Raw genomic sequence first — 110421 nt, forward strand, 5'->3', positions numbered from 1 at the left:
GTCTGTGGAACTTGTTCAGTTTATGTCTCAGTTGTTGAATCTTGTTATGTTCACACAAATATTTACACATGTTAAGTTTGCTGAAAATAAACGCAGTTGACAGTGAGAGGACATTTCTTTTTTTCTGAGTTGACATTAGAAGGGAGGGAGGGAAGGGGTAGATTGAGACGGAGAGAGAGGTACGGACAGCAAGAGGAGTGCAGAGAGACGTAAGGAAAGAGATTGAGAACAGCAGAGGGAAAGAGAGGGAGGGGTAAAGGAGGAAGAGGGCATGCGAGGGGGAGGGGTTAAGGAGAGTTGGGGAAACTTGTCTGAATTCTCCATCTGGTAGGTCAAGGTTGTTCACTGTGACTCCCTCTCATCACCATGCAGCCTCAGATTCTATAACACACACACTCAGACACACACAACATACACAACCCCACCTGGTTCATATCACTTGTCTGAAAATATAAAGAAGTGGTTTACAGTAACATCCTAACTCTACACACGCACACAGTAACATAGAAACACATACGTTTCATTTTGGTCCATAGCTAAATAAATTGTTACTAAGGTCATTACAGATCACAGATGTTTGGACAATGTGGTCCACATAAGTCATGTTTCTCCAACACAAATGGACATAAAGCTCCTCCTAAACATGTTCCTCATAACAGCTGAGAAAGAGCAGTACTCCCCAGCACACAGTCAGTTTTACAGCTCACTATGACTATATGAGACTTTCTGTCTTTTGATAACAAACATTCTAAAGTTCAGATTTAATTAAAACTCTCCTGATGCTGATTAGGAGCAGACTGAGTTAATGCAGGAACACACACACATGACACACACACACACACTGGAGGAGTGATGTGGGCATAGTGGAATTTTCTGCTTTGATAAGATTACACTGTATATCTACAGGATGTAGGCTATGCAGGCAAGATGTCTAAAAAACGCACACCCACAAGTTGTGTCTGGATCAGAATAGGCTACGAGTTTATTTATAGCTTAACTTTTGGGAGAGGACTCGCGGGCGACAGGGGGATTGGTAACGCGTGCGTTGAAAACCCATCTCACACACACACACACACACACATAGGCCTATACACAAACACATTTAGACACACACATACAACGTGATAGGCCTAACCCGTCTTTAGTTTTAGTGCTCAGGCTGGCGTGTTTAACTTTAGATCTTAGTAATAATTACGCGAGATAATTACCGGTGATTATTCTTTAATGGAAGGAAACACACCTCATTAAACCGGCGCGGTCAGAATAAACGGTTTAATAATAAAACACCGCGAAACCCGAGATCTGTAATATCAGACATATCAGTATCACCACACTGACTGAAGGCATGTCATATTATATGGCCATTGTGCGTGCGTGTGAGCGAGAAAGAGAGAGATAATTAATACATCCACTTTATAATATTTATTGCTTCACGATCAAAACCTACGAAATTAGAAAATCGCTTTTTTTCCCCATAAAACGATAGCTTGATGACGCAGCCCCTTGGCGCGCGTTCTGATGTGGTCTGGATGCGGTCTTGAAGGGGGCGCCGGGGTCGAAGTGTTGCGCAACCGGGGCGCGCACTGAATACAAGCGCGCCGCCGCAGCGACAGGAGAGTCTGGCTACAGGCTGCAGAGTGTGTGTGAGTGAGAGCATCAATAGTTCTGACCCGGAGGAGAGTGTGTGTGTAGCTTGTGTGGGAGACAGAAGGGAGAGCGGAACGCACGGCCACAACTTGGGATAACTCACCTTGCAGGACAGAAACATCTCTCTCGCTCCATCTCTTCTATCATCTATCTATCTCTCCTTGCAAACGGATTCAAGCGGTGTGATAGACTACTGGTCTGGCTGTGGGGAAGGTGTTAATGTGTGCCCATAGCATGTGCGCGTTCGGTGGGATGTTGTGTCGCGTGGTGTCGGTGCTGTGGCTGGTCCTTTCGGTGGTCTCAGGGTTCAACCTGCATGCGGAGCGCCCGGCGGTGTATGGAGGACCAGAGGGGAGCTACTTTGGTTACTCCGTGGACTTCTACCGACCGACCCCCGAAAGCAGCACGTGAGTGACAACAGTCCGAGACCACAACTATCACTTTAAAACATTGCATTTTTTATATTGTAAATTTCAATTTCGAACAGCCTACAAAAGTCTGCGGGTTCATGTTGGGTTAATATGAATTAAGTCTGGATTCCCAGAAAAAAACATGCTGAACAGAGAGATGGGTTCAATCTCCTAATAAAATAGTAGAATAGAAATATCATTATTTCAACAGGAAATTCGTCTTGCAAGTGAACACAAATACAGTTACAAATGTCACAGAATAGTAGACTACGTTGGGACAGTTTTCCAAGCACACCAATATTTCATAGTGCTGGTAGCCTACTGTACTTGTGCTTTCTGTGCTGACTCTGTGATGAGCGCTGGGATTTGTAAAGGAACTGAGGACTGTTTTATTACCAAGATGCTCCTATCATGTTTCATGTTTCAGCTCCTTAGTTTTACACACTGGATAAGAGCTTCCGCTAAATGACTAAAATATTCATGTGTCTTGCCCAATGAATGTGTGTAATTATCTGTCTCTCTAGCAGTGTGTGTGTCTCTGTGTGTTAAATACCATTTATTTCTCTTAGGTTGTGTGTGTGAACATTCGGTTAGTGGCATTATATCTCAGTCATGACTGTGTCCCTGCAGGTTGAGTGTGTTGGTGGGAGCGCCCAAGGCCAACACGTCCCAGCCAGGCATCATAGAGGGAGGAGCAGTCTACTACTGTCCCTATCCCCCAAACCCTGACCCCACCAAGCAGCGCTACAGCTGTACACAGATACCCTTCGACAACGCCAGTGAGTTACACCATGCTGTGTACCTGTGTGTGTGTGTGTGTGTGTGTGTGTGTGTGTGTGTGTGTGTGTGTGTGTGTGTGTGTGTGTGCGTGCGTGCGTGCGTGCGTGCGTGCGTGCGTGTGTGCGCGTGTGTGTGTGTGCTAGTTCTGCTCGCATAAAGTTCATGAGTGAGTATGAAGGGGTTAACTCCTGCCCATGTGGTTGGCTTCAGGTTTCAGGAGCACAGAAGAACCGTACGTGTGTGTGTGTGTTCCTGTTAGAAGTGTAATTTCACCCGATGCACTTCATCCGGACAAATAACAGAACACGAGAGCGCACTCACCACTAATGTGTGGAAGTGTGTGGATGTTCCGTGTGTTTGTGAGTGTGTGTGTGTGTGTGTGTGTGTGTGTGTGTGTGTGTGTGTGTGTGTGTGTGTGTGTGTGTGTGTGTGTGTGTGTGTGTGTGTGTGTGTGTGTGTGTGTGTGCGTGCGTGCGTGTGTGTGATGATCCATATGGTCATTGTCAGCTGGAGTGTGTATGAAGAGGGCCATAGAAAAATAACTACTATTCATTTCTATGAGAAAGATATGTTGGTGGGTGGTGGCTGAATGCATCTGTCTGTCTGGTGTTCTGGAATTCTGGTACTGTCACCTCTGGTTCTTTACTGAAAAACGACTTCCTGTTGCACTAATCGGTCTATTCTGATAGGATGGGCAATCAATTTCATAGAGATTAATAACTCCTCTATTCTCGTTCTCCCTAAATCTCTGCCTCGCTTCCTCTCTCGCTCTCGCTCTCTCTCTCTCACTCCATCACTCACTGAATTATCCTGGGGGAGGGGTAAAGTGTGAGTGTGTATGAAGCGGTCAGGGGGCTAGTGGGGGTAAACTGTGAGCACATGGGAATTTAGTTTCCCTCTGAGACTGGAGGGGATACGAGGGAGGGGAGGTCTGCTTTTTATTAGATCTTCAAATTCATCCTTGTGTGTGTGTGTGTGTGTGTGTGTGTGTGTGTGTGTGTGTGTGTGTGTGTGTGTGTGTGTGTGTGTGTGTGTGTGTGTGTGTGTGTGTGTGTGTGTGTGTTCGTGTGTGTGTGTGTGTGATTGATGTGCAAGGATATGGTGGATATGGCTAGAGTTACTGTAGCCTCATTAATACAGGTACAAACCAGCGACATGAGAGACACACACACACACACCCACGCATATAATCTATCATCGCACGCACGCACGCACACACACACACACACACACAGACGGAGCCATACTGGGTAGGGCCTCAGTCAGGGAGAAAGACAGGGAGAGGAGAGGGAAGGAGAGAGAGATTGAAGGAATTAAGCAATAAGACTAGTAAGTCGCTCTGGATAAGAGCGTCTGCTAAATGACTTAAATGTAAATGTAAATGTAGAGAGTGTGCAATATGGCGATCAGTGGCATGGCTGTGGTGCGCCTGGCCTGGTACAGTCAAAGGGAAGAGACCAAGCCACTTACTGGGTTAGAGGTTAGGAACAGTGTGCAGGTGTGCATGAGGTCATTCTAATGACAAAACATGACACAAGACATATGGGGATAGTTCACTCAAATTTCATAATTAGTTCATCTCTTTCTTACCTTGTCGTCTAGAATGGGCCGGGAGAAACTGCAGTCTTCAGTGTGTGTGTGTGTAGGTTGCTGGTGTTTTATGAGGTGTAGAGACTCCGTCTCTCTAAACAGGCCCAGCTGGCCTTCAATAACACAGGAAAGGATCTGCACTGGAGCAGGCTAACACCCACTGACACACACACACACACACACACACACACACACACACACACACACACACACACACACACACACACACACACACAGTCATACACATTTATAGCATGACAATGGACATTAAAGATCAAGGTGTATTTCTAGAAACTTCAATAGAAACATTTCAAAAAGTTAGTGTTACTTTAGTTAGCTTCCAAATCTGGGCCTTCCATGGTGTATAGACAGGCATGACCCATGTTGTACAGAGACTAGACCTATTAGGGCTGGGCCAGGTCGATTGATGCCATAATTAAACTCTCTCCCTCTTTCCCCCCTCCCTCCCTCCCTCCCTCCCTCCCTCCATCTCTCTCTATAGATAACAGGATGATTAAGGTTAATGGCACCAGGGAGCCTCTGGAGTTCAAGTCTCACCAGTGGTTTGGAGCCTCAGTTAGAACTCACAAAGGCAAAGTGGTGGTGAGGAATGATATTCTGTCTAACCCTAACCTGTCATACATGTAAACCATCAGTGCTATGGTTAACTAATACACTTTGAACCAGCCATATACATGTTGTGTGTGTGTGTGTGTGTGTGTGTGTGTGTGTGTGTGTGTGTGTGTGTGTGTGTGTGTGTGTGTGTGTGTGTGTGTGTGTGTGCGTTTGTGTGTCTAGGCCTGTGCTCCTCTCTACCACTGGCGTACAGTGAAGGTGAACGGTGAGAAGGACCCGGTAGGAACCTGCTATGTTGCCGTGCAGAACTTCAGCGCCTACGCAGAATACTCACCCTGTAGGACCAGTGAGTTCACACACACACACACACACACACACACACACACACACACACACACACACACACACACACACACACACACACACACACACAAAACGTACAAACACATACACACGAACACACATACGCACTTGTGATGTTGGGGAAAAAATCTATGATGTTATATCGATACTTTGACTCCAAGTATCGATTTGTAAAATGTATTTATACATTTTTTGATGCTAGGTAGCGTTAGCTAATCGGCTGAACCTGCGCCAAAACTCTGGTATTTTTTATCCTATAGCTTGTTCACAATCTTCTTTTTAAATAGTGAGCCAACATGTTTTCAGCATTTTTATTTCCATGGCTGATTTTCTCATGCTCTCTCTTGTCTCTCTGCAGCAGACATGCAGAATAGTGAGCAATATATTTGGAACATCAAATTGCAATAAAATCGCAGTAGCGAATTGCAATATGTATAGAATCATGAAAAACCCTGGCAATTTCCAGCCCTAATACACACACACCAAATTGCAAGACAACAGCGTCTTGTAGTAAAAGAGGCTAGATACTCAGTACTCCGATATACTGTCTATGGCTGGAGACTAACAGGCTACAGTCAAAACCATTAGCAGGATAAGAAGCTAAGGTCACTATCAGGTGGCCATTTGTAAACACCCACTGGAACACACAACTAGGTTTGGGCGGTATACCGTATATACTGTATAGCGGGGTATTTAAAAAAAGCCACGGGATGGTTTTTCAATACTGTCAAAACAAACGTTTTTCAATTCATTTGAATATTTGTAGCTACTTTTTAAGTTATTACCTGCAGTCAACTTGTGCAATACGTTAGGAGATAAAGCAGGTTGCGTTCTTCATTTTAACCTGTCACATTATTTTAGATGAAGCTTACAGTAGTTCCCCAGAACAGTTGAGCCAGTCACGTGTTTGTTTGTAAATAGCACAATGGGAGAAAGCGAGCTGGTGAGACCATAGCTCTCTATATCTATCTGCGAGTCTCTGTTGTGCAGCGCACATGAGGTGATGAAGTTACACTTGCATGCAAATCACTGCTAAATAATGGCTTTCTGCCAGAAGTCAAAGAGCTCTGGATGAGTTATCTGTATTGCTGCCATTTTTTCCCTGTGGATCTACCAATCATTTTTTTCTCCCCCGTTCATCTCCCATCTACTCCATGTACACATGCTGCTCTTCTTTTTGAAAAGCACGCATCACAACTTTGTTCATTTCCACAACATCTCTTGTTCACTTTTGCTTGGAAACGTCCACACACACACCGAAAAGGACATTTGGTAGCTACTAGCTATGCTTGTGTAACTTCATGAGCTGTTTTTGCCTGTCTGCAATTAGTTTATGTTTGTTTTCGCTTGTTAGTATTTAGCTATGTAATTTCACTATTAGTTTGTGCAAATTTTATTAGCATTCTGGGAATAGAGGCCCAATGGGCTTTTCTTGCGTTTTTAGCCCCCACTTGTGTGCTTTGCCGGTAATACCGTAAATCCCAGTATGAGAGAAGGAAGGTATGACATGAAAATCTGAATACCGTACAACCTAATACACAACTCTTATCATTGACTCTCTACACAAACATCCTGACACACACACACACACACACACACACACACACACACACACACACACACACACACACACACACACACACACACACACACACACACACACACACACACACACACATCTGGTGTTTTAGTGATTCTGGAGGTTATTTAAGGGTTTGTTTTATGTTGTTAGTGAGATTTGACAACATCGACGTCAAACAACTTAAAAGAAAAACATAAAACATTCTACTCTATTGGACAGTTTTTATTGAGATCAACGTGATGGTCCCAAGGTGGTTGGACGCACAATGCTACTGTACAAACCCAGCACACCTGCACTCGCGCACGCACACATACACATATACACAAACACTCAGTCTCTGTAATGTTTCCAACCCAGTGTGCGTGTTTCAACCTTTCTCTCTGGGAGCTCCTTGTTTAGATTTTAATGTGGATTTATGACCTCCGAGCTTACACACATAGCAGTCAGTATGTGTGTGCGTGTGTGCATGTGTGTGTGTGTGTGTGTGTGTGTGTGTGTGTGTGTGTGTGTGTGTGTGTGTGTGTGTGTGTGTGTGTGTGTGTGTGTGTGTGTGTGTGTGTGTGTGTGTGGTTACGACTCATTTCACCTCTCCTCGGGGTGCCTCTGGAACACGGGGAATGATTCATTATCAGCCAGGTTTATATACACACACACGCCATGCACTCTGATTTCTTCCACATAGAGTTTGGACATATGGAATAGTGGAGAGGTAAAGTTAGAGCTCCTTGGAGGGTCAGGGTTAGACTTTTTGTAACACTGCAACTAATAACAATTCACCATAGGAGGGTTGAAACGATGGTCTGATATGGTGTGTGATTGTGTTTGTCAGATGATCCAGACCCGGAGGGACAGGGTTTCTGCCAGGCCGGGTTCAGTGTGGATTTCACCAAGGTAACAACCATCACTACCCACGTGACGTCCTCATCACCGTCCATGTCATGACATCCTCATCACCGTCCATGTCATGACATCCTCATCACCGTCCATGTCATGACAATCCTCAATATAGAGAGAACCCCTTAGTTATTTTCACACAATCACAGCCGAGTCAAAATATTCCCAAGACGTGTGTGTGTGTGTGTATGTAAAAATACATGTTTGTCATAACACCCTCCCTCCTCCTCATCCTCATCCTCTCTTTCTCTCCGTCTGACCCGTCCTCTCTCAAGACAATAGAGAGACACACAATAAGGGTTAGAGGGGAGAGTGCTAGGAGGCATGCAACTTTGTCCGTTTCAATCACAGAGGGCCTTGCTCCTGTGAACATCTGAACCCTCTTCATCTCTGCTCAATGTACCCTCTTGTACAGGAAGCTGTCATTTTCAACAGGAAGTACACATGGATGACTGAAGACAGTATACACACACACACACACACACACACACACACACACACACACACACACACACACACACACACACACACACACACACAGAGAAACAAACAGGCACACACACATTGTCTTTTATGATTGTTTCTTCAATGTTTATCAATCAGTGTGTATACAGGTAAGTCAGGACGAGCAAGACCACTTAAAGGTCCAATGCAACCATTTTTATCTGAATATTAAAACATGTTTTGGGTAACAATGAAGTACCTTACTGTGATTGGTTCTGATTAAAAGGGTAAAAATAAAAATAAATCGCTTCTTAGCAAAGAGCAATTTCAAAAGCAAGAATTTTGCTATAACTGTCTGGGAGTGGTCTGAGTGGGGAGGGGATAACTGAAAATTAGCTGTTATTGGCAGAGAGGTTTGGAACAGACTTTCTTATTGATCTATTAACTAATGTACTACCTGGTGATGACACCAGTCAGGCCAAAACTACAACCCAACAAAATGGGCTGGCATTTCAGTTGGTCTTTTCAAACAGCTCTTACACTAAAAGGGCATTATCATAATGTGGAAATATATATAAAACACAGGAAAATCATGTTTCTGACTCCACTGGGCCTTTAAAGTGCATTGAATTTGGTTTAACACAAGCAGATTAAGTATCGTCGCTTATATGATTCTGTGGGGTCATGATCAGGGGCTCTCGGCCCGACCCAGATGTATATACATTGCATTCAGAAAGTATTCAGACTCCTTCCCCTTTTCCACATTTTGTTACGTTACAGCCTTATTCTATAATGGATTTAAAAAAAATCCTCATCAATCTACACACAATACCCCATAATGACATAGTGAAAACAGGTTTTCAGAATTAAAAAAAACAACAGAAATACCTTATTTGCATAAGTATTCAGACATCTTTGCTATGAGGCTCGAAATTGAGCTCAGGTCCATCCTGATCATCCTTGATATGTTTCTACAACTTGACTGGAGGCCACCTGTGCTAAATTCAATTGATTGGACATGATTTGGAAAGGCAAACACCTGTCTATAAAAGGTCCCACAGTTGACAGTTCATGTCAGAGCAAAAACCAAGCCATGAAGTCGAAGGAATTGTCCATAGAGCTCCGAGACAGGATTGTATTGAGGCACAGATCTGGGGAAGGGTACCAAAACATTTCTGCAGCATTGAAGATCCCCAAGGACACAGTGGCCTCCATCATTCTTAAATGGGAGAAGTTTGGAACCACCAAGACTCTTCCTAGAGCTGGCCACCCGGCCAAACTGAGCAATCGGGGGAGAAGGGCCTTGGTCAGGGAGGTGACCAAGAACCCGATGGTCACTCTGACAGAGCTCCAGAGTTCCCCTGTGGAGATGGGAGAACCTTCCAGAAGGACAAACATCTCTGCAGCACTATACCAATCAGGCCTTTATGGTAGAGTGGCCAGACAGAAGCCACTCCTCAGTAAAAGGCACCTGACAGTCAGCTTGGAGTTTGCCAAAAGGCATCTAAAGGACTCTCAGACCATGAGGATCTAGATTGTCTGGACTGATGAAACCAGGATTTAACTCCTTGGCCTGAATGCTAAGCGTCACATCTGGAGGAAACCTGGCACCATCCCTACGGTGAAGCATGGTGGTGGGGATGTTTTTCAGCTGCAGGGACTGGGAGACCTGTCAGGATCGAGGGAAAGATGCAAAGTAAAGTATAGAGAGACCCTTGATGAAAACCTGCTCCAGAGCGCTCAGGACCTCAGACTGGGGCGAAGGTTCACCTTCCAACAGGACAACAACCCTAAGCACACAGTCAAGACAATGCAGGAGTGGCATCGGGACATGTCTCTGAATGTCCTTGAGTGGCCCAGCCAGAGCCCAGACTTGAACCCGATCGGACATCTCTAGAGAGACCTGAAAATAGTTGTGCAGCGACGTTCCCCATCCAACCTGACAGAGCTTGAGAGGATCTGCAGAGAAGAATGGGAGAAACTCCCCAATACAGATGTGCCAAGCTTGTAGTGTCATACCCAAGAAGACTGAAGGCTGTAATCTCTGCCAAAGGTGCTTCAACAAAGTACTGAGTAAAGGGTCTGAATACCTATGTAAATGTAATATTTCTGTTTATTTATTTTTTATACATTTGTAAAAATATGTAAAAACCTGTTTTTGCTTTGTCATTATGGGGTATTGTGTGTAGATTTATGAGGTGGAATAAAACAATTTAATCAATTTTAGAGTAAGGCTGTAACATAACAAAATGTGAAAAAAAGTTAAGGGGTCTGAATACTTTCCGAAGGCACTGTAAATTCAGCTTTTGTCCAGTCTTGAATAAGTTAGTCCTAACCCTGGACTGACCCTGACTTTCTCTTCCTCAGGAGGGGACACTGGTGGTGGGCGGACCTGGAAGCTTCTACTGGCAAGGTAACATTAGCTCCCTCTATGTGAAACACTAGAATTGCAAAAAAAAAGGCAGAGAGACAAAGAGAGAGGGAGAAAGAGGTGAGTTCAGCAGCACGATGAAGGCACATTCCTGCACCAGACCTGGATTCACATAGTATTTGATGAAGCACTGCTCCAGTTCATTTCTCTCATTCCTGATGTGCAGTTTGATCCCAGGAGAAGCCAGAGTAGGACAAGGTAGAGTGAGAGACCCTCCCTTCTCTCTCTCTGACAGGAAGTGTTTGAGTGAGTCTAGGCTCAGTTGTAATGAGCTGATCAGAGGGTAATGGGGTGTGGAGGAACTCCCACTCTCCATGGTAGTGTGTGTGTTGGAGGGCAGACACCTGCTTCAGTCTGACAGTGGACCTTGAAGTTTGAAGGTGTGTGGGTGGATGTTTGTGTTGTGGGGGGGGGGGTTGGACTCTTCCTGTCCTGATATCTCCTCGCTTATCTTCATTGAGTGGATATTAGCACACAGCTGTGTGTGTGTGACGGTGAGTGTGCATGCAAGTCTGCATTTATGTGTGTGTATGAGAGACAGGTACTAATACTGGGTAGTAAACTCTCCTCCTTTGATCACGGTCACTCCCATCATGTTAACCTCTGCGCCATATCGCTCCAGTCTCTTAATTCATTTAAAAATGAAAGAGGATAGGAACGTGCTTTTACAACAAGAACTGCCTTCTCTGTCTGCCATATGCCTTTAAAATGGAGAGATAGACAGAAGTGGGTAAGAGAGAGATAGATAGTCAATGAATCTTTTTATTAATAAATATTATGTTGTATTAATCCTTTGTTGAAGGTGGTTTATGATCTCTCTATACCCCTGGTGTGTGTGTGTGTGTGTGTGTGTGTGTGTGTGTGTGTGTGTGTGTGTGTGTGTGTGTGTGTGTGTGTGTGTGTGTGTGTGTGTGTGTGTGTGTGTGTGTGTGTGTGTGTGTGTGTGTGTGTGTGTGTGTGTGTGTGTGTGTGTGCGGGCATGAAATTGCCCTCAGCTTGGCTCAGCTTCCTGGTGTTTAAACACTTCCTCTAGATGTTTATAAAAGCTCTCAAAGCAGAGAGTTTATGGTCTCTAATATACAGCTATTATCACAGGTGATTATGCTGAGTTATTATGGGAAGCCTTTTATACAGCTTATTATCAGAGGATCTGAAGGAACCTCTTATACTATCAGTAACGAGGAAGTCTGCAGAGGGATAGGGTCTGTCTCTGTGATTAGGGTTAGCAGCTGTCTGTTATTATGGTGTGTGTGTGTGTGTCTGGAGAGGGTCTGTTTCTGTGTCTGTGGTTATGGTCTGTGAAGAGGGTCTGTCTTGTCTGTGTTTGTAGGTCTGTGATTTGGGTTAGTGTCTGTGTAGGTATGCATCTATAATTAGGGTTAGCGTCCATGTCTGTGAAGGGAGTTAGGGAAAGTGGGAGTCTGAGACAGGGGCAATTTCTCTCTGTCAGTACCCACCACATTAAGGAGGATTGATGTGAGGTTGAGGGCAGCTGGAGATAAAGCAGTAGGCCTATGTTTGTCTGACCTCCCCCTCCACACCACAGCATTTGCTACAATAGCAGAGAGAGAGAGCATAAGCCCTCTTTTAGACAGTGACTAATATGCAACACAGTGTGTGTGTGTCATTCTAACTCCTGCTAACGAGGTGTTTCAGTGTTCGTCAGGGAAGAGCTCCTCATACCTGTGAGTTTCATAACAAAGGGCAGGAAAGTGTGTGTGGGGGCGTGCATGTTTGTGTGACACCCGTCAGTGCAGAAGTTTTGCTCCCCATTGGGTCTGGGGTTGGCCTGTCCGTTACTGACCGTTGTGTGTTTCTGACCTCTCTCTCTCTCTCTCTCTCTCTCTCTCTCTCTCTCTCTCTCTCTCTCTCTCTCTCTCTCTCTCTCTCTCTCTCTCTCTCTCTCTCTCTCTCTCTCTCTCTCTCTCTCTCTCTCCAGGTCAGGTGATGACTGCAGGCGTAGCAGAGATATTGAATGGTTACTCTCTGAAAGCCGTGCTCAGGAGAGTCCCTGGAGAGAAACACACACACGCTGCAGCTGATACCCACGACGACAGCTACCTAGGTAACACACACACACACACACACACAGTTTCATCTACACACACAAACATGCACACACACACACACACACACTCACACACTCACTCACTAATATCTCTCTCTTGTCTACAGGTTACTCTGTGGCAGTGGGGGAATTCACAGGAGACTCAGAGCAAGGTAAAAGACAACACTTTAATCCCTGTGTGTTTGGTGCTTGCAGAGTTTCAGAGGCTAGTCCGATGGACAGTAAGTAACTAGTTACTACGCTGCAAACTAACCAAGAAAACTAACTTGCTACAAAACCATATGTTCTGCCTCCTACATCATCTTCTTAATTAAAACATGGCACCAAGGGTTGACACATGGTTGTATTATGATTGTATTGTGGTTGTAGGCTGGTTGTGGTCTCATCTTTGAATTCCTTAAAGCTGGAGCTTGCTGGGCTGGGTTTGTGGTCTGGTCTGTACCGGGAACAGGGTTTGGGGGAGGTACTCAGATCAAAACCACTCTCTGTCTCTCTATCTTTCTCTCTCCCATCCGTCATCAGTCAATCTGTTGTCAGCTTTTAGTGTCTTCAGTCAGGGTGGCCTAGAGACAGAGACACACTGAAAGGCAGGCATCCAGACAGGCAGACAGACAGGCAGACAGAAGAGCAGGCAGGCAGTGTTATATAATGTGTGTTCCTCTCTCCTTTCCAGAGCTAATAGCTGGGGTTCCGAGAGGGGCACAGAACTTTGGATATGTGAGTACAGAATCACACACATATACATGCATGCAAACATGCATAGCAGCACACACACACACACAGTATATGTAAGTATGGAATTATACAATTCCTGCGTGTCCAGAGAGGAAATGTTTCCAAAATAGAATTCCATTCCTAGTTTATATCGCTTAGCAACAACAAATCCCTCCACTCTGACCACAACACAGTCCTAACTCACACCAAGACATTTGTCTCCTTAATGACACATGACTTCCGCTCCATAAGAGCTGACTCAGCCTGACCCCTTTCCCTGACACACACACGACCCCCTCACCTCTAACACACACTAAAATCTAGATAGAGATGTATTCAGAGCAGACAAGCCTGTGTGGTTGTGCAAACAGGCTCTGGGGCCGGTAGCCCTCACATTTGTGGTCAGTGGGCGTTAGGGTTAGGCCTGTTTGGCCTGATGAGACTAGAGTAGCTGTCAGCCCACGTTAGCCTCTCAGACCTGGCGAGAAAACCAGCCTGACACCCCTGAGAGAGAGGAGGAGGAGGGGGGCCAGGGAGTTAAGTGTCTGCACGTGTCTTTCCCTCTGTCTGCCCCTCTGTCTGTCATTCCGAGCGAGCGACCGTCTATCTGTCTGTGTGTATGTCTGTCCGTCTGTCCGTTTCTCTCCCTGTCCGCCTGTCTGTTTCTCTATATTTGTTGGTGTTTTGTGTATGTTTGTCTCTTTAACTTTGTGAGTGCATGCACATGTGTGTGAATGTGTAGCCCCTGGCTGTCTCCATGTGGTTGTTATTGTAGGTCTTTTGAAGGAATTCTTAGCCCCTCTGTCTCCCCCACAACTGGTTTTATGGAAATGGAGGGTACGGAACAGAGGAGGGGAAGGGGGTAAGGCAGTGGGGACGATGGGGGGGTTGAAGGAGGGAGATGGGGGGAAGGGGGACCAGGCAGAGGGAAAGAGAGTTTCTATTTCAGCTCATTACATCCTGTGTATGCGTTTGCATGATGCGTGTGTGTGTGTGTACCTGTATCAGGTGTGTGACTCTTGTGTTCTGTTTCAGGTAGCTGTGATTAACTCCACTAATCTGACATTCATCATGAACTTCACAGGAGAGCAGGTCAGTAACACACAGTAACATCACACACATACACACACTGCTATTCATTTTTTACCCAACTACTTTATAGCACTACTGTACATCCCTGACTGTAGAGTCATGTTGTGAAATGTTTTGTCAGATGGCTTCCTACTTTGGCTATTCTGTGGCTGTTACTGACCTCAATGGAGACGGGTGAGTTGTCTGTCTGTCTCTATCTATCTTTCTATCTATCTATCGATCTATCTATCGATCAATCATCTCTCTCTCACATTTTCAATTTAAGGGGCTTTACTATTTTCTGTCTCTCTCACCTCTCTTGTCTCTCTTTGTCCGTCTGCCACTTTGTCACTCTTTACCTCTCTTCCTGTCCCTACACATCTTCATGGTTCTTGTAGTGAAAGAATTGTTTAGTCTGAGCCAAGAATGGAGAGAGGGAGGGAGGGAGAGCATTTTTCAGCATGTTCTTTGAAAAAGAAAGATAGATTTAGAGTTAGATAAACTTGGATTTTTTTGTCAGGAACATATACAGGATGCTACCCTCTACAACATAATCTTCACTCCAAATCAAAACTCAAAACCTACAACCTGATTTTGGACGGAATCACCTGGAAGGCTTACAACTACCAAAAGATTATTATCCCAAAGCTATACAGCAAATGCTCTGGAAAACAACAGAAACCTGAAAACACCATCCAACCTGGAACTGAGTGAGTCATGTTTAGTCTGAAGCTATATTCTATTTCCAAAAGCCAAGAAAAATATGTTACATTACTTTATATGGACTGAATGCTAAATTAAGGCTGCCAAGCTTGATACAACACTAATTAGCACTGACGTGTCAAGTGAGAGGTGTCAAAGCCCTTTAGCCAAACAATGGCAGGAAAGTCACACAGTCTACTCCAACCAAATGGAGAGGCCTTAGAAGCTGCCTCCCGTTGTTCAGAGGTAATTAAAATACAGTACCCTGTATATGCAAAGAATGTCGAGGCAAGAAAAGATCCCAAAATGAAGCTCCAGATGGAAAATAATGGGAACATCAGCAACCTCATCTTCCACACAAACCATCCCCTGGCATGGCACAGTGCTATATTAGTACACTACCCCTCTGTTAAGAGGGGGGGCGTTAACGAGGAGTGGAAACTCAGGATACTAGACAACGAGGACTCTGAGTCAGGTAATATAAATCTCTATAAGTCTGGAACAGTATTGGTACAGGGCAACCCCAAACAGTTTCAGCTGTACTTTCACCTAATCAAAGAATTAGCACAGCTGGAGCTCTCCCTTGAGAATAATACCGCCACCCCGAGCGGGTCAGACCAGAACTCTTCATTAAATAACACCACAGACGACCAACCCCAAGCGGAAAGTCAACCTCCCAGCACAGAGTACTACCCCCTCATTGAAATGAAGGATACATTTACCCAGCTGGAGGTAAGGCAGGTGGAGCTGGGACAGCAGGTGATTACACTCCAGTCAGCACAGACCCAGACAACAGTCCAGCACAACAACACCCCCTTAACTTAACCAGACCCGGAGAGCTGAAGGTGGAGAGAGACATATCTGCACTCTGGACTGTGGTGAGACAACTTCAACAATATAAAAAGCAAGAGCAGGAGAAGAATAGAGCACTAGAGGAGAGGATCAGACTGCTGGAGGAGAGGGTGAGGGGATGACGTGTGGCAGAGAACAACCCACTAGAGAGGTGGCCACCACCACAGAGAAGCCAGCAGAACAGCCCACCTCAGCTCCCAACAAAAGTCTTGACACCACAGCAGAACAGTCCACACCAGATCCTGACCATAGTGTCGACATCACAGCAGAACAGACAAATTAAGAACCCCAAGCCCAGGGGATCTCACCCCCTCTGAGCACCCCCCCATACAGCGGGTAAACGCAAGTATTTCCCGTGACTGTGCCTCAAAACCAAATGTTTTCCTGGCCCACCACTCCACCCTGGACTTGAACAGCCTTTATGACCAGGACCACCTATACAAGGCAGCAGTGCCCACCTTCGCCAGGACCCTAAAGGACATCGCTCTCAAACGCAGCCCCAACACTTCATACAGGAGCAACAGATCAATAGACCCCCCCAGACCTACACCTAGAGGACCCACACCGAGAGGACCTACATCCAGACCACAACACCACCAGCCACATACCCCCACACCAACCAATCAACAACCCCCCAAGTCGACCATGCCTATACCCCATTTAGGCCCCCTCAGATCAGACCTATGCCCCTCATGCCCACCCCATGCACCCCACCCCCGAAAAATGGCCTCAACATGGAAGTCACACATACGCCCAGACCGTGAGCAGGCAAACAAGCCCAACCCCCACTCTTACACTAGCCCAAGCCAATGGTATGTACCAGATTCTCAGCAGGATCTGCTCACACTTACTGGCCTGAGGCCAAACCACACGACCAACAACATTGGACACTTTATGGAACACAAAGCCTTCACTATCTCATCCTGGAATATCCAAGGCCTGAGGTCATCTGCCTTTGGCCTAAAGAGCAGGAACCTGGACTTCATCAATGAAATTGGAAATACAGACATTGTCATCCTACAAGAAACCTGGTATAGAGGAGACGGACCCACTGTTTGCCCTCTACAGAGAGCTGGTAGTCCCATCCACCAAACTACCAGGTGTGAAACAGGGAAGGGACTCAGGGGGCATGCTAATTTGATATAGAGCAGACCTAACTCACTCCATTAAATTAATCAAAACAGGAATATTTTACATTTGGCTAGAAATTCAAAAGGAAATTATCTTAACAGATAGAAATGTCCTCCTGTGTGCTACCTATATCCCCCCACTAGAATCCCCATACTTTAATGAAGACAGCTTCTCCATCCTGGAGGGGGAAATCAATCATTTCCAGGCCCAGGGACATATACTAGTCTGTGGCGACCTAAATGCCAGAACCAGACAAGAACTTGACAACCTCTGCCTTGACAACACCTGCCTGGAGGTGACAGCATTCCCTCCCCGATATACCCCCTAGGCACAACTATGACAACATAACCAACAAAAACGGGTCACAACTCCTGCAGCTCTGTCGCACGCTGGTATGTACATAGTCAATGGTAGGCTTCGAGGGGACTCCTATGGTAGGTACACTTATAGCTCATCTCTTGGCAGTAGTACTGTAGACTACTTTATCACTGACCTCAACCCAGAGTGTTCACAGTCAGCCCACTGACACCCCTATCAGACCACAGCAAAATCACTGTCTACTTGAACAGAGCAATACTCAATCATGGGGCATCAAAGCCAAAGGAACTGAGTAATATTAAGAAATGCTATAAATGGAAGGAATGTAGTTTGGAAACCTACCAAAAAACAATTAGGCAACAACAAATTCATTCCTTTTTAGACAACTTCCAGGACAAAATGTTCCACTGTAATAGTGAAGGTGTAAACTTGGCAGTAGAAAATCTTAACAGTATATTTGACCTCTCAGCTTTCCTATCAAATCTAAAAATCTCAAATAGAAAACCGAAGAAAATGAACAACAATGACAAATGGTTTGATGAAGAATGCAAAAATCTAAGAAAGAAATTGAGAGACCTGTCCAACCAAAAACATAGAGACCCGGAAAACCTGAGTCTACGCCTTCACTATGGTGAATCACTAAAACAATACAGAAATACACTACAGAAAAAGAAGGAACAGCATGTCAGAAATCAGCTCAATGTAATTGAAGAATCCATAGACTCTAACCACTTCTGGGAAAATTGGAAAACACTAACAACAACACAAAAAATTATCTATCCAAAATGGAGATGTATGGGTAAACCACTTCTCCAATCTTTTTGGCTGTATAACAAAGAACAAACAGCAAAAACATATACATGATCAAATACAAATCTTAGAATCAAATATTAAAGACTACCAGACCCCACTGGATTCTCCAATTACCTTGAATGAACTACAGGACAATATAAAAACCCTACAACCCAAAAACGCCTGTGGTGTTGATGGTATCCTCAATGAAATGATCAAATATACAGACAACAAATTCTAATTGGCTATACTAAAACTCTTTAACATCATCCTTAGCTCTGGCATCTTCCCCAGTATTTGGAACCAAGGACTGATCACCCCAATCCACAAAAGTGGAGACAAATTTCACCCCAATAACTACCGTGGGATATGCGTCAACATCAACCTTGGGAAAATCTTCTGCATTATCATTAACAGCAGACTCGTACATTTCCTCAGTGTAAACAATGTACTGAGCAAATGTCGAATTGGCTTTTTACCAAATTATCGTACGACAGACCACGTATTCACCCTGCACACCCTAAATGACAAACAAAGAAACCAAAACAAAGGCAGTCTTCTCATGCTTTGTTGATATAAAAAAAAGCCTTCGACTCAATTTGGCATGAGGGTCTGCTATACAAATTGATGGAAAGTGGTGTTGGGGGAAAAACATACAACATTATAAAATCCATGTACACAAACAACAAGTGTGTGGTTAAAATAGGCAAAAAACACACATTTCTTCCCACAGGGCCATGGGGTGAGACAGGGATGCAGCTTAAGCCCCACCCTCTTCAATATATATATCAACAAATTGGCGCAGGCACTAGAAAAATCTGCAGCACCCGGCCTCACCCTACTAGAATCTGAAGTCAAATGTCTACTGTTTGCTGATGATCTGGTTCTTCTGTCACCAACCAAGGAGGGCCTACAGCAGCACCTAGATCTTCTGCACAGATTCTGCCAGACCTGGGCCCTGACAATAAATCTCAGTAAGACCAAAATAATGGTGTTCCAAAAAAGGTCCAGTCACCAGGACCACAAATACAAATTCCATCTAGACACCGTTGCCATAGAGCACACAAAAAAACGATACATACTGTACCTTGACATTAACATCAGCGCCAAACGTAACTTCCACAAAGCTGTGAACGATCTGAGAGACAAGGCAAGAAGGGCATCCTATGCTATCAAAAGGAATATAAAATTCAACATACCAATTAGGATCTGGCTAAAAATCCTTGAATCAGTTATAGAACCCATTGCCCTTTATGGTTGTGAGGTCTTGGGTCCGCTCACCAACCAAGAATTCACAAAATGGGACAAACACCAAATTGAGACTCTGCATGCAGAATTCTGCAAAAACATCCTCCGTGTACAACGTAGAACACCAAATAATGCATGCAGAGTAGAATTAGGCCGATACCCGCTAATTATCAAAATCCATTATTAAATTATTAAATTCTACAACCAACTAAAAGGAAGCGATTCCCAAACCTTCCATAACAAAGCCATCACATACAGAGAGATGAAGCTGGAGAAGAGTCCCCTAAGCAAGCTGGTCCTGGGGCTTTGTTCACAAACACAAACACACCCCACAGAGCCCCAGGACAGCAACACAATTAGATCCAACCAAATCATGAGAAAACAAAAAGATAATTACTTGACACATTGGATAGATTTAACAAAGAAACCGAGCAAACTAGAATGCTATTTGGCCCTAAACAGAGAGTACAGTACACAGTGGCAGAATACCTGACCACTGTGACTGACCCAAACTTAAGGAAAGCTTCGACTATGTACAGACTCAGTGAGTTTCTCAATAGCCTTGCTATTGAGAAAGGTCGCCGTAGGCAGACCTGGCTCTCAAGTGAAGACAGGGTATGTGCACACTGCCCACAAAATGAGGTGGAAACTGAGCTGCACTTCCTAACCTCCTGCCCAATGTATGACCATATTAGAGACACGTATTTCCTTCAGATTACACAGATCCACAAAGAATTTGAAAACAAACCCGATTTTGAAAAAACTCCCATATCTACTGGGTGAAATACGACAGTGTGCCATCACAGCAGCAAGATTTGTGACCTGTTGCCACAAGAAAAGGTCAATCAGTGAAGAACAAACACCATTGTAAATACAACCCATATTTATGCTTATTTATTTTCCCTTTTGTACTTTAACCATTTGTACATCGTTACAACACTGTATATATCCATAATATGACATTTGTTATGTCGTTATTCTTTTGGAACTTCTGTGAGTGTAATGTTTACTGTTCATTTTATTATTTATTTCACTTTTGAATATTATCTACTTTACTTGCTCTGGCAATGTTAACATATTTTTCCCATGCCAATAAAGCCCCTTGAATTGAATTGAGAGAGGATTGTTAGTATGTATTCCAGCTGTAGCTTGTTCTCTGATTATGATGATTGAACTCTATTTCTGGAGCCAGACCACATCCTTTCTGACATGTCTGTATAACACACTCATCTATATGTGTGTGTGTGTGTGTTTTTGTGTGTGTGTGTGTATTCTAAAGCTGTCTATCTTTCCCCCAGGTATGATGATGTACTGGTAGGAGCCCCTCTCTATATGGAGAGAGAGAGGGAGAGTAAGCCCAAGGAGGTGGGCCGTGTCTACCTGTACCTCCAGCACTCCCCGCTCACCTTCTCCGAGCCCCTCCTCCTGACGGGAACACACACCTTCGGACGCTTTGGCACTGCCATCGCCCCGCTAGGAGACCTCAACCAGGACGGATACAACGGTAAGCTGTGTGTGTGTGTGTGTATTTCCCCTCTCTTTCTTCCCGTTCAGTGTCCACTCCCAGTGTATTGTTAGGCAGATGTTTTTATATGGGGCGGCAGGTAGCCTAGTGGTTTGAGCATTGGGCCAGTAACCAAAAGGTTGCTAGATCAAATCCTAGAGCTGACAAGGTAAAAATCTGTCATTCTTCCCCTTAACAAGGCAGTTAACCCACTGTTCCTAGGCCGTTATTGTAAGTAATAATTTGTTCTTAACTGACTTGCCTAGTTAAAAAAAAAGTTAAATAAATAATTAAAAAATGTTTCCTCTTCATCTCTGGCTCTTTGGTCTTGGAGAGCGGATATCCTATCAGATGCTCCGATGGGGGAAACCGAAGGGTCTTCAGCCAGTCATGAAGTGCGGTGTTAGAGTGTTTCCTTGTGAAGTTCCTCCCCCTCTTCCTGTAATGATGAGCAGGGTTATGGTGTGTGTGCGTGTGTATGTCAGAGAGAGAGAGTTATTTTTAATCTCCAGATGTCCACTAAGATAGGGGCATCTGGAAGTTTCTGTCCCTCTGCCCAGAGTTCATTCTGCCTCATGTTGTGTTTGTTTTATTAACACACACACACACATCAGTGGAGGAAGCTGAGGGGAGGACGGATCATAATAATGTCTGTAACAGAGCAAAATGGATTGGCATCAAACTCATATTTGATACCATTCCACTCCAGCCATTACCACAAGCCCGTCCTCCCCAATTAAAGTGCCACCAACCTCCTGTGACACCCTTATACACACACACACATTCAGGTCTGGAGCCCAAATGCTTTTCAGAGCCTCAGGCATGTGGTCTTGAACTGGGACCAATGAATATTTCTCTGGTGAACATATGATAACAATCCAACTTAGTTATTTATATATGTGTTTATGTTTTTATGAATGTTTTAGAGCCACTCTCCCTCCACTCCCTCCACACCATCATCATCAGAACTAAATCAATAAATCTGAATCAATGTCTATCAGTGTTGAGGCATAACTCAATCAGTCACTCAAACGCACATAAGACAACAACTTCTCCCTCAATGTGAGCAAGACAAAGGAGCTGATTGTGGACTATAGGAAAAGGCGGGCCAAAGAGGCCCCCATTAACATCGACGGGGCTGTAGTGGAGTGGGTCGAGAGTTTCAAGTTCCTTGGTGTCCACATCACCAACAAACTATCATGGTCCAAACACCCCAAGACAGTTGTGAAGAGCGCACGACAAAACCTTTTCCCCCCTCAGGAGACTGAAAAGATTTGGCATGGGTCCCCAGATCCTCAAAAAGTTCTACAGCTGCACCATTGAGAGCATCCTGACTGGTTGCATCACCGCCTGGTATGGCAACTGCTTGGCATCTGACCGTAAGGCGCTGCAGAGGGTAGTGTGAACGGCCCAGTACATCACTGGGGCCAAGCTTCCTGCCATCCAGGACCTACAGTTGAAGTCGGAAGTTTACATACACCTTAGCCAAATACATTTAAACTCAGTTTATCACAATTCCTGACATTTAATCCAAGTAAAAATGTCCTGTTTTAGGTCAGTTAGGATCACCACTTTATTTTAAGAATGTGAAATGTCAGAATGATAGTAGAGAGAATGGTTTATTTCAGCTTTTATTTCTTTCATCACATTCCCAGTGGGTCAGAAGTTTACATACACTCAATTAGTATTTGGTAGCATTGCCTTTAAATTGTTTAACTTGGGTCAAACATTTCGGGTAGCCTTCCACAAGCTTCCCACAATAAGGTGGGTGAATTTTGGCCCATTCCTCCTGACAGAGCTGGTGTAACTGAGTCAGGTTTATAGGCCTCCTTGCTCGCACATGCTTTTTCAGTTCTGCCCACAAATTCTCTATAGGATTGAGGTCAGGGCTTTGTGATGGCCACTCCAATACCTTGACTTTGTTGTCCTGAAGCCATTTTGCCACAACTTTGGAAGTATGCTTGGGGTCATTGTCCATTTGGAAGACCCATTTGCAACCAAGCTTTAACTTCCTGACTGATGTCTTGAGATGTTGCTTCAATATATCCACATAATTGTCCTACCTCATGATGCCATCTATTTTGTGAAGTGCACCAGTCCCTCCTGCAGCAAAGCACCCCCACAACATGATGCTGCCACCCCTGTGCTTCACGGTTGGGACAGTGTTCTTCGACATGCAAGCCTCCCCCTTTTTCCTCCAAACATAACTTTGGTCATTATGGCCAAACAGTTCTATTTTTGTTTCATCAGACCAGAGGACGTTTCTCCAAAAAGTACGATCTTTGTCCCCATGTGCAGTTGCAAACCGTAGTCTGGCTTTTTTTATGGTGGTTTTGGAGCAGTGGCTTCTTCCTTGCTGAGCGGCCTTTCAGGTTATGTCGATATAGCATCTTCACAAGGTCCTTTGCTGTTGTTCTGGGATTGATTTGCACCTTTCGCACCAAAGTACGTTCATCTCTAGGAGACAGAGCGCGTCTCCTTCCTGAGCGGTATGACGGCTGCATGGTCCCATGGTGTTTATACTTGCGTACTATTGTTTGTACGTGGTACCTTCAGACGTTTGTACGTGGTACATATCCCAAGGATGAACCAGACTTGTGGAGGTCTACAATGTCTTTTTCTGAGGTCTTGGCTGATTTATTTAGATTTTCCCATGATGTCAAGCAAAGAGGTGCTGAGCTTGAAGGTAGGCCTTGAAATACATCCACAGGTACACCTCCAATTGACTCAAATGATGTCAATTAGCCTATCATAAGCTTCTAAAGCCATGACATCCTTTTCTGGAATATTCCAAGCTTTTTAAAGGCACAGTCAACTTAGTGTATGTATACTTCTGACCCACTGGAATTGTGATACAGTGAATTATAAGTGAAATAATCTGTCTGTAAACAATTGTTGGAAAAATGACTTGTGTCATGCACACAGTAGATATCCTAACCAACTTGCCAAAACTATAGTTTGTTAACAAGAAATTTGTGGAGTGGTTGAAAAACAAGTTTTAATGACTCCAACCTAAGTGTATGTAAACTTCCGACTTCAACTGTATATAATAGGCGGTGTCCGAGGAAAGCCCATAAAATTGTCAGAGATTCCAGTCACCCAAGTCATAAACTGTTGTCTTCGCTACCGCACTGCAAGCGGTAACGGAGTGCCAAGTCTACGACCAAAGGGTTCATTAACAGCTTCTATCCCCAAGCCATTAGACCGCTGAACAACTAATCAAATGTCCTCCGGACTATTTACATTGACCCCCCCCTCCATTTGTTTTGTACACTGCTGCTACTTGCTGTTTATCATCTATGCATAGTCACTTCACCCCTACAGTACCTACATGTACAAATTACCTCAACTAACCTGTACCTCCGCACACTGACTCGGTACCCGTACCCCCTGTATATAGCCTTGATTATCTTCCCTATATCTGTCACTCCCCTGGGTTCTTTCCTCAGGTGTTATTGACTCTGTTTTCATGTCGGTGCATTGTTTGTGTTTCGTTTTTATTGTTTAATTTATTAAAACACTCACTCCCTGAACTTGCTTTCCGACTCTCAGCGCACTCGTTACAGTGTGTGTGTGTGTGTGTGTGTGTGTGTGTGTGTGTGTGTGTGTGTGTGTGTGTGTGTGTGTGTGTGTGTGTGTGTGTGTGTGTGTGTGATGTCTCTGATTACCTCCCTCATCATCACAGAGCAGTGTAACCATGACAACACTGTTTGTAGTTTTCAGCTCCATTTTCCCCAACAGCGGACAGGATGCAGGTGGGGAGTTGCGCTGTGTGAGTGTGTGTGTGGGGTGGGACAGTGGGGTGGCGTGGAGCTAACACCTGGCAATCGCTGGTGGAGGGTAGCCATTGGCTGCTCATTGTCACAGGAATCTCCTGCCTGTGCCTATTAGACAGTTCTACATGTTTGACATATACATTTGGAGAGAGAGAGAAGGAAATGGAAAGCGAGAGGGGTAGTCCCAGGTAGTCTCTTTACCTCTCCCTCAGGGGCTTTCACTTGATGTCTAAACCATCCCTCTCATCCCTCTCGCTCGTTCTTTTTCTCTCATCCCTCTCCTGCTGATGTGAGCTGGTCTGCTGTATCACTTCAGAAGGCCACCCTTATAACTCATACTAGAGTTGGTTTTGTGTTTCTATGTGTGTTTCCTACCGTCATACCCCCCCCTCTCTCTCTCTGATAGACGTGGCAGTGGGTTGTCCGTTTGGTGGGGAGGACCGGAGTGGCCTGGTGTTGATCTACAATGGCCAGAGAGACCTGACGGCCCGCGGCCTAACCCTCAGCCAGGAGCTCTATGGAGCCTGGGCCTCCAGTAGTGGCCTCTCCGGCTACGGCTTCACCCTGAGGGGGGACAGAGACCTGGACAACAACCATTACCCTGGTACACTCCCATGCACCTTACTTATTTTCTCCTCTTTTTTCCGTTTCACTTCTCTCCTCCCTTCTTCTGGTGAAGTCGTTACTCAGGAGGGGTAGTGGGGTTACAGAGCTGTTGCCACGACGATTCTCTGATGACTTCTTGTCCTGTCCCAGGAAGAGAGAGGGGGGCATGCAATAAGTCTGTTCTCTGTGCACTAAAACATCTTAAGGAAATGTCAAAATGTTTCAACTTCATATTCATCATCTCCAGCACCACCCCAACATCAACGTATGTGAAAATTGTGTTTTCATGTTTTGTGGAAAAATAGACATGAGGGAGATAAGTGTTTCCAATAACATCATCAGTGTACATCATGTGATTTTAACCAATTATGAGTAGACATTGTCTACTAATTGCCTACTAATTGTTTGACGATGTCATTGGAAACACTTATTTTCCTTATCTTTTTTGCTACAAAACATAGAAACGTGCCATTTCCACATATGTTCATGTTGGGATGGTGCTGGAGATGATGAATACACATTTTTTAAATTTCCCTTTGAAAGTGTTTAGTCTGTTCGCCAGATATTTCACCATAGCGTTATAGGCCTCTAGCGGACACAAGCCTCCAATTCTTCAGAAGAACATGTTCATGTGGCTGGTATTACTTTGGAGAGACTTCCTCTTTTGTGATGTCATGGTACAGATGAACATGCCACACTACAGCAATCTGAAGGGAAATCCTGTGTTTGTATTTACATGTTCAGTCAGTGGTAGTCTGAATGTCTGTGTGAGTGTTTGTATACACATTCATTTACTTGGAATCATGGGCTCTTAAAAGGTGATTTAAGACTGAACATGTTTTGAAATGAAACTTTTGTACCCCCTTGTTTTCCCCTCAATTTGGAGCCATTCTAAAAGCAGTGTAGTTCAGTCTTTGTACTTCTATAGACCAAGCTGAAAAGTAGGATTTTTTTTTTTCTTTCCATCTTTTCATCTTTTCTTCTTTCTGTAACAACAACAGACCTCCTCTGATCTCTCCATTCCGCAAACAGGAAATCTGGGTCTTTTATAATGAAAACATCACACACACTAACACACACTAACACACACAAACACACACGGACACACACGGACACACATGGACACACACATGCACACATATGCACTGCATGGCTTGTGATCAATTTCTCTGGCCTCTGAGTGTAAGTGTTGAGTCTGTGCCAGGCTATGAACCAAAGCTAGTCCCTATACAGAATCACCCCACATCGAGTTACTCAGTCACACACACTGTACAAACACAATGCGTATACAGTTCAAGTCAGAAGTATACACACATTTAGGTCATTAAAACTTGTTTTTCAACCACTCCACAAATTTCGTGTTAACGAACTATAGTTTTGGCAAGTCGTTTAGGACATCTACTGTGTGTATGACACAAGTCATTTTTCCAACAATTGTTTACAGGCAGATTATTTCACTTATAATTCACTGTATCACAATTCCAGTGGGTCAGAAGTTTACATACACTAAGTTGACTGTGCCTTTAAACAGCTTGGAAAATTCCAGGAAATTATGTCATGGCTTTAGAAGCTTCTGATAGGCTAATTGATATCATTTGAGTCAATTGGAGGTGTACCTGTGGATGTATTTTAAGGCCTACCTTCAAGCTCAGTGCCTCTTTGCTTGACATCATGTGAAGATCAGAAGAAATCGGCAAAAATTGTAGACCTCCACAAGTCTGGTTCATCCTTGGGAGCAATTTCCAAACGCCTGAAGGTACCACGTTAATCTGCACAAACAATAGTACGGAAGTATAAACACCATGGGACCACACAGCCATCATACCTCTCAGGAAGGAGACGCATTCTGTCTCCTAGAGATGAACGTACTTTGGTGTGAAAAGTGCAAATCAATCTCAGAACAACAGCAAAGGACCCTGTGAAGATGCTGGAGGAAACGGGTACAAAGTATCTATATCCACAGTAAAACGAGTCTTATATTGACATAACCTGAAAGGTCGCTCAGCAAGGAAGAAGCCACTGTTCCAAAACCGCCATAAAAAAGCCAGACTACGGTTTGCAACTGCACATGGGGACAAAGATCATACTTTTTGGAGAAATGTGCTCTGGTCTGATGAAACAAAAATAGAACTGTTTGGCCATAATGACCAAAGTTATGTTTGGAGGAGAAAGGGGGAGGCTTGCAAGCCAAAGATCACCATCCCAACCGTGAAGCATGGGGGTGGCAGCATCATGTTGTGGGGGTGCTTTGCTGCAGGAGGGACTGGGGCACTTCACACAATAGATGGCTTCATGAGGAAGGAAAATTATGTGGATATATTAAAGCAACATCTCAAGACATCGGTCAGGAAGATAAAGCTTGGTCGCAAATGGGTCTTCCAAATGGACAATGACCCCAAGCATACTTCCAAAGTTGTGGCAAAAATGGCTTCAGGACAACAAAGTCAAGTTATTGGAGTGGCCATCACAAAGCCCTGACCTCAATCCAATAGAAAATGTGTGGGCAGAACTGAAAAGCATGTGCGAGCAAGGAGGCCTATAAACCTGACTCAGTTACACCAGCTCTGTCAGGAGGAATGGACCATAATTCACCCAACTTATTGTGGGAAGCTTGTGGAAGGCTACCCAAAACGTTTGACCCAAGTTAAACAATTTAAAGGCAATGCTACCAAATAGTAATTGAGTGTATGTAAATGTCTGACCACTGGGAATGTGATGAAAGAAATAAAAGCTGAAATAAGTAATTCTCTCTACTATTATTCTGACATTTCACATTCATAAAAGGAAGTGGTGATCCTAACTGACCTAAGACAGGGCATTTTTACTAGGATTAAATGTCAGGAATTTTGAAAAACTGAGTTTAAATGTATTTGGCTAAGGTGTATGTAAACTTCTGACTTCAACTGTACATATAAGCATGCATACATGCACGCGTGCGTGTTGTAACTCTTTCTAAGGCCCTCTGGGAAAGCTCTGGTAGTGGAGGGAAAGCTCCCGGGTGGCATAGCCATCACACTCACTCACTCACTCACTCACTCACTCACACGCATACACACATATGGTCTGTCATTAATATGTTAGTAAAGTCACACTGTTCAAAGGTGTCATCATTATGAGAGGACAGCTAAGGAGTCTGTGTGCCTGTTACACGGTGTGTTTCTGTGCATATGTTTGTGTGTGCGTATGATGTCTGTTTCTATAGGTGAAGTTTTATGATCCCATAGGTACAAAACCCATCTTACTCTTAGAGAGAGAATGGAAGGAGGATTAGAGAGATGGATCAGTGTTCCTGATGGATACTCTACAGACATGTATCTCTACCAGGGACTCATGTGTCCAGCTGGGTATCAAACCTATATTGTCAGCCTTCCTCAAGACTGCATTAACCCACTGAGCTCAAGTCTAGGTGCCATCTCTCAGAGGCAACACAGGTTTTGACGTTTTTCACAACAAAGTTACTCATTAGCTTCTTGGAAGAAGTGTTCCTATTAAACTAAACCCTGGAGAAGTGACTGGGTCAGTCAGAGAGAACAGTCAGTCAGAAACAGCAGGAGGTGTCCCTGGTACACAGAGGTTATATCATGCTAGACACACATTGACACTGGGAAGCTCTGCTGTTCCCACTCCTAGGGTTAAGGTTAAGGGCAGTTGTGTGTGTGTCAGGGGTCAGATGGCCTGAGGGCAGGGATGTTCAGCTGTAAGGTCAGAGGTCAAAAGCTGTAGATATTTAACTTGCCAATCAGCAATCACACTGACTCAGCTCTACTGAACAGAAAACACACACAACACACACACAATCCAAGATGTTGTAGCAGTCGGACGTGTGTCTTTGTCTTGTCCTGTCCCATGTATATATATTTTTCTTCATTTATATTTTGTATATATTTTAATCTCACTTTCCATCTACGGACTGAGTACACTCTCCTGCAACCCGCCTCACCCAATGTGGTACGGATCTGCTATTTTTATACTTTAGAACCAGAACACCCATCAGAAGCTAGCCAGCTAACTAGCTACTAGCTAGTAGTCAGTTAGCCACTGCTAGCGGTCCTCACCGTTAAGTCGAACATCAGCCAGCCTCAACCCGGTTAATTCCTGCCAGTCTGCATAGCGCGATATCAACCCAGATCATATTGGACTGCTTTTTCTCTACCACATCTCTGGATTCCTACCGCAAGCGTTGAACCTTTACACCGGATCATCATAGCTAGCTAATTGCTATCCGAGTGGCTACTCCTGGCTAACGTCTCTGTCCCGAAGCAAGCACCAGTTAGCCTAGAGCTTTAGCCACAAGCTATGCCCATCTCCCAGCTAGCCAAAGAGGTCCACCAGCCAATTCTTGGGCTACAATACTTCTTTTGGCAATTGGCCTGGACCCTTTACTGCCGACACGGAGCCCCGCCGATCTATCACGACTGGTATGCTGATGCAACCGTCCGAGGTGGTCTCAACAGGCTCTTCCGTTGCGACGTCGCCGGATGCCCATCTGCTAGCCCCGGCCCGCTAGCTGTCTGAATCGGCGTGACTACGGAATTGGCTCCCTGACTCATCTAGTGCTACTCATTGGACCCTATGATCACTCGGCTACACATACCTCTCCCTAATGTCAATATGCCTTGTCTATTGCTGTTCTGGTTAGTGATTATTGTCTTATTTCATGGTAGAGCCCCTAGCCCTGCCCAATATGCCTTAGATAGCTCTTTTGTTCCACCCCCCACACATGCGGGGACCTCACCTGGCTTAACTGGTGCCTCTAGAGACAAAACCTCTCTCATCGTCACTCAATGCCTAGGTTTACCTCCACTGTACTCACATCCTACCATACCCTTGTCTGTACATTATGCCTTGAATCTATTCTTCTGCGCCCAGAAATCTGCTCCTTTCACTCTCTGTTCCGAACGCACTAGACGACCAGTTCTTATAGCCTTTAGCTGTACCCTTATCCTAGTCCTCCTCTGTTCCTCTGGTGATGTAGAGGTTAACCCAGGCCCTGCAGCCCCCAGCACCACTACCATTCCCCAGGCGCTGTCATTTGTTGACTTCTGTAACTGTAAAAGCCTTGGTTTCATGCATGTTAACATTAAAAGCCTCCTCCCTAAGTTTATTTTATTCACTGCTTTAGCACACTCCGCCAACCCTGATGACCTAGCCGTGTCTGAATCATGGCTTGGGAAGGCCACCAAAATCCAGAAATTTCCATCCCTAACTATAACATCTTCCGACAAGATAGAACAGCCAAAGGGGGCGGAGTTGCAATCTACTGCAGAGATAGCCTGCAGAGTTCTGTCGTACTATCCAGGTCTGTGCCCAAACAATTCGAGCTTCTACTTTCCAGAAACAAGTCTCTCACCGTTGCCGCTTGTTATAGACCCCCTTCAGCCCCCAGCTGTGCCCTGGACACCATATGTGAATTGATTGCCCCCCATCTATCTTCAGAGTTCGTACTGTTAGGTGACCTAAACTGGGATATGCTTAACACCCTGGCCGTCCTACAATCTAAGCATTATTCCCTATTATTAAGGAACCTACCAGGTGCAAGGAACCTACCAGGTGCAACCCCAAATCCGTAACCATTGGCACCCTCTTAGATATCATCCTGACAAACTTGCCCTCTAAATACACCTTCAACCAGGATCTCAGCGATCACTGCCTCATTGCCTGCGTGCGTGATGGGTCTGCGGTCAAACGACCACCCCTCATCACTGTCAAACGCTCCCTAAAACATTTCAGCAAGCAGTCCTTTCTAATTGACCTGGCCCGGGTATCCTGGAAGGATATTGACCTCATCCCGTCTGTAGAAGATGCCTGGTTGCTCTTAAAAAGTGCTTTCCTCGACATCTTAAATAAGCATGCCTCATTCAAAAAATGTAGAACTAAGAACAGATATAGCCCTTGGTTCACCCCAGACTTGACTGCCCTTGACCAGCACAAAAAACATCCTGTGGTGTTCTGCATTAGCATCAAATAGCCCCTGCGATATGCAACTTTTCAGGGAAGTCAAGAATAAATTACTCTGTCAGTTACGAAAGCTAAGGCTAGCTTTTTCAAGCAGAAATTTGCATCCTGTATCACTAATTCCAAAAAGTTTTGGGACACTGTAAAGTCCATGGAGAATAAGAGCACCTCCTCCCAGCTGCCCACTGCACTGAGGCTAATAAACACTGTCACCACCAATAAATCTATGATAATCGATAATTTCAATAAACATCTTTCTTTGGGCTGGCCATGCTTTCCACCTGGCTACCCCTACCCCGGCCAACAGCTCAGCCCCCACTGCAGCAACTTGCCCAAGCCCCCCCACCCCCCCGCTTCTCCTTCACCCAAATCAAGAACAGCTGATGTTTTGAAAAATCTGGATCCCTGCAAATCAGCCGGGTTAGACAATCTGGACCCTCTCTTTCTATAATTATCAGCCGAAATTGTTGAAACCCCTATTACTAGCCTGTTCAACCTCTCTTTCGAATCGTCTGAGATACACAAAGATTGGAAAGCTGCCGCGGTCATCCCCCTCTTCAAAGGGGGAGACACTCTAGACCCAAACTGTTATAGACCTATATCCATCCTGCCCTGCCTTTCTAAAATCTTGGAAAGCTAAATTAACAAACAGATCACCAACTATTTCGAATCCCACCATACCTTCTCCACTATGCAAGCTGTGGAGAAGAGCTGGTCATGGGTGCACCTCAGCCACGCTCAAGGTCCTAAACGATATCATAACCGCCACCAATAAAAGACAGTACTGTGTAGCCGTCTTCATCAACCTGGCCAAGGCTTTCGACTCTGTCAACCACCGCATTCTTATCGGCAGACTCAATAGCCTTGGCTTCTCAAATGACTGCCTCGCCTGGTTCACCAACTACTTCTCAGATAGAGTTCAGTGTGTCAAATCGGAGGGCCTGTTATCTGGACCTCTGGCAGTCTCTATGGGGGTGCCACAGGGTTAAATTCTCGGGCCGACTCTTTTCTCTGTATATATCAATGATGTCGCTCTTGCTGCTGGTGATCCTCTGATCCACCTCTACGCAGACGACACCATTCTGTATATATCTAGCCCTTCTTTGGACACTGTGTTAACAAACCTCAAAACGAGCTTCAATGCCATACAACACTCCTTCCATGGCCTCCAACTGCTTTTAAATGCTAGTAAAACTAAATGCATACTCTTCAACCGATTGTTGCCCACACCCGCGCACCCGACTAGCATCACTACTCTGGACGGTTCTGACTTAGAATATGTGGACAACTACAAATACCTAGGCGTCTGGTTAGACTGTAAACTCTCCTTCCAGACTCACATTAAGCACCTCCAATCCAAAGTTAAATCTAGAATCGGCTTCCTATTTCACAACAAAGCCTCCTTCACTCATGCTGCCAAACATACCCTCGTAAAACTGACTATCCTACCGATCCTTGACTTCGGCGATGTCATTTACAAAATAGCCTCCAACACTCTACTCAGCAACTGGACGTAGTCTATCACAGTGCCATCCGTTTTGTCACCAAAGCCCGAAATACAACCCACCACTGCGACCTGTATGCTCTCATTGGCTGGCCCTCGCTACATATTCGTTGCCAAACCCACTGGCTCCAGGTCATCTATAAGACTTTGCTAGTTAAAGCCCCGCCTTATCTCAGCTCACTGGTCACCATAGCAACACCCACCCATAGCACGCGCTCCAGCAGGTATATTTCACTGGTCATCCCCAAAGCCAACATTTACATTAGCCGCCTTTCCTTCCAGTTCTCTGCTGCCAATAACTGGAACAAATTGCAAAAATCACTGAAGCTGGAGTCTTATATCTCCCTCTCTAACTTTAAGCATCAGCTGTCAGAGCAGCTTACCGATCACTGGCTGTGTACAGGTACAATCTGTAAATAGCACACCTAACTACCTCATCCCCATATTGTTATTTATCCTCTTGCTCTTTTGCACCCTAGTATCTCTACTTGCACATCATCATCTGCACATCTATCACTCCAGTGTTAATGCTAAATTGTAATTATTTTGCCTCTATGGCCTATTTATTGCCTTACATCCCTACTCTCTACATTTGCAAACACTGTACATAGATTTTTTTCTATTGTGTTATTGACTGTACGTTTGTTTATGTGTAACTCTGTTGTTTTTGTCGCACTGATTTGCTTTATCTTGGCCAGGTCGCAGTTGTAAATAAGAACTTGTTCTCAACTGGCCTACCTGGTTAAATAAAAGTAAAATAAAACACACACACTGAACACTTTGACAGTTGACACACTGAACACTGGTTCTAAAGAGAGAGCTTATACAGAAGTTTGAAGCAGCCGGTCTCTGACAGGTTGACAGGTTGTGTAAATGTTGGATGGCAGCCATATTTCTCAGAGCAGGGAGTCCGGGATTAGCCTAGAGGTTTAGTTACTCAGCATACCCCAAAGGTACACTTACTCCAAATGTGTGTCTGTATGTGTGTGTGTTCACGTACTAACCTCAAATTAGTGATGGCAGACATGTTTTTATCAGTGTGGAAATATGATTGACTTGGAAGGGGAAAGTGGGCCATAGGCTATGTTTTATTTACCCCAAGGGTACATTTACCCCAAATCAGCCTCTGCGTCAGTGGCACTTTTCAGAGGGAAAAGAACGACTGGGTGTGGAGTACAGATGTACAGTTGAAGTTGGAAGTTTACATACACTTAGTTTGGAGTAATTAAAACTCGTTTTTCAACCACTCCACAAATTTCTTGTTAACAAACTATAGTTTTGGCAAGTCAGTTAGGACATCTACTTTGTGCATGACACAAGTAATTTTTTCAACAATTGTTTACAGAAAGATTATTTCACTTATAATTCACTGTATCACAATTCCAGGGGGTCAGAAGTTTACATACACTAAATTGACTGTGCCTTTAAACAGCTTGGAAAATTCCAGGAAATTATGTCATGGCTTTAGAAGCTTCTGATAGGCTAATTGACATAATTTCAGTCAATTGGAGGTGTACATGTGGATGTATTTCAAGGCCTACCTTCAAGCTCAGTGCCTCTTTGCTTGACATCATGGGAAAATCAAAAGAAATCAGCCAAGACCTCAGAAAAAAGATTGTAGAATTCCACAAGTCTGGTTCATACTTAGGAGCAATTTCCAAACGCCTGAAGGTACCACGTTCATCTGTACAAACAATAGTACGCAAGTATAAACACCATGGGACCACGCAGCCATCATACCGAACAGGAAGGAGACGCATTCTGTCTCCTAGAGATGAACGTACTTTGGTGTGAAAAGTGCAAATCAATCCCAGAACAACAGCAAAGACCTTGTGAAGATGCTGGAGGAAACAGGTACAAAAGTATCTATATCCACAGTAAAACGAGTCCTATATCGACATAACCTGAAAGGCCGCTCAGCAAGGAAGAAGCCACTGCTCCAATTCAGCCATAAAAAAGCCAGACTACGGTTTGCAACTGCACATGGGGACAAAGATTGTACTTTTTGGAGAAATGTCATCTGGTCTGATGAAACAAAATAGAACTGTTTGGCCATAATGACCATCGTTATGTTTGGAGGAAAAAGGGGGAGGCTTGCAAGCCGAAGAACACCATCCCAACTGTGAAGCACGGGGGTGGCAGCATCATGTTGTGGGGGTGCTTTTCTGCAGGAGGGACTGGTGCACTTCACAAAATAGATGGAATCATGAGGAAGGAAAAGTATATGAATATATTGAAGCAACATCTCAAGACATCAGTCAGGAAGTTAAAGCTTGGTCGCAAATGGGTCTTCCAAATGGACAATGACCCCAAGCATACTTCCAAAGTTGTGGCAAAATGGCTTAAGGACAACAAAGTCAAGGTATTGGAGTGGCCATCACAAAGCCCTGACCTCAATCCTATAGAGAATTTGTGGGCAGAACTGAAAAAGTGTTTGCGAGCAAGGAGGCCTACAAACCTGACTCAGTTACACCAGCTCTGTCAGGAGGAATGGTCCCAAAATTCACCCAACTTATTATGGGAAGCTTGTGAAAGGCTACCCGAAACGTTTGACCCAAGTTATACAATTTAAAGGCAATGCTACCAAATACTAATTAAGTGTATGTAAACTTCTGACCCACTGGGAATGTGATGAAAGTAATAAAAGCTGAAATAAATAATTTTCTCTACTATTATTCTGACCTTTCACATTCTTAAAGTAAAGTGGTGATCCTAACTGACCTAAAACAGGGATTTTTTACTAGGATTAAATTCAGGAATTGTGAAAAACTGAGTTTAAATGTATTTGGCTAAGGTGTATGTAAACTTCCGACCCATAGGTACAACTGTACCTATGGGAGGAACATGCACTCACACACACACACACACACACAGGCACGCACACACAAACACACACACACACACACACATAGGCACGCACCATAGGAGGTTGGCGGCACCTTAATTGGGGAGGACAGGATTTTGGTTGTGACTGGAGCGGAATGGTATCAAACACATGGTTTCCAGGTGTTTGATGCCATTCCATTCGCTCCATTCCGGCTATTATTATGAGCCGTTTTCCCCTCAGCAGCCTCCACTGGCACGCACGTATGCACACTTACACCTACGGAGTAGTGGGGTTGGGTTTCTCTGGAGTGTAAGACGGACAGATCCAGGACTTTGGAATGAGAGCGGAATTCTTCTGTTGGAAGTTTGGGTCCCTGAGGCTGAGCTGATGTTTGGACGGTACTTTTTGCTTGAGTGTGTGTGTGTGTGTGTGTGTGTGTGTGTGTGTGTGTGTGTGTGTGTGTGTGTGTGTGTGTGTGTGTGTGTGTGTGTGTGTGTGTGTGTGTGTGTGTGTGTGGTTAGATCTGCCTGCTGAAAGGACACCTTAGCTTTGATGACTTACAGACTGTGGTTGAAAGGCCAAGTGCTTTAGCTGCTGTCCTCTTTCCTCCTCTTTTGCCTCATTGCCCCTCTTCCTTCTTCCCTCTCTTTCCCCTCTTCCTCATTCCCTCTCTTTCCCCCGTTCCTCCTTCCTTCCTTCCTCACCTCTACCTTTCCAACTGCCCCCCATACCCCACAGACAGCTAGAGGTCCCCCTTTCTCTGCCGGCCCCTTGTTACACCTGAAAACACACACACACACACACACACACACACACACACACACACACACACACACACACACACACACACACACACACACACACACACACACACACACACACACACACTGGGGGCTAGGGTGTAATGTTGGGGTTTCAGAGGACCAGCAGGCTAAGGCACCCTCACTGACAGCAAAACCAGATGGACCACTCCTACATTCAATTTCGACACACGTTCACTTAAACACACACACACACACACGCACGCACGCACACACACACACACACTCAATAGATCTTATTTGACTCTAATAGTTTAACCATTTAAACAGATGTCACTAACGGTGTGCCTGTGTGTGTTACACTCTAGCCCTCTATCAGACTTAACCTAGTCTGTTTGATTTGATGGATAGCCAGGGATGTATATTCCCAACAGATAAAAGGCTATTAGAGGAGGAGTTCTCAACTTGACTCTTTCTAGTAAACTGGAGACAACCTCTCTGTCATATGTCTTCAGAACCACATCAACGCTTATAGGTCCTGATCACATTTTTCTCATGACCTCCACTAGACCAATGGAACTAGAGAGCTTAGAACTCTTTCAAACAGAACTGCAGAGGTCAGAACTAATGAGCTTAACCAGTCCCATTGATATATTATCATGAGTAAGCTTAGCCTCTGACCCTCAGCCTCATTGATATTAGCATGACTTATCTTAGCTTCTGTCCCCAGTCCCAGTGCTGTATCAGCTTCAGAACTTCCAGTGACAGGACTAGCTAGATCTATGGTTGGGGGCATATTCTATAGTCAGTCCTGTGTTAGCATTGTGTTAGCTTAGCTTAGTGTGTCTGGCAGGGAAGGCTTGTATTGATTAAGTCTCTTTCCCACTGCGGTTTCAGACTGTCTGTGTGCGTGTGTGCGAGCATGTGTGTGTGTGTGTGTTTGCGAGCGTGTGTCTGTGTGTTTGCGAGCGTGTTCTGTCTCCCGTGAGCACAATCATTAAAGTGCAGCTCTATTTTAAACAAAAACACATTTAAGACTCTTCATCTTCAAAACACATAATCACACATGAACTGAGTAGAGCACCGGACTAGTTGTGTGGCTGCTACAGACTGACTGGTTGTATAAGAAACATGATTATAGTAAAGTGGCTGCTACAGACTGACTGGTTGTATAAGGGACATGATTATAGTAAAGTGGCTGCTACAGACTGACTGGTTGTATAAGACACATGATTATAGTAAAGTGGCTGCTACAGACTGACTGGTTGTATAAGACACATGATTCTAGTAAAGTGGCTGCTACAGACTGACTGGTTGTATAAGACACATGATTATAGTAAAGTGGCTGCTACAGACTGACTGGTTGTATAAGACACATGATTATAGTAAAGTGAGGGAATGTTGTTGTTGTGTAGCAGAGGGGATCTGATTGGACCAATGGGAACGTTCTAATGGAGCTGGAATGTGCCGTGGGGTCTCTCCGTTGCGACACACACACACACACACACACACACACACACACACACACACACACACACACACTGTGTTCCTATTTGGATAGTTTCATTCTGAACCAAAATAGTGCTGCGAAAATGGTGATATTCACAACTCAAAGCTGGTACAGACTAAATGTGTTTGTGTATGTGTGTGTATCTATGTGTCAGTGTGTGTAAAACATGAGAGGTCTGGGCTTGATGAAGATTGCTGGAGACCATGAAATCAGTCCCACCTGTGGCGTTCTTTGAAGCTCATGTAGTCTCTCTCTCTCTCTCTCTCTCTCTCTGTCTCTGTCTCTGTCTCTGTCTCTCTGTCTCTGTCTCTCTCTGTCTCTGTCTTTCTCTCTTTCACTGTAGATCTGATAGTGGGAGCATTTGGTAAAGGGGAGGTGTCGGTGTATAGGTAAGATATCGAATTCTCTGATTGGCTAGACTACATTGTTTCGTGTATCAGATTGGCTGCTAGTTTACAATGGTGAAATGAATTGTGTGTGTGTGCGTGTGTGTGCAGGGCTCGTCCTGTAGTGTCAGTGGAGGCTGAGATGATCCTGACTCCTAGAATCCTGAACCCTGACGACCGATCCTGCCTCCTGACAGAATCTGATACCATGGTAACCTGGTGAGTACACACACGCACGCAAGCACACACGCACCCACACAAGCAGTCACACACATACCCTACCTTTCCAGAAACCGTACACCATGGCAACCTAGTGAATGACAGACATAAGACCAATAGGGTGCTTCATAGGCAGGGACAGAGACATGGTGTGTTTAGGCAGATTGACAGACAACACTAAACTGTGGAATTCAGTCAAAACAAACCCAGCTGATTGAAATAAACCATCAGACTGGCTGGAGGAACTAGACAGGACACAACAACACATGTACTATTAGGGAGGTTTTAGGACTGTCTGGAGGAACTAGACCGGACACAACAACACATGTACTATTAGGGAGGTTTTAGGACTGTCTGGAGGAACTAGACAGGACACAACAACACATGTACTATTAGGGAGGTTTAGGACTGTCTGGAGGAACTAGACAGGACACAACAACACGTACTATTAGGGAGGTTTTAGGACTGTCTGGAGGAACTAGACAGGACACAACAACACATGTACTATTAGGGAGGTTTAGGACTGTCTGGAGGAACTAGACAGGACACAACAACACATGTACTATTAGGGAGTTTTAGGACTGTCTGGAGGAACTAGACAGGACACAACAACACATGTACTATTAGGGAGGTTTTAGGACTGTCTGGAGGAACTAGACAGGACACAACAACACATGTACTATTAGGGAGGTTTAGGACTGTCTGGAGGAACTAGACAGGACACAACAACACATGTACTATTAGGGAGGTTTTAGGACTGTCTGGAGGAACTAGACAGGACACAACAACACATGTACTATTAGGGAGGTTTTAGGACTGTCTGGAGGAACTAGACAGGACACAACAACACATGTACTATTAGGGAGGTTTTAGGACTGTCTGGAGGAACTAGACAGGACACAACAACACATGTACTATTAGGGAGGTTTTAGGACTGTCTGGAGGAACTAGACAGGACACAACAACACATGTACTATTAGGGAGGTTTAGGACTGTCTGGAGGAACTAGACAGGACACAACAACACATGTACTATTAGGGAGGTTTTAGGACTGTCTGGAGGAACTAGACAGGACACAACAACACATGTACTATTAGGGAGGTTTTAGGACTGTCTGGAGGAACTAGACAGGACACAACAACACATGTACTATTAGGGAGGTTTAGGACTGTCTGGAGGAACTAGACAGGACACAACAACACATGTACTATTAGGGAGGTTTTAGGACTGTCTGGAGGAACTAGACAGGACACAACAACACATGTACTATTAGGGAGGTTTTAGGACTGTCTGGAGGAACTAGACAGGACACAACAACACATGTACTATTAGGGAGGTTTAGGACTGTCTGGAGGAACTAGACAGGACACAACAACACGTACTATTAGGGAGGTTTTAGGACTGTCTGGAGGAACTAGACAGGACACAACAACACATGTACTATTAGGGAGGTTTTAGGACTGTCTGGAGGAACTAGACAGGACACAACAACACATGTACTATTAGGGAGGTTTTAGGACTGTCTGGGACTGTTGCTTTTTCTTTTATTGAATAATTGTTTTATTGAGAGCTTTGGCCAGTTGAGTTGTTTTTCTGGTGGTTTTGGGGAGACTGAGAGGATGAGCGGTAAAGAGGACGTTTTTGTTCTAATCGGTGCTCATTGTTCTATCCTGAGTGGTTCTGGTTGACAGGCATTTCACTGCTAGAGAACCCCAGTATGTATTTCCCTGGTGTGTGTGTGTGTGTGTGTGTGTGTGTGTGTGTGTGTGTGTGTGTGTGTGTGTGTGTGTGTGTGTGTGTGTGTGTGTGTGTGTGTGTGTGTGTGTGTGTGTGTTATCGTCCCTTCTATCAGGAACAGGAAAGTGACTCCTACAGAGGGAGACCCGCACCATTAATATCCTGGAATCTAATGAGCGCATACACACGCACACACACAAACACACATTGACACATACACACACAGACATACAGAAGAGAAATGTTTTTATCCTCTCTCAATCTCCCATGTATCTCTACCTCTCTCTCTCTGTTATCCAGTCTCAGGGTAGATATTTGTGCGAAGGTGAGCGGTGTGGGGATCCCAGACTCTGTAGGTAAGTAGCTCTGACTGGGGATGAAGAGGGGGGAGGGAGAGGTTTTTGTATAAGTTAGTGTTAGAGATGCTAACTATATGAATGTAGGAATGCATTGTTTCCACTGGCTAATGATGCTCTGTAGAATCTTAAAGTGATAAAGTAGACCATACACAGGGTTCCCTCCTGCACACCAGATGAGAATACACACACACTTCCGCACATGATGGGACCATATGGAACCCCTCCTCACTCTCTCCCTCCATCCCCCTCTCTCCTCCACTTCTCCCAGTCCTGAATGCAGAGCTGCAACTGGATTATCTGAAAGGTGTGAGGGGCGGAGTAAAGAGAGTTCATTTCCTGGATTCCCATCAGCCCCAGCACACAGGGGTCCTAACTCTTGGCCACAGCCGTCCACACTCCTGCCTGAACTACACTGTCTACCTACGAGTAAGTCAAACACACTCCACTGCCAAATAATGGATTTGAGTTTTTTTTTTAAATTGAGGCCTCCATCCTTGCTATGTTTGGACAAGATCCTCTCAAAATATCTGTCAACTCAGCTGAACCTGTTTTTGGACCAGTTATTGTGTTATAGTGAACAAACTTTCTGTTACATGGTGTCTCCCCCCCCCCTCCCCTCTCTCTCTGTCACTCTCAGGAGGAGGATGAGTTTAGGGATAAATTGACTCCCATCTCATTGGCTCTGAACTACAGTTTAGCCCCTCCTCCTTCCAACCTGGACCTCCCCCCTGTCCTCAACCGCTACAGCAGTACCTTCCTGCAGGAACAGGGTGTGTGTGTGTGTGTGTGTGTGTGTGGGCTCTTCTCATCCAATCAAGACCACTTACAGCATATGAGTACCGTTAGACTAGACCTAAATCCCTCCCCATCCCTCTCCCCATCGGTCTCTCCCTCTCTCCTTTATTTCTCAGGCGTATATTCTGCTGGACTGTGGGGAAGACAACGAGTGTATTCCAGACCTCCAGCTGTCTGCAAGCATGTAAGTATGTACTGTATCTAACATGTGTAGCATACACGTCAACATGAATCATTTACGGTCTCATTTAAATACAGTAGTTAAATAACCTTACTGATATAGGGGTGTGTTACACCTTGTGGAGTGCCCTGCCCTGTCAAGTGAGGCATGTTGGGAAGATTCAGAAAAGTCCTTGTCAACCTGTAAACTTTCAACATATGTACATGCTCACACTCACACACATTCATATACACACACACAAACGAAGGGTAGGACCGTGTTACAGCACGCAAGGAGAGACGTTTACTCTCTGATTGTTTACATTAGCAAGTGTGTGTGTGTGTGTGTGTGTGTGTGTGTGTGTGTGTGTGTGTGTGTGTGTGTGTGTGTGTGTGTGTGTGTGTGTGTGTGTGTGTGTGTGGTGTGTGTTTTTCTACTGTTTCCATCTGTATGCTATCGCCATGGCAGCCCAACACAAACACCCTGTCATTCTCTGCTGACTGAGACACACACACACACACACACACACACACACACACACACACACACACACACACACACACACACACACTCCGACCGACCTCTACTGTATGACATAGTATTGACTTGTTTTTTCTCTCTCTCCTACACACACACAAACACAGGGACCGTACAGAGCTGGTGGTCGGGGATGACAACCTGGTCCTGTTGACCATAAACGCGGTTAACAAAGGAGAGGGGGCATATGAGACGGAGCTACACACACTCCTACCCCCTGAAGCTGATTACATAGGAGTGGAACGCAGGATAGAGGTGAGAACACGCATTCACACACACTATCACCCCCCACACTGACCCTAGCCCAGCTCAACTAGACCCTACAGCCTTGCTGTCCTCTTTACCATTACATCCCGTTGACAATGTCAGGGTTTTTTCTCTAGAGGACTCTTAGTGTGAGAGAGAGAGAGAGAGAGAGAGAGAGAGAGAGAGAGAGAGAGAGAGAGAGAGAGAGAGAGAACTAAGATGGATGAGGTTGTTACTGTCAGAACATTCATCACTCGCTTCCTCTTCCACCCTCTCCCTTCCACCTCCTCTCTTCTTGCCTGCCCTCCTCTCCTCTCCAGTCTCTATCCAGGTTGAACTGTGAGTACAGGATGGTGAATGACTCCAGACTGGTGGTGTGTGACCTGGGGAACCCTATGGTTGCTGGAACAGAAGTAAGTCCAACATACACACACAATGAACACAAAAAAATACACACACGTACATGCACCCACACTGACCTCCCCCTTTACTTGGAAACAACCACTTCCTGTCCAAACAGGAAGCTGTCAATCAGATACAGTGGCACTGATTGATAGTTACCATGGTGATTGATCACCCAGATACCCCGTGCCCCACTGAGTCCCACACTCTGAAGCTGTCTGTGGGTTTTTCTGTGTGTGTTAATCCGTTCGCCCCTTGCATGACACATCCAGGAAGCACAGGCTTTGTTAAGTAAAGAGTGGTCCCTTCCGACATGTAACCCTACCCTGTGTTTCTGTAACTGCTCTGTCTGTCTGTGTGTGTGTGTTTGTGTGTGCATGTGTTTGTGTGTGTCTGTGTGTTTGTGTGTGTGTATACGTGGCTACGTGCATGCGTGTGTAAGTGTGTATGTTGTGAGCCTGAGAGCGGTATTTGTTAGCTCTAGAAGCGACACACAGCATTCTGATAAATCAATTATGTGATCAGATTTCACTTCTGGGGCGCGGCTTTAGAGGGCTCCAAGGGGTTGAGGAGTGTGTGTGTTTCTGTGCGTGTGTGTACACGTCAGCTCTCCTTCAGACCAGATGTTTCCCATACATACTTACCCTTGCCCCTTTGGACCTGTAGGAATTCATGAGCTTTTATATAATACACACACACACACACACACGCTTACTAATCATGCAGCCGGAATAACGCTTGTAGACCATTTTGAACGTATCTTTTTCCCATTCTAATATTTTTGAGTCAAGCCTCTAAAATGCAGACTGTCTCGCCCTGTTTCTTTAAAACGGTCGTGTATTGTCAAAATGTTTTGTATTTTATTAGGATCCCCATTAGCTAGTGCCAAAGCAGCAGCTACTCTTCCTGGGGTCAACAAGCATAGCAGTGAAAACAGACACTGTTTATGGGTAACATCCCAGACGGCAGGGATGCCGGAAAATGTGTGGCAAGGCAGCATTTGCCACAGCACTTTTCAAGCACTTTTGATTTAGTTTAATAAAATATATCTATGCAAAGTGTAAAAAAAAAAAAAGGTGCTGTTTTTTTGACCGATTTGCCTCATGATTTGTCACTCGCGCACAATTTTTTTGTCTTTCACACCGGAGTGCTGCTACAGGCTCTTTGTGTGTCTTGACCAATCAGATTAATGGAAAACGCAGGTTGCGCAGGCTGGCATAAAGCTCAAGGCGCTCTCCACTTCCCTCTGGTATTTATTTAGCAAGCTGATAACACATCGCTCCCAACAGACACAAGCAAAAACTCTTACATAAATGGAGCAGCCTTTACACCTAAACATTAGAAAGCTGACATGATGTGTTGCATGGAAGCTAGACAATTTTTCAGTCTGATCAACTGTAGAATACTAACAACAGCAGCTGCATAGTCTAGTCTACTATGGGCCCTGTTCCTCTGGCCAGGGTAAACGAAGCAGTAATGTTGTGTAGGCTATTTGTAGACCATTTGTTTGTGAAAAAATATGAATGGGATTACATTTGGTTTATATTTAAACTTGGGCTTACCAGGTTACCTAGACTTTTTCAACTCTTGGATTGAAAATGTCTAGGTAACCTGGTTAGCCCAAGTTTAAATATAAACACAATAATATAATAAATAAACACAATAAAGCAAACTACATGATGCAAACCTGCATAAAGCAAGCTCACCCCTGTGTTTTATTGTCCAATCATGTTTCTTTCTCAGTCTTTCTTTAAAATATAATTCTTATGAACAAGTACAAGGTTGCTGCAGTTTGACAGGGTTTTCATCCTCCCCAAGGCCAGGAGTTTTTTAAAACCATGTGACCTGATTAGAAAAACTCTGGTCTCATCATAGCCCATATTAAACAGATGAATCACGTCATACCATATAAGGTCCAAAGTTTTACCTGGTTAGGTTACCAGATCAGGAAAAACGAAGGGCCTCAGAATTTTGTTTTCCGCTACACCACTCTGGAGCCTGTTGTGCCACCTCTGCCAGACGGTCAGCATGTATAATGTGAACAGAAACGGCCCCTGCAGAGAGCCCTGTGGAACACCATATATAGCCTTAGAGCAATCAGAGGTCTCACTGGCCAGAAAAACAAATAGATACCTGTCTGTTAGTTTGGTCGACAGCGTCAATCCCTTCTCTTTACATCAAGGAATGTGATAACAGTCACAGAGCCACGGTCGATGGCTGGTCGGTGCATTAGATCAGGTCGATGGCTGGTCGATGCATTAGATCAGGTCGATGGCTGGTCGATGCATTAGATCAGGTCGATGGCTGGTCGGTGCATTAGATCAGGTCGATGGCTGGTCGGTGCATTAGATCAGGTCGATGGTTGGTCGATGCATTAGATCAGGTCGATGGCTGGTCGGTGCATTAGAACAGGTCGATGGCTGGTCGGTGCATTAGATCAGGTCGATGGCTGGTCGATGCATTAGATCAGGTCGATGGCTGGTCGATGCATTAGAACAGGTCGATGGCTGGTCGATGCATTAGATCAGGTCGATGGCTGGTCGATGCATTAGATCAGGTCGATGGCTGGTCGATGCATTAGATCAGGTCGATGGCTGGTCGATGCATTAGATCAGGGCGATGGCTGGTCGATGCATTAGATCAGGTCGATGGCTGGTCGATGCATTAGATCAGGTCGATGGCTGGTCGATGCATTAGATCAGGTCGATGGCTGGTCGATGCATTAGATCAGGTCGATGGCTGGTCGATGCATTAGATCAGGTCGATGGCTGGTCGATGCATTAGATCAGGTCGATGGCTGGTCGATGCATTAGATCAGGTCGATGGCTGGTCGATGCATTAGATCAGGGCGATGGCTGGTCGATGCATTAGATCAGGGCGATGGCTGGTCGATGCATTAGATCAGGGCGATGGCTGGTCGATGCATTAGATCAGGTCGATGGCTGGTCGATGCATTAGATCAGGTCGATGGCTGGTCGATGCATTAGATCAGGTCGATGGCTGGTCGATGCATTAGAACAGGTCGATACATTAGATCATTTCCTTGACAAACGCTGTCTCTGTACTATGGTGGGTTTTACAGTAGATCCAGAGTAGACCGTTTTATAGTGGTGGTGGCACTGTTCAGAACATGGGAGAGAAGCGACAGGAAATACATGTTTTCCAGATTTGGGGAGAGAGATATATTTGGGTCACTCTGTCTGTCTCTCTCTCTTTCTCTCAGCCTGGGGACCTCAGTGATTAAGACCCATTTGGTCTTTCGTCATCTCTGTTGAGTTTTACTGTTTCTCTCTCTGATGTGCAAAAAAGTCTCTTTGACTGGAGTCCTAATGAGTTTCCACCCTCAGGCTTCTCCCTTGTAGTTTTAGCAAGTGTTTAAGAGTTTCCAGCATTGACTAGTGTCTGACCTGTTGTTCATGAGAACATTATTATACACACACACACACACACAAATGCAAGAAGCCATTATCATACTCATGGTTATGAACTAAGCCCTCCACATGGTGTGAGTTAAGCAAGGGTAGAGGGGGGTTTAACTGGGGTCTAAAGACTAGAGGGAAAGGGATCTGGTCTGTCTCAGCCCACAGATCTGTACTGATCTTCCAACTGAGACACACACACACACACAATACAGATACGTAACCCAGATACACACACCATGACCAGGTCCTGGTTAGTTTTAACAAAGGGAGACTGTAACATGGGGTTAGAAGGCTGCTCGCTTTAACTGAACACTTACAGATGTCACTGACACAGACTTTGAATCGTCTCTTTCTGTCTCTGTCCCTCTCTCTCTGTCCTTCTCTCTTTGTCTCACTGTCTCTGTCTCCAGGTATCTGTAGGTTTAAGGTTTGCTGTCCAAAGGCTGGATGATGCCGGTCCTCACATTGACTTTGACCTACAGATCCACAGGTGACAGACACACACGCAAACACGTGCAAATACACACACACACACACACACACACACACACACACACACACACACACACACACACACACACACACACACACTGCTGAAGAGCTGTGACACACATAACTGTAAAAAGGAACCTCTGTCAGAATTCTGAGGATTTCTGTGGCTTTCCCAAACAAAGAGCGTCGAGACAGATGGCCGCAGGGAAACAGACGAGACAAAACATTGACTGTTCACCTCGCCACAAACACACGCTCACTCACTCATTTACTCACACACGCACACATGCACACACACCATACATCGTCAGGCCATGGTGCAGACTCTACATCCAAACATCTTTACTGACTCATGTGTGTCTCTTATCTTACAGTTCAAACAAAGACAACTCCAAGAGCAACCCAGTCAGTCTGTCTCTCTCCATCTCTGCCAGAGCTCAGCTAGACCTGAGGGGGTGAGTGATGCATCTCTGTTCTGGTTGATCTTTTCTCTAACCCTGTGACATTAGAATATCTTTGCTGTGTTTGAAGCACTTTGTTGTCATACAGTGTATCTCTTTGTCTCATGCCATGTAGGTGAGACAGGCTCATTTAGTTTGCTGTTTTTCTATTTCTCAGTGTGGTTGTGTCTGTGTATGTTTCTATGAATAGATGTCTGCTAATCATGCACACATGAGCCAGTGCTAGTGCTCCTTCGTCACACACACGCTTGCACACAAATACACACACGCAAGTACACACGTTTGATTTACTATCCCTGTGGGGAACAAGACATTGATTCCCATTCAAACTCCTTTGAATCAAGCTTAACCCCTAACCCTAAAACTAAACCTGACCCTAACCCTAATTGTAACCCTAATTGTAACCCTAACCCTAACTCCCAAGCCTAAAATAGCTTTTTTCCTTGTGGGTTCTGACGAAATGTCCCCACTTGTCCGAATGTTCCTTGTTTTACTATCCCCCCACACACAAACACACTTCAAAGCCTGGACCCCAGAGTGACTTGGCTGGGTCTAAGGCAGTTGTACACACAAACAGACAGTGATCCGTGGGGGGCTGTGGGTGTGGGGGGCTGGAGGGCGGGAGGTTAAGGTCCAACCAGCGTTGGGTAAGTTGTGTTTGGCAGCGGAGTGGCGAGTGGCTTGGTGTTCACCCCCCAAGTTGTCCTGGATGTTGTATATCATTTGCTCTCCATATCATTTGTTCTCATACTCTCTCTCTCTGCTCTTTCTTTCTCTATCGCTCCTCGTTTTCTTTCTTTCTCTCTCTCTGCCTCTCTCTCTCTGCCTCTCTCTCTCCCTTTCCAGGGTGTGTCATCCCTCTCAGGTGGTTCTTCCGTTTCCTCACTGGGAGCCCAAAGAGAAGCCGGTCAAAGAGGATGACGTAGGACCCCAGGTCACACACATCTACGAGGTACATACACACACAGTAAAAGCAGTATCCCTGTAAGTGCTGGCTGCTGTCTGATCAAAGGCCTCCTGAACAGTGGTAATTACGGTGAGGGAAAAAAGTATTTGATCCCCTGCTGATTTTGTACATTTGCCCACTGACAAATGATCAGTCTATAATTTTAACGGTAGGTTTATTTGAAAATTGAGAGACAGAATAACAACAAAAAAATCCAGAAAAACGCATGTCAAAAATGTTATAAATTGATTTGCATTTTAATGAGGGAAATAAGTATTTGACCCCCTCTGCAAAACATGACTTAGTACTTGGTGGCAAAACCCTTGTTGGCAATCAGAGGTCAGATGTTTCTTGTAGTTGGCCACCAGGTTTGCACACATCTCAGGAGGGATTTTGTCCCACTCCAAGTCATTAAGGTTTCGAGGCTGACGTTTGGCAACTCGAACCGTCGGCTCCCTCCACAGATCTTCTATGGGATTAAGGTCTGGAGACTGGCTAGGCCACTCCAGGACCTTAATGTGCTTCTTCTTGAGCCACTCCTTTGTTGCCTTGGCCGTGTGTGTTGGGTCATTGTCATGCTGGAATACCCATTTTCAATGCCCTGGCTGAGGGAAGGAGGTTCTCACCCAAGATTTGACGGTACATGGCCCCGTCCATCGTCCCTTTGATGCGGTGAAGTTGTCCTGTCCCCTTAGCAGAAAAACACCCCCAAAGCATAATGTTTCCACCTCCATGTTTGACGGTGGGGATGGTGTTCTTGGGGTCATAGGCAGCATTCCTCCTCCTCCAAACACGGCGAGTTGAGTTGATGCCAAAGAGCTCCATTTTGGTCTCATCTGACCACAACACTTTCACCCAGTTGTCCTCTGAATCATTCAGATGTTCATTTGCAAACTGCAGACGGGCATGTATATGTGCTTTCTTGAGCAGGGGGACCTTGCGGGCGCTGCAGGATTTCAGTCCTTCACGGCGTTGTGTGTTACCAATTGTTTTCTTGGTGACTATGGTCCCAGCTGCCTTGAGATCATTGACAAGATCCTCCCGTGTAGTTCTGGGCTGATTCCTCACCGTTCTCATGATCATTGCAACTCCACGAGGTGAGATCTTGCATGGAGCCCCAGGCCAAGGGATATTGACAGTTCTTTTGTGTTTCTTCCATTTGCAAATAATCGCACCAACTGTTGTCACCTTCTCACCAAGCTGCTTGGCGATGGTCTTGTAGCCCATTCCAGCCTTGTGTAGGTCTACAATCTTGTCCCTGACATCCTTGGAGAGCTCTTTGGTCTTGGCCATGGTGGAGAGTTTGGAATCTGATTGATTGATTGCTTCTGTGGACAGGTGTCTTTTATACAGGTAACAAACTGAGATTAGGAGCACTCCCTTTAAGAGTGTGCTCCTAATCTCAGCTCGTTACCTGTATAAAAGACACCTGGGAGCCAGAAATCTTTCTGATTGAGAGGGGGTCAAATACTTATTTCCCTCATTAAAATGCAAATCAATTTATAACATTTTTGACATGCGTTTTTCTGGATTTTTTGTTGTTATTCTGTCTCTCACTGTTCAAATAAACCTACCATTAAAATTATAAAACTGATCATTTCTTTGTCAGTGGGCAAACGTACAAAATCAGCAGGGGATCAAATACTTTTTTCCCTCACTGTACTGTCATAAAGGAAGAGAGAAAGAGAGAGCGGGGTGGAGAGATAAGAGGGGGATCAGACATACACTCCCGTTCAAAAGTTTGGGGTCACTTAGAAATGTCCTTGTTTTTGAAAGAAAAACACATTTTTTGTCCATTAAAATAACATCAAATTGATCAGAAATACAGTGTAGACATTGTTAATGTTGTAAATGACTATTGTAGCTGGAAATAGCAGATTTTTTTCATGGAATATCTACATAGGCGTACAGAGGCCCATTATCAGCAATGTTCCAATGGCACGTTGTGTTAGCTAATCCAAGTTTATCATGAAGATCTGGTACAACGCTGTGTACTATCCCCTCCACAGAACAGCGCAAACTGGCTCTTCAGTTTCTTGGCCTGGAATAGCCTTCATTTCTCAGAACAAGAATAGACTGACAAGTTTCAGAAGAAAGTTCTTTGTTTCTGGCAATTTTGAGCCTGTAATCGAACCCACAAATGCTGATGCTCCAGATACTCAGCTAGTCTAAAGGACAGTTTTATTGCTTCTTTAATTAGCACAACAGTTTTCAGCTGTGCTAACATAATTGCAAAAGGGTTTTCTAATGATCAATTAGCCTTTTAAAACGATAAACTTGGATTGGCTAACACAACGTGCCATTGGAACACAGGAGTGATGGTTGCTGATAATGGGCCTCTGTAGGTCTATGTAGATATCCATAAAAGAAATCTGCCATTTCCAGCTACAATAGTCATTTACACCATTAACAATGTCTACACTGTATTTCTGATCAACGATGTTATTTTAATGGACAAAAAAATGTGCTTTTCTTTCAGAAACAAGGACATTTCTAAGTGACCCAAACTTTTGAACACTAGTGTGTGTGTGTGTGTGTGTGTGTGTTGAAGATGCAGTGAAGAGGGACATCTGCTGGATGTTTGCAGGGTTTGGGGCTGCAGTGCTCCTGTCCTGCAGTCTGTCCAGCTGGTTATAGTTAGGTCGGCCAGAGTTTCTCTGTCAGAGAATTCCTGCCTGGAGCACTGGGACCATGTCCTGTTTGGGTGACTCACCATCACCGCCCTCAGAATGAATGAGTGTGTGGAAAGAGGCTAAGCTGAGTGGCTTCGTGTTCTCATACTCTCTCTTCTTCCTTCTCTCTACTCCCCTCCCTCTCCCTCCCTCTCTACTCCCCCCTCTCTCTTCCTCTCATCTCTGTGTCTCCTTTCCCTCTTACTCTCTCAGCTCCATAACTCAGGTCCCAGTAGTATCCGGGAGGCGGAGCTCCAGGTGGGCTGGCCCTCTCGTTTCCGTGACGAACACCTGCTCTACGCTCTGGAGGTTCTAACGGAAGGACCAATCAGCTGCCGGAGCAACACCAGCCTCAACCTCCTGGGCCTACAGGTAACACAATAACACCTCCTGCTGAGACTGGACATTGTACTCATGCACTAATGTTCTGTATTTATTAACCTGTATTGATCTCCAATGCTTTAGAAACAATGGCATAAATGCGTTTGTGAAATTACAGCTCAGTTAGATCAAAGTGTACTGACCCGATCTAGCATTGATGCAGTTCAGTTCTCATAATAAAATAGGGTAACAGGGTGTCATCTACCGTCTGGTTTATGTCTGTGATGATGACTGAGGAATGTGCTTTAATGATGACAGGACAAAGTTACTCATTCCATGTTTATTGAAGACTGTAGGAGGACGGAGAGGGACTAGTGGAGTTGGCCCATAGCAGGGTTGGTGGTAAAGAGCAGGATTCCAGTAAAGACAGTGTGGTTGTAGTTGTCATCATACAGCCCCCAGCCCTTAGGAAGCCTTAAGTACACCAGATCATCTTTCTCTAGCTCCAGAGCCACGGCACCTGTCATGTACTCATAACCACCATGGAAGTTGTCCTGGACGTTGTATATCATTTGCTCTCCATTTTTGACCAAGTAAACACCCATTTTCTGTCCAGGCTCTCGGCCCATGGAGGTGAATGTGAAGTAGTAGACCCCTCTCACTGGTGCTGAGAACATACCTGTATCAGAGGGGAAGCAGGGAGAGATCAGCACTATCCGTCTCTCTTAGGCACTGTAGCAGCCTGTTAGTGGTTTGGGTCTGTGCCAGTAGCTGGCCCCTGTGGACACCATAGGCATCCGGTGGCACCATAATTGGGGAGGGCGGGCTCATAGTAATTGCTGGAACGGACTAAAGTGAATCGAACACATACCATTCACGCCATTCCAGACATTATTATGAGCTGTCCTCCCATAAGCAGCCTCCTGTGGTGGACACGTGAGCATGGAGATTGTGTTTATGTTTATACCTTTATCTGAGCTGTAGATGTATTTCTGTGTGGGTGAACCTGTAGTATTGTTACTGTGTAAGTTTCATCTGTAGTATTGTCGGCGTAAGCTGTACCTGAGTTTGGGTCGTAACCGTTGCCGATGTTGGTGAAGACTTTTTCATAGACCAGCGTGATCTCAGTTTGAAAGGGTCCCACATACCTGAGTCCGTCAAACCAACAGAAAAGGCCAACTGTCTTCTGTGCGAACACATGAGAATGAATTCAATCAAGCCCACCGTAATGTCTAAAATGTCTTCATTTCATACCACACTGTGGGTTTGATTGAATTGATCTGTTCTTACCTAGCCTCAGTTCCTCCACCTGTATCTCAGCAACACTCAATCTTGCCTCCAGGGCTGAAATAGCAAGAAAATAATATCTTAATAAGCTGATACTCTGAGGTAGCTTTGTTGTCAATGCTGTGCTTAGATACATCCTGATTAGATCAGTCAGCGACTAACAGTTCTTGTGCTGGCATTGCTTCCAGAGGCAGTTTGGAACTCGGTAGTGAGTGCTGCAACCAACGACAGATGATTTTTACACGCTACACTCTTCAGCACTAAGCGGTCCCGTTCTGTGACCGCTTAGTGTGGCCTACCACTTAGCAGCTGAGCCGTTGGTGCTCCTAGATGTTTCCCCTTCACAATAACAGCACTTACAGTTGACTGGGGCAGCTCTAGCAGGGCAGAAATTACGAACTGACTTGTTGGAAAGGTGGCATCCTATGATGGTGCCACGTTGAAAGTCACTGAGCTCTTCAGTAAGGCCATTCTACTGCCAATGTTTGTGTACGGAGATTGCATGGCTGTGTGCTCGATTTTATACACCGGTCAGCAACGGTGTGGCTGAAATAGCTGAATCCACTAATTTGAAGGGGTGTCCACATACTTTTGTATATATAGTGTATATAGTCACCTGCGTTCTTTCCCTTCAGTTCTGCCACCTGGCTTTCACTGGCTGTCACTCTGGCCTCCAGGGCTAGAAGATCATTTACGCAAGAAAATAATTTATTTTGAAAATGATAAGCCATGATGTGGCTTTGTTACATCGCTTTGGTTTCTCATATCTTGACATGAGCTGAATGTTATTATGTTCAGGTGAAGAATACATGTAGTCGTTCTTATAAGTGAAACATTTTAGTCACCTGCATTCTCTTTCTTCAGTTCTGCCACCTGCCTGTCGCTGGCTGTCACTCTGGTGTCCAGGGCTGAAATAGTATAAAACTAGTTAACAGTACACATTGTTATTAAACACACACTTTTGCACAATATATCTTACCTGCATTTTCTTTAATCAGTTCAGCTACCTGACTCTCGCTGGTTGTCACTCTGTTCTTGAAGTCAGAAAGTTCTGCTGCTTGGGCTGAAATTATAGAAATATTGTAGAGGCAATAGACAATATCCAGAGCTGTGCTTTTTTTCTATTGAGTAAATTATTAACCCGTTGAGGACCCCTTCGAGACAGGATCCCGTTAACGGGATTGATTTTGACAACAGCCAGTGGAAAATCAGAGCACCAAATTCAAAACAGCTAAAATCTCATAATTCCATTTTCTCAAACAATCAACTATTTTACACCATTTTAAAGATAAGACTCTCGTTAATCCAACCACGTTGTCCTATTTCAAAAAGGCTTTACGGCAAAAGCATAAAATTAGATTATGTTAGGACATAAACTTCACAAGAAAAACCACAGCCATTTTCCAGCAACTAGATGCATCACAAACACCAAAAGTACAGCTAAAATATTCACTAATCTTTGATGATCTTCATCAGATGGCACTCATAGGACTTCATGCATGTTTTGCTCGATAAAGTTCATATTTATATCCAAAAAACCCATTTTACATTGGCGTGTAATGTTCAGAAATGTATTCCCTTCAAACCTTCCGGTGAATGAGCAATGAGCACACATATTAGAGAAATATTCATCATAAACTTTGATCAATATACAAGTATTATGCACAGAATTATAGATACACTTCTCCTAAATGCAACCGCTTTGTCAGATTTCAAAAAAGGTTCACGGCGAAAGCACAATTTGCAATAATCTGAGTACAGCCCAGAAGACACCAACAACTAGCAAACAGAAACCTGCCATCTTGGAGTCAATAAAACTAAGAAATTACATTATAAATATTCACTTACCTTTGATTATCTTCATCAGAAGGCACTCCCAGGAACCCCAGCTCCACAATAAATGTTTGATAAAGTTCATATTTATGTCCAAATACATCCATTTTGTTCGCGCGTTAGGTTCACTATCCAAATCCACAACGCGCGTGCTTACTTAGTCCAGACGAAAGTCAAAAAAGTTATACTACTGTTCGTAGAAACATGTCAAACAATGTATAGAAGCAATCTTTAGGTTGTTTTTAACATATATCTTCAATAAAATTCCAACCGGACCTATCCGTTCTCTTTAGGAGTGAATATGAACTCAGCTCACTCCCAAGTCCTTGCGCGTGACTGTACCCATGCCTTATAATGGGACACCTACTTCCTTGGGCTGTTATTCCCATCAAATTCACCATAGAATCCTCAAACAAGGTTCTAAAGACTGTTGACATCTAGCGGAAGCTTTAGGAAGTGCAAAATGAACTCTAAGTCACTGTATACTGTAAAGGCAATCACTTGAAAAAACTACAACCTCAGATTTCCCACTTCCTGGTTGGATTTTTCTCAGGTTTTTGCCTGCCATATGAGTTCTGTTATACTCACAGACATCATTCAAACAGTTTTAGAAGCTTCAGAGTGCTTTCTATCCACATCTACTAATAATATGCATATCCTACCTCCTGGGCCCGAGTTGCAGGCTGTTTCATTTGGGTACGTTTTTCATCCGGACGTGAAAATACTGCCCCCTATCCCGAAGAGGTTTTAACTCAATAGTTTTTCAAAACACTTCTTGTTGTTTCCTGCATTGTCTTTCTTCATGTCATCATTACCTGCATGTCATCATTACCTGCATTCTCTTTCTCCAGCTCTTCCACCTGGCTCTCACTGGCTGTCACTCTGGCCTCCAGGGCTAGAAAATAATTTATGCGAAACATAATTTATGGTGAAAACGATAAACCAAGATGTAGCTTTATCACATCCTGAAATAAACTTAAATATACATAGTATTTCTTATAAGTAAAGATATATAGTCACCTGCGTTCTTTCCCTTCAGTTCTGCCACATGACTCTCACTGGCTGTCACTCTCAATCAAATGTATTTATAAAGCCCTTCTTACATCAGCTGATGTCACAAAGTGCTGTACAGAAACCCAGCTTAAAACCCCAAACAGCAAGCAATGCAGGTGTAGAAGCACAGTGGCTAGGAAAAACTCCCTAGAAAGGCCAGAACCTAGGAAGAAACCTAGAGAGGATCCAGGCTATGAGGGGTGGCCAGTCCTCTTCTGGCTGTGCCGGGTGGAGATTATAACAGAAGATGGCCAAGATGTTCAAAGGTTCTGTCATATTCGTGTATGTAGGTGGCAGGGAAGTCAGGCGCAGGAGAAACCAAATTGGTTAATCTGGAGTATTTCATGAAAAAGCAAACTCCAAAACCAAAGTACCAAATAACATGGGTAAAATATACCCGTCGCACACCGATACATAAACCCACGTAACTTAACATCACAAACAATCACCGACAAGGACATGAGGGGAAAACAGAGGGTTAAATACACATGATAAATGGGATTGGAAACAGGTGTGTAGGAAGACAAGACAAAACCAATGGAAAATGAAAAACTGATCAATGATGGCTAGAAGACCGGTGATGTCGACCGCCGAGCACCACCCGAGCAAGGAGGGGCATCGACTTCGGCAGAAGTCGTGACATGTTCATAGATGACTAGCAGGGTCAAATAATAATAATCACAGTGGTTGTCTAGGGTGCAAAAGGTCAGCACCTCGGTAGTAAATATCAGTTGTCGTTTCATAGCCGATCATTCAGAGTATCTCTAACGCTCCTGCTGTCTCTAGAGAGTTGAAAACAGCAGGTCTGGGACAAGGTAGCACGTCCGGTGAACAGGTCAGGGTTCCATAGCCGCAGGCAGAACAGTTGAAACTGGAGCAGCAGCACGACCAGGTGGACTGGGGACAGCAAGGAGTCATCAGGGCAGGTAGTCATGAGAAAGACCCCGCTATGGGGCGCAATCGGGCAATGTAGGCTTTAACGTTACACAATCGCCCAACCTTCTCTCTCTTCCACACACACACACACACACACACACACACACACACACACACACACACACACACACTGTAGGCGTGGTTACAGTAGGCTAACTTATGTCAATGGTTTTAGGAACAGCAGTAATATCAGGCAGGATTTAGGCTACCAACTGCCTAGCCATTTGTAGCTCAATCTTGGGTGCAATGATCACGTTCCCGCACTGACTGTATACATTAGCCTACATGCTACACAAGCAAAGTTATATATGGCTGTCAGCTATATTAGCCATGACTTACCGTTCTCTGTGTAGCTTCAAATGTCGAACAAAGTTGGAAGTTGTTGCGCCTCCGTCTTTCATTTTCTTCCGCATATTTTACAAGTTGCAATCCGTTTTTTGTTGACTACAGCGTAGTATTTATATCTGAAAATAATAATTTTGGGTATCATCTTTCCATGGGCTCCGACTGAATTCACCCTCTGACATTCATCTGCATTGCCACGTGCAACTTTTTCTCAGCTGGCACAATTTGATTGGCTGCTGTCCGATTCAAACTGTAATCCGTTAAATGAAGAGTTGATGCGCTGCCTCAGACAAGGCCGAGTAAAGCCCACGAAGATCTCCCCCACGGCACTCTGGACTCTAGGGCTAGAAAAGAATGCATACAAGAAAACAATAGACTGTGATGTAGCTTTGGAACTTCGCTTTGCTTGATCACATTCTAACATTAGCTGAATTATGTTTAGGTGAAGCGTAGATGTAGTAGCTCTAATAAGTAACACATTTTAGTCACCTGTATTTTTTTGGGCCATCAGCTCTGCCACCTGGCTCTCACTGGCTGTCACTGTGTTCTCCAGGGCTGTCACTGTGTTCTCCCGGGCTGTCACTGTGTTCTCCAGGGCTGTCACTGTGTTCTCCAGGGCTGACACTGTGTTCTCCAGGGCTGTCACTGTGTTCTCCAGGGCTGTCACTGTGTTCTCCAGGGCTGTCACTGTGTTCTCCAGGGCTGTCACTGTGTTCTCCAGGGCTGACACTGTGTTCTCCAGGGCTGTCACTGTGTTCTCCAGGGCTGTCACTGTGTTCTCCCGGGCTGTCACTGTGTTCTCCCGGGCTGTCACTGTGTTCTCCAGGGCTGTCACTGTGTTCTCCAGGGCTGTCACTGTGTTCTCCAGGGCTGTCACTGTGTTCTCCAGGGCTGTCACTGTGTTCTCCAGGGCTGTCACTGTGTTCTCCAGGGCTGTCACTGTGTTCTCCAGAGCTGTCACTGTGTTCTCCAGGGCTGACAGTTCTGCTGCTTGATCTGGAAAGAGGCAAAAGGCATTATCCAGAACTGTGATTTTTTTTCTATTGAGCAAATGATTAACTCAATAGCTCTTCAGAACACATTTCATTATTACCTGCATTCTCTTTCTTCAGTTCTGGCCATCTGGCTCTGAAGGGCTGTTAGTTGGCTTCTCAAGGATAACATTAGTGCTGCTTGACCTGGAATTATATAAATATAGTAGACGATATGTAACATCCATATGTAATAGGCAATATCCAGAGCTGTTGTTTCTATTGAGAAAAGTAACTTTAAAAAAAAAAATTATTACCTGCATTCTGTTTCTTCAAGTCTTCCACCTGGCTGTCACTGGCTGTCAATCTGGTCTCCAGATCTATAATTTATTTATGATAAAAACAATAAACCCTGATGTCGCTTTATTACATCACTTTGGTTTTATACAGTATGAAGTAGTTCTTATAAGTAAGACATTTTAGTCACCTGCATTCTTTCCCTTCAGATCCTTCAGCTGGCTCTCACTGGCTGTCAATCTGGCCTCCAAGGCTGAAGTAGTATGAAAGTAATTAACAGTAAATTAACAGAAAAACACACATTTGCACAATATAGCTTATCTTACTGTACCTGCATTCTCTTTCTTCAGTTCCGCCACCTGACTCTCACTAGCTATCACTCTGGCCTCCAAGACTAAAATCATAGAGTTGGATAATGTAGAATGCTTTATTAGTTGCAAGTGTTATTTACTGTCAGAATACATGAGGGTGAAGTTTATATTAGTGTTGTACCTGTATTCTCTTTCTTCACTTCGTCCACCTGGCTCTCACCGGCTGTCATTCTGGCCTCTAGGGCTGAAATAGCATGAAAATAAACATTGCTGAACATATCGACCATTACTGTTTTTTTGTGACCAAATAATAATCATTTTGTTATTTATTTGTGTGTGTGGGGGTTACAGGTACATTATCCATTTCAAATTATCCATTTATAAAACTTGTACCCGTAGGCTGCCACTCAACAAAAACAGTAAGAAATACACATAGAGTTTAACAATAACTAGTAAATTCAGTATAAACAGGAAAAGAAAAAAGAAGTGGGCATCCCCCAACTTCCCATCCCATTTCCCCAGCCAACATGTCTCCCGAGTGGGCTCCTGAGTGGCGCAGCGATCTAAGGCACTGCATCTCAGTGCAAGAGGCGTCACTACAATCCCTGGTTCGAATCCAGGCTGTATCACATCCGCCCGTGATTGGGAGTCCCATAGGGCAGCGCACAATTGGCCCAGCATCGTCTGGGGTAGGCCGTCATTGTAAATAAGAATTTGTTCTTAACTGACTTGCTTAGTTAAATAAAGGTTACATTTAAAAACAAGATATATGTCTCCATACAACCCCATGTTTCCCAACCCTCCCAGTAACTAGGGTTACTCATCAGTTACCCACCGCCCACCCTCCTGGCAACCAGAGAAAACCCTTCCCATACCACCCCTACCCATGGGGCTGAAAGTAAAGAAAGTTTGAAAAAATATTGAAATAGCTATATATAGTGCCTTCAGAAAGTATTCACACCCCTTTACTTTTTTCACATTTTGTTGTATTACAGCCTGAATTAAAAATGTATTACATTGAGATGTGTGTCACATGTTTTTTATTAATACAAAATGTAAACCTGAGTCAATAAGTATTCAACCCCTTTCTTATGGCAAGCCTAAATAAGTTCAGGAGTAAATGTGCTTCACAAATCGCATAGTAAATTGCATGGACTCATTCTGTGTTCAATAATAGTGGTTAACATGATTTTTTAATGACTACCCCATCTCTGTACCCCACACATTCAATTATCTGTAAGGTCCATCAATCGAGTAGTGAATTTCAAGCACAGATTTAACCACAAAGACCAGGGAGGCTTTTCAATGCCTCGCAAAGAAGGGCACCGATTGGTAGACGCTTTATACAAAGCGTTACGTTTGGGGAAAATCCATCACAACATATCATATTTTCAAGCATCATGTTATGGGTATGCTTGTCATCAGCAAGGACTATGGAGTTTTTTGGTTTATAATACAGCTATAAGCACAGGCAAAATCCTAGAGGAAAACCTGCTTCAGTCTACTTTCCAACAGACACTGGGAGACGAATTCACCTTTCAGCAAAACAATAATCTAAAACACAAGGCCAAATCTACACTGGAGTTGCTTACCAAGACCACATTGAATGTCTAGTTACAGTTTTGACTTAAATTGGTTTGAAAATCTATGGCAAGACTTGAAAATGTCTGTCTAGCAATGATCAACAATCAACGTGACAGAGCTTGACGAATTAAAAAAATAATAATGTGCAATTGTACAATCCACGTGTGCAAAGCTGTTAGAGACTTACCCAGAAAGACTTGCAGCTGTAATCACTGCCAAAGGTGCTTCTACAAATAATTGGCTCAAGGGTGTGAATACTTATGTAAATATTTCTGTATTTCATTTTCAATACATTTGCTAAAATGTCTAATGTCATTATGGGGTATTGTGTGTAGATGGGTGAGAATCCATTTTGAAATCAGGCTTTAACACAACAAAATGTGGAATAAGTCAAGGGGTATGAATACTTTCTGAAGGCCCTTATATAGCACCAGTCATTTTCGTTGTCAATAATTCTCATACTATAACTTCTAATAGTGCACTGGCATATTTTTTAACCACAATGTAACATAAAGCTTTTTAAAATTACAAGTTCACTACTTCACTTACAGAATCATACATCTTATATGCAAAAACATGTGCTACAGCATGTTTATTCATAGTAGTCTCCTTATTACCTGCATTCTCTTTCTTTGGTTCCACCACCTGGCTCTCACTGTCTGTCACTCTGTTTTCCCAGGGCTGAAATAGCCTGAAAATATGTAGCTGAGATGCAGCTAAAACAATGCTTTATTTATTTCTCCCTGCAATTAGCTATGCTCATCTGAGGGACAGTAGTTCTTATAAAGTCTACCTTTAAAGAAAGATGGGAACCCTTGTGCTAAGCAATCCTTTGCGGTAACTCTGGGCTGAAATCACAAGGGAATTTGTCTTGGACATTATCATAAAATATCCAGCAAAATCCACAGCTGTACATTTTTGATTGAGCTAATTAACTAAATCGAATTTTGTAAAATTTGCATTTTGTTATTACCTTGGTTCTAGATCTGTAAATCCAACGTCAGTATCACAGTATCTAGGTCTGTCAGTTCTGCTGCTTGAGCTTTAATGATAAAGATTTACTGTAGCCTATGTATGAAAGATCAATATTAGCAGCTGACAGTGAATTATTATCTAAATCCATTTAAGAAATGACATCTAATGATGATTATATGTGTTCTCTGTCTTCAGCTTGACCACCCTGTCCCCCAGGACTGAAATGGCACCAACATAAATGTCCAAACTTATCAATCAATACAGAATGAGAGTTAAGCAAGCACTACTTATTTTCACAGTGTGATCGGTTTCATTACCTGTATTATTACATCAGGCTACCTTTGTTCTTTCTTTCTTTCTCTGTCTAATTGTGCATTGTTACAGTACCAGCGTTCTCCTTCTCCAACTTCTCTACTTGTTTCTTTGTGTTGTTCAGCATGAGTCTCAGGTGACTCGGCTCATCCCAGACAGCATCTATGGTAGTGAATAGAATGTTCTGGTCAATCTGATCCATCCCTCCTTTACTCTCTCCCTCAGCCCAAGTCCCAAACAGATAGAATGCCAGCACCAGCATATCTACTACGCCCCTCATTTTGAATGATGCCTTAGTTCAATAGTAATGTTGTCTATGAGTCTCACTACCAGCAAAAATAAGACGGGTAAAAAGCAGAATGGGGAATCTTTATAGAAACCTGTCAACAAGAGCTAGCCCACTATGTGAGAAGTCAACATGTGGTGGATGTAAAAATAGCACCAAGAACATCTGATCAAACATTAAGAGAACCAGAGTAACCCTGAATCTGTGTTGTTTGGTCTCTTCTTTTTCCACGAGGTAGAAAACTGTCTACAAGGTTGCTGATCAGGCTACTAGACAGTGTGTCATCTACAATGTGTAGACCTATGTGTGCCTTGCAAAAGTATTCATACCCCTTGGATTTCTTTACATTTTATTGTGTTAGAAAGTGGGATTCAAATGGACTTCATTGTAATTTAATGTCTACACAAAACACTATGTAATGTCAAAGTCAAAGAAAAATTCAATTTAAAAAAAGTTTTAAAATATTAATAAAAATGTGATAACTAAAATATAGTCGTTGCATAAGTATTCAGCCCCTTTGTTTAGGCAAGCCTAAATTAGTTTAGGAGTAAAAATAGGCTTAAATACTTTAGCAAGGCACTGTAAGTGTGTACCTGTGGTGTTTTTTGTATAGATGGTTGGTTGGTCTTATATGTGGTATGTAATAATGTGACTTAATTATCTCCCCTCTTTCTTGCTCTCGCTCTCACGCTCACTCTCTTTCTCTCTCTCTCTGTCTCTCTCTCTCTCTCTCTTTCTCTCTCAGACGTCCTCTGTCCAGGACACTCCAGAATTGTTGGGCTTTCTGAGAAACCGTAGCTCTCCTCACCGCTACAGACGAGCCACCAGTGCTGCCCAGCCCTACAGCAGCAAGACCCTGGTACTTACAATACATGCATTTCATTATCAGCAGCCTTGGATTTCACTGTCAGCTTGTTTGGTATTACTATACAGCAGCAGTTTTGGAATGTATATGAACTCTCTCTCTCGGTCTCTCCCGCTCTATAGAACTGCAGTAACATCATTTGTCTAAGAGTTCTGTGTGTGGTCGGGCGGTTGGACCGTGGTCAGAGCGCTGTAGTCAAGATCCGTTCCCGACTCTGGGCTCACACCTTCCTCCAGGTGAGCACACAAATATAAACCCAGACTTATGTACTACTGGGAGTATTCATATTAATGTTATTATTAGTATTAAGTATTAAGAAATAAAGTATCTATAACATCTATCACCTTGCAGAGACGTAACGACCCATACCTCCTCAACTCCACCGTGTCCTTCAGAGTGACGGCCCTGCCCTACCGCCTCCAGCCCTCCTCCTTACCCCAACACACCACTTCAGTAAGATACCCCTAACACTAACCCATACCTATACACTCTTAGAAGGAAAGGAGCCTGGAAGAACCTTCTGAGGATCTAAAAATTGCCACACGGGGAACCTTTCCAGTTCAAAAAGGTTCCATGAGCAACCCCTCTGAAAAGGGTATTCGACAGTGGTGGAAAAAGTACCCAATTGTCATACTTAAGTAAAAGTATAGATACCTTAATAGAAAGTTACTCAAGTAAAAGTAAAAGTCACTCAGTAAAATACTACTTGAGTAAAAGTCTAAAAGTATTTGGTTCTAAATATACTTAAGTATCAAAAGTAAAAGTAGAAGTATAAATAATTTCAAATTCCTTCTATAATGCAAAGCAGGTGGCACCATTTTCTTGTTTTAAAAATGCATGGATAGCCAGGGGCACTCTCCAACACTCACACATAATTTACAAAAGATACATTTGTGTTTAGTGAGTCCGCCAGGTCAGAGGCAGAATGGATGACCATGTGTTGTTTTGATAAGTGCGTAAATTGGACCATTTTCCTGTCCTGCTAAGCATTCAAAATAAAAACGAGTACTTTTGGGTGTCAGGTACAGTAAAATGTATGGAGTAAAAAGTACATTCTTTTTTTTAGGAATGTAGGGAAGTAAAAGTTGTCAAAAATATAAATAGTACCCGCAAAACACCAGTCTCAATGTCAACAGTGAAGAGGCGACTCCGGGATGCTGGCCTTCTAGGCAGAGTTCCTCTGTCCAGTGTCTGTGTTCTTTTGCCCATCTTAATCTTTTCTTTTTATTGGCCTGTCTGAGCGATGGCTTTTTCTTTGCAACTCTGCCTAGAACTCTGCCTGTCGTTGAGACTGGTGTTGAGACTATTTAATGAAGCTGCCAGTTGAGGACTTGTGAGGTGTCTGTTTCTCTAAATTGACACTCTAATGTGCTTGTCCTCTTGCTCAGTTGTGCACCGGGGCCTCCCACTCCTCTTTCTATTCTGGTTAGAGCCAGTTTGGTTAGAGCCAATACTCTATTCTGGTTAGAGCCAATACTCAGCTACTCTAAAGAAGGCCAGTTTTATTGCTTCTTTAATCTGGAAAACAGTTTTCAGCTGTGCTAATGTCACGTCCTGACCAGCAGAGGGTGTTGTTGTGTAGTTTTGGTCAGGACGTGGCAGAGTATGTCTGTGTATGTGTGTTCTGGATGTTGTATTTCTATGTGGGTCTGTGTGGCTCCCGATCAGGGACAGCTGGTTATCGTTGTTCCTGGTTGGGAGTCATATAATTAGGAGTATGTTTGTCACTTGGGGTTGTGGGTGGTTGAGTTAACACTGCTGTTCATTTGTTTGTAAGTATTAGCCTGTTAGCCTGTCACTTTATTTCATTCGTGTTTATTTTGTTTTTCCGTGTTCATCACATTTAATAAATATGATGTGGAGCACGCAACCCGCTGCGTATTGGTCGTACAGTGATTTTGAAATATCTTCAGACGAAGGAGAAAAGTATGACAGCTAACATAATTGCAAAAGGGTCTTCTAATGATCAATTAGCCTTTTAAAATTATAAACTTGGATTAGCTAATACGTGTCATTGAAACACAGGAGTGATGGTTGCTGATAATGGGCCTCTGTACGATAATGGGCCTCTGTATGTAGATATTCCATTAAAAATCAGACGTTTCCAGCTACAATAGTCATTTACAACATTAACAATGTCTACACTGTTTTTCTGATCAATTTAATGTTATTTTAATGGACAAAAAAAGTGTTTTTCTTTCAAAAACAAGGACATTTCTAAGTGACCCCAAACTTTTGAACGATATGCGATGCACAATGCAGAGAACTCCAGAAGAAGAATGATCATTTAATTACCATAGCGAATTATTGTAATGTTTGTTTATGTGTCAATTATGTGTCAATTGGGTTGGCGATTTGACACAAATACAATTTCATTCATATAGTTATAAAGTGGTAACTATTCCCACTTTGGGATTTGCATGGACTCTTGAGGAACTCATACATCTCTGTAAGCCCCATTGAAGCTACAAAGCTGTCAGTGTTCAACCTTAACATATGATGACAATGCAACAGAACAGATGAACAGGAATGACATTTACCCCCACGGGTGGCCTAAAAAGATCTATCTGAAAGCCATGCCCACACAAAGACATGCCTCCAGTCAAGGGTTTTGCTACATTGAAACATTAAAGGTTCCTCCATGAACCTAACCATAGGTGCAAATGTGAACCATTGACTATCAATGGTTCCTCAAAGATCTCCAGGGTTCCTAGAGTCACCACTAATTCTAAGAGTGTACCCTGCCCTACTGCCTCCAGCCCTTCTGCTTACCCCAACACACCACTTCAATAAGATACCCCTAACATGAACCCTTACCTCTACCCTGCCCTATAGCCTCCAGACCTCCTCCTTACCCCAACACACCACTTAAATAAAATACCCCTAACATGAACCCTTACCTCTACCCTGCCCTATAGCCTCCAGACCTCCTCCTTACCCCAACACACCCCTTCAATAAGATAACCCTAACACTAACCCTTACCTCTACCCTGCCCTATAGCCTCCAGACCTCCTCCTTACCCCAACACACCACTTCAATAAGATACCCCTAACACTAACCCTTAGCTCTACCCTGCCCTATAGCCTCCAGACCTCCTCCTTACCCCAACACACCCCTTCAATAAGATACCCCTAACACTAACCCTTACCTCTACCCTGCCCTATAGCCTCCAGACCCCCTCCTTACCCCAACACACCACTTCAATAAGATACCCCTAACACTAACCCTTACCTCTACCCTGCCCTATAGCCTCCAGACCTCCTCCTTACCCCAACACACCACTTCAATAAGATACCCCTAACACTAACCCTTACCTCTACCCTGCCCTATAGCCTCCAGACCTCCTCCTTACCCCAACACACCCCTTCAATAAGATACCCCTAACACTAACCCTTAGCTCTACCCTGCCCTATAGCCTCCAGACACCCTCCTTACCCTAACACACCACTTCAGTAAGATGTGACATCCACCCTAACTATTACCTACAATAACCTTTGCCCTGAACCCCACCCAGCCTGTAACTAACTGTGATTGTGTGTGTTAAAGATGGGTACACTGGTGCTGTGGGGGACTCCTGATGTGGCGTTTGCTGTTCCTCTGTGGGTCATCATCCTGGCCATCCTACTGGGACTGCTGGTCCTGGCCATGCTAACACTGGCCATGTGGAAGGTACACACACACACACACACACACACACACACACACACACACACACACACACACACACACACACACACACACACACACACACACACACACGACTTTAGTATAACTTAACCCTCTCTTCCTCAGTGTGGGTTCTTTGACCGGGCACGGCTGCCAGCGGAAGATGTGTCAGACCGTGAGCAGCTGACCTCTGACCAATTAGCAGACGCCTAAGAACGCCCACTCGCGCCATGGAGACCAGTTATTGATTCGAAGAGGCTGTTTGGGAGGAGTTCCACCTCTTGAGTGAAATTAAACTGAGATGAGATCTGCAGGCAGACTGCAAACTCACAGATCAAAGGTTCTTTACCCCTTTTAAAGCTGATCTGTCATCAGTGATTGGACTGCAAGCCCACAGGCCAAAGGCTGAAGTGCCATTAAGACTTGTATTCAAACAGCACCAGAGAGACTGGGAACAACCCACACAGATGGAACTGCACACATAAACACTATTTAAGCAAACACAACCACTTGGATGTATATGAGGCCTCAAGACAATCTTGGACAGTAGAATGGACTCTGGTTCTAACCCTGCTTGTAGTTGAATATGTTTCTATGCACCGCTTGCCTCTGTGGGTTAGACTACTTGGTGATCTGTATGGTTGGAAAGTTCAGTTGGAGTTAACCAGCCTGGTTTACTACAAGTGGAGTTACCATCTGATGTCAGTGACTTGGTGTCCGCCTGCTTTCACTGTTAAATACATTCCACCATTGATCAAACTCACACATGCACACAACTATGCGCACGCACGCACGCACGCACACACACACACACACACACACACACACACACACACACACACACACACACACACACACACACACACACACACACACACACACACACACACACACACACACACACACACACACACACACACACACACACGCGCATGCACACACACAAACACGGGGCTGTATATATCTATGGATGGTGTATGTGCAATATTGGGACATTCTGTGTGATACTGAAGCTTGTTTACACTGGTATTATTTTATTAGAACTTGATGTTCAAATTCTTTGTGTATATTGTTTAGTTAGTATACTATTGTCTATGTGAGTGTTTTTGTTGGTATATTAGTATATACAGTGCCTTCGGGAAGTATTTAGACCCCTTTACTTAAAAAAAATAAAATTGTTACAGCCTTATTCTAAAATTGATTAAATCATTATTTTCCCTCATCAAGCTACACACAATACCCCATAATGACAAAGCAAAAACTGGTTTTTAGACATTTTTGCAAATTTCTTAAAAATAAAAAACTGACCTATTACATTTACATAAGTATTCAGACCCTTAACTCAGTCTGAGATCCTAAGCGTCCTGAAGCAGGTTTTCATCAAGGATCTCTCTGCACTTTACTCTGTTCATCTTTCCCTTGATCGCTGCCAAAGGTGCTTTGACAAAGTACTGAGTAAAGGGTCTGAATACTTATGTAAATGTGATATTTCCGGGTAAAAAAATATATATATTTGCAAAAATGACAAAAAATCAGTTTTTGCTTTGTCATTATGGGGTATTGTGTGTAGATTGATGAGGGGGGAAAACAATTGAATACATTTTTGAATAAGGCTGTGACATAACTAAATGTGGAAATAGTCAAGGGGTCTGAATACCTTCCGAAGGCACTGTAAGTGTTGAAAGAGAGAAGTGTTTATAACGGGTCCAACTGTTTAAAAAGAGAACGTGGGACTGGGCTAAATACAAAAGGAATTGCATTAACATTAGCATCCAATGTGAGAGGTTTAGGCCTAGATTCAATCAGACCAACTGTTAATAGACGCTAGCCGACACCCGCATAACTAACCCCGCATAATCAACCCAGAATGATTCCAAACACATTTAAAAAATAAAGGGAAAGTCATTGAGTTACATATCAGAAAACACAACCCTAAAGTATACAACATAATATTACTTCAATTCAAAGCAAGAATGTAATAGCCTAACAATTTCAAGTGATTAGATGATCTTCTAGGTCTATATAGCAGTAACCTCAAGGGCTGGGAGTGGGGCCAAGAATACTAATCTGGAGGAAGGTGATGCTATAGGCCTATGTAGCAGTAACCTTAAGGGCTGGAGGTGGGCCAAGACTACTAATAGGATATCATCAGGTCCCAGCTGGAATAAAATGAGTTGGTTGACCTTTTAATGGTCTACTTAATTTTGTCTAATTTTCGGAACAGCATCAAATCTTTGAGCCAAAGAGAGGCTGAGGGAGGATTGATAGATTTCCAATCCAATAGAATCCTTCTGCGTGCCAACAGGGAGGCAAAGGCAATGGCATTTAGCTGTCTATTGGTCAGGGAAGGATTGTTGTTTGGTACTCCAAAAATAGAAATTTCTGCACTAGACTACCACTCTATATCAAATGCTTCAGAAAGTGTTTTAAATATAGTGGACCAGTAGTCTGCCAGACGGGGACAAAACCAGATGATGTGAGTCAAGTGCGCCAAGGAGCTTTTACACCTGTCACATGTACCATCAATATTTGGGTAGAATTTGGAGAGTCTGGCCTTACTGAAATGGATACAGTGAAGTATAAGGCTGAGCCGGGCACAAGAGGAGCTTCCATTTACCCTAAGCAAGGCACTATTCCAGACTTCGTCCGAGGTCTCTCAACCAAGTTCCTTTTCCCGCTCAGATCTAATTTTATTAAGTGATGGGTTATCAAAGGACATGATTATCTAAAAAATACCTACATTTGGAAATACCTAAATACACTTGAATGTGGTAGAATGCCAATTTTGATGACCTCGCTATCAAATGTAAAGGTGCCATCAATATAAAGGTCATTAAACTTAGTAAGGCCATTCCTCTGCCACAGGCTTCAAGCGAAATCCAGTTTGGCTGGAAGGAAGAGGTGATTATTACATATAGGAACTTGAATAGAGAAATCACAGAATTTAAAGTGTTGATGGAGTTAAGGCCAAATTTTAAGAGTATTGACAACAATTGGATTGGATGTGTAGCGCAAAGCAGAAATAGTAAGATTGGAGGTGACGAAAGCTGACATAGAGGAAGAGAAATAGGAGTTGACTTCTGTTTGACACCAATCAGTTTCTAGGTTGCGAAGCCAGTAAACAATATTTAGTATATTCGCTGCCCAGTAATAATACATAAAGTTAGGAAGGACTTGTGTGTTCTATCTCTCTGGAGGAATGCTTTACATATTCTTGGACTCCCACCGTTCCCCCCCAAAAAATATAAGCTTATCCACTAAAGTGAAAAAAGGCTTGGGTAGAAAAATAGCTGATGTTTTGGCAGTGTCGGAGGTGTAACTGCATTAGAGCAGTCAAATCAGTGAGCAGCTGCTCTTGATCACTGTCATGAAGCCACACCGTCCCACTGGCGTTAGAAGTTCAGAACGAGAAAGTGTAGGCAAAATATAGAAATAATGACGCTCTAATTGAAAATCATTAAACTAAATCATGAGGATTTCTATCAGCCTAATCGAGGTGAAGATTACATCTCACATTCTAGTGTTCGAACTTGTAAACAAGGCTACATGGGATTTCTCTTAATGCGATGCTGTGCAGCCAATGGCAATGTCCGCTTTAGGTATAATGCCAGGAGCCCTTGTGGATGTGACAGCTCTAACGCAGTTCCACCTCTGACACCGTCAAAACAACCGCTATGCAGATGTCGGCTAAAGTGGATCTGATTGAATAGAGCAATAAGAGAGTAAGGTTCAAACTTAATTTCAATTTACTTCACTTCTAGTAATTCACAGTATCTAAATATGAAGGATTCTCGTCACAAATTTGATTTGTGTTTTGTTTTTGTACTGAAGAATACTGAAAGATTATTGAAATAAAGTGTCCTTAATTGCCAAGTATACATTTTCTAATATTGTTTACTGTATTAAGGTGTGGTTCCTCGCTGTCTCATCACTTTATTTTTATTGTGAACAATTGTTTTTATTGAATCACATCAAAACCAATACAATCAATAAAAAAACAATACCATTTCCCCCCCCTTTTTGATCAACACCACTGCCCCTCACACCCCAACCCCCCCTCCTATCACTTCTACATTGACCTATACCATCAGAGAAGCTAAGGGGGGTCTAGAATGGACTCATTCCAGCTATCACAGAAGCAACAACAGGAATGCTGGACAGTACACCAGAGAAGGCATCTGACATCAGATGGCAGAAGAGAGCTGCCAGTCACAGCGAAAGAGAACTCAACTCACCCAAATGCTGCCTCAGTAGCCCCTCCAGAGGAATACTGCAGTTGTATTGGACATTTCATGGTTCACAAAACCCCAGTTAAGGTCGCTCATTAAAAATACACACTCAGGACATTATACAGACCATTTTCGGGTCTTGGGAAAAAACGATCAAATTTAATAAAACTCACAAAGGGAAATATATTCGAATCTGTAGGTATAAATATGTTTTATCCTTGTCAGAGGTCACATTATTACATGGAAGGCAATATAAGGTATTTTCCAGCATTTGGAAAACAATATATTATTTTAATTTACTCCTTGCTTGATCTCTATTGTTTTAGAAAGATGGTATGAGTAACTTTGGGAAGATATATTTTTTACTTTGGCAACTACAGTAGGTAAAAATATGAACAGGATGAACAATACATTGTAAACATTGTCTTACAAATACTGACATATGAACCAAACGTACATTCAAAAACAGTCCCTTATGAAATGAATCGAGACATTATTACAACTCACTGCATACCAAATGTAGACACACAAAGATGACGTAATAAATTAGTGATAAATTAGTTTCTTTACAGAGGATGATACCACTGTAGTATTATATTTACTATAAATAAACCACTAAATTCCCTCCATGATAAAATAAACGGAAAATAACAGAAAGTATATTAAAAAAAGAGTTGAAGATGGAATATACTGTCTGGATTCGTGGAATTATGCAACAGGCTGCAGCATGCCATCCTCTGTGCTGAGACGGATAATACATCTTGTCTTAATACATTTGACTCAGCATAGTTAAGGGATTAGAATCAACACAACTAGTGTCAGGCTTCAAGAGTTCACTTCTATCCTCACTGAGAGCATTCACCTGTATTTATTCCTATCAACATTCTTCTCCTGCTGGAAGAAAACGAATGAGGGAAACATTGACTTCTGTAACCAGTCACAATGCCACAGGGTTCCAACCAGTCAAAGGTGATGCCTGTTGTTTATGAAACAAGGCTATCAAGTATGAAGAAAGAGCATCTGCTCGGTCAGAGTCAGTGTGGCTAATGCTATGCCCACAGCTCCTACCAGTCACTAGTTCATAAATACTGCCCCGTCCAAAGAGCCACCAGATGCTCTGATAGGACGCCCACAGCCAGGATCAGAGGCAGACATGGGCTACTCCCATCGGCCTTGCCCACCAGTAGCAGATGCACCTTATTGGGGTCTGAGAACATTCCCCGGGCGTCTTCCAGGGCTGCCACGGCCGCCATACTGGAGTTGAGGTCCCCTGTGGCCAGCAGGTCAAACAGGCAGGCCTGGTAGTAGATGTCCCTAGCAGGGAGGAGGGCTGCACAGTGGACATGGGCTGCAGCAGAGGGCTGGCTGGAGGAAGAGGAGGAGGAAAGGGAGGAGGAAGAAGAGGGGCTGGGTAGCGTCTCTAGGCGCTGTGAAGGTGGGCAGCCATACACACACAGCTGCAGGTCCTGCTCGGGGGTGAATGCTTCAGCAATGGCACTTGGCGAGCGTACTGACAGGCCCAGGGACCGCCCACTCTGACGCACCACCAGGGTGGTGCCGATGTGGGCGGCACGGATCTCAGCCTGGCGCCCAGGCAGATCAGAGTGGATGCTCAGGCTGTGCTGGCCCTGCCTCTCCCCGCTGGTCACTGAGCCGTCCAAGAAGGCTGCGGGAACGTTGTCCAGCTCCGCCTGGTAGATCTGCTGCTCGATACACTGGCGCCAGTTCTTAAAGATGATGGTAATCTGGTGGAGAGACAACCCTGTTGTTACACACATCCTTCCAATGAGCTAGACGTCCGTATGCTTTATTTATGTATAAAGACATGTCATGCATTGTACATAGTTATATTTTAAAGGTCCAATGAAGCCATTTTTATCTCAATAATAAATAATTTCTGGGTAATAATTAAGTATCTTACTGTGATTATTTTCAATAAAAAAAATCGAGTTTCTTGGCAAAAAGCAATTTCTCAAGCCAGAGTGGGGAGGGAAAACTGAAAACTAGCTGTCACAGATCCCTCCGGAACTGTCATTACGCACACCTGGTCTCTATTCCCAGTTGATTAGTAATTGTATAAGTGTTCCCTTTGTTCACCATTGTCCTGTCAATTATTGTTCCAATGTCCGTTGGTGCCTGCGAGTACCTGTGCTGTGTGTTTTGGCTTTTGTGCCCTTGTGGATTGCGCAGATGATTACAGGTCTCGTCCCATGTGGTATCATTGTGCGCTTCTGTTATTTATTCACTTTTGTTTGGATTTCTACCCTGTGTTTTGTATAGTGTTTGTTTGGTCTTCATCCCCGTGCCTTTACACGGCACGCTGTAATTTGGGAAATAAAAACCCCTATTATGCATTCCTGCGCCTGTCTCCCGATCCTCCATACCAACGTGACACTAGCTGTTACTGGCAGAGAGGTTTGGAACTCTCTTTCTTATTGCCGTATTACCTAATTTACCGCCTGGTGATGTCACCGGGAAGGCCAAAACTCCATCCCACTAAAACAGGCAGAAATTTCAGGTGGCCTTTTCAAACAGCTCTTACACTAAAAGGGCATTATCATAATTTTCACAGTATTATTCAAACCTCAGGGTAGAAAAATCACATTTTTGACTGCACTTGGCCTTTAAGAACGGATCGTAAAGATGTATAATTTAAAAAAAATGTTTATAAAATATAATTGACTATATATAATTTTAGAAATGAGGCCTACCGTGATGAGAGCCGTGGCATATGCCCCTCCTCTCATGGGGGCGCTAGTTGCCTGAACGTATAGATACTCATTATCTATCAGTGGCCAGGCCCCTTGTACAGCGCACGTCTGGAACTCATCACGGAAGGTGCGAACATGGGGATCCCCGAACACCCCACAGTGGAGATAGTCAGGGGTCCGGCCCTCACGCTGGACGTAGCCCTTCTCGTAGATGCAGGCGTCCCCAGAGATGGGGGCCTGTGGCAGGGGCCGGGGCTGAGCGGTGGGGCCTGTCCTGGGGCAGCTGTGCTGGATGAGGAGGTCCTCGATGCCCTGCACGGCCGAGTGGTAGGCCAGGTCGCCCCGGCAGGCACGGGCCATGCGGCGGGTACACATGGCATAGGAGCGGAGGGCGCTGCAGTAGCCCGCATTGCCCTCTCTGCTGCCTCCTCCTCCGCCCCCACCGCTGCCCCCAAGGTCCAGGGTGACAGCTACAAAGTCAGAGTTGCACCTCAGGATGCGACAGGATGCCCATACTGTGGGAGGAGGGAGAGAAGTGGAAGCTCCAGTTCATTAATCATTAATAACGTAACAATAGTAGGAGAAAAAAATGTCTTTCCATTGAGCATGTAACAGAAATATCACAGTTGCTTGACATTATTGGGTAGTTTGAAGACAAGCTGTGGATCATAGAAAGTACCTTGCAGGCAGCACAGGTGAAACAGTAGCATTGCCACTATGACGCTGCGTTTCCATGACAGCTGTGAGTAGTGGCTGCAAAGGGCCAGTGTCCCCATCCCCTTCCAGCCTCAGGCCGAGGGCTGCAGACCAGGCTCAGGCTCAGTACAGGGGCTACAGATGCAGGCAGGGCATTGATAGAGACAGACATTACATACATACTGTGGCCTGTAGGTGGAAACACCACACCAATACCACAGGCACGATCTAGGCTCAACTCCAGTAGACCATTTGTCAAGATAGAGTGCAATTTGTATTGAATACATAGTGTAATATTTTATCATATAACAAGCGGATCACAAGATCTACAGTTGAAGTCGGAAGTTTACATACACCTTAGCCAAATACATTTAAACTAAGTTTTTCACAATTCCTGACATTTAATCCTAGTAAAAATTCCCGGTCTTAGGTCAGTTAGAATCACCACTTTATTTTAAGAATGTGAAATGTCAGAATAATGGTAGAGAGAATGATTTATTTCAGCTTTTATTTCTTTCATCACATTACCAGTGGGTCAGAAGTTTACATACACTCAATTAGTATTTGGTAGCATTGTCTTTAAATTGTTTAACTTTGGTCAAATGTTTTGGGTAGCCTTCCACAAGCTTCCCACAGTAAGTTGGGTGAATTTTGGCCCATTCCTCCTGACAGAGCTGGTGTAACTGAGTCAGGTTTGTAGGCCTCCTTGCTCGCGCACACTTTTTCAGTTCTTTCTATACGATTGAGGTCAGAGCTTTGTGATGGCCACTCCAATACCTTGACTTTGTTGTCCTTAAGCCATTTTGCCACAACTTTAGAAGTATGCTTGGGGTCATTGTCCATTTGGAAGACCCATTTGCGACCAAGCTTTTAACTTCCTGACTGATGTCTTGAGATGTTGCTTCAATATATCCACAAAATGTTCCTTCCTCATGAAGCCATCTATACTGCTCAAAAAAATAAAGGGAACACGTAAACAACACATCCAAGATCTGAATGAAAGAAATAATCTTATTAAATACTTTTTTCTTTACATAGTTGAATGTGCTGACAACAAAATCACACAAAAATAATCAATGGAAATCCAATTTATCAACCCATGGAGGTCTGGATTTGGAGTCACACTCAAAATTTAAGTGGAAAACCACACTACAGGCTGATCCAACTTTGATGTAATGTCCTTAAAACAAGTCAAAATGAGGCTCAGTAGTGTGTGTGGCCTCCATGTGCCTGTATGACCTCCTACAACGCCTGGGCATGCTCCTGATGAGGTGGCGGATGTTCTCCTGAGGGATCTCCTCCCAGACCTGGACTAAAGCATCCGCCAACTCCTGGACAGTCTGTGGTGCAACGTGGCGTTGGTGGATGGAGCGAGACATGATGTCCCAGATGTGCTCAGTTGGATTCAGGTCTGGTGAACGGGCGGGCCAGTCCATAGCATCAATGCCTTCCTCTTGCAGGAACTGCTGACACACTCCAGCCACATGAGGTGTAGCATTGTCTTGCATTAGGAGGAACCCAGGGCCAACCGCACCAGAATATGGTCTCACAAGGGGTTTGAGGATCTCATCTCGGTACCTAATGGCAGTCAGGCTACCTATGGCGAGCACATGGAGGGCTGTGCGGCCCCCCAAAGAAATGCCACCCCACACCATGACTGACCCACCGCCAAACCGGTCATGCTGGAGGATGTTGCAGGCAGCAGAACGTTCTCCACGGCGTCTCCAGACTCTGTCACGTCTGTCACATGTGCTCAGTGTGAACCTGCTTTCATCTGTGAAGAGCACAGGGCGCCAGTGGCGAATTATGCCAATCTTGGTGTTCTCTGGCAAATGCCAAACGTCCTGCACGGTGTTGGGCTGTAAGCACAACCCCCACCTGTGGACGTCGGGCCCTCATACCACCCTCATGGAGTCTGTTTCTGACCGTTTGAGCAGACACATGCACATTTGTGGCCTGCTGGAGGTCATTTTGCAGGGCTCTGGCAGTGCTCCTCCTGCTCCTACTTGCACAAAGGCGGAGGTAGCGGTCCTGCTGCTGGGTTGTTGCCCTCCTACGGCCTCCTCCACGTCTCCTGATGTACTGGCCTGTCTCCTGGTAGCGCCTCCATGCTCTGGACACTACGCTGACAGACACAGCAAACCTTCTTGCCACAGCTCGCATTGATGTGCCATCCTGGATGAGCTGCACTACCTGAGCCACTTGTGTGGGTTGTAGACTCCGTCTCATGCTACCACTAGAGTGAAAGCACCGCCAGCATTAAAAAGTGACCAAAACATCAGCCAGGAAGCATAGGAACTGAGAAGTGGTCTGTGGTCCCCACCTGCAGAACCACTCCTTTATTGGGGGTGTCTTGCTTATTGCCTATAATTTCCACCTGTTGTCTATTCCATTTGCACAACAGCATGTGAAATGTATTGTCAATCAGTGTTGCTTCCTAAGTGGACAGTTTGATTTCACAGAAGTGTGATTGACTTGGAGTTACATTGTGTTGTTTAAGTGTTCCCTTTATTTTTTTGAGCAGTGTATTTTGTGAAGTGCTCCAGTCCCTCCTGCAGAAAAGCACCCCCACAACATGAGGCTGCCACCCCCATGCTTCACGGTTGGGATGGTGTTCTTTGGCTTGCAAGCCTCCCCCTTTTTCCTCCAAACATAACGATGGTCATTACGGCCAAACAGTTCTATTTTTGTTTCATTAGACCAGAGGACATTTCTCCAAAAAGTACGATCTTTGTCCCCATGTGCAGTTGCTAACGGTAGTCTGGATTTTTTATGGCGGTTTTGGAACAGTGGTTTCTTCCTTGCTGAGCGGCCTTTCAGGTTATGTCGATATAGGACTCGTTTTATTGTGAATATAGATACTTTTGTACCTGTTTCCTCCAGCATCTTCACAAGGTCCTTTGCTGTTGTTCTGGGATTGATTTGCACTTTTCGCATCAAAGTACGTTCATCTCTAGGAGACAGAGCGCGTCTCCTTCCTGAGCGGTATGACGGCTGCGTGGTCCCATGGGGTTTATACTTGAGTACTATTGTTTGTACAGATGAACGTGGTACCTTCAGGCGTTTGGAAATTGCTCCGAAGGATGAACCAGACTTGTGGAGGTCTACAATTTTTTTTCTCTGAGGTCGGCTGATTTCTTTTGATTTTCCCATGATGTCAAGCAAAGAGGCACTGAGTTTGAAGGTAGGCCTTGAAATACATCCACTGGGACACCTCCAATTGACTCAAATGATGTCAATTAGCCTGTCAGAAGCTTCTAAAGCCATGACATCATTTCCTGGAATTTTCCAAGCCTTTTCCAAGGCACAGTTAACTTAGTGTGTGTAAACTTTTGACCCACTGGAATTGTGATACAGTGAATTATAAGTGAAATAATCTGTCTGTAAACAATTGTTGGAAAAATGACTTGTGTCATGCACAAAGTAGATGTCCTAACCGACTTGCCAAAACTGTAGTTTGTTAACAAGACATTTCTGGACTGGTTGAAAAACGAGTTTTAATGACTCCAACCTAAGTGTATGTAAACTTCCGCCTTCACCTGTAATTGTAAGTAATTAAGTAGATGTAGTTCATACTTATTTGAATAGATGCTAACTACTTTTTACGATCTTCCACACTCTTGGAACCCATCAACAGCACTCTGACTGAAGTCAACACCGTTGTGCTTGGACATGGACAAGATGAGGGCAATGGAGGGAACTGTTGACAAACAAACATTCAACAATCAGAGCAAAGCAACAGCAGCGGCCACCATTTGGTCACATTTAGGAATAGGACCAATACTTTGATCAACAGTCTCAGTTTACGAGGGCAGTCTTATCCACCTGACCACCGGTCAGATCATGTTTGAAGCTGCCATAATCATAGCCATAATAATAGCCCTATAAACTTCAGTATTTTCATTACAGAGCTTAAGTTTCCATACAGTAGATAAACTGCCCAAGTAACCTAACATCTGTGGTAACCATTGGCATAGTAAACAATTATCTGTTAGTGTTGTGAAGCTAGGCTTGAGACAAAATATAGTAAAACAAAGAAAAACTATGGCTTACCATGTGTGCCACAGCACTATGTATCAAAACCCCATTTTATGTTATATTTCAGTTATTGGTATGAAGCAAGCATTTACCTGTCAAAGCTATGCTACAACAATGTTGGTCACTTGGTCATTTTTCAATTTGGACTCTTTTCCCTTTTCCGTTTGTCAGCGGAGAAGAACAAACAAGGGCCAGAGAAAGTCTCTCTTTGTCATGTCCAATTTAGTAACCAAAAGGATGGCATTAATGTATTTGATTTATGTGTGGAAAGATCTAAGTTTAAGGAAAGGTGTAGGCCTACATTCTAGTAAGACCTTCGCAGAGCTTATGTGCATTACATAGTAAAACCTTTGCCAGTACAAGGCATTCCTAAAGCATTGGTGCCAAGTGTGCCTTTGAAAGCGTCATGGCATGGGCCAGATTGAACCATGTGTGCAGTGTGTTTGTGTGTGGTCCTCTCTCTCTCTGAACCAACACTAAAGTCTGACCTTTATTACAGTTTGGGAGACCTGTGCAGTGCACCAGGGAGAGGGGGTATGAAGGGGGGGGGGGAGTTACGAGAGCAGCAGGGGCAGAAATAGAGCACGCTAAATATACCAGACTCTCTCTCTCCAGCCAGGCCATTTCCTTCATGTGTTCCCCTGGTCTGAAATAGTCAGGGCTACAAGGCAGGGGAGGGAAGGGTAAGCAGGTGTGCCCAACGGCAGTTCCACTACTCAGGGAGGGAGTGGCTATGGCTACTAGCTGTCACAATCAGTCTTCAATCAGACACATCTTCAACTTACATTATCAAATGAATCTTCTTGAACTGTATTCCAACTAACAGCAGCAGTGTATAGACCTGCCCCAACCCAGTCTCTTCACTTCTGTTTTCAACGTTTTTCAATGCCCTAGATTGGTCTCCTTTTGTTGTCCGGTGGGCATTGTGTTCACTAGTGTAGTGGCTGAGGTCTGGAATGTCGACCAAAGGATTCTGATGCAGCTGCACATTTGGAGTGGGGGTGTATGCCCCCCCCCCCACACCTTTTTTTTTGCACTGCTTTGAAAATCACAGTGACCTCCCTCTGTGCACAGACCAACAACACTGACAGGGTCCTATTTGTTCCATCCATGAACAGCAAATAATCACTGTGCATACACACACAGATAGTCGCTTGTGAATTAAACACCATTACGGTACTACCTTTAGGGCAACACTGCACCCGTACACTTGTTAACCACAAAACTCCCCTTCACACACACACACACACACACACACACACACACACACACACACACACACACACACACACACACACACACACACACACACACACACACACACACACACACACACACACACACGTTTGTTTTACTATCCTTGTGGGGTTCAAACCTAGCCCTAACCCTTAACCTAACTCTAACCTTAACCCTAACCTTAACCCCTAAAACTAAACCTAACTCTAACACGTAATTCTAACCCTAATTCTAACTCTAAACCTAAGCTTAAAACAGCCTTTTTCCTTGTGGGGAACAGCGAAATGTCCCCACTTGTTTGATTTGTTTTAGGCTACTACCCTTATGAGGATCTCTGGGCCCCACATGAATAGTAAAACCAAACACACACACACACACACACACGACGTCACCATTGAGGTGGGTTGGTCACATGTGAGACTCTAGATGTTTTCTCTCACGGCTTGGCCTGGAGTGAGATGTCCATGTGGTTCTACATGTCAACAATAGCTCACTTAAAGACCTGTGGTTTTCACTCATTCATTAGATCAATCCCCAACTTGTATTGGACACAAAAACCACAAACACAGAGCAAGCTATTGGTTGTTTGGCTCAACCTCACTTGATTTATTAATGAATGAGAATTTAATGTGAATCCAATCTGTTTGTGTCTGCATAGGAAAGGTCAATGAATGTGTGCACATCATAGCATCTTTGTATTTGTAATAGTGCAGCTCTCTCTCGCTCTCTCTCTCCTCTCAAGGTTTCCTTCCACCTGAAGTTTTCCTTCCCACTGTCACATGTCTTAACTGTGAAAGTGGAAGACCAGTGTATTTTGATGGACACTATCAAACATTTAAATAACTTTTGACTGATTGACTAATTGTATGATCTATTTTATTGATAATCTATCTATTATTGTACATTCTATCTATATCAATATGAATTATCTGTGAAAGCATAGGTGTGATTAAAACAATTATTTATGACAAACAATTGCTGTACTTCAGGACTATTGGGGGGGGGGGGGACTATTACATGAATTAATGGCTAATATATGGGTATCATTCTATTGTTGTTATATAACTGCTGATGTAACCTTAAATTCCACATTGCCAATGTCACCCAAGTGTCAGTCTACAGTACATGCCAATCTGCTCTATTTCTTGATTTAGTCACAATGACAGGGAATTTGTTCTAATATTAGGCCATGGAGAAAGTATTTAAAGCAACAAGTTCCATTAGGGGGACAAAGTGTATTGTACAATGTTAGAAAAAACATGTTCCAACCAAATAAAAGCTTTACACTTGCTTGACCCAATCCATATCCAATCCATCTATAGTAGTATCTACTGGGCACACTGGTTAAATCAACATTGTTGCCACGTAATTTCAAGGAAATTAGGTTTAACCAACGTGGAATAGACGTTGAATTGACGTCTGTGCCCAGTGGGTAGGTAAATAATAGGCCACATTTCTGAATTGTGTAGCACATGATTAATTTAAGAATGAACCAGGCAAAGCACCATTCATGTCCTCACCAAATCACACCTCTGTTGAAGCTCCGTATGAGACACTGCGTAAATGTCCCCACCTCACTCGTTCCAATAGGAAAAAGGCGAAGTAGGTTTTGCCTGCACTGACACCAAACTCCCAAACTGTCCGAGTGAGCTGCCGACAGTGATGTCCAGTCTCAAACTGGTTTCATTGCAAGCCGCTTTTCCTTCCTCCCTCGTTGTCGGCTCTCAGATCAGTGAGATATTTGACAGTGTTTCTCCACAAGTGGTGTAAATCACTCGTGTCGAACACCTGCTGCTCGCGTAACAACTGTCCACTTGGGCGCACACTCTCCTAGGCACCGGGGGGCTATTTCAAACTATCACAGCGGCTCTGGCAACCTGTTCTATTTGCATCCTGTTGTTGCTAGTGTGTTTTCTTATTTTTATAGGAGGCCATTCTATATTTGTTGCCCTCTTGGTTCGCAGGCTATCATAAATCCCCAAGAAAGTCGGTTCAAGCCGTTTTGTCAGATATCGTTGCCAGTTGAGTAAAAAAAATTTGACTTTTGTCAATATTGCACTGGCTGGTCTCGGGAAAATTCGTATTATTCTGTGCATTCATCTTTTACACTTAGTATGATATATTATGTTAAGTTATTCATACGAATTATAGGACGTATAGTATCATCCCACAGGGCAAAAACTGGTTGAATCAACGTTGTTTCAAGGTAATTTGTCAAGGTATTGTGATGTGGGATCTATACTGAACAAAAATATAAATGGAACATGCAACAATTTCAAATATTTTACTAAGTTACAGTTCATTTAAGGAAATCAGTCAATTGAAATATGGCCCTAATCTAGGGATTTCAAACTACTGGGAATACAGATATGCATATGTTGGTCACAGATACCTTAAACAAAGGGTAGGGGTTGAATATAAAAAAAAACAGTATCTGGTGTGACCACCATTTAGCTCATGCAGTGCAACACATCTTCTTTGCATAGAGTTGATCAGACTGTTGGAGTCATCGTGCCAATAGCACGCTCCTTCAAAACTTGAGAAATCTGTGGCATTGTGTTGTGTGACAAAACTGCACATTTTAGAGTGGCCTTTTATTGTCCGCAGCACAGGGTGCACCTGTGTAATGATCATGCTGTTTAATCAGCTTCTTGACATACCACACCTGTCAGGTAGATGGATTATCTTGGCGAAGGAGAAAAATGCTCACTAACCGATGTAAACACATTTGTGCACAATATTTAAGAGAAATAAGCTTGTTGTGCATATGGAACATTTCTGGGATATTTTATTTCAGCTCATGAAACATGGGACCAACACTTTACATGTTGCGTTTATATTTTTGTTCAGTATACATGGAAAATACATTGGATTTGAAAAAAGTCATCAACTGTTGTTTTTAGGGTAAAATTTAAACAACAGGATTATGTAATCAGGGTAACCAAATTTCAGAATTGACAAAACCTTGTATAAAATATGTTGAATTTGTACCTTTAAAACTAAATCAGATCTTCAAATTTAGATCCATTATCAGAAAGAATTTATAATTCAAACAATTCAACAAAAAATAGACAATATAATAGGCCTAAGGTTTCAACCTTTGATTTAAAATGTAAAGATATTTAGTGATATTGAATTGTGTTGGGTTGCCAACGCAACCAAATGTCAACATTTGATGGAGATGTATCTTCTGCTTGGACAATTCAATCTGTGCCACACATTTGAAATACAATAAATAGCCTATTAACTTGTCGACAAGTTAACGAATAATATGTTGGATTCACGTCTCCAACTCAACCAAAAATAAAAGTAAAAATGGGATGGCTGTCACGTCCTGGCCAGTATAAGGGTTAATTGTCATTGTAGTTTGGTCAGGACGTGGCAGAGGGTATTCGTTTTATGTGGTTCGGGGTGGTGTGTCTGTTGAAGGGGCATTTGATTTAAGTATTCCGGGGTGTTTGGGCACTGTTTGATATTCATGTATTCTATGTTTAGTCTAGTGAGTCTGTTTCTATGTTTGGTTAATTGGGGTTGGGACTCTCAGTTGAAGGCAGGTGTTGTCTATTTGCCTTTGATTGAGAGTCCCATATATTAGGGTGTGTTTGTGTTTGTCATTTGTGGGAGATTGTTCTGTGTTTAGCCTTGTGCCTTGCCAGACTGTTTTGTTGATCGTTCGTTCTTTTGTTATTTTGGTGTTCATTTTGAATTTATTAAACGTCAAGATGAGCATACACATACCTGCTGCGTTTTGGTCTCATCACTACGACAACTGTGACAGAATCTCCCACCAAACTTGGACCAAGCAGCAGAGGAACGAGGAGGAAGGATGGACATGGACAGAAATAAGGTTGAGCGTTTCCAGGGCTATGGAGGAGTTTAGGAAATTCAAGAGTCAGCCCCAATAATTTTTTTGGGGGGGGCACAAGGGCAGTTTTGCGGGGCAAGATTGGAGCCCCGGGCCAGCTCCCCGCACTAGCCCGAAGGTGCGTGTCTCCAGGCTGGCACGTCCAGTACCAGCCCCACGCACAAGGCTTCTAGTGCGTCAGTCCAGCCCCGTCAGTCAAGAGTCGCCAGAGCTGCCCGTCAGTCAAGAGTCACCAGAGCTGCCCGTCAGTCAAGAGTCGCCAGAGCTGCCCGTCAGTCAAGAGTCGCCAGAGCTGCCCGTCAGTCAAGAGTCGCCAGAGCTGCCCGTCAGTCAAGAGTCGCCAGAGCTGCCCGTCAGTCAAGAGTCGCCAGAGCTGCCCGTCAGTCAAGAGTCGCCAGAGCTGCCCGGAGATGCCCGGAGCGGCCCGGAGCTGCCCGGAGATGCCCGGAGCGGCCCGGAGCTGCCCGAGCTGCCCAGAGCTGCCCGGAGCTGCCAGAGCGGCCAGACTGCCCGGAGCTGCCAGAGCGGCCAGACTGCCCGGAGCTGCCAGAGCGGCCAGGCTGCCCGGAGCTGCCAGGATCAGCCAGAGTGGCCCATCTGCCCAGAGTCTGCCGATGACCAAAATCCAATGGAGTCTAGCAGCAACCTTGAACTGAGTAAGGCTGACAATTCAGAACTTAAAGAGATTAACTGTTTAATTGCTGAGTCTGCATACAGGGTGGAGAGGTGGAGGTCTGCCCATGATCCGGAGCAGGGGGAGTCTGCCTACGGTCCGAGGCTGATCGGGTCGGGGGGTACTGTCACGTCCTGGCCAGTATAAGGGTTAATTGTCATTGTAGTTTGGTCAGGACGTGGCAGAGGGTATTTGTTTTATGTGGTTCGGGGTGGTGTGTCTGTTGAAGGGGCATTTGATTTAAGTATTCCGGGGTGTTTGGGCACTGTTTGATATTCATGTATTCTATGTTTAGTCTAGTGAGTCTGTTTCTATGTTTGGTTAATTGGGGTTGGGACTCTCAGTTGAAGGCAGGTGTTGTCTATTTGCCTTTGATTGAGAGTGTTTGTGTTTGTCATTTGTGGGAGATTGTTCTGTGTTTAGCCTTGTGCCTTGCCAGACTGTTTTGTTGATCGTTCGTTCTTTTGTTATTTTGGTGTTCATTTTGAATTTATTAAACGTCAAGATGAGCATACACATACCTGCTGCGTTTTGGTCTCATCACTACGACAACTGTGACAATGGCTCAGATGGAACTAGAATTGATTAAAATTCTCATCAATCTATACATAATACCTCATAATGACAAAGCAAAAACAGGTTTTTAGAAATGTTTGGTAATTTATAAAATTAAAATTAAAATATAAATACCTTATTTACATAGTATTCAGTCCCTTTGCTATGAGACTCGACATTGTGCTCAGGTGCATCCTGTTTCCATTGATCATCCTTGAGATGTTTCTACAACTTTATTGGAATACACCTGTGGTAAATTCAATTGATTGGACATGATTTGGAGAGGCACACACTGGTCTATATAAGGTCCCACAGTTGACAGTGCATATCAGAGCAAAAACCAAGCCATGACGTCAAAGGAATTGTCCATAGAGCGCTGAGACAGTATTGTATCTAGGCACAGATCTGGGAAAGGGTACCAAAACATGTGAACACAGTGGCCTCCATCATTCTTAGATGGAAGAAGTTTTGGAACCACCAAGACTCTTCCTGGCCAAACAGAGCAATCGGGGGAGAAGGGCCTTGGTCAGGGAGGTGACCAAGAACCCGATGGTTACTCTGACAGAGCTCCAGCGTTTCTTTGTGGAGATGGGAGAACCTTCCAGAAGGACATATATCTCTGCAGCACTCCACCAATCAGGCCTTTATGGTAGTGTGGCCAGACGGAAGCCACTCCTCAGTAAAAGGCACATGACAGCCCGCTTGGAGTTCGCCAAAAGGCACCTAAAAGACTCTCAGACCACAAGAAACAAGATTCTCTGGTCTGATGAAACCAAGACCGCTCAGGGCCTCTTTGGCTTGAATGCCAAGCGTCACATCTGGAGGAAACCTGGCACCATCCCTATGGTGAAGCGTGGTGGTGGCAGCATCAGGCTGTGGGGATGTTTTTCAGCGGCAGGGACTGGGAGACTAGTCAGGATCGAGGGAAAGATGCAAAGTAAAGTACAGAGAGATCCTTGATGAAAACCTGCTCCAGAGCGCTCAGGACCTCAGACTGAAGCGATGGTTCCAACAGGACAACGACCCTGAGCACACAGCCAAGACAATGCTGGAGTGGCTTCGGGACAAGTCTCTGAATGTCCTTGAGGGGCCCAGCCAGAGCCCAGACTTGAACCAGATTGAACATATCTGGAGAGACTTGAAAATAGCTGTGCGGTGATGCTCCCCATCCAACCTGACAGAGCTTGAGAGGATCTGCAGAGAAGAATGGGAAAAACTCCCCAAATCAGGTGTGCCAAGTGTGTAGCATCATACCCAAAAGAACACTCAAGGCTGTTATCGCTGTCAAAGGTGCTTTAACAAAGTACAGTACAGAGTAAAGGGTCTGAATACTTATGTAAATGTAATAGTTCCGTTTTTTTATTAGTAATACATTTGCAAAAATTCTAAAAATCTGTTTTTTGCTTTATCATAATGGGGTATTGAGTGTAGATTGATGAGGGATTTTTTTTTTTATTATCCATTTTAGAATAAGGCTGTAACATAACAAGATGTGGAAAAAGTCAAGGAGTCTGAATACTTTCTGAATGCACTGTACATATAATGTTGATATTTGGTTGTATTTTAAACCAAAAACAATTCAATATTACTTTTTTAATACAGTAAATAGCCTAAAGTTAAGGCTATCTTCCAAACTAATGTAACATTCAACCTTAAAATGAGTAACACATCCATGGCCACATTTTGAGGTTATTGTAACTATACTTCTTATGTAATCATATAAAATGTGTACAGTATGTTCAAGATAACATGTATAGGTCTTCTCAGGTCTTCACAATTGCTGTAATAATCTGGTCAGAATCTTGAACGGCCTTGATCACTTACACCATGTACTTTTAATGCAATCCAGGTAATTTGGTTCTGCTATTAGATTAAGCACAGTGATAACACATTAAACTGTTGTATAAATAAACAAAATATCTGACATTGTATTCCAATTTGAACTTTGCTCTACTTTTAAATGGTTGAAAGTGAAGTGATAGACATTCAGGTGCCAACTAAACCAAAAATCAGACATTGTTTTTCCATTGGAATTAGGTTGTGCTTTTAGATGGTTGGAAGCATATTGATAACACGTTGGAAATTCAGCAAACTTTTGGCTGTCTTTTTGAGTGGGTGAATATAGGTTGTAATCTCATTGATCAACATCTCAACCAAATACTACCCAGTTATCCACGTTGAGATATGGTGGTGTGCCCAGTGGGATACCTCTTACCAGGTCATACAATAGCATACAAATTGGATTATGTAATTTATCATACGTCTTGGATGATGTATAGTATTGTACATCTTTCTTTGAGACCAGAGTCCTTAACTATGAATCAGGTTTGAGGAGTTAGCAGGTACTGTAACTTTGGTCAACTCTGAGTTCAATTTGGGTTAACCGGTACAACAAAAGTCGCTCACCTTTTAGCCAGGTAAATTTCTATGGCAACGAATCCTTCAGAACTAACCTGCTTGGGGCAAGCTAACTCAGGGCTAACTCAATGTGTCCTGAAGAAGTGTCTGAGCCACTCGTTGAGGACGAATTTAAAAAACGTGTGTAAAAATGTTTTGCAATGTTAAAATACCGATCACATTGCACATTTAATAATGACAGCATTTGCTTTCCAAACTGTACGTCTTTTAGTGGAATTGTATTTTAAAATTGGCAAAAAGAAAACTGACAACCGCAACCAACCAATGACAAATAATCCATAGATGGCAGTTCCCATTCAAGTCAAGACTGGTAGCCATTGCTAGTGTATCCACGAGTTTATCTGTAAAATTGCCAGGTTTAAAGATTCCAAAACCCTACTATGGATTATATGTCCACAATGTAGCAAGCTGTTCCACAGATCAAAGAAGGAGCGATAGTAGTGGGAAAAAGATGCCTGTGCATTGATAAGCACACCAAACGTTGGCATTAACGATAAGTAATAAAATAAGGATAACTTTTCTTTCATTATAATTTCAGCACAAATGAAAATGTGGCACTGACCCGCCAATGGATTGATATTTCAGCATTGTCTCAATGAAGAGTTCGCCTTCGACTAGCCATATGCGACATGCACACGCAGTTACAAGCCTGCTACAGTTAGCGGCAGTCGGACGAGCAATATCCACCATCATACGGATGAAGCCTGACCTGGCATGTGAAGGTAACTGAAGCTAGCTAGCTTTATAAAAGCCTGAGTAGATCTAGTTAGCTCGTAGTATACCACAACAAAGGAGAATTACGGGGAGAATTTACATTGGTGTTTAGGGAAACTAACAACAAATGTTAGGATAATTTACGTAAAAGGTTAGGAGAACTAAAAAGACAAAGTTTAGGTCAGTTTACATAGTAGGTTAAGGGAATTTGGTTAAGTTTAGAATAAGGGTTAGGGGAAGGGTTAACTAAAATACTACAGTTGTTCCCAACTTGACTCAAACACGCAACATTTGGATTGCAAGATGGTCGCAGATAACGTCCATCCATCCTCCCTGATCCAATCTCCATACTTTTAGTTCTGTCTAAAGTAACTCGACCATTAGTAGGTATCATAGGGCTTGGAGGTGCCCAGAAATACGTAATTATGTTTCGTATGGCTCTGAGGCCAGGCTGCGTGGTTTGTATGATGACCCAACAAAACCAGTGGCCTACACCATGCACCATTCACACAGCCAAGGTGCTAAACTCAGCAGGAATAGGACAGGTGCCAAACCCCCCAAACAAACTGTAAGTCTATTCTGTATTTAGAAACTTTGAAACTGGTATAGAAAATACAACAAAGTGACCAAACGTGTGATCATGTTTTCAGAGAGTAGGCGAATGTCAGTAAACGACATGACTACACGTTTTACCATTTCATTTTATCCGTATGTTTTCACGTGACATGTGGCGGGCACCAGTGTCGCGAAATTTCATTGATTGACATCTGAATATCATTAATGCCGAATTTGGGTGAGTTCATAGTAGTTTAATATTTAATCATGATTTACTAAAAGTTCAAAGATGTAGACATTCCTGCAGGAATACACACACAGAGGGAAGGATAGTCATACGTGTTTCCTCAACTGCGGAGAATGTCCGAAGTTATTGGCCTTTTAAGAGGGGCACCTACATGCCTCAGTGAGCGTTGCATAGTGGCCTTTGTTTGTTGTGGCAGTGGAGGCGGGGTCCATTGACCAAGCAGTGGCTATTCGGAGCGCGAGGTCCATTGTCAGAGAGCTTTTAGGAGAGGAAAGAAGTCCTGTATCTTCGGCTCTGGATAATTGCAGAATGGGTTCGGAATGCATTTAAGAAAACAGATCCAGCATATAAGGAATTCTGGACTAATAAGAACCCATATTTCTAACTGCCTGGCGAGTTGTTGCTGATGCATTTTCATAGGCCATATCAAAACATATTCCAGAGAATGGCGACACTATATGAATGAAGAGACAATGAATCACTTGTGACTTGAGGTAAGGTTTTAAACACATTTTCATTGGTCTATATGTTTATCTTAGTTAGTGTACTTGTTTATAAGGGCTTAGACAGTGTGTGTTTGGACACACTCCTCCAAAGTCCAAACCTTTTCCCCAAACGAAATTAGGCACCTGTTATGTATCACAATATATATATATATTTGTTTTATTATAATACTTTTGACAATACATTTTAGAATGTGGAAGTGCTTTTTCCCTAGAAAACTTTTTTATCCCTTTACTTTTTGGGTTGCCCTAGCAGATTACCCCTATGTGGCTTGGAGACCTGTTGCCCTGGTAACTGTTAGGGCTCGTGTGTGTGCGCGTGTGTGAGAGAGAGGGAGGGAGAGAGAGAGAGAGCGAGCATAAGCTCTCTTTTAGACAGTGACTAATATGCAACACTTTTGTCTTCCTCAGGCAATGTGAGTCTCAGACATATCTGAAGAGAGGGTAAACTTGGGACTGCAGCCAGATCATGAAATATTGGTGCTTGGGGAGGCAGATTAAGTGTTAACCCCTCCCAGGGCCAGGCAGGTGTGGGATGTGGTGCACTGTTGTACAATGCCCTCCCAATATTGCACTCGTCCCGGCCTCCCGGACCCAGGGTATTCCATCTTTAACAGAGGAGCTCAGAAAGGTTGTTTTTCCTCATTATCTCCATACATGTGTGTAAGAACACTGTGATATGTACTTCAAAACTTTGTTCTCACTTAAAAATATATATTTCAAAATCACTTTCTTCAATACATTTTGCTACTACAATTATTTAGAGAAACATATGTCATTCGCCATATTGACCCAATTTATTCTATCTATTCACATGTGGCCTGTTATGGGAGAAACCCAGTGAATTTATTCTATACAGTTGGTTAGCCTCTGCTTCCAAACGGTCCCACTGTCCGCACCTGACACTGGCTGGCTAGCTGCCACGTGAGGACTTTTGCCAACTCCACTAAGTCATTCTCTTCCCTCTGCCCTTGTGACTTCACTCTGAAAGTTCCCACATATTGGGATAGGAAGCAGTATTGCACAAATTCTGTATGGCCAACAAGACCTAGGATGACAAATGCCTGTCATATTGCATCTATTCACACCTGAGAGAGAGTTAGTCAGGATAGAGCAAAGAGAATGAATGATCAGATTAGAATCCAGCCACAGTAGTCAGGGGTCAATAGCAGGACATCTCCAGCTCAGTAGAATAATGCTTCAAATACTCCATTCTCAATGGAATCCAAATTCATTTTCAAGTCTGTCCTCAGGGTAACTTGTTTTGTTCTTATTACACAAGTAGAATGGGAAGAGGCTTTATTTCACTTATGTGGTAACAAAAATGCTCAACTCCATTACAAAGCAAGTTACAATGTAACATGTTAAAATACAGTGTTATTACAGTGTTACTACACCGGCATAAGAATAACGTAATTAGGCTATGTGACACATAATATATGATATTAAATATAGCAAGTTCTGTACCATGTATATGGGTTTCTATGACTGGCTATTAATGTGGAGCAGAGAAGCAGACAGTGGAGACAGACTGGGCAGTTCAGTCAGTTGAGCCCTGGGGTCTGTCTGCTCCTGGGAGGTATGATGACAACCACAGCACTCAGCGGTTAGATACCGTTAGCACCAGTGTCACCACGTACTTCACTGACTGGATGACCTCGGAACAGCAGTGCTCACTCACAGTTGCTCTTGATTTCTTTGACAATTTTTTTTTTTTTTGTAGTATCGTTCATTAGCATTCTTGTTGTGTACAAAATCACAAAGGTCAAATAAACATATTTTTAAGAAATTCAATTGTTTATTATTTTTTGTGGACAAAGACTGGGTTGCTCTTTGTTTATGCTTCTGTTTAATTAATCAGTTAAAGATGACTTCCAATAAGGCTTTATTTCATATTCAATTACTGGGCACAGAATCAGATGTCCAGGAAAGTATACACTAGAATCCACAGAGATCCACATTTATTCAAATTAGGGACATAATTCCACTAAAGGCTTAAAGTAATATGGCTAAATAACTGCAAGTCTACAGTCTCGTGACAGATCTGTATTTTGCTGCTGAGATGACATTATCTGATCATGACAGAGTTACCCGGAGTTTCATATCCAGAGGATGTATAGTATTTTTCAAATTCCCATCATCCCTGCAACATTAGCTTATGTTTTTTTATTTTACAGTTAGATATGAGATTTAAAAAAAAAAACATCCTTTAACTGTTCAGTCTTAACACAAAATATAATCAATTTATTCCTATGATAGCTGTAAATACACAAACACAAAGCAACAACAGCACTCATACCTAACACAACAGTCAAACTCAACGGTTAACCGCTGTCATTCACACAACCACCGTTCATACAGTGAAATTGAAGGCAAGGACAGCAACTCAAACCCAGAAGTAACACAGTCCTACATTCATGAATTATCATGTATACTTTCTTCCAAAGTCTAGTACCTTTTTGCTTTTCCAGTCTGGTATAACAACAATGTTGTAAATTGGTACTTCTTCCTCCTTTACAACTCTGAAACCCCCCTTTCACTCATGGGCAGACACAGTCACACACATTTTAACAGCAGTTGAAATTCTGTACTGAGAGGCAGTAAGAGTGTGTGTGTGTGTGTGAATGTGTGTGTGAGTGTGTGTGTAGAGAGACAGTGCTGGACAGGTTACTCATCTACATGCCCCAGCACTCACACATCCTCGAATCCTCTCACACCTTGATGTGCAGCAGGACCTGTTTGCGATATGGGTTGAAGTCGTCTGGAACAGTGTCTAATAAACAACAGATACATGAAGCAGAACATACAAGTAAATTAGTTCACTAGCATTATGTTGTTCAATACAAGTAGCGTTAGTGGTTAGTAGCAATGTGAAGAACGGAGTCTTACCGTTGCAGCGGTAGCGCAGGTTGGACCAGATGATGTTCTCTTGGGAGAAACAGAAGACCCCCAGTCGTCCGCCTCTCATGGTAGTGTCAATCACCACGCCAGAGTCAGCCACAATCTCCGTCCCCTCATATAACTTCACTCTGCCACAGAGCACGGGACAATGCACAAATCAGGGGACCTTTACATTCCCTTGTCATTTCTAGTAATGTTCCCTCTAGTAATTATCTAAATGAAAGTCATCCTATAACTTCACACTGCCCTTATTTATACCACTGTCACATACCCATAACATGTGATTGTTGTGGGTAGCTGTAGTAGTTGGCATGTGGTCATATAAGAGATTAGTCAAATGAAGTGCCACCAATCTAAAACCCAGTGGCAAGTAACCACAGAACTCAAAATGGGTGATTTGGATGAACAGAGAAAGAGAGACAGAGAGAGCAGGCCCAGTCCCTGTCCCAGTCGCTGCCTGAGCGAGTGTAGTGCATCGCTGCAGTGGTCCATTGACTCCTCTGCATAGCATACAAAGCAGGTGTCTCTCTGTTTGGGTCTGAATAGGGCCTCCCTGCCTCTAAAAAACATGTTTCTCTCTCTCTCTCTCCACTCTCCCCTCACTGCACCCCATTGGAGAGACCCCCCCCCCCCCCTCCACAGCCTCAAACTCCACCCCCCAACTCTCCTTTTCTCTGGAAACTTTTTTTTAGAATGGGCAGTGGCTTGTATTCATGGATGCCAAGGGAAGCTAGGCTTCCCCCAAAAAATGGACCAAGAAAAAAACATACAAAATAATGTATCTTTTGCCTTTCTGTGTTTCATAAATTTCCTTCAATTCGCAACAGGCTGAATGTATCTCACCAGACAAAGCATCTGATCTAACGTAACAGTGTCCCTCTGTCTCAGTATGTGTAGCGTATCTATCTGACGCTGTCTGGTCAGAAAGACTATGACATTGTTGCTGCCCGTCCGTAGCTTTGAATGCAAGGGAAGCTAGCGAGCATTTGGTCTCCATTGATTAGAAATAAAAAATAATAATAGCTAAGCAGTGTTGAGCTAAACTGAGTGAGCTCAGCTCTGAATGGTCCTGGAGCACCAAAAAAAAAGTGTCAAGGGAAACCAGTTTGGATTTGGCTTCAGACTAATCACATCACAAGCCAAACATTATTATTGACAGAAAAAAAACATGAATTGTTGCATCTCTTTGTGTTGTTGTCTTCCGGGGGCTAGCTTGCTAAAATCGTCCCTTTCCTAAAATTAGCAATGGATGGAGATAAGGATTTGGACTTGTAGTTTTACTTAATTCTCCATACTGGCCAATGATTACAACAGCGATTCTGATCTAACCATAAATTCATACATTGTGCCCCTGGACGTTAACAAGTAGCTAGATGTAGTATGCTGGCCTGGTGCATCGTTGCCCATGAAAGGTAGTTAGGCTAAATGTCAAGGAAAACAAAATGTGTGTATTGTATGACAGACTCATAGGTCGTTTAGGCAACATGAAAGAGGAGGATGACATTGGCATTTCTCTACAAGTAGGGTGAGTCAACAAGTTTTTTCTACTTGTACGCATGCAAACACACACAAATATACACACACACATTCAGAAATCAGTTCCATGGACAGCCACATCATATTTAGCTTACGTTGATTGGACTAAATCGTTTTTGGTATCTTTTAGTTGTCACTGTATTAGACTAATCAGAGGTGATTTGATGATGTTGAAATGGTGCTGGAATAGTGGAGGCAGCTCCTGTTTTCTTTACGACTTGCGGTAACTTTCCGTGGTTCTAAATCAATCGTTTTTTAGTGGTCCAAAAATGTCGGAAACATTACCTTGCTTGACCATGCTGTAGGTCATGTAACTGTTTGTTACATGCAATATGTTTTGTGGACTTTACCGGACAGATGTTGCTTTCCTGTTTTGTAATGAAACAAATATGTGGTTGAATTTATTCTGCCGCTGTGTCTTCTTATTGTCTCAGCCTTAGGCCTTTATATCACGGTGTCAAGGCATGTTATAGAGCACATAAAGCAATTATCAAATCATAATATGGCTTTTTGTTCTGGCTTGGCTTCCCCGGTGATTTTACCTACACATCGCTACTGATAATGGGCCAGAGATGTGAGGGCTTTGAGAGATGCTCAAACGCAGGTGTTGGTTCACATTAATGTGTCTTTTGAAAATGTCTTGCTGATGCTTTGTTGAGCACAATGTGGTATTTATGCCACCCAATAAAGTTGGTTTATTAAACTATTTGCATAAGCAAAATGTTCCTCGGATATGACGTCTGATTCAAGATATTCTCTTTCACTAGAATTTGACAATCTGCTTGAGATTTTTCCTTACTCTGCTATGTTACTCTCGGTGCCCCTAGTCAGACTCCCTCACACTTGTTTATCTTTCTGTTTATTTCTCTGACTTTGATACTCTCCCTGCTCTCTCCCTCTCCCCCCCCTTCTCTCTCTTGCTCGCTTTCTCTCTCTCAGACCCCCCACTCTACAGTAGTTTCCTCTGGATCTGCATATGAATGGGCACTCAGAAAATTCTTGCCAAGGATTTGGTTGACATGGCAACAGGGACAATAGAGGGCCAGGGGGCCGGTCTCTCTGTAAAAGTCACAAAGAGGTTTAGGAGGGAAAAAATATGGAGTATAAATTGGTGAATAGCCACTAAGTCCACCAAACTGCCACCAGCCATCTTTCTTTTTCTTTTTTAATCATTCAAGCCAAGCCAAGGCAGTGTAAACCCCCTCTAGTGGTCAACAGTGGTCACACACAGCTGTGTACCACAACTGTGTTCTGTCCAGTGAGGATGAACTCAGCTTCAAGTGCAAACCCATCGAAACCATCTGCCCCCGATTAAGTAAAAAACGATGGAATTCTGATACATAGTTAAGCAGGTCCTAAATTACTTTGATAATAAAACAATTACTGAACATTGGCTACAAATAGAAAGTAGTAGATTAAAATAAAATAAAAAGAATAAAGAGAGAAAGAGGGGTGTGGCCTACCTGATGTAGCCCACCTGGGGCCTGTGGCTGAGCTGCCAGCGGTAAGATGTCTTGTCTCTCCAGCCAACGTTCCGTGGGTCCGACCACAGCAGCTTCACCTCCTCGTTGGTGTCCCCTGTGTGCCACAGGGCATTACGCAGGTACTCACCAGGCCCTGTACGGGACTTCACTGCCTGTAGGGGAACAAGACAGACAGACAGACAGACAGACAGAGAGACAGAGAGACAGAGAGACAGAGACAGAGAGACAGAGAGACAGAGAGACAGACAGACAGACAGACAGACAGACAGACAGACAGACAGACAGACAGACAGACAGACAGACAGACAGACAGACAGACAGACAGAGAGACAGAGAGACAGAGAGACAGAGAGACAGAGATTGTTGTGTATTCTGAACCCTGTAGTAGATTATTTTATATTTCACTGGATAACTATCAAAGGTTTTTACAATGCCACCACAACATGCTTTGTTATACTTCTATCCAACAGCAGAGTCTGTCTGAAGGTGATTCTCAGGAAGTGTCCCGATTCAGCCAAGGTTCTTATCAGTAGCACCACCTATAGGCTGCTGTGTTTGTGTCCCATCACTCACTTTGAGCTGCAGGCCAGGTTGGGCCATGGCCCTGAAGGGTGTCGACTGCCAGTAGGTCTGCTCTGTCTGTTTCCACATCACCACGTAGAAGGAAGAGGAGTCCTGGTAGCCGAAGATGAAGCCTGCATAGTCGTCGTCCGTCACCGTGTTGATGTGGAAGGTGCCCTCAAAGTCCACCCCGTTGAACGCCGTGTAGCCTGGGGGAGGTTAGTACGTTGAGTCAGGTCAATTCAGTTCATTGGAATTTAAAAATGTATATATTTCTTTCCAGCACCTTTTCAATACACTGCTATAATGAAATCACTGTGTAGGCCTAAATAGGAGCAATTATATTTAGAGTACATACATCACAAGACCAGGACAAGAAGTAACAAACATAACCCATAACATCAACTTACCCACAGCTAAACCAGGATCACTGTTCATGGTCTGAACTATTTCCATGCCCTGCAATAAAAGAGGACTCGCTAAAATCAAAATCTGCATCCACAATGAATCACACACCTAATTTTTGAGTATTCCATAAGAATTTGACAAATATGCACTATGCAATATACCAGGCTTTAGACTGTAATCAATGCACTAACATAGGCCTAATTATAATAACCATAATGGTGCTCCTTGTAAACTGATTTCAGAGTAGGAGGATAACCTTAAAGGGATATTTCAGCCTATGATCAAAGTTGTTCATGTGTTGAGCCAAAGAGGTCAAGGGTCACCTGATTGAGCACCACCCAATTGGGATCGATCTGGGCATCGCCCTCTGGATCCAGAATGACTGTCTGATAGGCTCTGAAGTCTGTTAGTGTGACCTCTGAACTCTCAGGGCACACATCAATCAGATCCCAGACTGAATCGTTGTCAAAGTCGTTCTCACACACATCGCCCACCCCGTTACCTGGAAGAGGAGAGGGAGATGGCCATAGTAAGACAGAGGGGCACTTTTGAAGCATTTAGCAATGCAGAAGTAAAAATAAGCTAAAACTTGAACAGTGAACCTATCCCTTTAACGGTTGGTTACTCTTAAAGGGATAGTTCACTGTTCAAGTTTTAATAACGGTTGGTTACTGTTAGAATCTTTCTGGTTGGGATTGGTGATAAGTCTGCAGTTGTCTTGTACGTCTGGGAATCCGTCATTGTCATCGTCATCGTCACAGTCGTCCCCAAGGCCATCATTGTCCGAGTCCAGCTGGGAGCTGTTGGGATGGTCAGGGCAGTTGTCCCTGGAGTCCTGGTGACCGTCCCCATCCCTGGAACACACATAGACACATTGGAATTCAGTTAAACTCCTAGGATGGGATTTAATTCAAGACGTACTCTAGCGCAGTGCACTAGACAACCAACAATGCGCCTTAGGCATTTTATACAACGTTCATGGAGATCGCATTCATGGTAAATGCTGCGCATGTCGGCTCAATCGTACATTACCTTTAAAAATCAGGTATAGTGTGCCTTGCATTGAATCCTGGCCCAAGTCATGTTATGTTCACTAATTCTGTTTGTACCGAAATAGTTTGCGTTTTTTTAATCACCTAGAAAAACACCATCAGGAAGGTCTAACAACTGCAGCACAAAAACAAGCCCCAGCAGGTGTGTGTGTGTCTATTTGTATTCCCAACAGGTGTAAAGTGACTGTGTGTTTTTGTGAATATGAGCGCAGCAGGTGTATGTATGTGTGTGTTAGCCACAGCAGGTGTATGTATGTGTGTGTTAGCCACAGCAGGTGTATGTATGTGTGTGTTAGCCACAGCAGGTGTATGTATGTGTGTGTTAGCCACAGCAGGTGTATGTATGTGTGTGTTAGCCACAGCAGGTGTATGTATGTGTGTGTTAGCCACAGCAAGTGTATGTATGTGTGTGTTAGCCACAGCAGGTGTAGCGCTGTGTGACAGCTGTAGCAGTGTGAGTGCAATGTGTATTTGTTTGTGTGTGGGCGGGCGTACGTGCATGTTGAAGTCAGAGACTCACGTGTCCTGGTCAGTGTCACACACATCCCCCACCAGGTCATTGTCAATGTCCGTCTAGGGGGAGAGGTTCAGAATAAACCAAAGACAAGACAAATGAGCAGCCTAAACCCCTGTTTCAGCCAAGCTGAATATCTTCTGTAGATCCACATTTTGGGAGTTGGGGGTGTGTGAAGGTTATTTTACCTGCATGGGGTTGCTGATCTCAGGGCAGCTGTCGCAGGCGTCTCCTACCCCGTCTCCGTCCCTGTCTGTCTGCATGGGGTTGGGGACTTTGGGGCAGTTGTCCAGCACGTTGGGGATACCTGAACACCAGGGTAAGACAGGGGGTGACATGAGGGCCATCACCTAGTTGCAATGAGTGTAATGTCAATTTCAACTGCAGCCCACAAAGTTGTCTCGCAGACAACTTGCCGTTTATGGGTGAGTGAGTGTGTGAGTGAAAGTGTGAGTGTGTGCGCACGCGCCTGTGTGAATACACACCATCTCCATCTATGTCATTGTCACAGGCGTCTCCTTGCCCGTTGCTGTCCGTATCCCTCTGGTCAATGTTAGGGACATTGGGACAGTTGTCACAGGCGTCACCGAAAGAGTCTGTGTCTGAGTTCTGCTGATCTTTGTTGGGTTCTAGTCGACAGTTATCCTGCAAAATATAACAGTTATGGTCATGAGAAAAAATGAGAAACAATGAATTACAATCATACACATACACCCAGATACAATTGTCACAGAGGGTCTGAGATGGAAACACACACACCTCCACATTCTTGATGCCGTCCCCATCTGCGTCCTCGTCACACTGGTCTCCGATGCCGTCGTTGTCTGCGTCCTCCTGGCCTGAGTTGGGTGTGTAAACACAGTTGTCCTGTTTACAATGCTTGTCATTGTCCATACAGGGTAAAGAGCGGTCTGGGTATCCATCAATGTCTGTGTCTGTGCCACAAGTGTTCCCGTTACCGGCCCAGCCAATGTTGCACTGGAGAATGGAAGAAAGGAGAGCATTTTCAACCAAACCTAAAGTACATCTATAAAGTAGTATACCGAGGCTGGCAGTATAGGTTAGTGTGGCTCCTCTGTTCCTGTCCAAGAGGGCAAAGGTAGTAAAAGACCACTGTTGCTTACCGCACAGGACACCTCTCCGTTCCTCTCTATGATGCAGTGGGCGTTGGCATCACAGGGGTTAAAGCTGAGTGTGGCACAGGACCTACGGGGCACGCAGCCCACTGTCTGGTTCCCCAAGTAACCCACCTTACAGCCACCACACCTGAACGAGCCCTGGGAGAGAAAGAGAGATGGAGAGGTGGGAGAGAGAGAGAGAGAGAGAGAGAGAGAGAGAGAGAGAGAGGAGGACGGGGGAGAGAGAAGGAGAGGTGGGATAGAGTGAGAGGAGCAGGGGCGAGAGAGGAGAGATTGGGGGAGAGAGAGGAGGAAGGGAGAGAGAACAGCTTTACTACACAGCGGCTCTACAGTACTCTCACATGATCACAAGAGAGCGATGTCTCGTTTGTGAAGATTTGACGCTGTACATACATTGTAATAAACACATTTGAAAAAGGTTTCTACTTACGATGGTGTTGGTACACATGGAGTTGGGCACACAGGCGTTGGCAACTTCAATACACTCATCGATGTCTGCACACTCCTGTAGACAAAACCACAGCAAGGTGTGTGAGGAAGAAATAAAACAATAGGGTATTATGGATTATGTCAGTAAGGAAAAAAGTGATAGTGTGTGTGTGTGTGTGTGTGTGTGTGTGTGTGTGTGTGTGTGTGTGTGTGTGTGTGTGTGTGTACCTGCTTGTGGTGGTTGGCGTACTCCAATCCGACCCCAAAGAGGGGTGGGCCCCAGAGACCAGGGGGACAGAGCTCACAGCTGAAACCCTTCACTGTGTTTATACACGCACCTGGAGAGTAGCAGGGCTGGGCTATGGAACACTGAGACAAGTTAGAGAGACAGAGAATAGAAATAGAGAGAGAACAGAGAGAGTGGGGGAGACAAGAGAGAAATAGACAGAGATAAGTGGTATAGTAGGGGCTCTTTGAAATAAGAGCTGTGCTGAGTACAGTACTTGAAGTGACGCGGTCTATTTTGACAACAGCTCAGCTGTCACCCGAAAAGTCTTGTCAATTCACATTCATTCAACTGTGAGCTTGAGGCAGTGTAAAAAACACAATTTAAAACCCAGCCAGACTAATTTCCATTTCCTGTCTGTTATTGTGTCATACCTCATCAATGTCTTGGCAGTGGGTTCCGTTGCCCGTCATGCCCTCCGGGCAGGGACCACAGCGGTACCCTGGGTAGTCAAAGGTCTCCATGCAGGACAGGCCCTTAAAACAGGGGTTGGGGGAGCAGCGGGAACGAGGGTCGTGGAAGCCTGGAGGTCAACACACTGTTGGTTTAGGTTTTGTATTTAAGAGCAAGACAAGAACAGGGAACATGAGGGATGGGTCAAATTTTTCAGTACACATAGTTTTTTTTCCATGGCTGTTCACTCACCACACACTTGGCACTCCAGAATGGTGTTCCTAATCAGGGACATCTCCTTCACCTGGAGACATCAATGAAAATGCACAATCACATACAAGTATGCAGACACACATACATGCTGCATGCATACACTTGTACAAACACACACACACACACACACAAACACACACACACACACACACAACCCACCTGCTCTCTGATGTCCTCTCGCAGCTCTCCTAGGATCTGGTTAAAGATGATCAGCTGACCAATCAGAGCCTTTGTGTGGTCTCCTGACATACAATACCCACAGAATCCCCAATCATTGTCAAGTAAAGCCAACACACATTTCCATAAGACATTGATTTCACTGTATACTTGAAAAGAGACATTTGGATACACTCACCTAGAATGGAGTTCACTTCTGCAGTCGCACCGACTGTAAGAAGAGGAAAAGGACTTTTGGTTGAAACATGTTCAGGATACACATCTGATTAACCATTTTCATAACAGACTTCATCTTGGAAAGTCATATAGTGATTTTGGACACACCTGTGCTGTAGACTGATGAATCCCCCTGGAATGGACAGTCTGTCAGGGTACCTGCTTTGGCCACACTGCCCCCTAGCGCCATTTTGAGGGACTCCACAGCACCCTGTAATGGGAGAAGCTTGGATCACACCATGCTGTGGTTGAGCTGCTATGATATGATATGATTAGATATGACAGCTGTTGCTATGGTTAAAGGTAGTCAAAGAGGACCACCTCTCAATTAAAAGTTGCCTCCACTCCTCGTCTGCTGCACTTCAACTACACTGATGTGAAAGACCTTGACAGGTGAAAGCTAATTTCCAGTAGGCATCCACCATATCGCTTCACCCTGTGTTTTAAATAAGTGCAGATTGAGGATAGGAGATGAGGAGAGCAAGCCACGTTGGGCTATTGAGATGAAGCCCTGGCCCCTAGCTAAAGGGGCATGGGATTTACTTGGGACTTAGTGTCAGATTCAGTGCTCCTTGTCACCTGTAGCCTTGCGTAGGCCTTGAAGCCATTACGAATCTCCACCTTCTCCGCGGGGAGAGGGACCAATGGAGGGAGGCCCTGGCTGGAGTCAGCCAATCGACAATTGACGTAGAGCTCCAGGTGTAGGTTGTCTCTGCGCAGGCCTCCGATTCGGAGAATAATGGAGTGTGTGCGACCATCAGCCAGGTTTGTGCTCTGGAGGTTCACTGTGTGAATTTTGCCATCCTCCCTCACGTAACGCACCAGAGCTACGAGAGAGGGTAAATGGGGGAGAAAAACTAAAATTGAGGGATTTACTGAACATGGACAGGTAACTAATAACAGCAAAAGAAGAACAAGGAGAGAAAAGTCAAACGGATACAAAAAAGGTCGATGGAAAAAGGGAAACTTGATGGACAGATTGATATTCATGTGAACACTTTTAAATACTAAAGGTGGTTTGAGACTGAGTTAGTTGTATGCTCCGTCACAGAGAAACTGGGAAATAGTTCATTCTGATTTAGTCAGTTGGTGAGAGTGACAGTATCTAAGTACCTTTGTTGATCTTTCCCATGATGGCCAGCTCCAGGTACTTCTTGTTCCCCTCTTTGCTGTAGAGGCCCAGCAGCACCCCTCCCATCTTGGGAGGCAGGCGGAATGTGGACACAATGTAGATGTCACTGAGCACACTCATGGCACCTGTCACCTTCTCCACCGCAGACACACTGGTCTTGGAGTCCAGGGTTAGCATGTCAATGACTGGAGAGGGGGTGGGGAGAGAGAGAGAGAAAGAGAGAGAATGAAGGAGAGAATGACAGAGATTGATAATGAAGAAGAGAAAGGGTATCTATCTACCATTTTCCCTGATCAAAGGCTCTCATCCAGTCCCATGATGACGCTTCACCTTTGACCCTTGCCCAGGTATATGAGGACACCTGTTGAGTGACTAGTTGACATCTCTGAAGCAACATCCAAATTAACAATAGCAACTCTGACTCTTATTAGAACCACATCCCTTATGAAGACTTGTTAAGAAACAAGTTTTACAAGTTATTTTATTTCACAAAAAAATTGTCCCAATCTACAGATTACATGTCCGTTTAATAGGCAGATAGTACGGTGTTATAACATTGTAGGTACAAATACATAGCACATATCAACTATTTTCTTACACATATTTTTTAATTAGCTTTCTCTTCCTATGACTTTGAATTTCCCTCTGTCTTTGTTGTCTTTCCTAGATTGTGCACCAAAACAGAATTCATTTACTTCCATCAATTTTAGCAGTGGCATTCCTGAACATTATCACAGAGAACTTCATAGTGCCAAAAGTCAAAGCCCATGCGGACACATTGCTGGATATTAAAACCCAGGAGAAAACAAAAGAGAGAGGAATAAAAGGAGCAGGACTCCTGGCTGCTTTCTGGCTCTTAGTAAGAAGGCTTTCCCCTTCCTCCTTTTCTCTCTGCTATTATTTCTGACACCCTCACCCGTTCACACACTGGTTTGGACAATGGGGTTTGGCAATGGTCAGGATTTCTGCCACAAGCAGGCTGTGAGCACTCAAGGGGGAAAGAGGGGAATAGGGGGAAAGTCAGCCAAGGAAGCCATAAAATAGTTGGCTTAGCACTTTCTCTGTTCCTGTCTATGTCAGAAAGAATACAAGTGGAGGAGACATGATTAGTTATGACATGTGGAAGGAAAAAACTGGTCATCTCAAAAAAGAAAGAAAAGAAAGAAAAGAAAGAGGAAATATCAATTAGAAATAATATTAAATATTATTTGTGTATGAAATGGAAAATAAATAACCTAATTAACCAGCAGTGAAACAAGACCAACATAACCAAGATGAATGAGACAACAGATGATAGAAAGTAGCCTATAGAGATAAAAACAGAACATTTCAAGCCACAAAGGTGAGAGACAAACTTTGCGCCCTGTGTGTGGAGTGTTTTACGCTCGAGTTAGAAATGGTTATAGGGCGCGCAGACAGTTCATTTTAAATATTATTACAGTTGTAACTAATATTTTCAGGATTATAATAACCATCTCGAGTTTATGTGTGTCTATGGCACAACAAAGTGAAGTCCAGACCAAAAATGCGAGCTTGTTTGAACTAACTGTCTGCATCAATTCATTTCGAAAAAACACACTTCCCCTTAATTTAATTAGATTATTCACAAAATGCGCAATACTATGAGTTAGTATTATTTATTTTACCTTGCATATCTTGCTGATCCATTGGCTCACATGTTGCAACGAATAGAAATGTGGATAGAGCCAGAAAAGTTGTCACATCGCGCCTCGCACCCATGTCCCAAGAAACGGTGTGTGAAAGTTGACAAGAAAGTCAACAGGAGTAAATAACTATCCGCCGAGAGTCCAGTTTGATGTTGATGAATGGAGCTTAATTTCAAAGTGAACAAAAATAAGTCTGCAGGCTGAGTTGACCGCAGAATGTAGGGTTAAGAGCAGTTACAAATGTCGACTGGCTTCTTACGGGCGCGCTCCAGCCAAGTACCTCGTCCGCGCAAAGTGGATGTGACAGTGAGCGAGGGAGTTCATTCGCCTGCTATAAACTGAGGCGTGCGGTGTGTCCAACTTTCTCAATTCTCATGTTATACAGACATAATATAGGCTGTGCCGGTAGTCTATATAGTAATTAATCTGATATAAATGTATTTCCTTTGTTTAAGGTATAGCAGGGGTATTCAACTCTTACCCTATGATGTCCGGAGCCTGCTGGTTTTCTGTTCTAGCTGATAATTAATTGCACCCACCTGGTGTCCCAGGTCTAAATATGTCCCTGATTAGAAGGGAACAATGAATGAACGCAGGTAGAACTGGCTTCGAGGTCCAGAGTTGAGTTTGAGGGGCATATAGCCTTAAGTAGGCGATGTACTTCAAACATATCAGACTATCCTCCCAGGGCATTAAGATAAGAGGGGAAGGAACGAAGAACAAAACAGAAAAACAAACAAGATGTCATAAAATGGTTCACATGTGTTTCCATGATTGTAGGCTAAGTTCTACTAAGCTAACATCTGGAATTGTTTTAAGATGGTCATACCATGGATCATTTAGCTATTTGATTTTACATTTTAGGACCCCTTTAGGTGGCCTATCAAAATAATACATATTTTTTGGTTGTTGATAAAAATTTAAATACTATAGGACATAGAAAAGCATTGAATAACACATTCATAAATGGCAAATAGACATTCAATAAATAAATAATAAGGAAAAAGGTTTTGAAGTGTCTGTCCTATATCTAGGAGATAGAAGAAAGCTCAGGAATGTATGTTTTTTTGGACACTCCTTAACTTTTTGGCACAAAACTACCTCCATACTTCCATTCATTTGTATGGGATACTATGAGACAAGGGGTTGTAGAGCAAAACAGAGAACACCATCCTGTTCATGAGTCTCATCTTTCCATAGAGGGGTTATATTCATTTGTAGGCCAAATCTAAATGTGTTTCCATCGCATTTTCAACTCTACCAATAGTCTGTCACAAAAACCTTTGCATTAAACAATTGAGGAAAATAAGAACAATCTGAAATTTATTTTTGATACTGTCGCAAAGTTAACTAAAAAGCAGCATTCCCCAAGAGAGGATGGCTCTCACTTCAGCAGTGATGAATTCATGAACTTCTTTGAGGAAAAGATCATGATCATTAGAAAGCAAATTACGGACTCCTCTTTAAATCTGCATATTCCTCCAAAGCTCCGTTGTCCTGAGTCTGCACAACTCTGCCAGGACCTAGGATCAAGGGAGACACTAAAGTGTTTTAGCACTATATCTCTTGACACAATGATGAAAATAATCATGGCCTCTAAACCTTCAAGCTGCATACTGGACCCTATTCCAACTAAACTACTGAAAGAGCTGCTTTCTGTGCTTGGCCCTCCTATGTTGAACATAATAAACGGCTCTCTATCCACCGGATGTGTACCAAACTCACTAAAAGTGGCAGTAATAAAGCCTCTCTTGAAAAAGCCAAATCTTGACCCAGAAATTATAAAAAACTATCGGCCTATATCGAATCTTCCATTTCTCTCAAAAATTTTAGAAAAAGCTGTTGCGCAGCAACTCACTGCCTTCCTGAAGACAAACAATGTATACGAAACGCTTCAGTCTGGTTTTAGACCCCATCATAGCACTGAGACTGCACTTGTGAAGGTGGTAAATGACTTTTTAATGACGTCAGACCGAGGTTCTGCGTCTGTCCTCGTGCTCCTAGATCTTAGTGCTGCTTTTGATACCATCGATCACCACATTCTTTTGGAGAGATTTGAAACCCAAATTGGTCTACATGGACAAGTTCTGGCCTGGTTTAGGTCTTATCTGTCGGAAAGATATCAGTTTGTCTCTGTGAATGGTTTGTCCTCTGACAAATCAACTGTAAATTTCGGTGTTCCTCAAGGTTCCATTTTAGGACCACTATTGTTTTCACTATATATTTTACCTCTTGGGGACGTCATTCGAAAACATAATGTTACATTTCACTGCTATGCGGATGACACACAGCTGTACATTTCAATGAAACATGGTGAAGCCCCAAAATTGCCCTCGCTAGAAGACTGTGTCTCAGACATAAGGAAGTGGATGGCTGCAAACTTTCTACTCTTAAACTCGGACAAAACAGAGATGCTTGTTCTAGGTCCCAAGAAACAAAGAGATCTTCTGTTGAATCGGACAATTAATCTGGATGGTTGTACAGTCGTCTCAAATAAAACTGTGAAGGACCTCGGTGTTACTCTGGACCCTGATCTCTCTTTTGAAGAACATATCAAGACTGTTTCAAGGACAGCTTTTTTCCATCTACGTAACATTGCAAAAATCAGAAACTTTCTGTCCAAAAATGACGCAGAAAAATTAATCCATGCCTTTGTTACTTCTAGGTTGGACTACTGCAATGCTCTACTTTCCGCCTACCCGGATAAAGCACTAAATAAACTTTCAGTTAGTGCTAAATACGGCTGCTAGAATCCTGACTAGAACCAAAAAATTTGATCATATTACTCCAGTGCTAGCCTCCCTACACTGGCTTCCTGTTAAGGCAAGGGCTGATTTCAAGGTTTTACTGCTAACCTACAAAGCATTACATGGGCTTGCTCCTACCTATCTTTCCGATTTGGTCCTGCCGTACATACCTACACGTACGCTACGGTCACAAGACGCGGGCCTCCTAATTGTTCCTAGAATTTCTAAGCAAACAGCTGGAGGCAGGGCTTTCTCCTATAGAGCTCAATTTTTATGGAATAGTCTGCCTACCCATGTGAGAGACGCAGACTCAGTCTCAACCTTTGTCTTTACTGAAGACACATCTCTTCAGTAGGTCCTATGATTAAGTATAGTCTGGCCCAGGGGTGTGAAGGTGAACGGAAAGGCTGGAGCAACGAACCGCCCTTGCTGTCTCTGCCTGGCCGGTTTCCCCTTTTTCCACTGGGATTCTCTGCCTCTACCCCTATTACGAGGGCTGAGTCACTGGCTTACTGGTGTTCTTCCATGCCGTCCCTGGGAGGGGTGCGTCACTTGAGTGGGTTGAGTCACTGACGTGGTCTTCCTGTCTGGGTTGGCGCCCCCCCCTTGGGCTGTGACGTGGCGGAGATCTTTGTGGGCTATACTCGGCCTTGTCCCGGGATGGTATGTTGGTGGTTGGAGATATCCCTCCAGTGGTGTGGAGGCTGTGCTTTGGCAAAGTGGGTGGGGTTATATCCTACCTGTTTGGCCCTGTCCAGGGGTTTCATCGGATGAGACCACTGTGTCTCCTGACCCCTCCTGTCTCAGCCTCCAGTATTTATGCTGCAGTAGTTTATGTGTCGGGGGGCTAGGGTCAGTCTGTTACATCTGGAGTATTTCTCTTGTCTTTTCCGGTGTCCTGTGTGAATTTAAATATGCTCTCTCTAATTCTCTCTTTCTCTTTCTTTCTTTCTCTCTCTCGGAGGACCTGAGCCCTAGGACCATGCCTCAGGACTACCTGGCTTGATGACTCCTTGCTGTCCCCAGTTCACCTGGCCGTGCTGCTGCTCCAGTTCCAACTGTTCTGCCTGCAGCTATGGAACCCTGACCTGTTCACCGGACGTGCTACCTGTCCCAGACCTGCTGTCCCAGACCTGCTGGAACCCTGACCTATTCACCGGACGTGCTACCTGTCCCAGACCTGCTGTTTTCAACTCTCTAGAGACAGCAGGAGCGGTAGAGATACTCTCAAAGATCGGCTATGAAAAAGCCAACTGACACTTACTCTTGTGTTACTGACTTGTTGCACCCTCGACAACTACTATGATTATTATTATTTGACCATGCTGGTGATTTATGAACATTTGAACATATAGGCCATGTGCTGTTATAATCTCCACCCGGCACAGCCAGAAGAGGACTGGCCACCCCTCATAGCCTGGTTCCTCTCTAGGTTTCTTCCTAGGTTTTGGCCTTTCTAGGGAGTTTTTCCTAGCCACCGCGCTTCTACACCTGCATTGCTTGCTGTTTGGGGTTTTAGGCTGGGTTTCTGTACAGCACTTTGAGATATCAGCTGATGTAAGAAGGGCTATATAAATAAATTTGATTTGAAACAGCAAATGTGTATAGCCTACTCTGGTCGTCCAACAGCGATCTAGCCAACAGCTTGCAGATACAGCCCTGCCTGTAATGTCCTATCCCGGAGCTCAAGAAATTGACATTACTAAGCTGCTCCCGAATGTACTACGTCAGGACATGGAAATCGATTCTATCGTAGTACATGTGGGGTTTAATGACATTATGAAGGGCAGCTCTGAACAGTTGAAACTGGATTTTAAATAGCTGATTGACTCTCTGCTAGACACTAATAAAAGATCCATCATATCTGGCCCTGTGCCCTCTCTGAATTGTGGCATTGAACGCTTTAGCAGGATTATTTATCCTCACAACTGGCTACGTGATTATTGCAGCTCAATGGGTGTAACTTTTGTTGACAATTTCGATACCTTTTGGAAACAAAACACGTTTTATAAGGAGGATGGGATCCACCCAAATCATTTGAGATCCTGGATCCTTTCACAGAATTATAAGGCTGTGTTGAGACAATGACTTATCAATGACCCAAGCCCAACTCATCTTATCCCTACCATTGTGACATTGAGTTGTCATAATGCTTCAGCAAATGTACATTATACTAGGGGCGTTGGTAGACACAATGTAAGTAGCCTAATTGATGTCCCTCTAACTGTGCTGAATGCCTCTACTGATCCAACAGCTATTGTATGCAGTAATCATGTGCCTATGAACCAGATTTATAATGTTAGCACTGAGGTGGTGTGCCCTAGTAGGAAGTCCACTGTGTGCAGCTCACCCTGCACTAACATAAATAACGTGAGCATATCTACTTCTGTTCTAAGCTTCCCAGTAAAGCAATGAAAAATAGTAAGCATCCCAGAAAAGTGCTCAAAATAGCCCATGTTAACATATGTAGCTTAAGCAACAAGGTTCATGAAATCAATAATTTGCTAGTAACAGATGACATTCATATTCTGACTATCTCTGAAACTCACTTATAATAGATAATACCTTTGGTAGCAATACAAGGTTAAAACATTGACAGAAAATACAGAAATGCAAATGGTGGAGGAGTTGCTGTTTATAGGTCTTCCCTGTGGCTCAGTTGGTAGCGCATGGTGTTTGCAATGCCATCGAACCCACCCACGGGGGGCCAGTAAAAAAAATAAAAAAATAAAGAATTAATTTCATGCAATGTATGCACTCACTACTATAAGTCACTCTGGATAAGAGTGTCTGCTAAATGACTAAAATGTAAAAAAATATATAAATGTATATTCAGAACCACATTCATGTAAAGCTTAGAGAGGATCTTATGTTATATCCTTTTGAAGTAATATGGCTACAGGTTCATCTGCCTCAGCTAAAGTCCATTCTTGTGAGAATCTGCTATAGACCACCAAGTGCTAACAGTCAGTATCTGGATAACATGTGTGAAATGCTTGATAATGTATGTGATATCAACAGTGAAGTATATTTTATGGGTGATTTAAATATTAACTGGCTTTCATCAAGCTGCAAACACGTCAGCTACTACAGCAACTGAAATGACTGCAACACTTAACAAAGCGCTGCAGTTAGCTTCAGACTGGGTGGCAAGGAATAAATTAGTCCTAAATATTTCTTAAACAAAAAGCACTGTATTTGGGACAAATCATTCACTAAACCCTAAACCTCAACTAAATCTTGTAATAAATAGTGTGGAAATTCAGCAAGTTGAGGTGACTAAACTGCTTGGAGTAACCCTGGATTGTAAACTGTCATGGTCAAAACATATTGATACAACAATTGCTGCGCTACCTTCTTAACAGCACTAAAAACAAGGCAGGTCCTACAGTCCCTAGTTTTGTCACACCTGAACTACTGTTCAGTCGTGTGGTCAGGTGCCACAAAAAAGGGACTTAGGAAAATTGCAATTGGGTCAGAACAGGGCAGCACGGCTTGCCCTAGGATGCATACAGAGAGCTAAAATTCATCATATGCATGTCAATCAATCCTGGCTGAAAGTGGAGGAGAGATTGACTTCATCACTACTTGTATTTGTGAGAGGTATTGATATGTTTCAACAACTGGCGTACAGCTTGGACACCCATGCATACCCCACAAGACATGCCACATGAGGTCTCTTCACAGTCCCCAAGTCCAGAACAGACTTTGGGAGGCGCACAGTACTACATAGAGCCATGACTACATGGAACTCTATTCCACATCAAGTAACTGATCCATCAGTAAAATGTGATACAAAAAATAAATAAAATACGCCTTATGGAACAAGGGGGACTGTGAAGCAACACAAACATAGGCAGAGACACATGCATATACAGAAACGATAACATACGCACTAGACACACACGCACACATAGATTTTGTATTGTTGTTATGTGGTAGTGGCGGAGTAGGGGCCTGAGGGCATACAGTGTGTTGTGAAATCTGTGAATGTATTGTAATGTTTTTAAAATTGTATAACTGCCTTAATTTTGCTGGACCCCAGGAAGAGTAGCTGCTGCCAAGGGGATCCATAATAAATATAAATACAAATACATGATGAGATTATTATGGGTAACAGCGAGAATATTTCTATTTCTCTAACGGCAGTCAAGCTTTCATCATGTCACCAGAATAAGACCCATGACATTTCTTGAAAAGGAGTATCAAGATCACCACACACTTTCACCACCCTGTGAAGTTCATCATAACTTACAGTGAGGGAAAAAAGTATTTGATCCCCTGCTGATTTTGTACGTTTGCCCACTGACAAAGAAAGGATCAGTCTATAATTTTAATGGTAGGTTTATTTGAACAGTGAGAGACAGAATAACAACAAAAATATCCTGAAAAACGCATGTCAGAAATGTTATAAATTGATTTGCAGGTTAGTCCTTAGTGGGAGGACCACACACCATATCAAAGCGTGACTCCAAGTATACTTCAAAATAATTGTTATTAAATCAATGTTTGCACCAAAATGCATTTCCACCACAATTTCTCACATTATTAATTTTACAGACCCACCATGTCTAATGAAGAAATTATCTGTTGGCATTTATACAATTTTACTGAAACTTCCTGTTTCCATCACAGCTGTTATGATTTTTTTGTATAGTATAACTTTACTTGCATAAAAACTGTGGATGCAAACATGGTTAATAATTGAAATAACAGTTAAATAAATTTATGTTGTTATTGAAAGTAGCACAAAACCATTGTAACTAAACTGTACAAAAATATAAACATAACATGTCAAGTGTTGGTCCCATGTTTCATGAGCTGAAATAAAAGATCCCATGAATGTACCATGCACACAAAAAAAGTGTATTTCTCTCAGATGTTTTGTGCACATTTGCTTACATCCCTATTAGTGAGCATTTCTCCTTTGCCAAGATAATCCATTCACTTGACAGGTGTGGCATATCAAGAAGCTGATTAAACATTACACAGGTGTACCTTGTGCTGGGGACAATAAAAGGTGCCGTTTTGTCCCACAACACAATGCCACAGATGTCTCAAATTTTGAGGGATCGTGCAATTGGCATGATGACTACAGGAATGTCCACCAGAGCTGTTGCCAGATAACTGAAT

The 110421-nt window shown here is 43.7% G+C and overlaps 3 protein-coding genes and 1 long non-coding RNA gene across 6 annotated transcripts; 1 reads left to right on the plus strand and 3 right to left on the minus strand.

The window, feature by feature from the left end:
- Positions 1 to 1529: 1529 nt before the first annotated feature.
- On the plus strand, positions 1530 to 67245 carry itga8 (integrin, alpha 8). The gene is made up of 30 exons (XM_045702369.1): positions 1530 to 2054; positions 2688 to 2836; positions 4930 to 5030; positions 5226 to 5349; positions 7778 to 7839; positions 10654 to 10699; positions 12657 to 12782; positions 12893 to 12937; positions 13459 to 13502; positions 14535 to 14591; positions 14713 to 14765; positions 20912 to 21117; positions 25300 to 25497; positions 38400 to 38445; positions 38554 to 38661; positions 40699 to 40754; positions 41026 to 41183; positions 41395 to 41527; positions 41670 to 41736; positions 42357 to 42504; positions 42816 to 42908; positions 46730 to 46809; positions 47186 to 47266; positions 48119 to 48224; positions 51104 to 51262; positions 62147 to 62260; positions 62389 to 62502; positions 62618 to 62719; positions 65814 to 65936; positions 66060 to 67245. The coding sequence occupies exons 1-30, from the start codon at positions 1867 to 1869 to the stop codon at positions 66144 to 66146; spliced, it is 3174 nt and encodes a 1057-aa protein (XP_045558325.1). The 5' UTR covers positions 1530 to 1866; the 3' UTR covers positions 66147 to 67245.
- LOC123729005 (uncharacterized) lies at positions 51750 to 53706 on the minus strand. The gene is made up of 6 exons (XR_006760723.1): positions 53478 to 53706; positions 53344 to 53406; positions 53115 to 53177; positions 52502 to 52555; positions 52274 to 52397; positions 51750 to 51890 (listed from the first exon to the last, which is right to left on the minus strand). It is a non-coding gene; the product is annotated as an uncharacterized lncRNA (long non-coding RNA).
- A 3111-nt stretch (positions 67246 to 70356) lies between the features above and the next one.
- LOC106580057 (hemojuvelin) lies at positions 70357 to 80664 on the minus strand. 3 transcript variants are annotated; one of them, XM_014160662.2, is made up of 5 exons: positions 80364 to 80664; positions 77169 to 77269; positions 73553 to 73704; positions 72874 to 73388; positions 70357 to 71907 (listed from the first exon to the last, which is right to left on the minus strand). In XM_014160662.2, the coding sequence occupies exons 3-5, from the start codon at positions 73647 to 73649 to the stop codon at positions 71242 to 71244; spliced, it is 1278 nt and encodes a 425-aa protein (XP_014016137.2). In that variant the 5' UTR covers positions 73650 to 73704; positions 77169 to 77269; positions 80364 to 80664; the 3' UTR covers positions 70357 to 71241. The 3 variants fall into 3 exon arrangements, with proteins under 3 accessions (XP_014016137.2, XP_014016116.2, XP_014016128.2); XM_014160641.2 differs by having other exon boundaries at positions 77146 to 77269; XM_014160653.2 differs by having other exon boundaries at positions 77146 to 77269; positions 80374 to 80663.
- A 9485-nt stretch (positions 80665 to 90149) lies between these two features.
- On the minus strand, positions 90150 to 102853 carry thbs3a (thrombospondin 3a). The gene is made up of 22 exons (XM_014160676.2): positions 102521 to 102853; positions 100856 to 101059; positions 100322 to 100569; positions 99851 to 99953; positions 99705 to 99737; positions 99509 to 99591; positions 99329 to 99380; positions 99058 to 99206; positions 98626 to 98766; positions 98399 to 98473; positions 97954 to 98106; positions 97589 to 97807; positions 97315 to 97474; positions 97018 to 97136; positions 96836 to 96888; positions 95936 to 96117; positions 95587 to 95765; positions 95266 to 95314; positions 94868 to 95064; positions 94274 to 94446; positions 91263 to 91402; positions 90150 to 91146 (listed from the first exon to the last, which is right to left on the minus strand). The coding sequence occupies exons 1-22, from the start codon at positions 102612 to 102614 to the stop codon at positions 91085 to 91087; spliced, it is 2868 nt and encodes a 955-aa protein (XP_014016151.1). The 5' UTR covers positions 102615 to 102853; the 3' UTR covers positions 90150 to 91084.
- Positions 102854 to 110421: the final 7568 nt, after the last annotated feature.

This window comes from Salmo salar, chromosome ssa02 (assembly GCF_905237065.1).
Source record: "Salmo salar chromosome ssa02, Ssal_v3.1, whole genome shotgun sequence".
Lineage (NCBI taxonomy): Eukaryota > Metazoa > Chordata > Actinopteri > Salmoniformes > Salmonidae > Salmo > Salmo salar.

Coding starts and splice junctions, on each gene's coding strand:
- itga8 (XM_045702369.1), top strand. CDS start 1,867: ATGTGTGCCCATAGCATGTGCGCGTTCGGTGGGATGTTGTGTCGCGTG. Junction 12,938..13,458: donor CACAGGAGACTCAGAGCAAG/GTAAAAGACAAC, acceptor TCTCCTTTCCAG/AGCTAATAGCTGGGGTTCCG. Junction 40,755..41,025: donor GGGGATCCCAGACTCTGTAG/GTAAGTAGCTCT, acceptor CACTTCTCCCAG/TCCTGAATGCAGAGCTGCAA.
- LOC106580057 (XM_014160662.2), bottom strand. CDS start 73,649: ATGGGGACACTGGCCCTTTGCAGCCACTACTCACAGCTGTCATGGAAA. Junction 73,389..73,552: donor TCACCTGTGCTGCCTGCAAG/GTACTTTCTATG, acceptor CTCCTCCCACAG/TATGGGCATCCTGTCGCATC. Junction 71,908..72,873: donor ATGCCACGGCTCTCATCACG/GTAGGCCTCATT, acceptor TCTCTCCACCAG/ATTACCATCATCTTTAAGAA.
- thbs3a (XM_014160676.2), bottom strand. CDS start 102,614: ATGGGTGCGAGGCGCGATGTGACAACTTTTCTGGCTCTATCCACATTT. Junction 101,060..102,520: donor GGATCAGCAAGATATGCAAG/GTAAAATAAATA, acceptor CCCCCTCTCCAG/TCATTGACATGCTAACCCTG. Junction 99,738..99,850: donor TTCATCAGTCTACAGCACAG/GTGTGTCCAAAA, acceptor CTCTTCTTACAG/TCGGTGCGACTGCAGAAGTG.